We start from the raw sequence: 119,596 nt of genomic DNA on the forward strand, positions 1-119,596 counted from the left end.
CATTAGCTTTGCTATACTGGAGAACAATATGGTGATGAGCTCCTTTGGAGCAAAGCTATCCTGCAGTCTGTGGAGCTTGTGATCCTTGCAACCTCTACATTCAAGCAAGGTTGAAGGCACTGTGGTTGAAGCATGGACACCTCTTCTGTTGGTCTCTTTTTTCACAGTAAAAAGCAAGTAAGCACCAAATCAATTAATTGCAAAGGAAAGATGAAACAGCAGGGCACTGAGATACTAGAGACAAAACTTTCTTGGCAAAGGCACAAGGTAAGTTGCTTGACATAGCTGTGAGATAATAGATATCTATGAAAAACTGGCTACTTGTCAATCTACTTGATTAAAGGAGAAGCAATAATAAACATTTTAATTTTGTTTGCTAAAAGTAACTGATACCTATTTGGGGCCAGGAACTAATAAAGCTAATAAAGCTTTTATGGAAACTGTTTCATTTAATCTTCTGGACAATCCCATGAGATAATTACTTTCAGTTCAGTTCAGTTCCATTCAGTTCAGTCTCTCAGTCATGTCCGACTCTTTGCGACCCCATGAATTGCAGCACACCAGGCCTCCCTGTCCATCACCAACTCCTGGAGTTCACCCAGACTCACGTCCATCAAGTCAGTGATGCTGTCCAGCCATCTCATCCTCTGTCATCCCCTTCTCCTCTGCCCCCAATCCCTCCCAGCATCAGAGTCTTTTCCAATGAGTCAACTCTTCGCATGAGGTGGCCAAAGTACTGGAGTTTCAGCTTTAGCATCATTCCTTCCAAATAAATCCCAGGGCTGATCTCCTTCAGAATGGACTGGTTGGATCTCCTTGCAGTCCATGGGACTCTCAAGAGTCTTCTCCAACACCACAGTTCAAAAGCATCAATTCTTCGGCGCTCAGCCTTCTTCACAGTCCGACTCTCACATCCATACATGGCCACAGGAAAAACCGTAGCCTTGACTAGATGGACCTTTGTTGGCAAAGTAATGTCTCTGCTTTTGAATATGCTATCTAGGTTGGTCATAACTTTCCTTCCAAGGAGTAAGCGTCTTTTAATTTCATGGCTGCAATCACCATCTGCAGTGATTTTGGAGCCCCCCAAAAATGAAGTCTGACACTGTTTCCACTGTTTCCCCATCTATTTCCCATGAAGTGATGGGACCGGATGCCATGATCTTCGTTTTCTGAATGTTGAGCTTTAAGCCAACTTTTTCACTCTCCTCTTTCACTTTCATCAAGAGGCTTTTTAGTTCCTCTTCACTTTCTGCCATAAGGGTGGTGTCATCTGCATATCTGAGCTTATTGATATTTCTCCCGGCAATCTTGATTCCAGCTTGTGCTTCTTCCAGCCCAGCGTTTCTCATGATATACTCTGCATATAAGTTAAATAAGCAGGGTGACAATATACAGCCTTGACGTACTCCTTTTCCTATTTGGAACCAGTCTGTTGGTCCATGTCCAGTTCTAACTGTTGCTTCCTGACCTTCATACAGATTTCTCAAGAGGCAGGTCAGGTGGTCTGGTATTCCCATCTCTTTCAGAATTTTCCACAGTTTATTGTTATCCACACAGTCAAAGGCTTTGGCATAGTCAATAAAGCAGAAAGAGATGTTTTTCTGGAACTCTCTTGCTTTTTTGATGATCCAGCAGATGTTGGCAATTTGATCTCTGGTTCCTCTGCCTTTTCTAAATCCAGGTTGAACATCAGGAAGTTCACGGTTCACGTATTGCTGAAGCCTGGCTTGGAGAATTTTGAGCATTACTTTACTAGCATGTGAGATGAGTACACTTTACAGAAAACAATTGAGGCAAAATTTTAATTTATTTAAGATATCATAGATATTAAGTGATGGAGCTGGAAATTTTAAAAGCCAGGAATTCTAACTTTAGAAATCACGTTCTTAATATTTACTGTCCTTTCAAAGACTATCCTTTTCCACATAGAATTTAGCTTTTTCTTTATCTTTACTTCACCAGAAAGCCATCTTTCATAACTTTGTTTTTTTTTTTTTTTTGGTGGGGGGGCAGGGGGGCTACACCTAGAGCATGTGGAATTTTAGTTCCTCAACTAGGGATCAAACCCTCACCCCCTGCTTTGGAAGCACAGAATCTTAAACACTGGACCACCAGGAAAATATTTTAATAACATCTTTAAAAGTATAGTAGGTAGCTGTAATGTAAAATACTAAATATATGTCATCATGTAATCTTAAGAGTGGAATTACTTTACTGTTTTAAAAGTCCTATGAATAATCTGACAAATAACCTACTCTTTAATGTAGTAGACTGATTAGAAAAGAAGTTCTACTTAAGACAAATTAGAATAATATAGAACAATTGTTTGTTTTTTTTTTTTCCACTCTGACACAACAGATAATGTTCACTTCTGGATAAAATTGTATAGCCACGTGCAATTCAAGTCTTTCATTTGGGTTGTCTCAGAGCTAACAACCCAAACTTCTGCTTGTTTCCCCTTTTCTCTTCACTACAAACCTAAGCCATTTCCACATTCCATGGGACTTAATTCTCATTCCCCCATCTCTTCAGACAATCTTGCCTCCTGTGTCACTGAAGGTGAGACCACCAGGCTTGAAATCCATGAATTCTCTGCTGCTAGACTAACAAATGTATCCAACTGTGTATCCATCCTTCCAATCTTCCCTCAGAAGATAAAGTCTCCTCTCCTTTTGGTCCAAATTGAATTCTCTGTGCTCTTGGTTCCACCCTCTACCATCTCAAGGAAGCAGAACCATGAATTTTCCATTTCATCTCTTGTGTTGTGGTAGATTTGTCAAATACATTGTTGCCATGCCCACAGCCTCTTATGTGGGAAGGGAAACCATCCAGTCTTTAGGTGAGATGAGTGGATTTTTTTTAAAAGAAAAGTTATGAAATGATCTTTGATGTGTGTTTTGTCTGTGGAGGTCATTCACTTTAAGATGAAAGTTTATACTGCACAGTTGCTAGAGAACTAAGCATCTCAGCATAGGAATGATAACAACATTGAACATTATTTACGGTTAAAAATATAATTCATAGCAGTCTGTAGGCTTTAATCATTTCCTATTCTCAAAGAATTCCTGCAGTATAGGTTCTAATATTCCTATTTTCAGATAAGGAAACCAAGCCTCAGAGAACGTAGGTAATTTTCCAAGGTTAATGAGTCACTGAGCTGGAGTCTGGATACAAAGCTTATGAAATTTCTGTTCTCGTCATGCTAGATTTTCCTAGCCAAAAATATTATGGCAAAAACATTAACATGAAGTTAATTCTATTTTATCATTTGCCATTCTGGCTTGACATCAAAAATAATTGGAATTGGTTTATGTAAGTATATAATCAGCATAAATAGATGAATAATTAGAGGAAGAAAAATAAAATCAAGCTAGGGGCAAATCTAGTGTTTTGGAAGTTAAATTCTCTAAAGATTGTTGCATTAGGAAGGAGTGATGCTGTTAGGATTTCGTAGCTCCTGAGGACTCAAAAGATTGGTCATGAGACGTGATCATTATTTATTTATCATTGCACTGGGTCTTCATTGCTGCACTTGGGCTTTCTCTAGTTGTGGAGGGCATGAGCTTCTCATTTCAGTGGCTTCTCCTTGCAGAGCAAGGACTCCAGGTGCACAGGCTTAGCTGCTCTGCAGCATGTGAAGTCTTCCCTGAACAGGCAGGCAGATTCTTAACCACTGGACCACCAGGGAAGCCTGAGGTGATTATTAAATACATGTATTAAGTAAATACATAATAAAATGTATGTATTTTATTAAGTAAAATACACTATGTATTAAGTAAAACATAGTGAGATGCATCTGGAACAAATGTTTGCTTAATGAACCATAACTAACAAGGACCTACTGTATACCACGGTAAACTCTACTCAATACTCTGTAATGGCCTATATGGAAAAAGGATCTAAAAGAGTAGATATATGTACAACTGATTCATTTTGCTATACACCTGAAACTAACACAACATTGTAAATCAACTATACACCAATAAATTTTTTTTTTAAAGGAAGTCTATAAAGAAAGAGTAGATGTTCGTTAACATTAATTTGAGCACAGCTCTGTGAAATATCACCGACATAAGTATTCAGGCACTAACATTCCAAAACATGGTATAACAAAAAAGAACATATTCTAAAAATGGTTACCTGTCATGGTTCTTAAAATTTTGAAGAATTCAAGTTGGAATCTATTCTTGACTTTACACCATTTTCCTTACTGCTTAACATTTACAGGTACTTGTTTCTGGACCAGAGGGGCACTTTTATGGATAAAAAGAATAAAGCTAGAGATGGACTTACCATGAGCAATTACCAAAAGACACTTACCAAAAGTGTCTTTGAAGGAAAAGCTACACTTAGAAAAACATAACCCAAACTTCCTCCTATTTGGATCATTCTATGACTTCTTTGGGCTTCCCTGGTGGCTCGGTCAGTAAAGAATCCGCCTGCAATGCCGAAGACACGGGTTCAATCCCAGGGTCAGGAAGACACCCTGGAGCAGCACATGGCAACTCACTCCAGTATTCTTGCCTAGAGAATCCCATTGACTGAGGAACCTGGCAGGCTGCAGTCCACAGAGGTGCCAACAGTCAGACACGACTGAAGCAACTGAGCATACATAATTTCTTTAATACTCTTTCCTAGCTGGCATATAAACTAGGATTCAAGTGGAAAAGGACAGGGTCTGGTGGCTCAGATGGTAAAGAATCTGCCTGCAATGCAAGTGACCCAGGTTTGATCCCTGGGAAGATCCTCTGGAGAAGGAAATGGCAACCCACTCCAATATTCTTGCCTGGAGAATTCCATGAACAGAGGAGCCTGGCAGGCTACAGACCATGGGATTGCAGAGAGTCAGACACGATTGAGAGACTAACAAGTGGAGAAACCAAGGTGCTGTTCAGATTTATGATTTCTGGAGTGAGATTCTGAGCAATAACCTACAAAAATGTAATTATGTGGGAAGCAGAGTCAGTCTGGACTCAAAGTGGTGGTAAATACAGACCTCGTTTACTTCACAAAGATTAGCTCATACTTAATAATGGAGTAAATCTATTGGACCATGACTCAAGGCTCCCGAGTTGTTAGGATTGCTGTCTCTACTTGCTAAACCTTCGGTATCAAGCCAGTACTTCTGGGATGCTGTCTCGCTGATGTCAGCTTTGCCGCTCCATGTCAAGAAAATACCAAAGTTCAGGAATTACATTTCCTGGAGAACTGAGCCTCTTTCCAGGTTCTTCTCTGCCTGCTGTAAAAGGGCAACGCAAACGTAGGAAAACCTTGGGCTTAGGAGGTATTTGGGGGCAGGAACCACGAATCTACATTTTCATCAAAGGCTTCAGGCAGATTTGATGCAGCGGTTCAAACTACATTTTGAAAAACAGAGTACAATGTTAAGAATGATGACACAAGAGTCAGCTGTTAAAACGTGTCCTGTTTTGGCAGCTTTGGAGACTAAGCCTGAATCCGGGTTCATTCACAACCAAGAGAATGAAAACAGTGGGGGAGTCTTTGAGTCAGTCCCTGAGGCGCCAGCTATGAGGAAATTCCACGTTCCAGGGCCAGGAGATGCAGGCTCCACCTTAGCCACAGATCTCCAAAACTCCTAGGAGATTTCTGCCGGCTTCACCTGAGCCACGAGTCCACTGGGCTCCTCGTAGCATCCCGCCTGTCCTCTCGGTGCTCTGCCAGCCACGGTTACCCGTTCAGAGCCGGAGTGCTGAGATCTCTCTGTGAATCCCGGGGGCACCGGCCGGAAGCGCCCTTCAGGCCCGCCCCCTGCCCACCGGAGCCGGAAGTCGGCGACCCAGCCGGTACGTCACCCTCCGCGGGTCGCAGCGCACCATGCCCCGCGGCCCGTGCAGCCTCGTCAGGGTCTCCGCAACGCCCGTCGCGGTCCTGGCTGTGGCGCTGGTCTCGTCGCTCTCTCGCTGCTCCCTCCTGGAGCCGGAGAACAGTGTGGTTTCCGCGCTCAGCCCCTACTTTGGCACCAAGACTCGCTACGAGGATGCCAACCCCGGGCTGCTGCCGGACCCCGAAGTGCCGCGGCGGGACCCGGAGTTGTTAGAGGAGACCTGCACCCCGGTGCAACTGGTCGCCCTCATCCGCCATGGCACCCGCTACCCGACGACCAAACAGATCCGCAAGCTGCGGCAGCTGCACGGGCTGCTGCAGGCCCGCGGGGCCGAGGATGACCGGACTCGCGCTGCCGGCCGCGGCGACCTGGGCGCCGCGCTGGCCGACTGGCCGCTGTGGTACGCTGACTGGATGGACGGGCAGCTGGTGGAGAAGGGGCGGCAGGACATGCGACAGCTGGCCCTGCGCCTGGCCTCCCTTTTCCCTGCCCTCTTCAGCCGAGAGAACTACGGCCGCCTGCAGCTAGTCACCAGCTCCAAGCACCGCTGCGTGGACAGCGGCGCCGCCTTCCTGCAAGGGCTCTGGCAGCACTACCACCCAGGGTTACCGCCACCCGACATCGCAGGTGACCACCCTGGGTCGCCCCCAGATCCTGGACTTCCCCGACTCCAGCCTCTCCTCACTTCCCTCTGACCCCAGCCTCCCCGTCCTTCTCCGCCCACCCCGCGCCCATCCTTTGGGCTGTTCAGCTCTTGACTTCTCATACATACATCCATGATGTTCATTTATTCTTTTATCAAGGATGAATTTGGTTACCTTCTACGTACAGGAAGCTGTAGTAGACGTTGGGGGATCCAGTAGTAAAAGAGACAGGCCAGGGCAGTTTTTGATCATCCATTCCCAAAATGAATTTCTCTCTCTGAGCACCAACCCTTGTCCCTTTCCTCTCTCTGACAGCGAGTTCCACAGTTGGGCGCACCTTTTTTTTTTTTTTTTAAATTTAATACAGTCTGAGTTTTTTTCCTCAGGCTTTACCTCTGATACTATTTGGATGTTGTTTTATTTTTTTCATTAAAAACTTTTTCAGATACCAGTTCTAGACCTACAACCTATTTCAGGAAGCTGCCCTCGGATTTTCTTCACTGCTCTGCGTTTTTCTCTTTTGTTCTTGCATGTACTGTAGAGTTACTCTCCTTGTAGCTGCGGTCCATGGTCATGGCGCAGTACTTTACTAATTTATTCCATTACTTGTGCTTTTGCAAAGTTTGGGAGGTCATCCAGCATTGTTCTTATTTCACAGGTCATGATGCTGAGCCCAAGAATATCCCTTGCTGATTGTCCTTCCTTAGTTTAAGGACTAAGAGTCAGGCCCAGAATCCAGGCCTTTTGTTTTCTCCAGAATGATGCTTTTTTCCTTAGAAAGTGTTTTAATAGTCATAGACAACAACAATAATAATAGCAAACACTTAATGCTTGCTGTGTGCCAGGCATGCCTCACACTTATTTCACATAATCTTTACAACAGCTCTCTGAAGTTGATGGCATTTTTGCCCATCTTAACAGGTGAGGAGGTTGAGACATAGAAGCAATTATTTGCCTAATTTCAGATGACTGGGTGTGGACCCAGGGAAAAGGGTTTAGAACTTGATCTCTTAACCATTGTACTATATGTACAACTTCTATTTGTCCTATAACTTAAGGATAAGAATGAAAACATGACATTTTTGTGCCAGAGAGATGAACAAGTGTTAATACTTCTTGATCAGCTTTAAGGTCAAAGTTGAGGTGAGGCATCGTTTAGCTTTAAAAAGCCCAAGTGAAAAATAAATTAGAAGTAGTCTGGTTTGTCATTTCTCAAATAGCATCCTCTCTTCAGCTGTTCAGCCATCTCCGAGGGGTCTTCCATTGACACTGTCATGTTACTGCTCTGTGGGTAACTTATTTTGCTGACTTGTGTTTAGTCACTTGTTGAATTGTGCTTTTTAATTAAATAGCTAGACTTTTTTCCATTAGTATGAGTGAAAATTTCCCACAGTTTTTTAAAGTTAGCTGAATGTTGGTACCAGAAAGGAACTACTGGACCTTCTGAGAGGGATGAATGAGTTTTTGCCCTTAAATGGCATTGTGAGAATTAGCTTTTGCTAGCCCTGGGTCAAAATAGTTCAGGATAAGCTGCCCCTCACCATTTTCAGTCTCAGTGATTAAACCTTTTGCTTAGCTGCATTAGTATTATCTACAGACAATTGTTTTGCCTGTTTTGTACATCTGGGGTTTGGAGGGAAGCCACTGAATTGGATTTTGTATTCTTACAGAAACAGAACAATGCCTTTGTTTCTGTTTAAAGAACAGCAGTAATTAGATAATAGCAGGGGTGAATTATCCAGATCTACTTAGGAAATTTTGACGCCACAGAAAAAGATGATAAAGGTGACTTATTTTCTCAGTCAAGATGTTTCTTAAGAACTGTAATCCAGTTGCCAATTCAGTGGGCTTAATTATTCATTTCAGGATTTGAAATGAATAAATACACATACATAGAGAGATTTTCACAGACACATCCAAAACAAAACGGTATAACAAGACATAGTTTTCTCATTTTAATTACAGAAACAATATTATGTACTATTAGTACTCAGTGTTCTTGTCATAGTAAATTTTGGGGGAAATGATGACTGAAAATCTGTGTATTTTAAATATGACTGAGAAAAATTAAAAGGCATCCCAGTAGTTTGAGCATGATTATGAATGCTTTTCTAGTATGCATTTGTTCCTTAATTGGGGAAATAATGTAACATATAAAATTTTTAATGGAAAGTTATGTAGGAGCTCCAATTAGAAAATAAACCAAATCAGAAACGTCTAGCACAATGAAATACATAATACCTGAAACTTTAATATATCTTGTGTTGTTGTCAATAGTTTTTGTCCAAAGCAGTCTTTTTGTAAAGTAACATAGCTTTGAGAAAGTTAGTTGATAAAATAAAATACTCTTTATTTAGACTTTGGATTAAAGTAGTAAAACAGAGTCTATCTTGAATTCTCTCTCACCTTGTTATTAGAATCTTTGCTAAGTTTTAGTTTGATTTCTCAAATTTTCTATGCCTGATAGAAACAGTACCTATGTAATACATTTTTGTACTTCTTATGACATTCATGTCAAATCATTTTTTATTTTCTTTAAGAAAACATTCATTTCAGTTTATTTCATAGTGTAGTATTGCTCTAACATTTTATTTTACCTTTGATGTTCTCTGTTTCTTTAGTCTTTTTTAGCGTCTTTTTTTTCAACCTCTCATGAACTATCTTTACAAGTGGGAGATAGTTGTGCCCCATGTCTTTCATAAGCAGTGTGTTTACTTATTTCAGGTATGTTGAGGTGTGAATAGGTTTTTAGTGTTCCTCTTTATACTTGAAACAAAATTTTCAATAATTTCAAATTGTCATTCCTATCAATGGATGTATATGTACATATATATGTATATATGTGTATATATATATACACACACATATGTATACACACAGTATTTTTTTCTCCTTTCAGATATGGAGTGTGGACCTCCAAGAATTAATGATAAATTAATGAGGTTCTTTGATCATTGTGAGAAGTTTTTAACTCAAGTGGAAAGGAATGCTACTGCTCTTTATCATGTAGAAGCCTTCAAAACTGGACCAGAAATGCAGAACATATTAAAAAAAGTTGCAGATATTTTGCAAGTGCCAGTCAACAACTTAAATGCAGGTAATGTGCCTGTTATGTTGCATTTGAACTCTGAAATAATTTAAGTGATTTTTAAACTGTAAATATGGAATAATATGGAAGCATAAAGTTATTCCTTTTAAAGGACCACAATTGATTTTACATTGAGAAAATAATGTGTTCTAGGTCAAGAAGATTTATATCTCATGCTTACTATTTTGGGGTTCAGATTTTTCTTTGAGTTTTATGTAAGTTAATGCACAAAATTCTTGATATATACTGGATTTTTTTTTTTTTTTTGAGGGAAAAGTTATGTGAAGCTTCAACCCCAAGCATTATTTACAAAACAGAAATTATCTTTTCTGAATTATTTCCTCCTAAAGTAATACAAATGGAAAATCATATAAAAATTCTTTAGCTTTTAAAGCAGTTCAGAAGCACATGTTAATGTTTGAAAGGGATAAAGTTTTAGAGAAGAAGTGTAATTTTTTTTTTCCTTTGAGGCTTTTATCCTAGAGATTTTGAGAAAGTGAACCGACATATCTGTCATAAGCTGTTGCAGTGATGGGTTGGCTGCAATTTATCCTGCAACCTGGGTAAAAGGAAACACTATTATTAATTGTGCTGGGAGAGCAGGTGGAAAACCAGGATACATACTCACCTAGCAATGAGAAATTAAGAAAAATAATAAAAAAATGTCCCCTGTTTTCTAAGAATGTGTAATCCATATAGCAGATACTGATCAATCTATATATAGAGTGTAATTTCTTTATAGTGTGAATAAATTTCCAAGGACTAGAAGTAGGAGATGTTGGGAACAAATTAAGTAGACTAGCATCTGTTGATCTGGTGTCTAAATGCTTTATGTGAGTGCATGCTCAATCATGCCCGACTCTTTGTGACACCATGGACTGTAGCCCGCCAAGCTCCTCTGTCCATGGAATTCTCTGGGCAGGATTACTGGAGTGGGTTGCCATGCCCTCCTCCAGAGGATTTTCCCAACCCAGAAATCAAACCCCAGTTTCCTGCAGTTCGTGCATTGGCAGGCAGATTCTTTACCACTGCACCACCTGGAATGCCGAAGGATCAGAAAAGTGAAGATGCCTAGTAGCATTTAAAATTGAGTTTTTTCTCTTTCTTTAACTGGCTATGCATTGGAGTCATTTGCAGAGCTTTAAAAATTACTTATTTGGGAAATAATTCAAGTACATAGATAATAATAAAGGGTAATATAATGAGTATCTATATACCCACAACTTAGTTTGATCAGATTTTAAAATTATGCTTCAGTTAGTTGCTGTAAATAAATTGAGGGCCCTTAGGCCCTCTCCCGGAGAAGTCAATGGCATCCCCACTCCAGTACTCTTGCCTGGAAAATCCCATGGACGGAGGAGCCTGGTAGGCTGCAGTCCATGGGGTCGCTAGGTGTCAGATACGACTGAACGACTTCACTTTCACTTTTCACTTTTCACTTTCATGCATTGGAGAAGGAAATGGCAACCCACTCCAGTGTTCTTGCCTGGAGAATCCCAGGGACGGGGGAGCCTGGTGGGCTACTGTCTATGGGGTCGCACAGAGTCGGACACGACTGAAGTGACTTAGCAAGCAAGCAAGGCCCTCTCCAGGATCTCATTCCTTTCCTTTTCTCCCCACAGGTAACTGTTGTTATGAATTGAGCATTTAAGTCATCCCATGTCAGTTTTTAATGTTTAAATTTATGTACCTAAATGGGATATAATTTTCAGATTTTTAAACTTCTAGGAATGATGTCAAACTATGATATTAGTCTGAAATTTGATTTTAATTCAACTTTGTATTTTTTTTATTTAATGCATATAATTCTAGTTCTACATTTATACTTATGTATAGAATTACATTATATAACTACCAGTATCTAGCCATTATTCTGTTAGTGGACATTTAAAATTGTTTAAGATTTTTTTTTTTAAAACTGTTTCTAGTCTCTGAATTGACAAGGATTTTTGTGTTTTGGACTTCTCTGGTGGGTCAGTGGTAAAGAATATGCCTGTCAATGCAGGAAACATGGGTTTGATCCCTGGGTCGGGAAGATCCCCTGGAGAAGGAAATGGAAACCCACTCTAGTGTTCTTGCCTGGGGAATCCCATGGACAGAAGAGCCTGGTGGGCTATGGTCTGTGGGGTTGCAGAAGAGTAAGACATGGCTTAGCAACTGAAAACAACAACAAATTTGTATTTTATTGATTGGGTGAGAGCAACTTTTTGGAGGCAATATTAGCATAATGGTTAAAATCATGGGTTCTGGAATTGGACTGTTTGCTTTTGATTCTTGACTTTGTTATACTTTTGAATAACTCTCTGATCTTTATGCATCACTAGTTCCTTAATAACTATGTCATGGTTTCTTTCTGTGTAAAACAGATATAGGAATTGTGCCTGCCTCATAGGATTATTGGAAGGATTGTATTAGATTTATTCATGCAAAGCATTAACACAGTACCTGGCACAGAGAGCTGCTTGAAAATACTTTAGCTATTTAAATACCTTTGTTTTTACATAGAAAGGTGAAGTTGAATGTATTTTTTGTAATTTATTCTTATTTAGAAATGCAGCTGAGTAATTTTTTTAAATTGTGTTATTTCAAATATATATATGATACATTTTTAGGTCAATACTAGTTAAAAATTATTTACCCCATCATTAAGTTTTACTGGTCAGAGAGGCTGAAGCTAATACAGTCCAGATTCTTTGTATAGGAAATTACTTTTCTACTGAAGTGTTTCTTAGTTTTTAACTCTTTCAAATAATGCAACAGTGAACATCCTTATAGTTTGCTTTATGCACTTGAGAGTTTATAAGATAAACAAATATAGGTAGACATTGGATTAAGGAGCATGAATATTTGACATCTTGACATATACTACCAAATTGTTCTCTGAAAGTGTAGAAAAACTTATATCAGCAATATATGAGAATGCTCATTTCCCCTAATTCATCCAATAGTGGATATTATTAGTCATTTTGACTTTTACCAATTCGATTAATGAAAAATGATATCTAGCTTTATTTTGTGTTTCTTTGGTTACTTGTAAGGTTGAATATCCTTTCATATGTTTATTAGTTATTTCATTCCTACTGTGAATTGCCTCTTTATAAACCATGGCCATGTTCTGTTGGATTATTCTGTTTTTTCTCTCATTGAATATAGGTACCCTTTATGTGTTACAGATATATTAATTATATATTCTTTACTATTGCTTAACAAAAGGATAAATGCTTTGCCTATTTTGTGTCGAGATCCAGGGAGCCTAGAATGAGTTGCCCAAGATAATTAGTGGCAGAGTCAGGTCTCATAGTATGATTTTTCCCTCTTTCTCTCCTTCTTGACCCTTTGTTTCACCTTCCTCCTGACTCCTCACTTAACTCTGCCCTTTTTCTTCTCTCTTTTTTTATATCCTTCTCTGTACTTTCTTCTTAATAGTTATAAATTGTTGTGTACTTAAAATAACTGTTCAATAAATGTCACTTGTTATTGCTAATTTTCAAGTTGGGGATTAAAACCTTTTATAACTTTATCTCCCCTCTTCCAACCCTCTAAAATTAACAGAATCAAACTATGATTTATGTAGTAAATCCTTGGCATTCTGTAGATATTCAGCCTTTGGAAAACTGCATAAAATAGTAACCCACAAATTTTACTCTTTCTTTTTTCCTCAGATTTAATTCAGGTAGCTTTTTTCACCTGTTCCTTTGACCTGGCAATTAAAGGTGTTAAATCTCCTTGGTGTGATGTTTTTGACATAGATGATGCAAAGGTATGTATTACTTTTGGAGTTTCTTTGCCTTCCTTGTATGGTTTTCATTGTTGTTATTTGAAGCAGCTTTTCAAAAAAGAGTAGGGAACATTAAGTGTCTTGGACTATCTCATAATGTTCTTAACAAAGATTAATTGTTCAGATAGGACCTATCTGTTTGTAAATAGGTTGTGTTCATAAAACCTCTGGGAAACATTCTTCATTGTGATTTGATTTCTAGATCCACCTGTTTAAAAACCTATTTAACCATTATCAAATTTTACTGCTGAAAAGGATTGTAGAGCTCAGTTCAGTTCAGTCACTCAGTCGTGTCCCACTCTTTGCAACGCCATGAATCGCAGCACACCAGGCCTCCCTGGCCATCACCAACTCCCGGAGTTCACTGAGACTCACGTCCATAGAGTCAGTGATGCCATCCAGCCATCTCATCCTCTGTCGTCCCCTTTTCCTCCTGCCCCCAATCCCACCCAGCATCAGAGTCTTTTCCAATGAGTCAACTCTTCGCATGAGGTGGCCAAAGTACTGGAGTTTCAGCTTTAGCATCATCCCTTCCAAAGAAATCCCAGGGCTGATCTCCTTCAGAATGGACTGGTTGGATCTCCTTGCAGTCCAAGGGACTCTCAAGAGTCTTCTCCAATACCACAGTTCAAAAGCATCAATTCTTCAGTGCTCAGCCTTCTTCAGAGTCCAACTCTCACATCCATACATGACCACAGGAAAAACCATAGCCTTGACTAGCCGGACCTTAGTTGGCAAAGTAACGTCTCTGCTTTTGAATATGCTGTCTAGGTTGGTCATAACTTTTCTTCCAAGGAGTAAGCGTCTTTTAATTTCATGGCTGCAGTCACCATCTGCAGTGATTTTGGAGCCCCCCAAAATAAAGTCTGATACTGTTTCCACTGTTTCCCCATCTATTTCCCATGAAGTGATGGACCAGATGCCATGATCTTCATTTTCTGAATGTTGAGCTTGAAGCCAGCTTTTTCACTCTCCACTTTCACTTTCATCAAGAGGCTTTTTCCTCTTCACTTTCTGCTATAAGGGTGGTGTTATCTGCATATCTGAGGTTATTGATATTTCTGCCGGCAATCTTGATTCCAGCTTGTGCTTCTTCCAGCCCAGCATTTCTCATGATGTACTCTGCGTATAAGTTAAATAAGCAGGGTGACAATATACAGCCTTGACGTACTCCTTTTCCTATTTGGAACCAGTCTGTTGTCCATGGCCAGTTCTAACTGTTGCTTCTAACTTTTTCAAGAGGCAGGTCAGTGGTCTGGTATTCCTATCTCTTGAAGAATTTTCCACAGTTTATTGTGATCCACACAGTCAAAGGCTTTGGCATAGTCAATAAAGCAGAAATAGATGTTTTTTCTGGAACTCTCTTGCTTTTTCGATGATCCAGTGGATGTTTGCAATTTGATCTCTAGTTCCTCTGCCTTTTCTAAAACCAGCTTGAACATCTGGAAGTTCATGGTTCACGTATTGCTGAAGCCTGGCTTGGAAAATTTTGAGCATTACTTTACTAGCATGTGAAATGAGTGCAATTGTGTGGTAGTTTGAGCACTCTTTGGCATTGCCTTTCTTTGGGATTGGAATGAAAACTGACCTTTTCCAGTCCTATGGCCACTGCTGAGTTTTCCAAATTAGCTGGCATATTGAGTGCAGCACTTTCACAGCATCATCTTTGAGGATTTGAAATAGCTCAACTGGAATTCCATCACCTCCACTAGCTTTGTTCATAGTGATGCTTTCTAAGGCCCAATTGACTTCACATTCCAGAATGTCTGGCTCTAGGTGAGTGATCACACCATCATGATTATCTGGGTCGTGAAGCTCTTTTTTGTACAGTTGTTCTATGTATTCTTGCCACTTCTTCTTAATATCTTCTGCTTCTGTTAGGTCCATACCATGTCTGTCCTTTATCGAGCCCATCTTTGCATGAAATGTTCCCTTGGTATCTCTAGTTTTCTTGAAGAGATCTCTAGTCTTTCCCATTCTGTTGTTTTCCTCTATTTCTTTGCATTGATGGCTGAGGAAGACTTTCTTATCTCTTGTTGCTATTCTTTGGAACTCTGCATTCAGATGCTTATATCTTTCCTTTTCTCCTTTGCTTTTCACCTCTCTTCTTTTCACAGCTATTTGTAAGGCCTCCCCAGACAGCCGTTTTGGTTTTTTGTATTTCTTTTCCATGGGATGGTCTTGATCCCTGTCTCCTGTACAGTGTCACAAACCTCATTCCATAGTTCATCAGGCACTCTATCTATCAGATCTAGGCCCTTAAATCTATTTCTCACTTCCACTGTATAATCATAAGGGATTTGATTTAGGTCATACCTGAATGGTCTAGTGGTTTTCCCTACTTTCTTCAATTTAAGTCTGAATTTGGTAATAAGGAGTTCATGGTCTGAGCCACAGTCAGCTCCCCGTCTTATTTTTGCTGACTGTGTAGAGCTTCTCCATCTTTCGCTGCAAAGAATATAATCAATCTGATTTCGGTGTTGACCATCTGGTGATGTCCATTTGTAGAGTCTTCTCTTGTGTTGTTGGAAGAGGGTGTTTGCTATGACCAGTGCATTTTCTTGGCAAAACTCTTATTAGTCTTTGCCCTTCTTCATTTCGTACTCCAAGGCCAAATTTGCCTGTTACTCCAGGTGTTTCTTGACTTCCTACTTTTGCATTCCAGTCCCCTATAATGAAAAGGACATCTTTTTTGGGTGTTAGTTCTAAAAGGTCTTGTAGGTCTTCATAGAACTGTTCAACTTCAGCTTCTTCAGTGTTACTGGTTGGGGCATAGACTTGGATTACTGTGATATTGAATGGTTTGCCTTGGAAACAAACAGAGATCATTCTGTCATTTTTGAGATTGCATCCAAGTACTGCATTTTGGACTCTTTTGTTGACCATGATGGCCACTCCATTTCTTCTGAGGGATTCCTGCCTGCAGTAGTAGATATGATGGTCATCTGAGTTAAATTCACCCATTCCAGTCCATTTTAGTTTGCTGATTCCTAGAATGTCGACATTCACTCTTGCCATCTCTTGTTTGACCACTTCCAGTTTGCCTTGATTCATGGACCTGACATTGCAGGTTCCTATGCAATATTGCTCTTCACAGCATCGGACCTTGCTTCTATCACCAGTCACATCCACAGCTGGGTATTGTTTTTGCTTTGGCTCCATCCCTTCATTCTTTGTGAAGTTATTTCTCCACTGATCTCCAGTAGCATATTGGGCACCTACTGACCTGGGGATTTCCTTTTCAGTATCCTATCATTTTGCCTTTTCATACTGTTCATGGGGTTCTCAAGGCAAGAATACTGAAGTGGTTTGCCATTCCCTTCTCCAGTGGACCACATTCTGTCAGACCTCTCCACCATGACCCGCCTGTCTTGGGTGGCCCCACAGGGCATGGCTTAGTTTCATTGAGTTAAACAAGGCTGTGGTCCTAGTGTGATTAGATTGACTGGTTTTCTGTGAGTATGGTTTTAGTGTGTCTGCCCTCTGATGCCCTCTTGCAACACCTCCCGTCTTACTTGGATTTCTGTTACCTTGGACGTGGGGTATCTCTTCACAGCTACTCCAGCAAGGTGCAGCTGCTGCTCCTTACCTTGGACGAGGGGTATCTCCTCAGCACCAGCCCTCCTGACCTTGAACGTGGAATAGCTCCTCTAGGCCCTCCTGCGCCCACTAATATAATCCAAATTCTTCTTTTTATAGGGTGAATGTATTTCCAAAGTTCAGAGAGGATGAATGGATTTCCAATACCTATTCTTTTATAAAATTTTCATAATATATTAAGTTCTGTGCTCTACCTGGTGATGGCAGTAATTCATCTACAGTTTCTGCCCACGTAATTGGTATTCCCTTTCTTTCCTCTTCATTCATATGGGTTCTTTGTAGAAGCCAAACTATTTTTGGAGCTGTTCCAGTGTATATTTCTATCTTTAGGCTTCTTCACATATCTTTTTTTTTTCTCATTTTGTACTTTCTTTTTTTAAATGATTATTTTATTTTCTTAAGTCTTTAGAATTCATGATACTATATTTAATTATAGTTTTCATGTGCTCTGTAGAATTTCTAGGGTGAGTGGGCTTTTTTTCTGGCTGTTTTATCTGTGTAGCTGTCTTGTTTTTAATTTGTATGTTTGTGTAGACACTAGCACCTTTTTAATTACTCATCTTTGCAATGAGTTCAGCTTTTACTTCTCAAGTGGCCAATAGGGATGAGCCTATTGGTTCAGAGATAAATAGTGTTCCTTACAATTTAGAGTTTTTCTCTGAGATTCTTTGCAGTACACTTCATGTAGAGATGGATGGTCAATATGTTTCCTGTAATGGTGTTACACTCTGTCCAGGGAGGCTCCTGTTAGACTTCATTGTTTTGAGCAAGGATTGCTGGATTTACTTCCACAAGTGTACCATGTGCTTTGAGGATCTGTCTTCTGCTGGTTTTATCTGAGATGTTGCGTTTGATTTTTACTGCATTTGGCAGTCCGTCCTCATTTATGGTGGTGGCTCAGGATTTCTAATTTCTTTGAAAGGAAGATTTGCCTTTCTCTTTCTGATTCTTGTTTTTTTAGAGTGATTTCTGAGAGAAGAGAGCAGATATATCTGTATATTTTCTAGTTAAGAGCACGTTCAGTTTTTCATTATAAAATATGTTTGGCATAGTCACCAGTAGTTATCCTTACCAAGTTAAGAAAATTTCTGTTTCTTGTCTACTAAAACTTTCTATTTATTGTTTTTAAAATTAAGAACGTGCTGGATTTCTGGCATCTAGGAAGATGATTATTTTTTCTTCTTTAATCTTCTAGCATAGTTAATTACATTAGTACATTTTCTAGTATTGAATTGTGATTTTTTCTTAAGATAGATTCTTTTATTGACTGATTTTTCTCCTAGTTAATATTATGTTTCTTGTTTCTTCATGTATTTCTAGTAATTATTTATTAGATAATGGACATTGTGAACGTTACGGTGTTGAATACCTGGATTTTGTCTTTTAAGTGTTGAATTTTGTTTTATTCTGCAGTTAAGTTACTTGTGGATCAGTTTGATCCTTTTGAAGCTTTATTCTTCCTGAGTTTCAAGTTCTAGACCTGACCTTACAAAACTCAGACACAAGACTTTACTTATACACGTCTTTACTGTTAAAGTATGACCCTTTGGCGTCCAGATTGAAATCCTGGATCTCTTGGTGTCTGTGGAGCTCTCTACTTAAGCTGCTTGGAACGTGAATATCTCCTAGCCTTGTGCTAGCTCTGCAGTTGATCAGCTTACAAATCCCATAACATTCGCAACATAATCAAGGGGATTCCCCCCGCCACTTCCATGATTTTTGGAGTTCTTTTTCTGTGTAGCTTCTTCCTCTCTTCTCTAACCTTCTAATTCCAGTCACTTCAGACTTACTAAACTCTGAGTACTGACTTCTTGACTCAGCAAGACTGCTGCATTCTGCCTGACATTCTTTTCCCTGTGTCAGTTTCAGAGTGCCTCTTCTTTTTCATTTCTGATAATATTTTTGTTTCATTTCTTGAAAAGATTTGGCAAAACTTTGTCTAATTCTTTTTATTTTAATTAAAAAATTTTTTACTTTTTCCTTTTGTTAACTTTTTTATTTAATTACCTCTTTAGCAACCCACTCCAGTATTCTTGCCTGGAGAATCCCATGGACAGAGGAGCTTTGTAGGCTACAGTCCATGGGGTAGTAAAGAGTTGGACACGACTGAGCGACTTCACTTTCACTTTTAGTATTTGTTGAGTTTTGTTTTTAGTACATGGCACTGGCCTGTCCTTGCTCTTGGTTTTAAACTTACAGCTAGCACTTAATTTCTCTAGGGACTTTTCTGGGAAGAATGGCTCATATCGGCCACATGGTCTTCTCTTGTACCTCTTTTGGATTGCAACTTTTTATCCTCCACTTTTGGTGTTAGATCAAATGATACATGAATACAAGTTTTAACATTCAGATAAAGGCCACCTTAATCACCAACTCCAAGTTAAGAGGTCTCCACAGAAAATCTATCGTTCTTGTCAGTTTAATGTGTACTTTTCAATCTTTTAATGTGTGTATTTTGGTAGTAAACGGTATTGTACTGTATTTATTCTACTTTTTTTCTTTAACAAATGTCTTTTACAAAAATACAGAAATTCACAAAACAATTGGCATTTATTGAATAGTGTCTGTGTGCTGAGGGCATTTTTGAGGACTTGGCACAATTCTGAGGAGGTGCTGGAACTCTCAGCAGATAATGAAGTAAATCTCAACTAAATTATGGAATGTGTCCAAGATTTCAAAACTCAAAAGAGATCCAGCATTTTTAATAGATCTGTAAAAGGCATAAGGCTCCAAACATTGAAAATAACTGCATAAATTATAGCTTTCAATTACTTCTTAGGAAAATGAAAAAAAAAAGATTAATATATTCCACTACTAGTCCACACTTAAGATGTCAGCAGGCCTGGTCTCCTCTGAGAGCTGTAAGAGAAGGATCTGTTCCAGACCTTTTTCACTGGCTCACATATGACCATCTTCTATACGTATCTGTGTCCCATCCTTCCCCCCATCTTGCTCTTCTCTCCTTACCAACAATAGTTAAACAACATTACACTGGGCTACATAAAAAACCCAGTAGAGTAAGAATACTCTGGCCATGACGGGTTCAGAAATGCCTGATATTGCCCCATCACACTAAAATGGGCTTCCCCGGTGGCTCAGGGGTAAAGAATCCACCTGCCAGTGCAGGAGCTACAGGAGACACAGGTTTGATTCCTAGGTGGAAAAGATGCCCTGAAAGACGAAATGGCATCTCCAGTATTCTTGCGGAGATAATCCCACAGACAGAGGAGCTTGGTGGGCTACAGTCCATAGGGTCACAAAGAGTCGGACATGACTGAGCAACTGAGCATGCTTGCACACTTTAACAGTAGTTGGTGGTCTGATCTATTGCCTGTGGTGAGGCCAACAAGTATTTATTATTCTTAACCAGCTGTTCTCATTCAGCATTATGTCTTGGAGATCTTTCCATATCAGTTCATGTAGATCTATAAATAATCTCATAGTATCCATAGTATGTGTATTTTATAGTTTAATTATCTACCTCTTAATGAAGTTTAGGTATTTCCAGAATTATTTTTTTTTGGTTCCTATAAGCATTGCTATTCTAAGATATTCTTGTACATTGTCTCTCATGTTCCTCTGTGATTATTATAATAAATGGAATTAATAGGTCTTAGAGATGTGTGTCTTTTGACAGTTTGTCCTTTAGAATGTTTTAATATATTAATTCATTCCTTCTAGTACCAATTTCCCATAATCTTGGTCTACTTTTATTGCTGTTCTTATTACTGTTTTTGGTTGCTTGAACCAAAGTAACTCATTTTCTATCTGGTTTCTACCTTCCTAAAATTCTTTAAAATTCCTGACTCACTGTGAGCAACTTTCTGTGCTATAATGAATATTTTTCTATTTATGTTTTCTTTTTTCTGTTTCTATCTTTGCTATGATCTTAATATAATTTTAGAAGAGAAGGGAGGCATGCACCTGTCTTTATCCCACTCTTCTGAACTGTCAAGGATGCTGGGATTGTTGGCTGTGAATACTGCTGACTTGCTCTTTCATGTCAGTCTCTACATTCCCATTCAGGTTTGTGTCTCAGTGTAAATCTCTGGGTCTCACCCTTAAATACTTGAAATGTAAATAAAAACTTTGTAACTGCTAAGATTCTCCTGTACTTTGTGTAGAATAGTGATTAAACAATGTAACCTTTTCTGAGAGATCATTATTAAATCAGAAAATCTGTTATATTAATAAAAATGTAATGATGTTTGAAATTTTTATTTTTAGGTTTTAGAATATTTAAATGATCTGAAACAATATTGGAAAAGAGGATATGGGTATTCTATTAACAGTCGATCCAGCTGCACCCTGTTTCAGGATATCTTTCAGCACTTGGACAAAGCAGTTAAACAAAAACAACGGTAAAAACTTTTAAAAACTTTTTAAAACAGGATTAAAGCCAAATTAAGCTTCTGGAAAATGTTTTATGATGGGTGATTTTTAAAAATAGATTTTGCTTTTATGTTTTTAAAAAATAATTATACTTAACAAAAAATTAGATGACCTATGTAAGTTATAAAGCATGTACACCCTCCATTCAACCCAAGAACTGGAGCATTAGTGATTGCATTTGTCTATTTATGTATTTCTCCATGATTTCATTTTCCACTCTCCCCTGGCCCTGTTTACTTCCTATCCCCTTTGCAGACTATTCCCCATTTGGTTCATATTATTCCTTAGTCTCCGTAAAATTTTTTTTATTATGAATGTATCTGTGCCCAAATGACATGCTTAGTTTTGCTTAGAGACACATGCTTACTGTGTTTTGGGATTGTTTCTTTCCCCCTCCAACATTACATTTATAATATTTATCATGTTGTTACATATACTATAGTTTATTCATTTTTACTAGAGTACAGTATTCAGTGATGTTCAATATTCAGTAAGTAAATACCATAGTTTATATCATCTTGTCACTGAGCGTTTGGGTAGTTTCTAATTTTTGCCATATTTTAAATAGTGAAATTGTACATGATTTCTGATATGAATTTTTCTAAATTTTTATTTTAAATGAGAGTTTCTCATCAAAAAGTCTTTTTAACATTCATACTTCTCAAAGTTTAAAAATACTTTTCATAATTTGAACCTTTGATAGAATCTAAACTGTTTGACAAATATGACTCCATGAAAGCTTATATATTCATAGTTGGAAATGAAAATCTTGTAGTAAAAGATTGTGACAGAAAGACTGAAGATGATACATTTGATTGAGTTTGTGGTATTAAGTTTTATATACATATAGATATAGAGAGAAATTGTGTGTGTGTGTGTGGATGACTTTAGTTGGTGAACTTTCTGTGGGTTAGATGGGAGTTAGGGAAGAAAACCAGATTTAGTACACGTGGTTCCTAATTCATGATTTATGATGATGGTTTGACTTAAAAGTTTTTGACTTTATGATGGTGCAAAAATGATACACATTCAGTAGAAGCTGTACTTTTCCCAGGCTAGCTCTCTGCAGTATGATACTCTCATAAAAGCTGTACTTTTCCCAGGCTAGCTCTCTGCAGTGTGATACGCTCATACTGCTGGGCATCGGCAGTCTGCTGCAGCTCTCAGTCAGCTGCAACTCTCAGTCAGTAACTCAGTCACAAGCAAAACACTGCCAATATTCTTAAAACCATTTTAGACCCACACAGCCATGCTGTGTTTCACTTTCAGTAGTGTTTAATGTGAGATATTCAGCACTTTATTATAAAGTAGGCTTTGTCTTAGGTGATTCTGCTCAACTGTAGGCTAATGTTAGCATTTTGAACACATTTAAAGTAGGGTAGATTTGAGCAGACTCCAGGAAATAGCAGGACAGGGAAGCCTAGCGTGCTGCAGTTCATGGGGTCACAAAGAGTCAGACACGACTAAACAATTGTACAATAAAAGGTAAGCTGTGATGTTTGGTAGGTTTCTGACTGGATGTTTTCAGTTTAATGAAGTGCTTATTGAGATGTAACCCCATCATAAGTGGAGAAAGAGCTGTACTTAGTTTCTGCTACCAAACACTTTTTTGGTAGCAGAAACAAAATAGTCAAGGCAAGTTCCCTCTTTGAGATAGGTATTAATTTCTTTCCTACTTGGTTTTATGAATGTTTTAAAACCCTTAAACTTTATGAGATAACAGACCTTTGCTGTTTTTTCATTGTTTAAGGTTTATCTCATTGATGAATGTGAGGTATGGAAAACTTAAAATTGTGTCTGAAAGATTCTAAATAACTTCTGCAAAATTTGCTGTTACAACTTGTTACCAGATTCAAAGCTTAAATAAGATATTTATTGTTGGTATTTTAAAAATGAGCATTTCTGTACACTAAAAACTACAAAGCATTACAGAGAGAAATTAAAGATAACCCAAATAAATCCAGAGATATACTGTCTTTATAGATTGGAAGATTCAGATTGATCATCTGTAGACTGACTACAATCCCTGTCATAATTGCAGTGGATCTCTTTGTAGAAATTGAGAAGCTTATTCTAAAATCTATACAGAAATGCAGAGGCTCTAGAAGAGCTAAAACAATTTTGAAAAAGCAAAAGGACTTAATAAATACCTGACTTTAAAACTTATTATAAAATTATAGCCATAAACAGATGGATCAATATAATCAAGTCAAGAAGTAAATTCTGATATATATGGTCAGTTTTTTGCACAGATGCCAAGGTAATGTGTTGGCGTCCTTTCAGCAAATGGTGCTGGAACACCCATATGTTAAAAAAATGACACTCAGACCCTTCCCCACACGATACAGAAAAATAGATTATAGACTTGTATAAAATCTAGAATTAGAAAACTTCTAGAAGAAAATGTAGGATCAAGCAGCAAGGATATATTGTGCAGCACAGGAAAACATAGCCATTATTTTGTAATAATTTAGAGTATAATCTTTAAAACTATTGAATCACTGTTATACACTTGAAACTAATATAGTTGTACTACAGTTTTTAAAGAGAAACAAACAAAATGTAGGATCAATGACCTGGATTTAAAAGCTAAAACTATGAAACTTTTAGAAGAAAACATAGTAGTAGGTCTTCACCATCTTGGATTAGGCAATGACTTCTTAGATACAGAAACAAATGCATAATCCATTTAAAAAAAATAGAAATGAACTTCATCAAAATTAAAAATCTTTGTGCTTCAAAAAGAAAAGCACTATTTGGAAACTGAGAAGACAAGCAACAGGCTTGGAGAAAATAGTTGCAAACCATATATATGTGATTAAGGATTTGAGTCCAAAATGTATTTAAAAAGTTACATCTCACTGATAAGGTGACACATAATCCAATTTTGAAAAGGGGCAAAAATTTGAACAGATACTTTACTAAAGAAAGATCTGTGGATGGGAAATAAGCATGTGAAAAGATACTAATAAACTATCTGATAATATTGTTAGATATTAAAATCACAGTGCTGCTGCTGCTAAGTTGCTTCAGTCGTGTCCGATTCAGTGCGACCCCGTAGATGGCAGCCCAACAGGCTCCCCCTTCCCTGGGATTCTCCAGGCAAGAACACTGGAGTGGGTTGCCATTTCCTTCTCCGATGCGTGAAAGTGAAAAGTGAAAGTGAAGTCGCTCAGTCGTGTCCGACTCTTAGCGACCCCGTGGACTGCAGTCTGTCAGGCTCCTCTGTCCATGGGAGTTTCCAGACAAGAGTACTGGAGTGGGTTGCCATTGCTTTCTCCAAAATCACAATGAAATACCGCTTATACCCCTAAGTTGGCTGTAAAATAAGAGAAAAAAATATATATGTTGGTCTCTGCCCCGGGTTCTTGACATTGGGCTCCTGAAACCATTGTACTGTCTCGGGTGGTAAGAGTGTCTTTTGTTCTGAGATGACTGGATGGCTCCAGGATGATGGTTGTTCACTGGAAATAACAAGCCATAATTAGAAGCTTGGAATTTTCAGCCTCATCCTCCCGCTGCCCCCAGTCACCATCACCATTCCCCACAGTTCTCTTGAGAAGGGAGAAGGGCTGGAAATGGAGTTAATGATCAGTCATGCCTGCGAGGTTCACGGGACTTCTGTGGTGGTGAACAAGTAGAGCAGCTAAGAAAGAGACATGTCTGGAAAGGACATGGAAGCTCTGTGCCCCTTCCCACTTACCTTTCCCTGTACTCCTTTTCCATCTGGATGTTCATCTGTGTCTTTTATGATACCCTTTTATAGTAAACTGGTAAGTGCAAATTAGTATTTTCCTGACTTTGTGAGCCAGTCTAGCAAATTAAACCTAAGGGGATCATGAGAGCCTTCTGTCTGTGGCCATATTGGATAGAAGTTGTGGGTGACCTAGGTGAAGACCTGCTACTTACAGTTGGCACCTGAAGTAGGGGCAGTCTCGTAGGACTGAGCCCTTAGCCTGTGGGAGATAATGCGTAGAACAGCCACCTGGTGTCACAGAGTGTTGCCTAGTGTGGGAAAAACCCTGCACATATGGTAACCAGAGGGGTCAGAAACATTAGGAATGTGAGAGGAAATGAGAAACATAGGAGGAAAGGACTAGAAGTATTTTTCCTATTCACTGGCTAAAATAAGAAAAAAATTTTTAAATTTTTCTTAAGTGTTGGTAAGGTGTGAAGCAATTGGAAACCTTATGCATTTTTGGTGGGAAAGTAAAATTGTTTAAAAAGAATCTTTTTAAACATATACCTTGTATGCGATTTATATTAAAATGAAATTCCAGGTTTAGTTTATTTTATTATGCTTTGCTTATCTTACCCACAAGTGAAGTACAGCGGGGAAAAAAATTGCAATGGACTGACTATTCCATTATGTTAGGTGATAGCTAGTTGTGTTTTTTTATCTACTCAGAAGCTAATGAGACTAATTTTCATGTCATGGATGTCATGAAATGGGATGCGGTAGTATGGAAGCCATGGGATGTAGTAGGCAGATGCTTAGATTTGGTTTTGAGTCCTGGTTCTACTCTATTGATGCTGCAGATTCCTCACTTTTAAAAAGGGGAATTATTGTCCTGACTCACAGGGTTGTTAATCAAGTGAGATAATTTCTAATAAAACACTTAGTATAATGTAGGATACAGATATGGTATTGTTACTGTATGTGAGAGCTCTCTGGTCAAACATGTCCTTAATGTCTTTGTCAGACATTCACATACCTTTCCTCTCCCTGCTGCCATGATTCAAATATTAGAAACAGATACTTTCTAGTAGTTAACCTCTTCCAGTTTTCATGTTCTTGAGCTCATTCCTTAAATTAAATCCCTTTCCATCAGCAGGATAGAGAACATTTTTACTCCTTTTGGAGGATTACTCTAGTATTAGTGAATTGAAAAGAAGATTCATTCAACAGTATTTTAAACATCTACTGTGATATATGTCAGGCAGTATCATATGAGCTGGACAGAGTCATTGTACTTGTGACTCTTAACAATATAGAGAAAATAGAAATGTATAAAAAAGCCATGGGTTGTGATATAACTATTTATGTAAGATTGTAAAACAGTATGGTTATTCCCTTGTGGTTCAGTTGGGAAATAATCTGCCTGCAATGTAGGAGACTGGGTAAAACAGTAGAAAAGTTAAAGGAAGGAGAACTTGACCTTGTAAGACAAATTTTTTTTGGCCACTGCCTCCTTTTCTAGCTAAGGAAAGAAAGTTAGCACTTATTGTGAAGAAACGGGCAGATACTTTGCGGCCTGGTTTTCTCTATACTAAAAGACTGATTAGGGATTTTTAAATTTGTTTAACTGCATCAAGATGAAATCTTAAACAGGTAAAGGGAAAAATTGAATTTAGAGACTTCTGTCAGATTGCTTTCCAGAAAACAGGGTGATACTAACCAATTTTATTAGCAGTGCCAAAATTTAGGATACTTCTCAAGAAAACCAATATATGCTCAGTACAGAGAGAATAATAGGTTTAAAAACCCCAAAACTATTTTTTAGAGCACTTTTAGGTTTACAACAAAAATGGGTGGAAATACAAAGTTCCCATGTTCTATCCCTTCCCTCACAGACATAGCCTTCTCCACTACTAATATCACACACCAGTGTGGTATCATAGTAATATTTTAACAGAATATTTTATATTTGTATTTTTTATGAACTGTTCTATCAAAATATTATTTTACTTAATGACTTTTTTGTATTTGCATTTAGAGTTTATACTGAGTGTGTTTATATATGTATTTGTATATATATATACAGAAACAATATTTATCCTTGATATTATCTGAAGAAATGTCTTCACTCATTTCTACAGTTCTGAGGCTATTTTTGCTTTCTCCATCCCTCCTCCACCCCATATTGAGATGGTACTATGTACACAGGTTGTGATTTTTTTTGTTATCTTTTTATAGTAATGTTAAATCAAAGGTATTCTTCAGTGTTTGTGAATACTTTTCAACATAATTCTTATAGTGTGATTTTACTTCACAGAAAACATTGGAGATTGTAAATAATGTTAATTGATAAGTATCAACATTTTGGTTAAATATAACCAGTCCTCCAGATCCATGGTCCTTGACACTTATTAGGATCTTGACCTTATTTTCCTTCTTAAACCATCACTACAGTCATGGGATTAAAGTTAAAACCAGTAACTTTAGTATTTAAGCAAATTTAAACAGCTGTTGCTGTTTAAAGAGCTGTGGTTAGAAAAGCAGGTTAAACTTACTGAATAAGTAAGATTTATCTGCATTTTATTCTACTTTCCCATTCCCCATTGTCTGTTAGTATATTTTTATTTTTAATTGAGATTCAGTAAGTCACTTCCTAGTTTTTCAAAGAAAGGTTTATATTCCGAACTGTATAATTGCTTACCTCATGAGATCTTCCGTTTTGTCAGGGATACTCTCAGATACGAGAATTAATTATTGTAAATATGTGTTACAGTGAATTAATTCTTGTAAATATATGTTACAGTCATTAAATAGCTCTCATTAATCTTCTTTGAACCTTTGCATTCACTGTTGAATAAGGGTATGACTTTTGAAGATTGTGTAGTTCCCTGTGTTAACCTAAGATGGCAGTATTGAAATGAAAGTATAGTGGCACCAAGCGATTACTTAGCCCATTGTAACCAGGGAGCTTTGTCTTTTGAAGTTCTTAGAAGTGTACGCAGATTCTAAATTCTCAGAACTTGTTACTGTTGCGAAGTTCTTGTTCCATGAGTTTAACTAGGTAGCACAGACTCTTCTAGTGCTAGTTGTTGAAAGATACTGGCTAAAATAAGGTAAAAGTTAATATAACTAGCCTGGCTATGCTTTGAATTCAAATTCAACTGTCCATTTGTCTTTTGGAAAGACATGTTTTGACTTTCAGTGGACTGTAGGTCTGTGATGGCTAGAACTTTATTTCCCTGGTCTGTCCTCAGTGTCTAGAACAAGCCTGCGATGCAGTTGGTGCTTAGTGTATAATGAAGGAATATCCACAGTTTATAGTCATTTATCCTCCTAGGCATCTAAGCCGCAATCTTGTGTATTATTCTTGCCTCTCTCTCCCTCACCTTCTACATCTACTCACCATAATGTGGTATTTTGTTGTTGTTGTTTTTTCTTCACATCAGGTTCTTTTACTTTTCTTCACCCCCACTGCTTCCACCTCAACTCAAACTAATATTGTCTCTCTTTTTGATTCTAGCAGTTACCTCCTAAGTGCTTCCCTGATTTTAGTTTTACTTCTACTCAGATTCAATACAGCTAATTATGTAGGCAATGGAAGGTATATCCAAAGATGAAGACATTTAAATTATTGTCTCAAGGCACTCATGTCCTATTTTGGAGCATATCTATCTAACAGCACTAAAACGGGTAAAAAACAATACTGAAGAAGAATTGATTTGAACTGTTGGGGGGTGGTAAAGCCTTTATGGGAGCAGGAGTCTTTGAGGTTGGTCATATCAACCCTTAACACTTAACTTTATGAAGTATAATTGATGTGAAATAAACAGCACATATTTAAAGTACACAACTTGATAAGTTTTTATACAGCCATGAAACTATCCCCATAATCAAGATAATGAACTATCCATTGCATGCAAAAATGTCTTTGTGACTCTTTCTAAGATAGTTCCCACCCCTCATTCCCAGGCTGATCCACTGATCTGCTTTCTGTCACTATAGATTATTTTGTATTTTCTAGAATTTTATATGAGGGAACCTTATAGGATGTATGTGTACATTTTTTAGGGGTTTGGCTTCTTTTCATGTAGCATAATGGTTATAAGATTCATTTGTGTTTTGAGTATCAGTCAAATGACTCAGACATTTGACATCAGTCAAATGAATGAGACAATAAATTATTAATAATTTAATAATTCCATTTCATTTAGTATTTTACTTGTTGTTCAGTCGCTCAGTCATGTCTGACTCTTTGCAACTCTATGACCTGCAGCATGCCAGGCTTCCCTGTCCTTCACTGTCTCCTGGAGTTTGCTCACACTCATTTCCATTGAGTTGATGATGCCATCCAGCCATCTCATCCTCTGTCGCCTCCTTCTCTTCCTGCCCTCAATCTTTCCCAGCATCAAGGTCTTTTCCACTGAGTCAGTTCTTCGCATCAGGTGGCCAGCTTCAACATCAGTCCTTCCAGTGAATATTCAGGACTGATTTCCTTTAGGATTGACTGGTTTGATTTCCATGCTGTCCAAGGGACTGTCAACAGCCTTCTCCAGCACCACAGTTTGAAAGCATCAGTTCTTGGGTGCTCAGCCTTCTTTGTCATCCAGCTCTCACATCCACACATGACTACTGAGAAAGCCATAGTTTTGACTATACAGAGTTTTGTCAGCAAAGTGATGTCTCTGCTAGGTTTATCATAGCTTTTCTTCCAAGGAACATGCATCTTTTAAGTATTTTACTTGGTGTTCCATTATATGGATATAATGGATTTGTTTATCCAATTTGTTTATCCATTCTCTTTATGGTAGGCATTTGGGTCATTTACAGTTTGAGGCTACTACAAATAAGGCTGCTGTGAACATTTGTGGTCTTTGTATGAACATATGCTTTCAGTTCTTTTGGATAATTAATGCACTGGAAGGACTGATGCTGAAGCTGGAGCTTTAGTACTTTGGCCACCTGATGCAAAGAGCTGACTCTTTGGAAAAGACCCTGATGCTGGGAAAGATTGAGGGCAGGAGGAGAAGGGGATGACAGAAGACGAGATGGTTGGATGGCATCACCAGCTCAATGGACATGAGTTTGAGCAAACAACAGGAGATAGTGAAGGACCAGGAAGCCTGGTGAGTCGGACAGGTCTGAATGACTGAAAACAACAACAAAACCCAGAGATGGAAGAGCTGAGTCATATGTAGGTGCATGTTTAACTTCTTTAGAAACTGCCAAACTCTCCCCACCGGTGTGTGAGTTACAGTTATTCTATTTCCTGGCCAACACTTGGTATGGTAGGTATTTAATACTTTTAATTTTAGCCATTCTCATGGGTGTGTTGGAGCACTTCATTGTTGTTTTAGTTTCATTTCCCTAAAAATTAGTGTTGGAGGACGGATGGAATGAAAAATGCCAACCAAACTGAGAAGTCATCTTGAAAGTGAAACAAAAGAAGGGCAGCTTCATGTAATCAGTGGATCGATTTATTATAGAATAACTTACAAGGTGGGATCAGGATCAGGCAGACAATGATCTGGAAGCATTCACAGCTGTACTTGGCACTGCTAATTGGGCATTGGGACAGTTTTACAGTTAACCTAGGATATGAGGGTACAGGCTTGGATATAGGATGCATATTTCTAAGTCAAGACTAACAGATAGGGTAACTAGTCTCCTGGACACTGGAAATATATCAGTGGAAGTTTTTATTGTTTGGGGACTAACAGAGCATTGAGGCCACCTGGTCCTCATGATTATTAAACAATATCTTAAATGACAAAACCCTCAATGGCAGAGAAGTGATTCAGTCAGTCAATCAATTCAGTCACTCAGTCGTGTCTGACTCTTTGTGACCCCACGAACCGCAGCATACCAGGCCTCCCTGTCCATCACCAACTCCCGGAGTCCACCCAAACCCATGTCCATTTAGTCAGTGATGACATCCAACCATCTCATCCTCTGTTGTCCCCTTCTCCTCTTGCCCTCAATCTTTCCCAGCATCAGGGTCTTTTCAAATGAGTCAGCTCTTTGCATCAGGTGGCCAAAGTATTGGAGTTTCAGCTTCAACATCAGTCCTTCCAATGAACACCCAGGACTGATCTCCTTTAGGATGGACTGGTTGGATCTCCTTGCAGTCCAAGGGATTCTCAAGAGTCTTCTCCAACACCACAGTTCAACAGCATCAATTCTTCTGCACTCAGCTTTCTTTATAGTCCAACTCGCACATCGATACATGATCAATGGAAAAACCATAGCCTTGACTAGATGGACCTTTGTTGACAAAGGCCAACAAAGTAATGTCTCTGCTTTTTAATATGCTGTCTAGATTGGTCATAACTTTCCTTCCAAGGAGTAAGCGTCTTTTAATTTCATGGCGGCAGTCACCATCTGCAGTGATTTTGGAGCCCAAAAAAATAAAGTCAGCCACTGTTTCCCCATCTATTTGCCATGAAGTGATGGGACCAGAGGCCATGATCTTAGTTTTCTGAATGTTGAGCTTTAAGCCAGCTTTTTCACTTTCCTTTTTCACTTTCATCAAGAGGCTCTTTAGTTCTTCACTTTCTGCCATAAGGGTGGTGTCATCTGCATATCTGAGGTTATTGATATTTCTCCCGGCAGTCTTGATTCCAGCTTGTGCTTCATCCAGCTCAGCTTTTCTCATGATGTACTCTGCATAGAAGTTAAATAAGCAGGGTAACAATATACAGCCTTGACGTACTCCTTTTCCTATTTGGAACCAGTCTGTTGTTCCATGTCCAGTTGAAATTGTTGCTTCCTGACCTGCATACAGGTTTCTCAAGAAGCAGGTCAGGTGGTCTGGTATTCCCATCTCTTTCAGAATTTCCCACAGTTTATTGTGATCCACACAGTCAAAGGCTTTGGCATAGTCAATGAAGCAGAAATAGATGTTTTTCTGGAACTTTCTTGCGTTTTTCAATGATCCAGCGGATGTTGGCAATTTGGTCTCTGGTTCCCCTGCCTTTTCTAAAACCAGCTTGAACATCTGGAAGTTCACGGTTCACATACTGTTGAAGCCTAGCTTGGAGAATTTTGAGCATTACTTTACTAGCGTGTGAGATGAGTGCAATTGTGCGGTAGTTTGAGCATTCTTTGGCATTGCCTTTCTTTGGGATTGGAATGAAAACTGACCTTTTCCAGTCCTGTGGCTACTGCTGAGTTTTCCGAATTTGCTGGCATATTGAGTGTAGCACTTTCACAGCATCATCTTTGAGGATATGAAACAGCTCAACTGGAATTCCATCACCTCCACTAGCTTTGTTCGTAGTGATGCTTCCTAAGGCCCACTTGACTTCACATTCCAGGATGTCTGGCTCTCAGTGAGTGACCATACCATCGTGATTATCTGAGAAGTGATTCAGTACTACACATTACAGCCCTGGCCGAGACAGGAAAAACTGTTAAGAGCTCAAGATAATACCAGTTATGCTAACAGCCATACAACTAGTGATACTGAACTTATTTACCATCCATGTGTTTACTTTGGTTAAGTGTCTGTTCAAATCTTTTGCCACTTTTTAACTGGGTTATTTATCATTTTTATTATTGTTGCTTTAAGAGTTCTTTAATGTATACTCTAGATACAGAGTCTTTCTCATATTTATACTTTACAAGTATATTCTCCTAAACTGTGGTTTGCCTTTTTTGTTTTTATAATAATGTCTTTTATGGGCTAACTTTGCAACACTTTTGAGTCAGTTCCTCCTGAGCATCTGTTTGGTACCCTGTATATTTTGAGATTTTCCTATAATGTGTTAGCTTTGGGGATTCTTTCCAATTCTTTCTGTTCAGTACTTTTTGCCTGGATTTGTATAGTTTTCTCACAGACAGTGATTTGATCAGTACTAGCTGAAATCTTGAGAGGAGTCACTGCACATCTCTCTTCTCTGGTATCCTAGCCTGTAAATTCTACTCAGTTGGGCCTCCATGAATTTCCAGTTCTATCTCATCTTCTCAGGAAGATTGACATAACTCTGTTTGGGTTCCCGTGCCCTGTGCTGCAGCCTGGAAACTAGGCAGTTAACATGGGGGAGCTGTGGGGATTTGCCTCCCCTCGCTCTTATTCTCACTATTGTTGAATATCTGGAAACTGCCTTTTCATATCTTTTGTTTGGCTTTATAGTAGTTTAAGGCAGGAAGGTAAATCCAGTCCCTGTTACTACATCTTGGATGAAAGCCAAAGTTATTTCTATGTATTTTTCTTGAGAAAAAACTTTACACTTGAATCATTTCATTCTATATTTGTGTTAAAATGTCAAATTTGATACTTTTCCAAATGACACATTGGAGCTGATGCTTCAATCAGATGTAAAATAGGATTAAATTATTTTTCCTTGTAATTTTCTTCCCAAAGCATCTCATATCTCTGGCAGTTCATGTTGCTTATTTGTGCACTTACATAATTGTGGGAATTACACGAGTCTAAAGCTCTATTTGATATTCTCAGATCATGTTTAAAAATACACTTTGTGTAACATTAGTTGAGTGTGAAACATGAACTAAGAGCTTAGAAAAACCTAAGCTGAGTGCATTTAGGAGAAAACATGCAATTATTAGTTGTTTTTCTGGTTGAACTTTTTCCTGGATGTTTAATCTACTTTGAACACATGCATACATGCATAGTCATCAAACCTCATTCAACAACATAATTTTAGAGTTCAACTTAACTTTCCTTTTTAATGGAAGATTTGATAAAAATCTCCTTACCAACTTAAGTAAGTAAAAAGAGGGCTGAAATTTGGAGAAGTGCATTCTTACTTGCTAGATAACATTAGGTAATTCACTTGTCCTTTCCCTATTTCTTAAATGAGAAGTCATGACCAGATTTCAACCCTAAAATATTAGAATTCCAACTGTGTATTTCTACATATAATTCATTTAAGTTATTCATTTGTTTTCCTGTATTTGTATTGATAGTTTACATTTTCTAGGGTTTTTAATTTTTTAAAGCTAAAATGAATCTCTCTTAAAAGTGGTTTTGTCACTTTTTGGAAAATGTGTTATCTCAAATTTAATGCATTTTTATCAGAGGGATAGGGCAGAATTAAAGGTACATTAGATGCCTTTTTGTTCTGTTTTTTTTTTTGAGACTTTGTGCTGCAAGTTCTAAAGAATATCATTACAAGTCAGGGATATAGTTAATATGAGAAATGTAACTAATAGAAGTCTTATGTTGAAGGATTGGAGTATGCAGTCAGAATGTAAAGAACAGAAACTACATGATTCAAGAAAAATAGAAATGTTCAAAGCAAATTATAAACTATCTGCACTTTCCTTAATTTGGTGTTGTGTGTAAATTTAAAATGTAAATTAATCTATTTAGATACTTTAAATGTAGAGCTCATTAGGACAAAATTATTAGACTTCTCTGAAATACACATGATGCGGGGGATAAAAGCTAATATGGAACAGAACTGTAGACACACTGTTCCTCAGGATGTCAGATTGTAATATACAGCAGAGGGATTCTTAGGATGTGTAGAGTCTGAACTCCCAAAACTGTATTCAAGTTTTTATGGGTTTGAGCATTTCTCTGGGATGAATCTCATTCCTTTAGATTTTCAAATGCTTGCATGTCCCCAATATTTATAAAACTATAGATGCAGTGAGTATTGAATACATGTCATTACTGATTGCCTTGGCAGTTCCTCCTTTAAAAAAATTTTACATCTTCCTACCAAAAGACTGCAGTTTTTAGTTAAAGGTAAAAAGCTAGTTCTTTCTGTCATGGCATCCTGAACCTCACAACTCTGTTTATTGAATGGCCATATGATGCAAAGAAAACTATATGGGACCACAGGTAGAATGGAATGTAGCAGTCTTTATGCTCTCTGCAATTTTGTGACAAAATTATGTGGCCTTACATTAGGAATTGAGTAAATTGAGAAGTGATTTTTTTTTTCACATCTTTCCCCTGTTGTCTTCCCATGCATTGTGTTCTCTTGTTCTTTCTGGTCTTTCTAACCCTCCAACCCCTAGACAGGCAGGCAGACACACACACACACACACACACTTTTGTATTCCCTCATTCAGACATAATCACGCACACTGTAACCCACTGGCTAGTGCCAGTGTTTTGGACTTAATTATAAACCAAATTTGCTTTAAATAAGCTTGGGAATAAAACCCAGAAAATTTCCCATGTCATCCTTGAAACTTGGATATATTTAAGAAGAAGCTGGGGTTTTGGTTCTTTCAAACAGCAGTTGGGCTTGTACTTAAAGAAGGAAATCAGTTTCTAGCAAATAGCTTAGAGGGGGTTCACTGTGAGGATCTGGCAGAGTTCACATCCCCTATGACTGGTCCCTTGAAATTTTTAACTCTTAGACTTGTCTACACCAAGCCTCTAGCAATTTGTCAATTTACAGTTTTAAGTTTTCTGACTCTGGCATAGGTTCCTGTGGAGGTTTCTGCTCCTGTAAATTATGGTTTTCTGTGTCTGCCTATCTCTCCAATTTAGGGGGCAGCAGTTTGACCTGTGACCTCACCTCTCTAATGGATCTAAGATGAACCATTGAGTTTTCATTTTGTTTGGCTCTTTGTTGTTAGGGTGGAATGGCAGTTTCTAAGCTCCTTACAGACTGAAAACTGAAAGTTCTAGGTTTTTTTATACCCAGAGTTTGATATTTTCACAATTGAGTTTCAAACAATAAAGTAGAAATCAGTTTACATATTGCTTGCGTGCATGTGCATGAGGCAGAAATACTGGAGTGTGTTGCCATTTCCTCCACAAGGGGATCTTTCCAACCCAGGGATCAAACTCACATCTCTGGCTTCTGCATTGGCAGGCGGATTCTTTACCACAGAGACACTGGGAAGCCCAAAATATGAGATCCACATATTGTTTAGTCATTGTTTATAAGTGGAGAAAAGCATTCTCACATTCTTAGCCGTAAGTAGGCCCTTGGTTTGAAGTATGTGGTCTAAGAGGACTGAAAAATTATTAGGTAAGTTCTTTTGAATTATGTACCTCATAATTATGAGTTAGATGTTTTACTTCTGCTATTTTAGGGAGCCTTGAAGATTACATGAAGGATTATATTTATTCTAGTTTTAGCACTTGAACCATTAAGGATTACCAAGTTGAATTCCAACTAAGAAAAACAAATAGTGAAGAAAAAGTTTTGTTTGAATCTTGTGATTTATATGCTGAGCTTTTATCTGTTGGGAATACTTTTTGAGTTAATGGAAAAATTACTTAACCTTTTTTTTTTTTTTATCTTGTAACTTATTTAGGAATGTTAAATTCTGCTTCTTACCCTTAAAATCCAACCTATAAATTTTGTGAGCTCTGAATTTTGAAATAAAATCAAGAAGAAAGAGTTTTAGAATTGTTTAAAATATGGAGGTTCAGTTCAGTTCAGTCACTCAGTCATGTCCAACTCTTTGCAACCCCATGGACTGCAGCATGCCAGGCTTCCTTGTCCATCACCAACTCCCGGAGTTTACTCAAACTCATGTCCATTGAGTCGGTGATGCCATCCAACCATCTCATCCTCTGTCATCCCCTTTTCCTCCTGTCTTCAATCTTTCTCAGCATCAGGGTCTTTTCCAGTGAGTCAGTTCTTCATATCAGGTGGCCAGAGTATTGGAGTTTCAGCTTCAGCATCAGTCCTTCCAATGAATACCCAGGACTGATGTCCTTTAGGATGGACTGGTTGGATCTCCTTGCAGTCCAAGGGACTCTCAAGAGTCTTCTCCAACACGGCAATTCAAAAGCATCAATTCAAAGCATCAAATGTTGGATCCCACCAAGGAAAGATACCCCACGTCCAAGAGCAAAGGAGGAGCCCCAGCAAGATGGTAGGAGGGGCGAAATCATGTCTAGGATCAAATCCCATACCTGCCAGAGATGCTTGGAGGGCTCAAACAAACCTTGTGCGCACCAGAACCCAGAAACCCCACAGAGCCTGAGCCAGAAGTGTGTTTGAGTTCATACCTCAGGTATGGGTCAGTAGTGGACTGCCACAGTGGCACGGGCTCTGGATGCAATAGTCCTGGGTATGGCATAAGCCCTCTTGAAAAAGGTTGCCATTAACCCCACCATAGAGCCGCCAGAACTTATGCAGGACTGGGGAAACAGACTCTTGGAGGGCACAAACAAAAGCTTGTGTGCAGCAGGACCCAAGAGAAAGGAGCAGTGGCTCCACAAGAGGCTGACCCAGACTTGCCCATGAGTGTCCAGGAGTCTCTGGCAGAGGCATGGGTTGGTGGTGGCCTGCTGCAGGGTTGGGGACACTGAGTGCAGCAGTGGGTGCATGGTACCTTTTGAAGGAGGTTGCCATTATCTTCATTGTCTCCACCATAGTTTGGCCTCAGGTCAAACAACAGGAAGGCGACACAGCCCCGCCCATCAACAAAAAATTGGATTAAAGATTTACTGAGCATGGCCCCACCCATCAGAACAAGACCCAGTTTCCCCCTCAGTCAGTCTGTCCCATCAGGAAGCTTCCATAAGCCTCTTATCCTCCATCAGAGGGCAGACAGAATGAAAACCATAATCACAGAAAACTAACCTATCTGATCACATGGACCACAGCCTTGTCTAACTCAATGAAACTATGGTGGAGAGTTCTGACAAATCGTTGTCCACTGGAGAAGGGAATGGCAAGTATTCTTAAGTATTCTTGCCTTGAGAACCCCATGCTGCTGCTGCTGCTAAGTCGCTTCAGTCGTGTCCGACTCTGTGCGACCCCACAGACGGAAGCCCACCAGGCTCCCCTGTCCCTGGGATTCTCCAGGCAAGAACACTGGAGTGGGTTGCCATTTCCTTCTCCAGTGCATGAAAGTGAAAAGTGAAAGGGAAGTTGCTCAGTCATGTCCGACTCTTAGCGACTCCGTGGACCGCAGCCTACCAGGCTCCTCCATCCATGGGATTTTCCAGGCAAGAGTACTGGAGTGGGGTGCCATTGCCTTCTCCGTGAGAAGCCCATGAACAGTATGAAAATATGGAGGTGGTTAAAGAGAATTTTAAACCACTTTAGAGTTTTAGTTTATGTTCATGTTGATAGTAGCGTATTTTACAAAGTTTCATAAGGCATTCTTTTCTATTTTTTATAAAATAAAAAAGCTCTTTCTCTGTGAGATAAAATTTCTCTAAGCCAGATTTTTAATACTGTTCCTTGGCATTTTTAAAAAAGATATAAACCAAACCAAGGCTTCCCTGGTACCTCAGATGGTGAAGAATCCACCTGCAATCCAGGAGACCTGGGTTCTATCCCTGGGTTGGGAAGATCCCCTGAAGGAGGGCGTGGCAACTCCATTATTCTTGCCTGGAGAATTCCATGGACAGAGGAGCCTGGCAGGCTATAGTCAATGGGATTGCAAAGAGTCAGACACGACTGAATCGACTTAGCACACAGAACACACAGACTAAACCAATGAAGTACCTTCTTATTCTGTTTTCAATAAAGATTTGTGTACATACATTTAGGAATGATTTACACATAATTCTTTAAGTGGTAATTTGTTTCAAGTGATTATATGATACACACATACCCACACACATAGGTACAATTTGTGTTGTTTGTAATACACCCAACAAGGGGTGATATTGCTATCAAAAAACAAGAAGTCAGGTACCATCCTGATACAAACTAGTGGTGTATTTTGTAATTAGGTGTCTTAGAAATGGGCCAAGTGATTTTAATTATGTCTGGGAAATGAGAGATAAAGAGGGGGAGATTCGTTGGCAAGGCAGAGATGTTCATCTATAAAGAAAAAAGTGTTTAGGAAATTGTATCCATTGGATCTGCATACAACTTCAGTACAGTGTTCCAGATAGCTATTACTTATTCATTGGAGTTTAAACATTTGACCTAGATACAGCTTCTCTGAAGTTAAAAGTTGTCATTTTTTTGACATATTCCCTTTCTTCTGTGCTACAATAAAAATGTAGTTGCATACACTCTTCATTACTCAGCAAACTGAATTCAAGGCATAGAGTATAATGACTATGTTGCAGAAAATTGGGCACATCCATTTTTGTCCAGTGCTTTTTGTGTGTTAATACAAGGGACATCAGCCAACTTCTTTTTCTGAAGGAGCAACAGCATCTGCTGTGTGTGTACAACCCTAAGGCACAAAGGGTAAGGTAGGCAGAAAATAATTATGAGTGAGATTGTGCTCATTTCTCCTTTATATTTGGCATTATTGTAAAAATATGTAACCTACAAAGAATTATAAGTTGCTTACTATTTTCTGCAAGCACATTTAATCTCTAAGTAAGCTGATGATTTTAGTTTTCACATTGTTTTGAGGAAGGCTACGTTAGTTTTGACCCTCTAATATCTAGTTACCCTTATCTTTCGTTATCACTATTGTATTTATGGATTTAACCATACCTTTAAAAATACTGTTTTTAATATATTTCATCCTTTTGTAATGGAGATTGATCTGTAATAAGATAATATTTAGGGCACTTATTTTTCAAATTGTGTTTTTCCTTTCTGTTGAAAATTTCTTGAAATTGTAAAATATGTTCTTTAATTTAGATGCATCATATGGCACAAGACAGTCATTTATTTGTATTGATTTGGCTTCCTATGTGAATCTAATTATATATAAACTTGATTTCCCATAAAACTCCCAATAAGGATTTTTAAAGCACAGTTTTTCTCAACTTTCTTCTCAAAAATAGCTGATTTTACTATGTGACTGAAAGTAGGCAGTCAAAAGAGAAAATGGGATTTATTGCACTTTATATAAAGCTAAGGAATCTTAGGTTTAAAACTTAAATTTGGGTAACAATCTAGATTTAATTTCTTCTGTAGCTTGTATGTGTGAAGTTAATAGGACTTTGAAGTCATCATTTGTACATAGCCCTGTTGGTCTGTTCCCTATCCCCAGCACACGTTTTTTTTTTTGTTTCATATGTGTTTTTGTTGTTTGTCTTTTATCTTTTTTTTTCCTATTTTCTCTTTGATTGACTTTTGAACCCAAGTATGTAGGTAAGTCTGTTTACTCCACTGCTTTTCCACACAGTAGCCACCAAGCCACATGTGGTTATTCAGCACCTGAAATGGTGGTATGAATTGAGATTGCTGTAAATGTAAAGTGCATGTGGCCTTTCAAAGATTTGGTAGAAAAAAATAAAATAGTTGTGACTGTTTCCCTTGGGTTTTGGATCTGCTATCCATTTGCCGCATCCATTTTTATGTGAGGAATCAGGAGGATTCAGAAACTGCTGCAAATATTGCTGTCCTCCCAGAAAATTTGTAACCTGATGTTTGGTTAACTGTGTTTGAATAGAGTTTTTTTTTTTTAATTGCGTATAGTTGTTTTACGGTGTTAGTCTCTGCTATACAACAAAGTGATTCAGCCTCACATATACATATATCCTGTCTTCCTTGGATTTTCTGTTTGAATAGGCTTACAAATTATAATGAGAACAAAAGCCATAGTCTTTTTATAAAAGTTGGAGAAAAGGCTAAATAGTCATTTGCTGCTGTTTTTAAAAAATTATTTATTTATGTATTTTTGGCTGAGCTAGGTCTTCTTTTCTGCCCAGGCTTTTCTCAAGCTGCATCAAGTAGGGGCTCTTCTTTAGTTGCAGTATGAAGGTTTCGCACTGATGGGGCTTCTCTGGTTGCAGAGCGCAGGCCCTCGGGCACATGGGCTTCAGTAGCTGTGGCATGTGGTCTCAGTGGTTGTGGCTTCTGGGCTCCAGGTCAGTTGTGACGCACTGACCTTGTTGCTCTGCAGCACGTGGAATCTTGCCCAGATCAGGGATCTAACCCGTGTCTCCTGCATTGGCAGGTCGATTCTTTACCACTGAGCCACCAAGGAAGCCCTCCTGCTACTTTTAAAAGAAGTCTTTATCAGAGAAAAATCGTAGAAAACTTGAAAGAAAATAAAAAGGTGACCTAGCTCATGTGTTGAAAGCTATTGTTTCTGGCAGTGTATAAACTCCATTCCCAACCACAGACCTAGTTTATCAGCTAGAATAGGTTGTGTCTTTACCTTTTTGTGACTCTCTCACATTTGGTGACCAAGTCAGGTCTCATAAAACATTGAAGAATTATATGCATTACCATTCACTGTTCAGACTTGGTTTTAACCAAGAAATTTACTGAATAGTGTCCTAATTCCCTAAAGATGAAATAACATTTGAAATTCATTCTGACGAGCTCCAGAGAGTAATCAATATTAACTAAGGGCCAGGTGCTCAGATTCATTCACAGAAAGGCAATGCAGTTTTGAAATCCATATCAACTTGAAGTTCCCTTATCAAAAGCAGTAAAGACTCAGCTCTCTTTAAGCTTAAAGAATAATGTATGTGTTTTAGATAGATTTACAATATGCAGTGATCCAAAATTTTAAAATGTAATTTTAGTGCATAAAGTTCAGTTCTCTGCCACACAGAATTTAGCCATACTGTTGTTTATATAAAGATTTTAAAAAGATGAGAAAGTTGTGTGTTAATTCTAAGTGTGGTTATTATGTTAAATTGCTGTGTATGTAGAAAATGTTTTATATGTATCTTTTTCTTTATTTCTCTTTTAAGTTCTCAACCAGTTTCCTCTCCAGTCATCCTCCAGTTTGGCCATGCAGAGACCCTTCTTCCACTGCTTTCTCTCATGGGCTACTTCAAAGACAAGGAACCCCTAACAGCCTACAATTACAAGGAGCAAATGCATCGGAAGTTCCGAAGTGGTCACATTGTACCCTATGCTTCAAACCTGATATTTGTGCTTTACCATTGTAAAAATGCTAAGACTCCTAAAGAAGAATTCCGAGTGCAGATGTTACTGAATGAAAAAGTGTTACCATTGGCTCACTCACAAGAAACTGTTTCTTTGTATGAAGATCTGAAGAACCACTATAAGGACATCCTTCAGAGTTGTCATACCAGTGAAGAATGTGAACTACCAAAGGTGAACACGTCTGATGAGCTATGAGTAACTGCCAAACATTTTTAATTCATCAGCAGTCTCCAGGGAGTGATTCCATGCTTGGAATAGGTGGGCAGTCCCTGGGTACAGAAAGCTTTAACATTTCTTGGATATTTCTGTTTTTTCAAAGAAGAATGTTTCTTTTTGAGTCTGGACATGGATATGTAAGAAATGATCTTTCACTGAAGCAGCTCTCATGGGAAATCTGTTCGGAGATAACTGGTACTACATACATTTACAGAAATTAAATTCTTCCTACTTACGTAAGAAGTCTCACACTGAGATAGAACATGATTTCAAAATGATACACAGAAGTTTTGGAGTAACGAAATATTTTGTCATTTGGACAATCCATAACGCGACTGGACTAAGTCTAGGAACTTTACCAGCTGTGCTGCCATTCTTTCTTTTTTCCTCAGGTAGCACAGTTCTAGTATTTTCTTCTTAATCAGAGCTATTATGATTCACTGGGAGTATCACTTTGGAAGAAATTAACATCTCTAGTTGAGAATTTGAAACAATATTAAGAAACAGTATGATTTAAAAGAACACCTTCACTGAAGGAAGACAAAAGTATAATAAAATGTCTTTGTTAAGAGTATTTATAAAGTATTTGAACACGATTTCAGTAATTCCCTTTAACCTCTTAGTAAGTCTTGAAAGGCCGTTATTTAATTATTATCATACCTGTTTCACATGTATAACTGGAAGAGCAAAGAGGACCATTAGCAACAAGACAGAAGAATAGAATCAAACTTAAATCCATTGCTTTATGTGTTTTAAAAAATTGTCACTTTGCTTGTATTTGTATATTTTACTGTTATGTGAGATACAGCTTTTGAGGGTTTAATTTCTTTTTTGTTCTTTATTTTTGTAAAGACTGACTTCATACTGGTGGGCTTTCAGTTTCACATATGCTGCTGCTTAGTCACTCAGTCGTGTCTGACTCTTTGTGACCTCATGGACTGTAGCCCACCAGGCTCCTCTGTCCATGGGATTCTCCAGGCAAGAATACTGGGGTGCGTTGCCATTCCCTTCTCCAGGGATTTTCCCGACCCAGGGATTGAACCTGGCTCCTCCTACATTACAGGCAGATTCTTTACCATCTGAGCCACAAGGGAAGACCTTTTCACAGATATGAACCCCTTTCAAAGCAATAGTTGTGAGTTCTATCAAATATCATAAAAGTAGTTTCTATAATAATAAACATAATTCTTATAACTTTACTACCAAGTTTTTTTCTGCTTTCCATATTGATACACAATCAATTCAGTTCAGGTCATTCGCTCAATTGTGTCCAACTTTTTGTGACCCCATGAACCGCAGCATGCCAGGCCTCCCTGTCCATCACCAACTCCCGGAGTCCACCCAAACTCATGTCCATCGAGTCGGTGATGTCATACAACCATCTCATCTCATCCTCTGTCATCCCCTTCTCCTCTTGCCCTCAATCTTTCCCAGCATCAGGGTCTTTTCAAATGAGTCAGCTCTTTGCATCAGGTGGCCAAAGTATTGGAGTTTCAGCTTTAGCATCATTCCTTCCAATAAACACCCAGGACTGATCTCCTTTAGGATGGACTGGTTGGATCTCCTTGCAGTCCAAGGGATTCTCAAGAGTCTTCTCCAACACCACAGTTCAAAAGCATCAGTTCTTCTGCACTCAGCTTTCTTTATGGTCCAACTCTCACATCCATACATGACCACTGGAAAAACCATAGCCTTGACTGAACGGACCTTTGTTGGCAAAGTAATGTCTCTGCTTTTTAATATGCTGTCTAGGTTGGTCATAACTTTCCTTCTAAGGAGTAAGTGTCTTTTAATTACACAATCAGTAATTGACGATAAGAGGATAGCATTTCAGGCAGCTTTGACGAATCAGGCAATATAAGGACATTTTCTTCCAATAAAAATTTCTGGCGAGGAAGGCTCAAGAAGAAAGTAAATATATTTATATGAAATTATGGCTGAATTGCATTGTTGTATGGCAGAAACCAACACAACATTGTAAAGCAATTTTCCTCCAATTAAAGAATAAAAAATTTCTTAGGTTTTCACTTATTAAGAATGGAAATCCATTTTGTTCAAAATCTAAAGTGTTACAACTGTATATTAAAATTATAAAAGAAGATGCATAGATCATTGATCTGCAGATCAGATCAGATCAGTCACTCAGTCGTGTCCGACTCTTTGCAACCCCATGAATCGCAGCACGCCAGGCCTCCCTGTCCATCACCAACTCCCGGAGTTCACTGAGACTCAAGTCCATCGAGTCAGTGATGCCATCCAGCCATCTCATCCTCTGGCGTCCCCTTCTCCTGCCCCCAATCCCTCCCAGCATCAGAGTCTTTTCCAATGAGTCAACCCTTCGCATGAGATGGCCTAAGTACTGGAGTTTCAGCTTTAGCATCATTCCTTCCAAAGAAATCCCGGGGCTGATCTCCTTCAGAATGGACTGGTTGGATCTCCTTGCAGTCCAAGGGACTCTCAAGAGTCTTCTCCAACACCACGGTTCAAAAGCATCAATTCTTCGGCGCCATTGATCTTCAACTGAGTGATGTTCACAGAATAGATGATTAGCTGATAAATACTACTGATGCATCAATACACTGCTGATTATTCCTACAAAGGTCTGATTTTAATCATTTTTTTTAGGAATTTGTCTAAGGCAGACAAGAGAACAGTATAATGAGCATTCATGCCCATCATACTGTTTTAGCAAAATTAACATTGTATCATTTGGTTTAGATCAAATAAGAAGAATTGAAGACTTTTGTATGTCTTCCTGATGCTTTTCCCTCACTGCCTGCCTATAGGTAACCACCAACATATGAAGTTCAGTATTCACCATTCTACTGCATGCTTGACTATGAAATTTTATAGTATTGTGGGAATTTAAACTTTTCTATAAAAAGGACTTCATTGTGCGTATCATTCTTGAATAATTGATTTAATTGCTGTATTTGTTTTTCAAGACTTTTTGATCATTTATCACAAATCAACAATATCAGTTCATGAGTCATGTACTTTTTATGTACAAACACTAAACTCAGACTGTGAGCATGTTAAAGTTGAATAAACCTAGTTTTTCTTTCAAGGGCGTTATCTTAAGACCTTACAACAAATTTACTTGATGTCTGGAACATTAAATAATTTGATTCATGAAGTTTTCGTAGACTATTGAAGTTTTATAGAAATTGTTTAATTTGTTATTTATTGTTAAGTAGAACCATATAGTTATCATTGTAGTTTTTGATATGTAAACTATTTCAGGATAGAGGGTGAGTGTAGTCCATTTTCGTTAATGTTACAGAGGCTGTGACATTATTCTGGTGCTATTATTCTCACTTAGGAAGTACCCGAAACTGAATAATCTTATGATAAGAGCAAAAGGTCTTATCTAGGATAGGATATATAAAAAGTTGAATGCTGAAAAATAACCTTTGGCCAACAAGAATTCATTCATGATAGGTGACCACTTTACTCAGTTAAACCAAAATGTAATCACTATCGGTTCTGAGATTTTGGTCAATTAATAAATAGCCTATGAACATTCGTCATTTTCTGTTCATAGTCTACAACTTGATGTGTGCAGTGCGTTTGTCTTTACTCTTTTTTTATAGTCATTTTATCATTTTGAAGTTTCTGCTCTCCAGCACATAACCCTGCACTTGAAACTGTCTTTGTATATAATCTTGATCTTAATTTTAACACTGAAAGCAGAGTTCAACTTGTAAAGGAAAAGGAGCTTCATTTTTTTCAGGCAAAAATCAAATTTTATATCTTTGAGTGCTTTCCTTTTGTAAACTGCAGAATTGATACATGACCTTAAATATCTGGGAGTTACATACAACCAAACCAGAATTTGTAAGTATAAATTTTTGGAATGTATTTCTTTAAGGTGGTATTTCATACAGTTCATTAATGATCCTTGGAATCTGGACTATTCTGCCAAATGTAAACTGAAAATAAATATTTGCATTACAATGTAATTTGCCTTTTATCTAGCTCTTCTCCTGAACTTACCCAGTCTCTTAACTCTCATAGAATCACAGATCACTGAGTTCTCTATTCTTCTGTCACTTACTTAAGCATTTCCTTCCACTCACCTATCAGCTTAACCTGCCCTTAAGCACCTTCACATCAGTCTATTAAGCTATTTTTTTATTGGTGTATGTGTATGTGTGTGAGGAGAGAGAGAAGAAAAAGAAGGAATGAGTATTTTTGAGAAAATTCCACAGCAGGAAAAAAGATGTCATATTATTCTAGTTAAAAGAATTGCAGTTTGGGCTTCATACCTGGCAGATTAGGAGGCAGTTAACGAACGTTCAAACTTCATTTTATCATTACTGGAGTAATACACTTTAAGATAGAAGGATTCTTAAATGTATTATTTCTAAAACTGGCCTCAGTTTAACACCATCCCTGTACTATTCCCAGATGCTGAGCCATTCTTTAGACCCAAGCAGTTTATGCTCACACTTGTTTGTTGTTGCGCTGGCAGAACAAATAATTATTCATTAGAATGATAGCCTTCAACGTTTAATAGTACTCCTAGTATATAATGAGAACATTTTGCTAACATATTTTACATCATTTATGAAGTAGCTAATGTGAAAATTGGGGTTCCCAGTGGTAAAGAATCTGCCTGCCAACGTAAGGAGACATGGGTGCAATCCCCGGTTCGGGAAGATCTCCTGGAGAAGGAAATGACAACTCACTCTAGCGTTCTTCCCTGGGAAATCCTATGAATAGAAGAGCCTGGCAGGCTAGTCTGTGGGGTTGCAAAAGAGTCAAACATGACTTAGCAACTAAACAACAACAAACAATATGGAGAATTAAGTTGGGATTTATTGATTGTTTTTTTTCATTAGAGTTCATTCTACCAATATTGGTTCTGAACGTTAATAATTTGGGTGCTTTTAGAAACTTTTTCAGTGAACAATCTTATCCTGGAAAAAAAATCCCAGCTTTGATGTAAATTATAAAAATGTATACTTGTGAACCATATCTTGGAATACACACAGATGAGAGAGTTCTGCTGATAACAAACATGCCTAATTGGAGATAGGAAGAACATCAATCATGCTCTAGCTATAGTTTCTCTTCCTTTGAGCAGCCCTTAGTTTCTTTTTCTTATAAGTGTTTTTCTTTTCCTTGCTTTCCTGAGAAGCTTAGACTAGTCTTTGGAAGACAAAAAAGTGCTTTTTTTCCTTCCGTCTGCAGCATTACTCCTTGAAATTATCTGTCACTCTTTGCATCATGGAGACTTGCTGAGGGCCTGGTTTCCTAATTTGACTATTTTAGGTAGAGTTATGTAGCCTCCTAAGTTCTGTCCATGGTGGGAAACTACAGTTGCGTTTCACAGCTTTGATTGCTACTGTACTAGATAACTGAGAAGAGTCTGAGGAGAAATACTGAACTCCTTGGGCAGAAGTCTGAAGAAATGAGAAACAACCTGCATTTTCCTTGCCGAGAAAAACAATGGGTGAAGCTCCCAGATGTAGATAGGAAATCAGAAGTAGCTGGGATTCTAAATCCACTTGGATCTGGTTGCAATGCTTCAGGTCTTTCTAGGAAGGGAAATGGAGTAGAGCATTATGGGACTTCTTCAAACCATGTTACTAGTTTTTGCCTCAGTCACTGCTGGAGGTAGGCAGTTAAATAGAACTTCCTTTTCAAGTCTAGGCCTAGCTCTTAAAAAAAACCAATTATGACTAGAAGACAGTTCTCTACCCTATGGGCCTGCATGAGCTTCAAAACACTTTGTTTTTTTTTTAAAGACAGGTCTAAAAGCTCTTTGGTTACTAAATATTTAAAAAGGACTACTATTGATAGGCTCCCCTGGTGGCTCAGATGTTAAAGAATCTGCTTGCAGTACGGGAGACCCAGCTTCAATCCCTGGGTTGGTAAGATCCCGTAGAGAAGGAAATGGTAACCCACTCCAGTATTCTTGTCTGGAGAAGTCCATGGACAGAGGAGCCTGGTGGGCTACAGCCCATGGGGTCACTAAGTGTCAGACACAACTGAGTGACTAACACAGTTTTACAGTATAGGTATATGCATTTGTTTGTATTCGCCCAAACAGAATGTGTAAAGCTAGTCTTAAGAGAAAAATCATTGTAATTCTCAATACTCAGCCATGTACTTGATGTTAACTGGTTATCTATAAAATAAATCATTTGTGTGAAATAACAATTGCCCTTGAGTACAGGGAATATCTACACCTGCCAAGTACTGTATAGAAGTACTTTACCTGTTACTCCATTTAATCTTCATTATAGACTATGAAGTTCATAGTATGAAGCCTGTTTTGCAGATGAGGGAATTGAAATGGAAGATGAAAGTACTGTTTTGTTTTACACTTTATGCTCGATTCAAATGCTGTATCAGTGGTAACAGTGGAATTTTGACTTCATTCATTTGGGGCACTTTGGCATGCAGATTGTTTTAAGTAATGCAACTGATTGTAAACCACTTCAGTCTCTTGACACTGCCCACCACTGGGGGGAAAAGTGCTTTTGAAGATGCTGCCACCCTCTGTCCTTCTCTGTAGCCATTAGCTATAATTGCTTAGGTCAAAAAAGTTGTATGCTTAGCAGGAAATGGAAAGAAGACAAAAGTCTAAGCAGAGCTTTGTATGTAACCATTTCCAGGATAAATCAATTTATATCTCCAGGCTCAGCTCACTGTACCATGCACCTGGTATACAAGGCTTTCTGAGTTAATCAGGAGGGTGGGGCAGGTTAGTAGCTGTATTACAATCCATCCCTTAGAATTGCATTTGTAGCATTTCCAAGGATAACACATTCAGACCTTATTGGAGATTCTAAATTGTATGAATTACAGGATAATGGTAACTACAATTATATTGTGTACTTATTTTCCTTTCCACTGCTTTAAAGCAGTTCCTTAGCCTCATGCCCTTGACTCATCCCTGGAGTCCATAAAGCCAAGCTCATTGAGCACACGTTGAACAGTGGTAGCTGGCAGATGCTTTGGCCGAAATCCATGATGAGGAATGCTAGGGTATGACAAAGGCAAGGCTTTGCTGCAAGTTGCACGAGTGTCATGCCATGTTTATGGCCTCTGCCCCACTTCATCATGTAATGACCATCATTGCAATAACAATGTGTTTTACAGCAAACACCACATGACCAGTTGTATGTCAGTAGAATCTTGTAAAGGACAAAAGGAAAGATATAAGCATCTGAATGCAGAGTTAAGGAATAGCAAGAAGAGATAAGAAAGCCTTCTTCAGCGATCAATGCAAAGAAATAGAGGAAAACAACAGGAATGGGAAAGACTGGAGATCTCTTCAAGAAAATTAGAGATACCAAGGGAACATTTCATGCAAAGATGGGCTCGATAAAGAACAGAAATGGTATGGACCTAACAGAAGCAGAAGATGTTAAGAAGACGTGGCAAGAATACATAGAACAACTGTACAAAAAAGAGCTTCACGACCCAGATAATCACGATGGTGTGATCACTCACCTAGAGCCAGACATTCTGGAATGTGAAGTCAATTGGGCCTTAGAAAGCATCACTATGAACAAAGCTAGTGGAGGTGATGGAATTCCAGTTGAGCTATTTCATATCCTCAAAGATGATGCTGTGAAAGTGCTGCACTCAATATGCCAGCAAATTTGGAAAACTCAGCAGTGGCCACAGGACAGGAAAAGATCAGTTTTCATTCCAATCCCAAAGAAAGGCAATGCCAAAGAATGCTCAAACTACCACACAATAGCTCTCATCTCACACGCTAGTAAAGTAATGCTCAAAATTCTCCAAGCCAGACTTCAGCAATACGTGAACCGTGAACTTCCAGATGTTCAAGCCGGTTTTAGAAAAGGCAGAGGAACCAGAGATCAAATTGCCAACATCAGCTGGATCATCGAAAAAACAAGAGAGTTTCAGAAAAACATCTATTTCTGCTTTATTGACTATGCCACAGCCTTTGACTGTGTGGATCACAATAAACTGTGGAAAATTCTTCAAGAGATGGGAATACCAGACCACCTGACCTGCCTCTTGAGAAACCTATATGCAGATCAGTGCCGGGAGCCGGCGAGAGGCACTCCACTCAGGGCAAAGGTCATGAGGAAGGAGGCTCGGCATACGCAAAGGCAGGATCGAGCCTCAGGAGTCCCCCTGGATATTCTCGAGCATCTACCCCCAAAAAACCAGAGTCTGCCTACTTTATTGCTTTGTGCTCTCACCTCTGACTTTATTGGGGGCTGTCCCCCACCACCATCTCGCTCTCTCTGATAAAGAGTTAATTTACAGCTCCAGTTAATAAGTTCCTGGGCATTAGGAGTGTTTAAATCTAAACCCCTCGGATAGCTCTCTAACTCGCCTGACAAGTTTACCCGGACTCCTACAGCTATGCATACGATTGTTTACAGTCTCTCAGTCTCAAGAGGCACGGGAAGCTTAAGATATTCAAATAGCTTAGAGCCTCTCAGAGAGTTAGAAACTGTCAGAATAAAACTAGTAAAGGATTTCATTGATGAGCCAATGCTTGCTGCCAAGTTTCCACATCCCCTGTATTGTATCATTGAGTGTGTATTAATTAATATAGTTGGTATGTAGAAAAAATAAGTAGTGGCCTTGGTGTTAGCAACTTTAGACCCTTAAGGTAATAAATTCTTTCCTTTGTTGTAAACCCACTGCACCTCTGCCCTATAGGAATGCAAGTTTATCTAACACCTCCGGAGGATGGCGCCAAACCTTAAAATAATTACTCTTAGAAAAAATAAGTCTTACAGTTGACAAACCTTTGTCAAGAGTCATAAAATGTTAATAGGCCTTCTGGCCAGAAGATGATGTAAATCACCTAAACCATTTGTATACGATAAATTTGCAGGAAAGAAACCCTTGTTTCGATAAGGATCAAAGACTGCTGACTTTGTATGATTTCACATCCCTTATTATCCTCTATGTGCAACTTAGGGTATAAAAGCCCCTGTTGAAAATAAAGCTACTGGCCTTGCTCACCAAAGCTTGGTCTCCCCATGTCATTCTTTCTTTTCATATTCCGGCTGATGTTTCCATCTGGAACGTGAAGGTCCTCTGCAACCATTTATTTGCCTGGGCTTCTAAGACCCACTCGAGAAGGTGTCTAAGGTGGGGCACCTTCCGCTATTCGAGAGGGCGCCTGTGGCCTCCGTGGTCAGAGCTAACCTGGTGTCACAGGTTATATTGATTTTCCGCGTAAACCAAGCTACTCAGCCTCTTTTATCCACTGAATTTTCCTACTGAGCTATCCTCATGCTATTAGTCTTTATATCTCTAATTAATATTTAAATAAATCGCCGATGCCGTCTCTCCTTTGAATACCCTGGATCAGCCGGGGCTGGACCCCGGCAGATCAGGAAGCAACAGTTAGAACTGGACATGGACCAACAGACTGGTTCCAAATAGGAAAAGGAGTACGTCAAGGCTGTATATTGTCACCCTGCTTATTTAACTTCTATGCAGAGTACATCACGAGAAACGCTGGACTGGAAGAAACACAAGCTGGAATCAAGATTGCCGGGAGAAATATCAATAACCTCAGATATGCAGATGACACCACCCTTATGGCAGAAAGTGAAGAGGAACTAAAGAGCCTCTTGATGAAAGTGAAAGAGGGGAGTGAAAAAGTGGGCTTCAAGCTCAACATTCAGAAAACGAAGATCATGGCATCTGGTCCCAGCACTTCATGGGAAATAGATGGGGAAACAGTGGAAACAGTGTCAGACTTTATTTTGGGGGGCTCCAAAATCACTGCAGATGGTGATTGCAACCATGAAATTAAAAGATGCTTGCTCCTTGGAAGGAAAGTTATGACCAACCTAGACTGCATATAAAAAGCAGGGACATTACTTTGCCAACAAAGGTGCATCTAGTCAAGGCTGTGGTTTTTCCAGTGGTCATGTATGGATGTGAGAGTTGGACTGTGAAGAAGGCTGAGCACCGAAGAATTGATGCTTTTGAAGTGTGGTGTTGGAGAAGACTCTTGAGAGTCCCATGGGCTGCAAGGAGATCCAACCAGTCCATCCTAAAGGAGATCAGTCCTGGGTGTTCTTTGGAAGGAATGATACTAAAGCTGAAAGTCCAGTACTTTGGCCACCTCATGCGAAGAGTTGACTCATTGGAAAAGACTCTGATGCTGGGAGGGATTGGTGACAGGAGGAGAAGGGGATGACAGAGGATGAGATGGCTGGATGGCATCACCGACTCGATGGACGTGGGTTTGGGTGAACTCTGGGAGTTGGTGATGCACAGGGAGGTCTGACATGCTGCAGTTCATGGGGTCGCAAAGAGTCGGACACGACTGAGCGACTGAGCTGAACTGAACCGAGAATCTTATTACATACAAATATTGCCCCAAAATATTTCCCAATCTGAGGATCTGAAGATAAAACTTAATCCCTCTGTGGTTGTTAGCATAACTGATGCCATCTTGGGCCCTTACTGTTTCTCCCTCCGCTGACCCTACCCAGTACTATACTGTACAGTGAACCACTTCTCTGTCATTAAGGGCTTTGTATCAGATAGTTAATAGGTATTGTTTAATAATGAACAGGACCAGGTGGCCTCTATTCTCTGTTAGTCCCCAAGCAATGATGCAAACCTTCGCTGATAAATTCCTGGTGCCCAGGAGATTAGTTTCCCATTCATGAATCTTGACTTAGGAATGCTTGTCCTGTTTCCAAGTACCTACCTCATATCCTAGGTTAACTATAAAATTATCCCAGTGGTCTCCTGATAATGCAGAGTACAGCTGTGAATGTCTCTGGATTATCCACCTGATCCCTTCCCACCCTGTAAGTTACCCTACAGGTAAAGTCAAATGACTCATTGATTACACAGAGCTGCCTGCCTGGCATTTTGTTCTCAAGATGCCTTCTGTTTGGTGGACACTGCGTTCCTTCCATCCTCCAATAATTGGCAAGCCAGGCAGTAAACTGGAAACAATGCAGGAATGAATAAAGGGGCCATGCTAGGGGAAAGCCCATTATTCACAGGGAAAATCCCAGGCTGGCAAGCTACTTCCACAGAGGGTGACCTGGCTAGGTTTATGGAACGCCAGGCATTGCGTGAGTACAGGGACGCGAGGACAAGGCTCCAAAGGGCAAATAGCTAGATATATTAACGAAAATGGTGGGAAATCAAAAGTGGAAAAAAAAAAATGAGCAAACACTTGGTTGTTACATGGCTTTGTTATGGGCTGTAAGTACTAGCACAGAAAAGGAATTACAGCTCAGCAGGAAACTAAATAAGACTAAAGGCACTGCCTTTAGGGAGGGATGTCTGGACAGCATGTTCTGCCCCCCCCCCCCCCCCGGGCCATTACATCAAAATAACCACAGGAAGAACGTATTGAAATGGCTGCATTTTACATGATTAAAGTGCAGAGCTGTACGCTCCCCCATTCAAAGGTGAGGACTATTATTTTGCAGGAGAATTGAGACCCCAGAGGTGGGGTCTTAACTAAATGGCCTGTGTTTTAGGACATAACTAAAACATAGACCACTAGGAATCGGAAATAATTGAGGTGAGATCCTTAAGAGCTGAAAACAACTAAGTGGGAATATTCCTCTGCTGAATTAGTAGCATTAGCGGTCAGGTTTAAAACCAAATTGTAGGGGAAAATTTCCAGCTTTAGTGTTGCATTTATAGGATGCTTGAGGAGGTGGTATTAAATGGATCAGAAATGTCTCCAGAGGTCTGGGTTACAGTGCATCCTGCCCTCTGGCAACATTTGCATGCATTTGGGGTGGGCAAAAACTGACAGCACGTTGCCAACCTGATTGAATGGATACGTGCAGGTAGTATATACCTGGCTTGGCCAAATGAGGGAGAGAGGCTCTTCCTCCCTTTCTGGGCATTTATGGAAGAGCTACGAGAAATAATGAGTTCCTCTTCTGAACCTCCTGTTAGATGTATGTTGGACCCTTTCAATCTATTCACCTGTACACTGATCCTCCAGGTCTCTTCACAGCCTTTTTATATATTTTTCAACCCTTTGCCTCTCGCTGCTTTCTAATTTCCGTACTAGTGTCTAGCCTAGAGTTTACCCTATATGGTGAGGTCTTTTTGTTTTGTTTTTTAATTTTATTACTACTTTTTAAAAACTTCAAGACTACTTAGAAATAATTCCCAGTACTTCTAAGTGGTTAGTTTTCGTATTCACCTGTTTTATTTCTTTTTGTTTCATCTTTTGTTGTTCTTTTAAAATGAAAGTTAACCTTCAGTTTGTCTCTTTGGGCATTCTAAATATCTATTTTAAAGTTTTTGTCATCCTGTAACATAAAATTGTTTATCCAGGATGAATTCATGTTCTTGTTATTGATTTTATTGTTTGTTTTTCTTTTCTAAATTAGATTTCTTTTCATTTGAAATGTCTTTGGTTTTAGCGTAGAAGTTGTGTTTATTTATGTCTTTTTCTTCTTTTCCTCTTTTTCCTTTTTTCAATCTTTCTATCCTTACCTCTGTTTAGTGGTTTTGCAGTTGCTGTAGTCTAGATACCCAGCCCAAATCCATGTCTCATAATGATATTTGGGGATCTCCTATATCATCAAGCCATTCGTAAGCACAGGCACTGTCTTCCTGACTCCTGGATCCACTGTCCCCTGGTCCCTGACCTGCTGCAGCCTGCGCTTCCTCCTAGGCCATGTCTCCTAGAAATGGCTGTACCACAGTTTGTTTTTTCCATCTTTTGAAATCCTTTGTTTTAACCAGTAAATAATTTCCCATCTCATTTATAATATTTTTGGTCTATGTACAATAGAAAGGTTGTCATGTGTTTGAGAACAAAACAAAAGCCCTAGACAGAAGTCCAGTCCTGCAGTCTAGTGTGACCTCTGCAATGACAAGCTATGTGACTTGAAGAGGGTCACTTAGCTTCTTCACATTACACCTTTTTATTTTCACCTGGGAAATGAAGAGAGTTCCAGAGAGAGTATGTTCATGATAGAAAACAAGAAAACACTTACATCATGAAGTCTGGAGGATATTTACCCTCTTTGAATTCTGTTCTTTGTTTTCAAATACAAAGTGTCCTGGTTAGTGGAATTTCAATTTCCCCAAGCTAAAATATAAGCATGTTAATGTAAGTCAATTTATTTTTTATAGATCATGGGGATAAATGAATAGGAATCTTAAGGAGCAGCTCAAAAAAAACCAGGCTCTATGATGATTTAGTGGAGTCTGTCCTGAGCTTTCCATGGATTCTGCAGCTCCATTTGGGGACCAACATAGTATAGCTGATGACTGGGACTGGTCTGGAAAGGAAGTGTCTGGTGGAGCATCTTTTTCTTGTTTCTAGAACCTGGTCTCACTTCAGCTCATGACACTTGAGTGGATTATTATTGGTCTCAGCTACTCTTATATGAAAACCTTCCTGCTTGGGATGTCAAGCAGGCAAATCATTTCCTAAAGCAAACAAGTACAGACTATCTACCTGAATCTCTTCTGGTCTGGTGCAAGCCCAGTCAAGATCAAAACTTAATTTTCTATTTGGAGCCAAAGGACAGTCCAGTGACAGAAATGTGAGGTTTGTAATAACTTGGAACTGAGAGGGAAGGCCTGAGACTTTGTGTCTTGAGTTAAAATCTAAAGAGGCTTTGGGAGAACAGAACCCACTGGGGTCAGCAGGACCACTGCTTTTGACCTTGATGCTGATGAAAGTTAAACTAGGAAAAGCAATCAAAAACATATCTCCTCTCTTGATATCCTCTGTTATTTGCCAGCTCTGGAACCTCAAACCTGTCTTCTGGTCCCTCTCTTCCCCTCTTTCACACCCGGTCCTCAGGAAGCTGCAAGGTAGAGGGCAAAATCATTAACATGAAGGGAAGGAGTCAAGTTCTGAGGAAAAGGGCAAGTTTGAGGTGCACAGGGTCTAGGGCTTGAATGCTCTTTTTGGTTATCATTGACTTCTAAACTGGGATGCATGGGTTTCAGCATCTGGAATAAGTGCCCAGCACATAATAGGAGCTTACAAATGAGGAGAATAGAACAAGTTAAAGTTCTGAGCCAGCTGTGGTGATTGCTCTCGGCTCTGTCTTCTGAGGGTTTCCCTGGTGGTTCAGACAGTAAGGAATCTGCCTGCAATGCAGGAGACCCAGGTTCAGTCCCTCGGTCTGGAAGATCCCCTGGAGAAGGAAATGGCAACCCACTCCAGTATTCTTGCCTGGGAAATCCAAAAGATAGAGGCGCCTGGCGGGCTGTAGTCCATAGGATCACAAAAAGTCAGACACGACTGAGCAAATAACATCTGACTTTTTCTCTCTCTTCAGTGAGTATTTATCTAGGCCAGGAATCCTGGGGCTCACACTCACCTGCTGAGAAAGCCTGGACCAGGTGAGCACCAGGTGAGGGATGCGTGGTCTCTTGAGTGTGTTGCTTCTCTGCTGACTTTCTCGTTCTTCCCACATCCGCCTTTCCATGCTGTTAGCGCAGTCAGATCCAGAGAATCCTGGGTGTGGGCTTAGGGAGGAAAGGGTTGCAAGGAGCTCCTTTGCTTTTAGGCCCTAGGCCTGCCTCTGCCACGTGAAACAGATCTTCCCCAAAGGCCAGCTCAGCTTCCTCTCGTCTGTATAGGGATTTAGGCCAAAGTCTTTTAACATGTATTTTCCTGACCTGTTTTTTGTGCGTCTGTTTTTGTTTCCTTCAAGAAACTAAGGTGGAAAGGAGGCCAAGGGGAAAGAACAGAAAGAATAGAGGCATTTAAAATCCTGAGTCCCTGCCATCTCTTCCTTTTTGTAATCTCTGCTCCTTTCAAATATGATTTACACTATTCATGGAAATCAATCCAGAGGAAGTTGTGGTCAGAAGCTGAAACGTTGTCTACCTGCGTGCCAGTGGACTGTTCCACTGATTTCCATCATTCTGACAGGCAGGAAAGCACGAACAGATTGTGTACTTACCTTGCTGGGCCTTGAGCTGAATCATCCACCTGTCTCACTGATCCTCACAGTAATCTATGAGGTAGATAACTGTTATCATTTTCTCTTTTATAGTTGGAAGAAACGAGGCTCAGAGCAAACTTGTCCAAGGTCAGGAAGCCTTAGATCTGGGAGACAAATTCCAGCAGTCTGACTCCACAGTCAGTGTTCTTACCTGTTACCTGCGTCTCTCTCCTTCCCCCACGTGTACAGAGGAAGAGCCAGCAGTGTGCTCACCTCCGTCGACCTAGGAGGAGTTCACTTCGGCTCCCAAGATGCTGCTTAGACTATGTGGTTGATGTTTGGGATTCCACCATTAGACAGAATTCCTTGTGACATAAAGCTGTGTCCAGTACATGAAGTCACACCCTAGGTTGCATCAGTCACTTCCTCAGCATAAAAGAATAAATTCAAGGTTTTCCCGAATGGGCTTCTGCCAAAGAAGAGTTGCCATTTGGATCTGGTCATTATTTGTCTTAACAGAAATTATCTAAATTTGAATTTGTCTATCATTCCTAAAACACTTATTGACTAGTATAAATAGATGCCTTTTATAGTATTTACATATCATTTTGGAAAGGGCATCAACCCATCATTATTCTTGTCTGGAATATTTCAGAAAAAGAGCTACAGAACCTGGACATATTAGGCCAACTCAAAACCAGAGGGAATGGATGTATTTCTGTTCTCAATGAAGTAGCACTTTGTTGGCACTAAATATGTGTTTCAGTTTGAGATGACGAGCAGGTCAGCCAAGGGACAAGAGTACTGTATTTCTTTTCAATAATGTAATTGGGAGCCTTTGGAAATCACTGAGTCTGTCCGCAAAGGAGGAATGACATCAAGAAGCCCCATATTCACCGCAATTAAAAGACCTTTTTAAAAAGTATCTGGAATATATTCAAGGGAATATATTAAGAAATAACATCCTTATATGCCAAGCACATGTATCTTTAGCATGTAAAACGACTTCATTTTTCACACAAAATTGGCTTTTTTAAATGACGAATTTGAACCTTGTCAAGCTAGGAATGAGACTAATCTTTGCTTTACTCCTCCCTCCTGCTTTTTCAGATATTTATGAGTGTTAACTAAAGCTGATTCATTCTTAGATGTTCCATTCAAGATAATTGTGCAACAAAACAGCTTAAAACTATGTCAAAGGTGACAGCAAAATAGGATCATTAAAAAAAAGTGTAATTGATAAGGTTCTTCTCAAGTTAAATAGTAAAGTAATAGATACGGTTTTCTTGTCTATATCTAGATAGGTTGGAGAAGGAAATGGCAACCCACTCCAGTATTCTTGCCTGGGAATCCTATCAACAGGGGAGCCTGGTGGGCTGCTGTCCTTGGGGTCACACAGAGTTGGACACGACTGAAGCAACGTACCATGCATGCATGCATTGGAGAAAATGGCAACCCACTCCCGTATTCTTGCCTGGAGAATCCCAGGGACAGAGGAGCCTGGTGGGCTGCCGTCTATGGGGTCACACAGAGTCGGACACGACTGAAGTGACTTAGTAGCAGCAGCAGCAGCAGTTAGGTTAGTTTCTTTTATTATTACACTAATGCTATATTTATTTTTGTTGTTGAAAAAAACACCCTTAGAAAACTAAGATATTAAAGTCTTGAGAAATGGTTGATGGACATGTCTAATTACTATCAATATATCTCATAAGATACTTAAAATGTAGAAATTTAGTAGACTGTATTATGAACATACATTTAGCTGTTGGACTATAACAATTCAAATGGAATCATTTACAACTTATGGAGGGAATAAATGTGCCTCTATAAGGATTCACATTATTCAGTTAAGTTAGTTTCTAATCTCCATTTTCTGACGTCATTTTTCAAAAACAGTCAGGAGATCCATTGTCTAACAAGTCAGTGATCTCATATGTGCTTTAGGCAGAATTTATATAAATTGGATGCCCAGGATTTGGGCTTCAGCCTTTGGGCATTTACTGAAGCTCTACTTCCATGCTGGGCACTGGAAAAACGACATGGTGCCCACCTCAGGAAACTCATGGCCTTCTGAGGGAGACAGAGCCTTAAGAAGATCATTGCAGTGTACTGCACAAGTGCCGAGAAGATCCATAGAATGATCAGCTCTGATGACCAAAGAAGCTTCCTCAGTGAGGTAACCTCTGAGCTGAGTCATGAAGCCTGAGCAGCACTCACATGGTGAGAAGGGGCCGATGGTGCCAAGTCTCAGCACAGTGAAGAGCTGTGTTTTGGGAACTGCAAAAGCATGTCCCTTAATCTCACATTATAAAACTCGAGTTTGATTCAGCTCTGGACAAAACGGTTGTGACAATTACTGGTTTTCTTGAGAAGTATGAAAACAGGGCCTTCATGTTTGAACACACTTAGCTTCACATCCTGATTCTACCACATGCCAGTATGATCTTGAGGATGTTAATATTACTCTCTCTTTCTAAATATCAGGTACCTTATTTGTAAAATTAGCATTCTTACTTTGCATAATTTTTTAAGGGGTTATGAGAAACAGCATAGGTAAAGACCTATAACAAGTAGGATTGCCTGATCTGGTGAATAAAAATACAGGGCACCAAGTGAAATTAGAATTTCATACAAAAACAGATAATTTTTTTAATATAACTATGTTCCAAATGGGCTTCCCTGGTGGCTCAGCTGATAAAGAATCTGCCTGGAATGCGGGAGACCAGGGTTTGATCCCTGGGTCAGGAAGATTCCCCTGGAGAAGGAAATGGCAAGCCATTCCAGTTTTCTTGCCTGGAGAATTCCATGGACAGAGGAGCCTGGCAGGCTACAGTCCATGGGGTCACAAAAAATCAGATACAACTAAGTGTGATTAATACACATATTCCAAATACTGCATGGATACACTTACACTAAATAATTATATGTGGTTTATTTGAAATTCACACCCAAAGGGGCATCCTGTATTATTTAATATTAAACTCATAATTGAAGAATAGATGCTTTTGAATTGTGGTGCTGAAGAAGACTCTTGAGAATTCCTTGGACTACAAGATCAAACCAGGCAATCCTAAAGGAAATCAACCCTGAATATTCATCTGAAGGACTGTTGCTGAGGCTGAAGCTCCAGTACTTTGGCCACCTGATGTGAAGAGCCCTGATGCTGGGAAAGATTGAAGGCAGGAGGAGAAGGGGGTGATAGAGGATAGGATGGTTAGATAGCATTACCAACTCAATGGACATGAATTAAGCAAACTGTGGAAGACAGTGAAGGACAGAGGAGCCTGGTGTGCTGCAGTCTGTGGGATGGCAAAGAGTCGGACGTGACTTAGTGTTCAACAGTAGTAACAACAAACTCATAATAAATGAACTGTAACTCAATAAGTTATTGGCATAAAGGACAGATGAGCCTGGCAGCCTACAGGCCATGGGGTCATAAAAAGTTGGACACAACTGAGCAACTAACAGTCAGGAATGGACCTTAGAGGAAGAACATCTGGCTGAGCAGAAAATCATTTGCATGATTATGCTGGAAAGCACTGACTTGGAGGAAATAGGAGATTTGGAATAAAATTGTAGACTCCACATAGTGTGTAAATACGTTACACTCTATGTAGATGTAGATACACATACACGTGGTGGGGTGGTGGGGTAATAGTGGGCAACGTGGAGGGAGGGTTTTAGTTCATATTAGGAATCCAGAAACTTCTCCAGGATCGATGAACATATTCTCTTAAGAAAAAAAAAATTTTTTTAAGTTGGTTAACAACAGTAACAAAACCAACACATTTATAACAATCACTTGTTTAAAGGCCATGCCAGCAGGATCTGAGTTTTGGTACCATATAACTTCAAACTTTTCAGCAGTCTGTAGTGGTAGAGATGTTGGCCTTTTTTCAAGGTATAAAGATAGTTTTTTGGCCTTCATGTGTCAGACTTTACATTTATTCTCTTCTTTCTCCTAGTAGCACTGACAGGTCTCAGAGTCCTTGGCTACTGAGAGGATGATGCACACTGGACCAGCTAAAAGGTCACTGAGTCTAGCACTTTACAAAACACTTAGCTTATGTCAGGAACTGTGGGGAGGGATTAAAAAAGGATAAGTCCAGTGCCCTCCAGGAGTGTGCAATCCTATTGAGTCTGGAAAAGAAAAGAAAATTGAGAAATGTAGTTTACTACTGTAACATATGTTCTGTGAAGGCTGAGTGGACCTGACCAGTGTATCCCCAGAGTTGAGGGTGGTACCTGACAAACAGTAGAGGTCCCGTAAACATCTGGTGAGCAAACTTGTGTGTGGGCTGCATTCACTAAGGAAGGTTTAATGCAGCAGTTTAGTCAGTGGCTCAGATAGTAAAGAATCTGCCTGCAGTGCAGGAGACCTGGATTCGAACCCTGGGTCAGGAAGATCCCCTGGAGAAGAGAATGGCTACCCACTCCAGTATATTGGCCTGGAGAATTCCATGGACAGCTGAGCCTGGCAGCCTACAGGCCATGGGATCATACAGTTGGACACAACTGAGCAACTAACAGTCAGGAATGGACCTTAGAGGAAGAAAATCTGGCTGAACAGAAAATCATTTGCATCATCATCATAGCAGCTGGCATTTACTATGAACCAGGCACTGAGTGAAGGACTTTATGTGAATTCTGTTCGGGTGTTTCCGGTAGCCCTTAAAAGTTTAGGTACACGGCCCCAAAGCCCATTTTGCTTCTGCAAATCAGCTTGAGTGTTCCCTCGTCAGGTAGACCGTCCCTGACCGTACTGTCCAGAAGCATTCCTTCCGGTTACTCTATCTCAACCCCCTGTCCTTTCAGAGCACTGATGACACTTCATGTGAATCTATTCAATATCTTTGGTGTATATTTTTCCAGTCTCTGAGGACAGAGGCTGTGTCTGATTTTATCACGGTTGTGGTCCTTGTATCTGCCAGCCAGTTCATTCCCTGGTAGTTGGAAGACACCCAATAAATAACTATTGAACAAGTACATTCTTCTGCCCAGAATCATCTTCTCAGTTCAAAGAAACAAACAAAAAAATACCTCCAGAAAACTAAAAACAAAAACATAACCTACCAGGACTCCAGAGTCTCCGGGTCTAAATGTCCATGAGTGGGTCAAAGCATCTATTTCTTTTCTTTTTCAAAACAAAATTCTGTGTGTGCATCTGATACATAGCTAAAGAAGAGCACTCTGGTGAGGGCAAGATACTGTAAGGAAATTCACTATATGAATTCATGTTAAAATCTGATGAATACAGTTTCCTCCATGCAATATTTCAAGTAAAGCTTCATAGATCTTTCTCTAAGAAACATATTGGCCATTACCTTTGGCTCAATATAAACTGGTTTCATACCTAATCATACCCATCCCGTTCTCTCCAACTTTAAAAAGTGAGAAAATACTACAAGCAACAAATACATTGAAATTAAAATGTATTTTCCATGACCCTTAATATGATAAGATGGTCAAGCTTATTCAAAATAAGAGACGTGAAAATTATAACTATGTTGGTATCACTTCTCATCTATGAGATGACAAAAGTGCGAAAGTTTGACAACATTTTATTGGCAGGACCACAGAGAGACAACCACTTTGATACATTGCTGTGTGTGTTAGTCGCTCAGTCGTGTCTGACTGTGAAACCCAATGGACTGTAGCCCACCAGGCTCCTTTGTCCATGGAATTTTCCAGGCAAGCATACTGGAGTGGATTGCCATTCCCTTCTCCAGGGGATCTTCCCAACCCAAGGATTGAACCTGGGGCTCCCATATTGCAGACAGATTCTTTACCATCTGAGCCACCAGAGAAGCACAAAAGAAAATCCAGAAGAGTGATGATCAAGATTACAGACTCTTGGTCCACAGTGATAAAGCAAACACAGTGTCCATGGCAGCCTTTCCATGCTGAATGTATCCAAAGGAGAAATAAAAAAATATTTTCGGGATGATGGGGAGGAGAAGAGAAAGATGGTAGCGAGAATTTTGTGAAATAATGACTCCTGTGTAAAAGTGGATGAAGGACCAAACTCTAGGAGCCATGCTTTGAAAGGAACTGGGGTATCAACTTCAGATTCCACTTAATCAAAAGGTTCTGGGTCAAGTATGGGGTAGAGGATTTCACATGTTTTATCTGATTTAATCTTAGTTCCATATTTTAGCCATGTGTTGCCCCCTCCTTCATCAAACTCTTATTAATGAGTGTTAACATTTACCTTTTTTATATCACCAATCTTCTCTGGAAGTGCTAATGCATAGTTAAGGTGTGTGTGCTCAGTCACTGAGTCGTGTCCAACTCTTTGCCACTGTGGCCTGTCCTCTGTCAATGGGATTTTTCAGGCAAGAATACTGGAGTGCGTTGCCATTTCCTCCTCCAGGGGATCTTCCTGACCCAGGGATCAAACCCAGGTCTCCCACATCTCGTGCATTGGCAGGCAGTTTCTTTACCACTGAGCCATCTGGGAAGCCACATAGTTAAGGTAGCCAGAAGCAAAACCAGAGAAGCCTGTTGTAGTAGAAAGAACAGTGGAACTCCAAAGATGGCTATGTTTTAATTCCTAAAAGCCATTAGGTCATATGGCAAGGGGGAATTAAGGTAGCAGATAGAGCTGAGGTTATTAACAAATTGACCTTAAGAAAGAGAGTATACCCTGGATTATTCAGGTGGGCCCAATATAATCACAAGAGTTCTTAAATGTAGAAGAAGAAGGCAGAAGGGAAGGTCAGAGCGATGCAGTGTAATGAGAACTCAGCCAACTGCTGTTAGTTAGTTTTGAAGACGAAAGGGGGCCATGTTCCAAGGGATGCGGGCAGCCTTGAGAAGCTGGAAAGAACAGGCAAACAGATTCTCATATAGAGCCCTCGAAAGAGACTTCAGACCTCCTGACACCTTGATTTATCCCAGTGAAACCCATCTCAGACTTCCAGCATCCACAAAACTGTAAAATAATAAAGTTGAGTTGTTTTAAGCCACCAAGTGTGTGCTAATTTGTTATAGCAGCAATAGCAAACTAGTGTGATTGTTTATGGCCACAGTCTGAAAACAAAACTCACTACAGATGATCCAACAGATCAGGTGCATCAAAGGGGTGATGACGGATGAGTTCAGGATGGTCAACCTGATGGTGGCCTGGTCCTTACTGAACCTGATTGTGAAGATACAACGTGTACTAGCTGACCACAGCATTGGTGAAAGGTCATTCATTCTTGGCAGAGCAGAGGGAAAGGATGAGCAGCTCAAAGGAGCCTGAGAAACTACCAGAGATAGCGAGTGTGACTCCAGTCCTGGATCCAGGACTTGCTGTGACAAGCAATTACTATAATAGTTCAAACTTTGACTCCCTTGTTCTTTCTACAGCCCTCCTTCCTGTCTATGATTTCATCTCTACATGAGAGGTAAGGAATACCTCTCATTTTACGCTTACAGTTTTTCTTGTACATCATGTCTTTCTCCTATATGTAGCACACTTCAAAATTTTTTGAAACTAAAAATTTTAATAGGACATGTCTAGGTGTTCACTTTTTTCTTACCTTTCTTGTTTGGGTATATGATGGGCTCTTGAATTCCATGCACTGTGACACATCTTCATATCAGCAAAGTTTTCTGTTAATTAATTAATTTTTCATAATCTGTTTCTGTTAATTTATTGCTTATGGTTTTTTCTGCCATAAGCAAAAGGAATAATTTTTATCTGGAATTATTATCTAGTCTCTGCCCTACCTATTTATCACATTTTCACTCTCAGCATTTCCATTTTCCTTTTTTTTAATGTTGAGTAACCTTGAGAACACTCCCTCCCAGTGTTCTGAGAACCACAGAGTTAAGATAATAGATATCCAGGGGGGTGGCACTGCTGATTGGCCATTCTGAAGATAACAGTTCAACATTCTCTTTCGTGCATGGTGAGGGAAACAGATGCCACAGAGTGACATTTGATTGATATTTATAAAATCAAGGGGGTGAGAGCACAGTGAGAATAAATTCTGAATTTCCAGTCAGTGGATTTTTTAGGTAGAAAGAAGATGAAAACAATGAACAAATAAACAGATGAAAATCACACTACTCAGAAAAAAATAGGTTACTTCCCTATATTTTTTCTATTGCTTCCTTCTTCTCAAGCTAATTCTCCAAATCACTGCTTCAGTTTTCTTCTCTGTCGGTGTGTGACTAATTATGTGATTATATTTTAACTTTTTTTTTTTTTAACAATAGTTCCATCTGATACAGTTTTTGATTTCTGATTCCATCTCAACTAGCTCCTTTAAAAAAATCAGTTTGTTATAACTATTTCATAGTTCATCTTTTATTTCAAACATCCATATTTTCCTTAATCTTATTCAGAGTGCAAAGCTGATGGTTTCTTAAAATCAATTAGCTCTCCTATAGAAATATTTTCCAAACACATGTTATTCTGAAAACCTCAAGGGCCAAATTCTCTATCATTTATGTTATATAATGTTTCATGGGCTTCCCCTACCACATTTTAAATATTGTTTATCCTTGAAAAGGGAGAACTATATTCAGCTCTGGTGAATGCCTGTAATCATGGGGCAACGGTGAGTGTTAGAATCCTCTGTTTGCATCTCAGATTGGAGGACTGGATGGGCAAGCCACCTAGCCCATCTTTGTTAGCCTGCGGGTTTCTTTTTATTCTAAATCCATTCACTCTAAAGGACAGATCCCCTGGTCCTTACAAGAGAGGACGTCTGACCTTCAGGATTGAGTTCTCTGCCCTCATGGGGGCAGTCATCTCTAGCAGTCTGTAGTTCTGCCTGTATTCACCTTCTCACTTTTCCCTACTTAGAACCCCTCTAAGGTGCATCCCCCTAGCTTCTCATTCCAGGCTTTGCTACGAAAACGTCCTTCCTGACATCTGGCAGATAGCTGGGGAGCACTCCTAGTTGGTAATGCCAGTTGGACTTTCATCTTCTTTGTGCTCATGAGTACTTTAATAGGAAACAGGAGAAGGATTACCAGGACTGCTTGGTTTCTGCTCTCTGGGAGCTCTGGTTGAGAATCAATGGAGTCTTTCCTGCTGGGCTTTCAGACACTTGCCCCTCTTGCTATTTTGCCTCGTCTCCCATATAGGAATCCTGTGCTTCAGCCTTCCTAGTTTCTTCGCTTCCTCTCTGAAGCACTACCCTCATTCATAGCCAGCCTCTTCCTAACAGTTTCACAAGATGGCTTCCGCAAAGCCAGCTCCAAGCTGGAGATTAGGGTGCAAACGGTTCCTAAAGGGAGCTTGAGGTCAACGCCTGTGGAAAGACACAGAGAAGCAAGATTAAACAGAAGCTGAACTCCCATTGGAGGCCTTGGGAGTCTTGGGGCTGGAATGGTCCTTTAGATATCCCACAATGGGAAAAGAGGGGCAGGATTTTATATCTCAAGCAAGAATTCGTCAGATGTCGACTGCCCTGGGAGAAGACATGACTGTGAGGAAGGCAGTTTCAATAGGGTTGACAGCTGAATACATCTTCCAGCAGCACGCCCAACATCTGAGGGAATAAACTACTCGTTCCTCAGAGGGATCTGGGTAGCATAGCCCATGGTCTACCTCAGGCAGTCAGTGGATAAGACGGCCCAATACCTTAGCCTCTTGAGTCTTAAGACACTGAATTGAAATACTAATAACACAGAGTGCCATCTTTCATTGGGTTGACTAAGGTAAAGGGCAAGATTATAAACTTCCTGCCATCAATTAGAGTAAGATGACAACCAGATGGCCTTAGATTAGAACCAGAATTGTTTAGAGTACTTCAAGCTAAAAAGATTTTTTTTTTAAATTTGTGAGATATAATTGACATATGACATTTTATTGATTTCAGTTGTACAACATATGATTCCACATTTGTATATACTGCAAAATGATCACCACAGTTTAGTTTAACATCCATCACCTTACATAGTTAACAAAACCTTTTTTCTTTTGATGAGAAGTTTAAAGATATACCCTCATAGCAACATTCAAATATGAAATACAGTATTGTTAATTATATTTATATTATTATAACTATACATTTATTTTATTTACTAAAGATGGTTTATGACAATTGATAATGAAAATACAGAATAGTATTAGATAAATATAATCCTCTGCTGCTGCTGCTGCTGCTAAGTCACTTCAGTCCTGTCCGACTCTGGGCGACCCCATAGATGGCAGCCCACCAGGCTCCCCCGTCCCTGGGATTCTCCAGGCAAGAACACTGGAGTGGGTTGCTATTTCCTTCTCCAATGCATGAAAGTCAAAAGTGAAAGTGAAGTTGCTCAGTCGTGTCTGACTCTTCGTGACCCCATGGACTGCAGCCCACCAGGCTCCTCCGTCCATGGGATTTTCCAGGCAAGAGTACTAATAGTGAGTAATTAAAACTAGGAGTTGTCTGTTTTGAGAGAAGACCAAGAATTAACACAAAGACTCCTGATTTTGTGAAGAGAATTTATGTTGTCTCTATAATTTTCCTTCTTGTAATACAAGAGCCTGAAACTAAAATGATCACAAGCTTTAAATACCTATGTAAGAGATTTTTGTTTCATTCAGCTGTGAAGCAAAACCCTCATTTATGTCCTATCACCTTATAGGTCAGCAAGGCCATGAGTAACTATGACTTAGAAACTTGATATATGCTTCCTCAGAGACAATTGATGACTAGAGATGGAAAAAAAATTGAATCAGTGGTTACAAACCACATGCATGCAGAGGAATGGGAGTGGAAGGGAAGTGCCTTTCATTTTCCAAGAGAAGCTAAAAATTCAGATTTCTGTGTGAAGTTTCCGGATTTTTTAGTGTAGGAGACTAATTCACCTTAAAAAAAAATTGTCGTGTGAGTCAAACAATAAATGTTATAAAGTGAAGTCAGGCCTGCGGGCTGCCTGACTGTAACCCGTGAGTTCATTTCGTCAGAATCCTTTTTGGTGAGGTCAATGAAAGTTGCGATACAAACAAAACAGCGCTGTCATTTATTGCAATCGCATTTCCTTCAAAAGCTGTGTTATAACGTTACATTGGCCCCAGAATATTGCTGTTTAAGTAGACAACCAACATCAAGAATGTCACTAATATACAGTAAGAGTATAACTATACATTCCTTTATATTTGGCAATAGTTCAGGTGAGGAAAAAATTTAAGGCTTTTGACCAAAGGCCATTATAAAACGTTTAGAGACTAAAAATCTAGTACCTTTTGCTCTTCCAAGTCAGTAGTGACATGGACAAATAGTATTTTGTATTATCAGTTTCTCCTCTTTCTATTGGAAATAACATTTCCCTATTTGTGTCTCAGTGGTAAAGAATCTACCTGCCAGTGCAGGAGACCTGGGTTTGATCCCTAGGTCAAGAAGATACTCTGGAGAAGGAAAAGGCAACCCACTCCAGTATTCTTGCTTGGGAAATCCGATGGACAGAGGAGCCTGGTGGGCTACAGTCCATGGCGTTTCCAAGAGTTGGACACGACTGAAGCAACTGAGCACACACACAGGCATTCTTGAGAACCACGCGTCCTTTTTCAGTTGTGTGATTCCTTTGGGAGCTGCCATGTTTTTGTCTTGTGTTGATTTCCTGCTCACTATTAACTGATCTAGTCCTGAGTGTCTGACCCAAGGCAGATGAATCAGAGCTTCCTGACAAAAGGAGTCAGGCCCTGTCTGATGGCAGGAACTTACAGGAGCCATGTGGAAGAAGTTTGTCTCTGATGAAAGAGACAAACACTCAGCTCACCTGCCAGGAAAAGCAGAGCAGGTGATAAGGAAAGAGAGAGGGGGTCTTGGCTGCATTTGTGACCCTGGCTCCAGTTGTTTCTGAGCCTACACTACTTTTAGTCTGATTGTTCATGGAAATATGCTCAACAGCACATGTCATTAGGTAGTATAGATCAAAACCACAATGAAATACCTCTTAACAAACACTGCTAAGTCACTTCAGTCGTGTCCGACTCTATGGGACCCCATAGACAGCAGCCCACCAGGCTCCCCCGTCCCTGGGATTCTCCAGGCAAGAACACTGGAGTGGGTTGCCATTGCCTTCTCCACAACGGACACTAAGTGACTATAATAAAAAAGACAATAGCAAGTATAGGTGAGGATGTGCAGAAATTGAAACTCACATTATGGTAGGATTATAAGACGGTATGGTAATTTTGGAGAACAGTTTGGAAGTTTCTCAAAAAGCATCTTGAAAATTGGAATGGTATGTCTGCACAAAACTTATACGTGAATGTTCATAGAAGCATTATTCATAATAGCCCCAAAGTGGAAACAACCTAAATATATCTAACAGCTGATGAACAGACAAAGTGTGATAAATTCATACACAAGGGGCTTCCCTGGTAGCTCAGACGGTAAAGAATCTGCCTGCAGTGCAGGAGACCTGGGTTCAATCCCTGGGTCAGGAAGATCCCCTAGAGATGGGAATGGTTACCCACTCCAGTATCTTGCCTGGAGAATTCCATGGACAGAGGAGCCTGGTGGGCTACAGTCCATGGAGTCGTAAAGAGTTGGACACCGCTGAGCAACTAACACTTTCCCTTTCAGGTTCTCTATAAACAGAGAAAGAGTGATCCAGTAAGGGGTATTTTTTATTTTGCACACAGTCAGGAGAAAATCCTGGCCTGTGAGTGCAGCAGGAAGAAAAATATGACTGGAAGTACTTTCCTATGTGAATAAAACTGATTAGAAACTCTACTTGGAACTCTGAGGAACATTAGACCTGGGAAATCGGCTCTCTGAGGTTGATTTATTTTATGGCTATTTAATTGTCCCCAAGTTATCATCTCAGGTCAAACTGAGTATGAAAATACTGTATAAATGGCATAACTTGTGTTTCATTTTTGCGTAATTTTGGTGGAAGAAGTTGATTTTTTTTTTTTTTAAATCCTTTTCCAACAGAAGATCATGTGTCCCAGACTCTGAGATGGAAAAATAGATGGCATCTCTCTGCAGGGCTAGGGAATGGCAAAGTCGAAATACCGAAAAGCCAGAGAAATGAGGAATCTGGCAATGGGTGATTTTTTTTTTCCATTATTTATATCTTGTAAGTTTTCAGAAATAAATTTTAACACACTGTGGTAAAGTGTGAGCATTTAATTCAGCATGAAAAGGAAGGCAAGTGAAGCAAAAATACGGGTGATGAATATGAAGGCTGAATTAATTAAGATGCTTTGGGATGAATTCACGTGGTAGAAACACATCTAATCTAATTTTAGCCAAAAGGGTGACTGAATGACTCAAGTAAGTAAGAGGTCCAGGAGTGATCGAGAGTCAGGCAAGGCTGATTCCAGGAGTTCAGACAATGTCACTAAGGCAAAGTCTTTTTCTCTTGACTCTCCTTTTTTTTTTCCATTTCTTCTCTAGTCCTATCTTTTATTGTGTTGACTGCATTTGCTTTTTTCCACATTTCCCACTTCTACTGTTTTATATATGTGTATGCATGTGTGCATGTAAGTGGTTACTTTATTTAAACACATAATTTAATCAAAATCTCTATTCTCCAAACAAAAAAAGACACTTGACTTACTTTTATTTCTCTCTACACTATTCTTTGGGTGTTCCTTGGAAGGATTGATGCTAAAGCTGAAAGTCCAATACTTTGGCCACTTCATGCGGAGAGTTGACTCATTGGAAAAGACTCTGATGCTGGGAGGGATTGGGGGCAGGAGGAGAAAGGGATGACAGAGGATGAGATGGCTGGATGGCATCACCGACTCGATGGATGTGAGTTTGAGTGAACTCCAGGAGTTGGTGGTGGACAGGGAGGCCTGGCATGCTGCGATTCATGGGGTCGCAAAGAGTCGGACACGACTGAGCGACTGAACTGAACTGAACACTATTCTTCCCAACTTCCATGTTACTACTCTCTGAAATTTTGGTCCCAGCTTGTTTTTAAACACATAATTTTTAAAACATTATTCATTTTGATTTCAGTTCAGTTCAGTCACTCAGTCGTGTCCGACTCTGCGACCCCATGAATCGCAGCATGCCAGGCCTCCCTGTCCATCACCAACTCCCAGAGTTCACTCAAGCTCACGTCCATCAAGTCGGTGATGCCATCCAGCCATCTCATCCTCTGTCGTCCCCTTCTCCTCCTGCCCCCAATCCCTCCCAGCATCAGAGTTTTCCAATGAGTCAACTCTTCGCATGAGGTGGCCAAAGTACTGGAGTTTCAGCTTTAGCATCAGTCCTTCCAAAGAAATCCCAGGGCTGACCTCCTTCACAATGGACTGGTTGGATCTCCTTGCAGTCCAAGGGACTCTCAAGCGTCTTCTCCAACACCACAGTTCAAAAGCATCAATTCTTCGGCGCTCAGCCTTCTTCACAGTCCAACTCTCACATTCATACATGACCACAGGAAAAACCATAGCCTTGACTAAACGGACCTTTGTTGCCAAAGTAATGTCTCTGCTTTTGAATATGCTATCTAGGTTGGTCATAACTTTCCTTCCAAAGAGTAAGCATCTTTTAATTTCATGGCTGCAATCACCATCTGCAGTGATCTTGGAGCCCCAAAAAATAAAGTCTGACACTGTTTCCACTGTTTCCCCATCTATTTCCCATGAAGTGATGGGACCAGATGCCGTGATCTTCGTTTTCTGAATGTTGAGCTTGAAGCCAACTTTTTCATTCTCCTCTTTCACTTTCATCAAGAGGCTTTTTAGTTCCTCTTCACTTTCTGCCATAAGGGTGGTGTCATCTGCATATCTGAGGTTATTGATATTGCTCCTGGCATTTTGATTCACTACTATATTTTTTGTTGATTTATTTGCTCACTGTGACTTTTTGCACCCTTCCTTTAGATTCACTTTTTTTTTTTTCTTGCAAGAGTACACCCTAGTGTAGTTTTTTCAGTGAGAGTCTTTGGATAGTAAATTTTTCAAATATTTGTATGTGTTAAAATATCTATTTTGTCTTTCCACTTGGCTAGATATAGAATTCTGAGTCCAAAATTATTTTCCTTTAGCATATTGACTGATGATCTCCAGTGTTGTTGATAATTTCATTGCCATTCCTTTCTTGTATTATTATGTCTTTTCCCTCTGATAGCTTTTAGAATGTTCACTTTATCTCTGATGCTCTGGAATTTTACATGATATGCCTACAGGTGTGTGTTATTATTATTATCCTATGGCACCCCACTCCAGTACTCTTGCCTGGGAAATCCCATAGATGGAGGAGCCTGGTAGGCTGCAGTCCATGGGGTCGCTGAGAGTTGGACACAACTGAGTGACTTCACTTTCACTTTTCACTTTCATGCACTGGAGAAAGAAATGGCAACCCACTCCAGTGTTCTTGCCTGGAGAATCCCAGGGATGGGGGAGCCTGGTGGGCTGCCGTCTATGGGGTCACACAGAGTGGGACACGACTGAAGCGACTTAGCAGTAGCATACACTTGATAGGAATTTTCTATTTGAGAGCTCATTTCTTCCCCTTTAGCTTTGGGTTGTTCTTCCTAGTATCTCTTCAATGTTATCTTTTCACTATTTCTTCTATTCTCTGCTTCTGACACTGTACTAAATATATAGATGTGTTCTCTCTGAACTTTTCTTTAACTTTTCATTCTCTTTATCTTTTTGAACTTCATTCTGGGAGATAAACGTAGTTTGACCTTCCAGTTTACCCATTCATTCTTCAGCAGTAAGGAAGCTGATATGAAGCTCATCTATTCAATTTTTATCTCCATACTATATTTGCATTTTAACATTCCTAGTTGATCCTAGTTCTAGCATGTCCTAGTTTCAAACTTTCTCTTGTTTCGTGGATTTTATTCCCATCTAAATTTGTTTCCTTGAGGATTTTGAGGATATCCTCACTGGGGAGTTCCTCCTTCCAGTATTCATTGATACTAAACAATAAAAGCACATTTATGAATAGATTACATTGAAATAAATGTCTCAAGAACTAGAAGCTTCTAAGGGATGGAGAACCAAGAATATTCTCTTCTCTCTTTCTATTTTACATCTTCTCAAAAGATAGCATTTGGAAATGAAATGGATTTATAAAATGCGTTTGACCCATTTAGAAATACTTGTAAGAAATTATATTCCTCCAGAGAAAAACTAGGAAGTTATTTTTTTTTCTCTTCCCTTTCCAATCTTGATAAAAAGTGCTAAGGACACATAAATCAAGATCAAAACTTTGCTTCATCAAAAGCTTGCAAATGAAATATAGCAAGGCAGTCTAAGACAACAAACACAGAGAATCAAAATGTCCAGGACTCTTGGCATCCTTATGTTTGCTCTGAAGCTTAAAGGGTGACACAAAACCAGTTGCAAGAAGTGAGAGTGAACTATGTCTTTAACATTTGGAATCTGAGATCAATAATCAGGTAAAATTGTAATTGGATTTTGAAGAGATTTAGCTTCTCCTCCCTTAATGATCCTATTTTGAAACCTGAACTTTGCTGGGAGGGCTAAGTAATTTGAGTTTCTTAAGGCTACACTGAGAAGCCTTGAGTTTTGCTTAATTGTTTCTAAATATGGAAGAAAACAAAACATGGAAAGACTGGTGTTGATCAGGTGGAGTGAACATTTAGACCTGCTAACCTGGAAACCGGAGAAGACAATGGCACCCCACTCCAGTACTCTTGCCTGGAGAATCCAATGGACGGAGGAGCCTGGTGGGCTGCAGTCCATGGGGTCGCACAGTTGGACACGACTGAAGCAACTTAGCAGTAGCAGCAGCAGCAGTGATTTCAAAATTCCATTTTGTTAGAAAATACCTTGTATAGTAAAAATCATGGGACTGTGTTAAATATATTTCTACTTTTCATCTATTTAAATGAACCACTGTCCTCTACAACTACTGGCTTTAGGCACCAGATTAAAACACAGCTTTTCAAAAATTTATTTCAAAGCCTGAGAAAATCAAACACACCCATTACTGAAATCTGTCCTTCTAGTCCATGAAATGAATTGCTTCATTGAAACCTAGTTGTTTCTACCAAATCCCCTTGTTATACGTTGGCTCTACATGGATAGACAGTTTTAGAATTTTCCAAAAGTGATCACAGAGCTGACTCAAGCTTTCTGAATCTGTACCACTGTGGTTTGGCTCACAAACCTGAAGTTACTCCAGTCTTCACTAGAACCATAAGTCTTGCCCTTGGCAGATCAAATATTCAATTCAATTTTTCAGATATGTGCTAAATAAAGAAGGGAGAAAGATGGTAGGAATAATCACGGCCCAAGATCCACAGTTATCACTCACAACACCTTGTTAAAACAGAATCTCCTTCTGATTTTGGCAAAGTGATGGACTGTGCTAATGCCCAATTTAAAAAAAAAATTCTGTTGCCAGATAAATTTCCTAATTAACATTTGATAGTATAGTTCTCATACTATCTAAATATTTGCCTCTCTAGGTAGAGAGGGGCCTCATTATTTTTAAAACAAATAAGCAAACAAATAAATAAATAAACCGATGGGATTACCATGAGAATCTCAATAAGCACTAATGTGTGAGCACAGTGCTAGGTACTTATTAAGCACATAATAATTGGTTAAATACCAGTGCAGTGCCTTAGGCTTTATTTATAGGTGGTATCAATTAGCTATTACTGTATAAAAACTCTCTGAAAACTCAGTGGGTTAAAACAATGACCATTTATTTTTGCTCAGGGGGTTGTTAATCATCTGAATGGTTCTTCCGGTTGCGGATGGACTCACTCATGCATTTGTAGACGTGTAGGCAGCTTTTCTGATTTTTGGACTGGCTTATTCATAGGCTGAGTGTCAGTGGCGTTCTGGTCTAAGATGGGCCTGGCTGGAATCCATCAGTTCTGCTCCATGGGGCCTCACATCCTACAGGAGGTTAGCCTGGGCTTGTTCTCATGGCAGTCACAGGGCCACAGGAGGTCGATCAGAAGCAAGCATAGCCGTTTGAGGCCTAACCTTTGAACAGACGCTTCACTGCTTTGACCACATTCTGTTGTCCAAAGCAAATCACAAAGCCAATCCATTCCATAGTCAATAATGGGGAAACAGACTCCATCTTTTAGTGGGAGGAGTGACCAAGTCACATTGCAGAATTACATGAATACATGGAAAGATAGATAATTGAAGCCAGTTTTGCAATTAGGCTGCTAAATAGATTTTCAGTTAATGTGAGAGAATATGTAAAAGGAAGGGATTTCACTTATACATATTTCACTGCTGGATAATGTTATCTACATTTAGGGTTTCCATTTCCTCTAAATTCTGGGTTTGAAGTTTGGGTCTTTGATTCTTTGGTGATGTGCCGTAGAAATTGCAGGTAACAGGCAAAAAAAAAAAAAGAAAGTAAAGAGAGAAAAAAAATATAGGCTAGCTCACAGACTCTAAGGATAAGCTTCAGCAAGGACAGGGACCCTGGATCACTCAACATTTAGACAGCAAGAATTAATCTGTTCAGGGCACTGCCTTAGGAGTCAGCTTTCCTGGAGAGAAAGTCCAACTGGCCTCTGGGTTAGTTGCCCAGACCTTGGTCATAGGAGGGTCAGGTACCTTGATTCTAAAGTGGTAGCAAGAATACAGGCTAAGAGTCTGGACAGTTCTCTAAGATAACACGGAATTCACTACCAGATGAAGGGAATTCAGGGCAGGCAGATACAGCAGTGTTCTCTAGAAAGTTTAAACAGCTTGACCCTAGAAAAGAAGATCCATAGTGGTTAAATTCCCACCAGTGAGGGCATGGAGAAGTCAACTGTCATGTCCTTTCTTATCACTCTTCCCAGCAAGTAAAATTTAGAAAGCAGCTAGAGGCAAAAGATGCAGATTATCCAGATAGAGAAAGTAAATTAGAGCTGTCTTTCCTCTACCCATTCAAATGCAAGTGACAGTTTACTTCTTTAATTAATTCTTCATCTGCCCTGGCTTGATCAAAGCGTAGTCTACAGATTATTGTTAAGCCTTTACTCTGCTTCAGAGAATGTGGGAAATGTGTGGACAAAAAGAGAAGATACATTTTTCAGAGTTATAGAAGTTCGGAATGCTTCTGGCCACTGTGACTTTACTCATGGGATGTTTATTGTTACTGAGCAGCAAGTCCTAAAGTAGTGGTTCCGGAGTGGGTCCAGAAACTCAACAGAGTCTTCCAAGGACCCGGTGCTCAGCGTAGCTGCAATGTGTCCTCAGAGCTACAAGATGGCTGCTGCGTCTTCCAGCACTATATTCTCACAGGACAGCATCTCTAGCAGAAGGGAGCGAGGAAAGAGCAAGAGAAACACTTTTGCTTTGCTCACTTCCTTTTACCCAATACCCTTTGGTGTTATGCTTTAACGCTCTTACATGTTACTGGCCAGGACGTGACCATCCTTAACCTAATCACTCTAGAAGGGAAATGAGATCACCACAATGGGCTTAGACCAATTTTAGTTCAAACTCTCAAGTTTGGCATATTGCCTCTGGCACCAATGGTGCCTCCACTCACATTTACTTGGCTTTGTCCCTCATTGGGTCAGGGTTCATGGGGCACGGGACCTAGGTAGTTGCACAGGACATCTCGTTTAGAAGGGCTTGGTTTAGTGCTCTTCTGTAGGTGTCTTGAAATTCTCAATAATTTTTAAACAAAGAAGCCAGCCTTTTCATTTTGCCCTGGAATCCCACAAATTATCTAGCCAGTCCTGGCTGGGATGGGCATTCCACACAGGCCTTGACTCAGTTCTCCCCAGTAATCCTTGGTACAGGAAGGCACCCATTCAGTTCAATCAGTCGCTCAGTCATGTCAGACTCTTTGTGACCCCATGAACTGCAGCACGCCAGGCCTCCCTGTCCATCACCAACTCCCGGAGTCCACCTAAACCCATGTCCATTGATTCAGTGATGCCATCCAACCATCTCATCCTCTGTTGTCCCCTTCTCCTCCTGCCCTCAATCTTTCCCAGCATCAAGGTATTTTCAAATGAGTCAGCTCTTTGCATCAGGTATCCAAAGTATTGGAGTTTCAGCTTCAACATCAGTCCTTCTAATGAACACCCAGGAAGGCACCCATGGGTGTACTCAATAGGCTGATGGAGGGACTCCCCTGGTGGTCCAGTGGCTAAGACTCCAAGCTCCCAATGCAGGGGTCTGAATTGAATCCCTGGTCAGGGAAGTAGACCCCACATGCTGCAACTAAGAGTTCATATGTCTCAACTAAAGACCCTGTGTGCCACAACAAAGATTGAGGATGCCCTGTGCTATAACTAAGACCCTCTGCAGCTGATAAATAAATCAGTATTTTTTTAAAAATAGGCTGGCAGACATGGATAACTTGGAAGCGTGGTGGACTAACACAAACCCTAACCACTGCAACACAGGACTGACAGAGAAGTGACGGTGCGTCTCATCCTTCGGGGCATTGTGCATGCTTCGTAGAAGGTCCAGGTGGAATCCACCTCCATTGTCCACAGCAGTGACCTTGATAACATACTCTTCAATTGGCCTGTCTTCCTTTTCTGCCCAACTCTCATCAGACCCTCATTCCTAGTCCCTGGAATCACCTTCCAAATAAATATGTGCAACGTGCACCCTAGTCTTGTCTCAGGCTCTGCCTTGAAGAGAATCCAAGCTCAAATACCATTCAAAAAAAAATTATGGTTTCCTGTCAAGAAGTGTACATGACTGTCTATTGGTTAAGCAACATTAACAATGTCACAATAGTGCTTGTGGGATAGTAAGGAGGAACCACCAGATCCTGTCCCCCTGACTTGCACAAAAGAAATCTAACACTTGTTGAGTACCTACTCTGTGTCAGATACGGTGCTGCTTTTGGATGTATTTTCTTATTTCAGCTGCACAACAGCCACACGCAGCAGTGGTCCTCACCTCCATTTTACAGGTAAGAATACCAAGGATAAGAGAAGTCGAGTGGTTCTCCAAGGTCAATAGGTGGAAGACCAGAAATTCGAACACAAGTTACCCGAGCAGTCTTCCCACAGTGTGGCCCTACTGAAAGAAAAGACACGTGCTTTATAGGCCAACTAGCTGGCAATGTGGGAAGATGGGTGCAGCCATGCTCTGAGGTTTGTGATCACTCATAAAGTACAAAGCACTTCCTGAAGAACAGCTAGTGGGCAGGAATGCTAGCAGAGGAGCAGACTTTCCTCTCAGTTTCTGGTGCTTCTTTAAAAGTGTTCACAGCAGTGTTTCAGGAACAGACGGTGGTGGCCAGCACATTGCTCAGGCGTTTTCTTTAGACCAATAACAACCTGGCAACTGTATTTTCCAAGCCTGGCTAGACAGATCATTCTATTTTGCTTTGTCACTTCCAAGGCAGTTTTCTGCTCCTTCACAGACTCGGGGTTGTGTAGCAGACTACCTTTATAGAGTGCTCTGGATAATGAGGTCAGGCGAACATTTGAAGAGACAGATCACAGACTACAGGGATACCACTGTCTTTTTCCAGGGCAAGCAGAGAAAAGAAGTCGGACGCTGGCCCAGACAGCGTCTGCGGTACCCGCTGAATCAGTAAAGCTTGCCAATGCCTGGCTAGCAGTCAGGGACATGAGTGAAGAAAGAACTGTAATGTTATTATTCTCCAAGAATGTATTTTTGGTACACAGTATATAAGGTGTGACCCTCTTCTGTGGCGCAACACAGAATGGAAATTTGCTTAATACCAAATTACCACCATATGATGAAGAATTGAAATGACTTGAAATGATAATTTCAGAGAACTTTCCAATAGAGACTTTCAGATTAGTTTTTATTTTAATCATATATAAAAATTCCTTTGGTATTCTGAATATAAACTAAAATTTGATATGTCAGTACCTCTTGCTGATTTTCTTACATCCATTTCCCTGGGTTTTTGGTTTTTTTTTTTTTTTTTCCTGTCATCTGACAAGATGCCAAAGCAGTGATCTATAATTTTGTTGATTGTGCCCCACATCAATAAAAACTTTGTGCATTAATATCCAACATATGGGAGGGGGGATTAGGGGAGGGTGGGATGGAATTGGGAGAGTAGCACTGGCATACATACACCACCATGTGTGAAATAGCTAGCTAGTGGGAAGCTGCTCTATAGCTCAGGGAGCTCAGCTTGCTGCTCTCTGGTGACCTAGAGGGGTGGGATGGGGGCTCAAGAGGGACGGTGGGTATATGTATACACATAGCTGATTCAGTTTGTTGTACAGCAGATATGAATACATCATAAAGCAATGGTACTCCAATAAAAAAATCCAATATGTGTATATTTACAATTTAGAAATTTTATCTTTATACTCCTGCACTACTATTTTATGTACTCTATGAAATAGGCCAGAATTAAAATTTAAAGGGTAAGATAAAGATTAAACTATTTTAAAGGTATTTTTAAATTACATTTTACTTAGTACAGGCCTTCCCTTGGGGTACAGTGGATAGGAATCCACCTGCCAATGCAGGGAACACAGTTTCAGTCCCTGGTCTGGAAAGATCCCACGTGCCATGGAGAAGCTCAGCGCCTGCACCACGACCACTGAGCTCATATGCTGCAGCTGCTGAGGCCTGTGGGCAAGAGCCTGTGCTGCACAGCAAGAGAAGCCGCTGCAATGAGGAGTCCACGCACTGTCCGAAGAGTAAACCCCACTCGCCACAGCTAGAGAAAGCCCTTGCAAAGCAACAACGACCTGGTGCAGTCAAAAAACAAAATAAAAATAAGTAATTTTAAAAATTTAGTAACGGTCAAAAAAGCCAAACTGTTTTTGCTAAAAAGCAGTATGATTAAATATACTTCTTTCTTTTTAAAAAAAAAGCAGTTTGTCACTCTGTGATACTGCAGTTCAAAGTTTTGGATTAGTCCAGTTTATTATTAATACAGTATTTGTATTTTTTAAATCTTAAAAAAATTGAGATATAATTCACATATCATAAAATTCACCCTTTTAATGTATACAATTCAGTGATTTATAGCACACTCAGCAAGTCATGGAATTATCACCACTATCTAATTTTAGAATATTTTCATCAACTCAAAAAGAAACCCCATTCCCTTCTGGCCTGACCCCTGGCAACCACTAATCTATTCTCTGTCTTCATGGATTTGGCTATTATGGACATTTCACATACGTGGATTCTTACAATATGTGGCTTCTAGTGTCTGATTCTTTCACTTAGCACAATGTTTTCAAGATTCATCCATGCTGTAGCATGTATCAGTACTTCATTCTGTTTGATGACTGTATATAATATTGCAGTGTATAAATAAACCACATTATCTTTATTTGCTGATGCACATTTGTGTTGTTTCTACTCCTGGCTATTATGAATAATGCTGCTATGAACATTCATGTACAAGCTTCTGTGTAGACTTCAAAAAAAATTTTTTTTTCTGGATATTTACTTAGGTGTAGAATTGCTGGGTCATGTACTAACTTAACGTTTAACGATTTGAGGAAATGCCAGATGGTTTTCCAAAGTGGATGCACCATTTTACAAATCCCACCAGCAATGTATTGAGGGTTCCAATTTCTCTATACCTTCACCAATACTTGCTACTGTTCATCTTTTTGTTATAGCTGTCTTAATGAATGTGAGTGGCTTTGATTTACATTTCCCTAATCACTAACGATGCTAAGCATCTTTTCATGTGCATATTGGTAGTTTGTATATCTTTGGAGAAATGTCAGTTCAAAGTCTGTTCATTTTTAAGTTGAGTTATTTATCTTTTAATTGTTGAGTAATAAGCTCTTTATATATTCTGGACACTAGACCCTTCTTGAATATATGATTTACAGTTGTTTTTAAGCTTATGGGTTACCTTTCTCTTTTCTTAATAGTGGCCTTTGAAGAACACAAGGTTTTGTTTTGATGAAGTCAATTAGCTTTTATATTTCTTTGGTTGCATGTGCTTTTGGTGTCATATCTAAAAAGCCAGTGTTTCATCCAAGGACCCAAAGCTTTATACTTATGTTTTTCTCTAAGCTTTTATAGTTTTAGCCATTATATCTAGGTCTTCAAACCACTGAGTTCATTTTTATAGATGGTGTGTGGTAGGGGTTCAACTTTATCTTCTGAATGTGGATAGCTAGTTGTCCCAGTAAATTTATTGAAAACACTAATTCTTTCCTTCACTGAATTGTTGTGGTAAGCTTGTCAAAAATCAGCTGACTGTAAATGTACTTTTTTTTTTTAATGTGTCTAAATTTTTTTAAATTTTATTTAATTTTTAAACTTTACATAATTGTATTAGTTTTGCCAAATATCAAAATGAATCCACCACATGTATACATGTGTTCCCCATCCTGAACCCTCCTCCCTCCTCCCTCCCCATACCATCCCTCTGGGTCGTCCCAGTGCACTAGCCCCAAGCGTCCAGTATCGTGCATCAAACCTGGACTGGCATCTCATTTCATACATGATATTTTACATGTTTCAATGCCATTCTCCCAAATCTTCCCACCCTCTCCCTCTCCTACAGAGTTCATAAGACTGTTCTATACATCACTGTCTCTTTTGCTGTCTCGTTCACAGGGTTATTGTTACCATCTTTCTAAATTCCATATATATGCGTTAGTATACTGTATTGGTGTTTTTCCTTCTGGCTTACTTTCACTCTGTATAATAGGCTCCAGTTTCATCCACCTCATTAGAACTGATTCAAATGTATTCTTTTTAATGGCTGAGTAATACTCCATTGTGTATATGTACCACAGCTTTAATAAATCCACACACATATGGACACCTTATCTTTGACAAAGGAGGCAAGACTATACAATGGATTAAAGACAATCTCTTTAACAAGTGGTGCTGGGAAATCTGGTCAACCACTTGTAAAAGAATGAAACTAGAACACTTTCTAACACCATACACAAAAATAAATTCAAAATGGATTAAAGATCTAAACGTAAGACCAGAAACTATAAAACTCCTAGAGGAGAACATAGGCAAAACACTCTCTGACATACATCACAGCAGGATCCTCTATGACCCACCTCCCAGAATATTGGAAATAAAAGCAAAAATAAACAAATGGGACCTAATTAACCTTAAAAGCTTCTGCACATCAAAGGAAACTATCAGCAAGGTGAAAAGACAGCCTTCAGAATGGGAGAAAATAATAGCAAATGAAGCAACTGACAAACAACTAATCTCAAAAATATACAAGCAACTCCTACAGCTCAACTCCAAAAAAATAAATGACCCAATCAAAAAATGGGCCAAAGAACTAAGTAGACATTTCTCCAAAGAAGACATACAGATGGCTAACAAACACATGTAAATGTATGTTTTTTAACTCTCAATTCTATTCCATTGGTTTATGTGTCTCAGTACCTGGTTCTTAATGTATATATCTGATGAAATACTAACTCACAAAGATTCTTAGATCAGTTGGGGGTGGGGGGGGATGCACCATTGGCTCCGTTTACTCATAATTTTTTAATTATATAATTAAAAATTATCCAAATGTTTAACTGACTACCTAGCGTGAATTTCCATCTTTCTGATGTCTATGAGTTGTTCTTGCAAACAAATAGGTACAAACTGCATTTCCCCCATTTTTAACACATATATACAAAACTCTTCATTTAGAAGATTTAAAAAATAGGTTAGCAAATTCTTCTTTCATATTTTTAAAAGCAGCAACTATGAGAGTTTTTAATACCTTGCCCGGAGAACTCACTGAAAGTTCTTATGATTATTGATTAGAAGTAAAGGATATAGATTAAAATCAGTCAAAGAGACACACTGGGCAGAGTCTGAGGGGTCCCTAGTGCAGAGCACCCATTGGCCTCTCCTTTGGAGCCAGGATACTTTACCCTCTTGGCATCGACGTGTGACAGTGTACATGGAGTAATGTCAACCAGACAGGTTCATCTGAGTCTCCATGTGCAGAGATTTTTAAAAATTCTAATTTTTGAAAAAGCTTCAGGTATACAATGTATTGATTAAGAAGTATTCAGGGACTTGCCTGGCGGTCCAGCAGTTAAGACTCTGCACTTCTACTGCAGGAGGCATGGGTTTGATCTCTGATGGGGGAACTAAGATCCTGCATGATGCACAGTGTGGCCAAAAAAAAAGTATTCAGAGTTTTTGGGGGACTCCGTTATGTAGATGTGATTGACTGATAGATTGCCCCTATAGTTGAAACCAGTCTCCTGGTCAACTTATACCATGTGACTCAAAACCCCAACTCTCCAGTTTCTGTGAAACAATAGGAGTAAAGCTTAAGAGTTAATTCTTGGAATTTTCTCATTTCTGGAAACCTCTTTTCAACCAACTGAATCTGACCCAAGTTTCCCTGGCCCAGGTCCCACTCTCCCCAGTGGGTAAAAAAGTCTCTTGAATTCTTAACTACTCTCGGTTTGAGGGCAGACTTTCTTTTGTAGGCGTGATCAATTAGGAAACCAGGTCTTTGTAAAAACTGCCTTCTCCATGCAATTCTTTCAGCTTTCCAGCAAACCTAAAATAGCACTTTCTCCTGTGGCCCTTTCTTCTGACTCTCGATTTGAATAATTCCCTCTTCTCTGTATGCTTCATAAAAACCTTGGTGCTAGGTCAGAGTGCTTATCGAGTTCTGTTTGCCTTTGTTGTTGTTTATTTGGTCTTCACTAGACTGTGAGCTCCTTGTTTGCTTATTTTAGATACAAAGGACAGGCAGGAATTTTAAAAAGGAATATAGTACAAAGTTTATCTGGATCAAGTCACTAGTATTTCTGTAAGAAGGTGGACTCCAAGATAACACAGAGAAATTATCTTTAAATATGTGTCACAATTTAAAGAAATATTTTTGCTGTTGTACACCTGCAACTAACATGATATTATAAATCTACTGTGCTTCAGATTTTAAAAAGGAGGGAAAGGAAAGGGCACCTCAAAAAAAAAATCAAGAAATAAAAATAAAAAGAGCAGAGATTCCATAGTGACCTCTTCCTGGGGTTAATGATTGCCTTATCTTCTGTTCTCCTTGGAAGTGTTTTTCCAGTTAATGTTTCATCATCTGTGTTGCTATAATACTTGATTCCTCAAAAGTATGTAAACAATAAACATCTATATGAAAAAATAAGTTTTTAAAAATAAATAAATATTTTGGAAGAGGCAGCAAGCAGATTGTCCAAGTTCTTGAGGCCAACTCATAATTTCTTCGATCTATGTCTTTAAAAACATACATCTTTGCAGCAAGAAAAGACTGTGTACACTCACTTGAATTTGCTTTCCATTCTGTAAAAGGAGAGAATACGTTCTATTGTTTGTTAAAATATTTTCTTTACAATAATTTCTTGTATTTTAAGGGCAATTTTTAAAGTTTTTGTTTAGGAATTTAGGAGATATGGATCAAATAGTCAATGTCTGACTACACGCTCAGTTTGCACAAATGTATCATTATTACTAATAAATTTGATGTGTAAATTTGCACAAAGACAATGGCATAGTTTTTCACTTGTATGCAATACTCTCCAAAGGGAGATAAGTACACAGGCCACAGTATGGATGAAAAACACCACCCAAGGAGAACATTTGTAGTGTAAATGCCTGATACTAAAGTTTTTGATTGTAATGTAAGTGCCTTACATTAAGCTTTTGGTTGCAGGGGCATCCATTTCAAAGACATTCATCTCATATAAACGTATTGCCAGCTGTATGATGAAGTTATTATAGAAAAAACTAGGTAAGGAACCAAGCTGAGTACCACCTCAACATCCATGAATTCCTGACTTTAGAAAACCCTGGGTGACCTAGGTAATTGACCACGTTGGTTTCAGAGGGAGAGCAGTGAGCAGTTCTGAAGAGAGATCTTAGTTCTTTGCCCAGGAATTAATGCTGTGTAAACTGGATGAAAACTAGGAATCTTAGCCACCAAACCAGCAGGAGCTAGAGGCTAGAGGCAAGTGGCTCTGATTCTTGTCTCTGAAAGCAAGGAAGTTTCAAGGAGGTAGAAACTGAGAAAAGAAGAACAACGTTTATTGTTAGAGACACAGTACAATGAAGGGGAAATCACACAGGCAAACAGTTTGTTTACTTAAGATAGAAGCAGGACAGAAACACACACCAGAGAGAAAGGGTATGGGAATCCTCTCTAAAGAGGAGGAGTGCAGTAAGTCAGAAGGTAGACAGAGACACGCACCCAGAGAGGAGTGCGGCGTCCTGAATGAGGAGTGCAGTAAAGAAGTGATGTAAATGACTTTTATAGGATCATCCTCCCGGATCTTTGATTACCTTTGGCCAATTACCTTGTTTCTTTCTTCACATCTGACTGGCCCATGGACCCTCCCAAAGATGTGTGAGCAACTTTTTGCTAAGATGGATCTCACCGCAGTGGCCTATGGGTGCATGTGCACATTATTACGGTGTGGTGCCCCTCCCTTTTGGACCCCCAAGAAGCCTTCCTGAGCATGTGCAGACAGGGAAATCTTCCTTGACCTCAGGAGTGGGCACCTTATCTCTTTGTTTTAGCAGAGCTCAGCTTTTGCCACAAGCTTTGTCCTTGGAGCGTCTGGGTTAGAACAAAGCGTGAACTTTACTCCACTTGGCAAACACCAGGTGTCCAGCCCAGAGGCCCACTATCTCCTACCTCAACTTGAGTGGCCTGCTTCTTTCTCCTTTCCCACACTGTGTGTGTGTGTGTGTGTGTGTGTGTGTGTGTTAGTTGCTCAATCGTGTCTGTGGCCCCATGGACTGTAGCCCTCCTGGCTCTGTTCAGTATCAAGAATACTGGAGTGGGTTGCCATTCCCATATCTTATTCTTACTCTTCTGCCTTAACTTTGCCAAAAAAGAGTGAACCCATGAAACCTTCTGTACCCCACCTTTGCATGCTAATAAACAGAACCCCAGGCCCGTGCTCCCTCCCTCTCTCACTACCCAAGACCTTGTGTCACCCTCTAGCATGTCATGTACCCTCCAGGACCTGTGAGTAATAAATCTCATTCGTCAAAATTCCCTGATGGCTCTGCTGAGATGTGGGCTGCAGTCATAATAAAAATCCAAAGAAAATTAGTCACAACATTGGCCCTGGTGGTGGGGGTGGGGAAAATGTCTGCCAATTTAGAGACTGAGTTTAACTATGTGGGTGATCAGTCAATCAGTCATGTCTACATAATGGAGCCCCAGTGAAAACCCTGAACACTGAGGCTCAGATGAGCTTCTCTGGTTGGCATCAGTCCATGCTCACTGTCACACATCAACACAGGACTGTAAATCCAACAAGCAGCAAAAGATACAAAATTAGGTGCTAGTCAGGGATGATTCAGGCCCCTCTTCCAGACCTGGAGCCAGGCCACAAGCCCCTGGGAGGACCCCCATAAGTGCAAGTTTCAGAGCTCCTAGGGGCATCAGGGTGACACCACAGGCATAGGGCAGAGGCCAGAGAACACTCTGCAGAGAAGAAAGCAGATACGTGGCCCAGTGAGTGTCCAGGTCCCAGACTGGAAAGGTGTCCAGTCCCTTTCCAAAGGGACTTGGAAAATGTCAAGGAAGGCGCTTCAAAGGGTAAAAGCCTGAAGAGGCAGGGCTGGGGTGGAGGCCCCTCTTAAGGCAGTTACCACGACCGAGAAAATGTTTCTCTCAGAAATGCTTGCCTTTTGCACTAGTTACGTTCTAATAGCGCCAGTCCCCACCTCCCCCTTGGAATTTCTGTGACCATATGCTAATTAAATTGGAAAGCTGAGTACAGCAAAAATAGAGATTTTTAAAGACCATGCTATAAAATCCTCCTCTTCTCTAATTCTTTGAGTTGTTAACCTCTAGACAGCTCTCAAACTTTCAGCTGTACTAGGGCCTTTCACAGCTGCAAATCCTCTTTCTCGAATCTTTAATGCGCTAAACAGATCAAATTTCCCTTGAAGATACTCCTCCTTGCCTGTGTTATTAGTATTTCCATTTCCGGGAAGTGTTTTACATCTGCGTTGCAAAAGAGCAGTCATGCCTCCGTCTCACTTACCATGGCAGGATAAATGTTCCTTTCCCAACAAGCTATTTGGACGCCTTCCAACCCCCAAGGCTCTGTGCATTAGTCCCTATGGAAATCCTTTCCCTTTCCAGACGAATTGTTGTCTCCAGTACAAAATGGGTCTTGTGCTTGCCCTAACGCATACTGCCTTCCCCCATACTCTCTAGCAGTCCAATTCTTCTAGCAAGGAGGTGGAATAAACCATTTCTGCCCTGCACACCCATCTTCCCCTACACCCCTGCTGGATGAATGTCTTCTCTGTTTCCCTATTTTCATGCCTTTGACCATGTTTTTTCCTGCACCTGAATTCCATCTCCATCACTCTCCTTCCCTCATGTCACCTCAGAGAAAGAGGAACACCAGTTTCATCACAAGGCCAAGTTAAAACACCGTCCTTCCAAAAGCACAAGCGTGGCCATTTGCCTTTCAGAAGAGTCTAAGAAAAACAGCACCAAGTTTCTCCCGCTGTCAGGATTTCCAGCTTGGACTAGTACACAGGCTCCAGGCCGGCAGATAGAAGTGGAAAGGGACACAGCATGTTACCCAGCTACAAGCTGCACTCAGTGGCAGGCTATTGAAAAAAAATTAAATAAAAAGCAAATTGCATGGAAGGATGTGGGAGAAGGCTGAAAAAAATAAATAAAACACTGCCTGCAAAGAGAAACATGTTTTTAAAATGTCTACAGGTAGGACCGTCAGGACAGCATATCACCTTTCACAGGCCCTACACATTTCGGGCCTACACCTCCACCTAAACAATGCCTTTTCATGGGCATGAACACTGTAAGAAAAATAACTAAACATTTTCTTCAATCCCAAGTTCATTTTTTTCTTTTGATTCTAAAAGATATTGAAACAATTTGGCGAGCCTCTAAAGTATGGTGGGTGTCTAGAAATTATGCATAATAGATAGTCAGCCCTTAGACAATATCTTATAATGTAGCATAAAAGTCATGGTTCGTTATAGTGGTTAAGAGTGGTAATCCTAGAGCCAGGCTCTCTGGGTTTGTATTCTGTTTCTGCTCTTCTCTACCTGTGTGACCTCAGGGGAGTTATTTAGTATCTGTCTTTGTGACTCAGTTTCCTCATCTGTGGAATAGGGATAATACTATTGTATAGTTTATTGGGTTATGGTTAAGGTGAAATGGACTAACATGAGCTAAGACCAAAGACTATATGTGTTAGCTGTTGTCATGATTAATTATTGTCAATGTTAGTGCTTAATCAACATATGGCTTCCCTGGTGGCTCAGTGGTAAAGAATTTACCAGCAATCCAGGAGACTGCCTGCAATGCAGGAGATGCGGGTTCGATCCCTGGGGTCAGGAAGATCCCCTGGAGACTCCAGTATTCTTGCCTGGAGAATCCTATGGACAGAGGAGCCTAATGGGCTACAGTCCACAGGGTCGCAAGAGTAGGACACGAAATATAATCAAGATATATTAAATGAAACGAATACTCTTCTTATGCCAAGATATTATTTTGAGCAGCATCAAGCCACCTTAAAAGAAGGGTTTTAAATCTGGACATAGTTATTTCTATTTTTGAGAAAGAGGAAGAGAAAACAAAACCTTCTGAGAAATGAAACAAATCCTTGATAATATATGACTACGTCTTGTTCTTCGCGTTATTGAAATCCCAAACTGTTTTCAGCTGGAAGCGTTTAAGAGGCCATCTAGCTAGTGCTTGAAACAGTGAAAAGAATCTTCTTCTATAACAGGCTCCTTGATCAATTTCTGGAACATGGAGTTGAATCTTTCACCAAGCGTCTCACTTCAGTATGAATTAGATCAAGTCTGAGAATGTTCTTCCTCCCATGCTAACTAAAATATTGCCTCCTTGCAACTTTCATCCATTGACCTTCCTCTTTGAAGCTACATAGAACAGGTCATTCTTTTTCAGACAGCAAGCTCCCAAGTATCTTTAGATGGAACTCAAGTCTTCTTTTGTCTTTTTTTGCAGTTCAGGGTAGTATCCATTCTTTTCATCAGTTCTCTAGGGCCCATGTTACCAAACTGATCTTTCTCCCCAAAGCATAATCTAATGTCATTTTAAATTCTTGGCTCCCCATCATGAACATAGTACTATAGCTCTACTCTTCAGGAACCCTGAAGCTGTGACCTTCTTTGTTGTGAATGCTAGAAATATAGGCTACGATCACTTGAGATGTTTTGGTGGTCTCATTGTACTGTTGGTTTATATTAAAGTAGTGAGCAACTAAACTCTCTAGGTTCCTTTTACGTAAAAAAAAAAAAAAAAATGATCAAACCAGGTTTTCTCCATTTTTTACTTTCACGGATCATTTTATAAACCCCATTGGAGAGCTTTATCTTATTATGACTACTTCACATCTCACTATTTTTAACTCAGTTTCTTAGCCTTAGAAAATAGGGTCAATTTTCTTGTAGCAATCACATTCGTTTTCCCACCCATCCTTTCACCATATAAAAACTTGGTAAGCATATTTTCTGGGATCTCATCTAAATCACTCACATATATCTTTTTTTTTTTTTTCGGCTGTACCATAAGGCAGGCATGTGGGATCTTAGTTCAAACCCATGCATCCTGCATTACAAGTACAGAGTCTTAACCGCTGGGCCTCCAGGGAAGTCCTTTTTCACATGCATTTTGTTTAGTGCAGAGTCAGACCACTAATCTAAGAGATTGCCTCTGGGTTGACATATTTTGGGGATATAGTTCCCCAAACAGTTTAACCCTGGACAATTCCACAGACAGAGGAGCCTGGTGGGCTACCCAGTCCATGGGGTCGAAAAGAGTGGGACATGATTGAGCGACTAACACTTTCACTTTTCACTTTCAAACAGTTTAAAATGTCCTGATTATCATCATTTAGCTCAAATGTTTTGATCTCAGCTGCAATATAAACAGGGATGATTCAATGAACATTTAGCTCATCTAGGCCAGCAGTTTGCCTCAACATCAGAATCATCTTTCAGAATCTCCTTCTTTAAAATATAGATTCCCAGGCCCCACCACTCTGATTCTGAGTCTGTAGGTCCTAAGTGAGTCCTGAGAATTAGTACTTGAAAAAAAACAAAACAAAAAACAATAATTTCTGTTGTGGCTAGACCTGGGAACCAAATGCTCTTGTTAATCCTAGTGTGGCTTGCAGATCAGCAGCAGTACCTAGAAGCTGGTTGGAAAAACCTTAGACCTATTGAATCAAAATCTACAAGATCCCCAAGTGATTCTTAGGCACATTAAAGTTTGAGAAGTGCTACGTAGGTCATTCCCATAAGTTAGCTCTCTAATTACTTGAGAAGAAGGAGAAGGACAGGAGGAAGGGGAAGGGAAAGAAGTGCTGCCTCCTCCATTTATTTTACGTTTGGACTTGGACAAATTATTTTACCTCCCTCTACTTTTGTCTGTCAAATGGGCATGGCAGTCATTCCTGTCTCACAAGGATGCTGTAAAGATTAAATGAGTTAATGTGAAACACTGAGAACAGTCCCTGCACACGGTAAGTTCTCAGTGTATCTATTTTGGGTTAAACTGGGTCCCCCTCCCCACCCCTGCAAAATATATATATATGTATATATTGAAGTCCTGACCCTTGGAAATAGAGTCTTTGCAGATGCAATCAACCTTAAGATAAAGTCGTTAGGGTGAATCTTTCTGGTGGCTCAGATGGTAAAGAATCTGCCTGCAATTCAGGAGACCCAGGTTCAATCCCTTGGTTGGAAAGATCTGGAGAAGGAGATGGCAACCCACTCCAGTATTCTTGCCTAGAGGATTCCATGGACAGAGGAGCCTGGCAGGCGCCAGCTTCTATGGGGTCACGAAGAATCAGACATGACTGAGAAACTAACATTAACTAATTCAATATAATAGGTATCTATTGGAAAAGACCCTGATGCTGGAAAAGACTGAAGGCAGGAGAAGGGGGCAACAGAGGATGAGATGGTTGGATGGCATCACCAACTTGATGAACGTGAGTTTGAGCAAGCTCTGAGAGTTGGTGATGAACAGGGAAGCCTGGCATGCTGCAGTCCATGGAGTCGCAAAGAATTAGACACGACTGAGTGACTGAAGTGATAAGAACAGGAAAATGCCATGTAAAGACATAGGGAGAATGACGTGACCACAGAGGCCAAAATTGGAGTAATGCAGCCTCAAGCCAAGGAACACCAAGAATTGACAGCCGCCACCAGAAGCTGGAAAGAGAGAAGGGTTCCCTCAAGGCTCAGAGGGAAACTGGTCTTGTCACCGCTTTGATTTCAGAATTCCATTGTGCAGAACTGAGACAACACTGTGAGACCCAGTTTGTGGGACTTTGTTACAACAGCTTTAGGAAACAATTACAGTATCTTAGGTGTAGTAATTATGATTGTTACTATGATTTTTTGTTATATATTTTTAAACTTTTTATTTTGTATTGGGATATAGCTGATTAACAAACAATGTTGATACAGTTTAAAGTGAAGTGCTGGCACTGGGCTGAGCACCAGGGAGACTGTGGTGAACAGTCTCCGCAGAGACTATTACCTCTGAGATAATCTAGAGAGAAATAATCTACTTCTGCCATCAGGCAGATTATAGCCCAGAGCTGTTCCAGGAGTATAGTGATAAGCAGCATGATACCCTTCTTGGGCTTTGGAGGATGACCACAGTGGGAGAACAGGGGGAAGGCACTGAGCAGTCTTGAGGGTCCAGAAGGACTTTCAGGGAAGGTGTGATCTCCTCTGGGGGAAAGCTAAGGTCAGGTAGGCAAGAAGCTATTCCAGGTGGAGGGACCGTGTTTGAAGACATCTCTGAAATCACATCGCCATTTCTTTTAGCCTTTGGTCTTATACATCACCTGGAGATGAGAAAATGAGTTCTTTTTACATGGCCAAGTATCCTTAGTTTTTCTTCTCCACCTGGAGCATAAGTTCCCCTCTATAGTGCAAGTGCCTTTCACACTTCATTTGAACACTTTGTTGGAAAGGGGACTGTAAAATGGTGCTTGAGTGATTGAGTTATCCCCCTTTGGCCCTCCCTCTTTCTCTCTCCTGTTCCAGCATCATGCTGACATGGTCCTTCTGTCCACTTAATATTATATGTTCATGCAACCTGCATTATAGTTTCCCCAATACTTTTCTGATAAGGGATATTGGCTTGGGGGATTTGTCCTTAATTAAGCATTACATCTTGCCCCTTCTAAGTTTCTGTTGTGCATATTCTTTTAGAAACGTTCCCTTATCCGAAAGCTACCTATGTGGCCACACTTTTTTTCTTTAGACCTATCGAGAAAATTGCTTTTATTCTTGTTGAATTCATTTGCAGCTTTATTTTTAGTATTTTCATTTTTTAGAACCTTGCATGCCTGTCGAACAGATTCTCTCTGGGGGCTTCTAGCCCATAGATTCGTATCTGTCTTCTCTATGAACTTTTAAAGTTTTTTTTCCCTGAAGTTGGAGACATGTCTGTTCATGCATTCTGTTAACATTACTGACCATCCAAACTGTGTGACAGGCACACAGAGCCCTGAACAGAACGATCCACAGCCTTGCAGAATTTACAGTCCAGTGAAGATTTGTATCCGATTGAGTCACACGTTCCCGGGTGAGGCGGGGGGCGGGGAGCGAGTTGTTTGTTTGCTTTGGAACATTATGAACCCCAGGTGACGGAGAGTCTCTGTCAGGATCCTAACAGCCGAGAAATACAGTAATGAAGAGGTGTCCTTGAGGATGGGCTGTGAAGGGACTGTTTACAAGGCTGTGAGCAGGGTTTAGAAAGGATAAGGACTAGCGACAACAGGGTGCCAGTTCCCACTCCTGGGTCAAGGTTAGGGACGGAGCTGCAGCTGAAGGTCAGCGCCAGCCAGATGGAACAGTACACCCAGTACTTACCTGCCGCTTGGCGGGGAGGCGCAAAGGCAGCAACTTCGTGTGAAAACTTGGCCAGGACATGGTGCTCAGGTTTTGGTAAAACAGCAGTCTTTTTTTTTTCTTGACTTTTTATTTTATATTGGAGTATAGGCAGATCATGAACTCCTTATTGCCAAATTCAGATTTAAATTGAAAACTAGGGAAAACCACTAGACCATTCAGGTATGACCTAAATCAAATCCCTTGTAATTATACAGTGGAAGTGAGAAATAGATTTAAGGGCCTAGATCTGATAGATGGAGTGCCTGATGAACTATGGACTGAGGTTCATGACATTGTACAGGAGACAGGGATCAAGACCATCCCCATGGAAAAGAAATGCAAAAAAAGCAAAATGGCTGTCTGGGGAGGCCTTACAAACAGCTGTGGAAAGAAGAAAAGCAAAAAGCAAAGGAGAAAAGGAAAGATATAAGTATCTGAATGCAGAGTTCCAAAGAATAGCAAGAAGAGATAAAAAAGCCTTCTTCAGCGATCAATGCAAAGAAATAGAGGAAAACAACAGAATGGGAAAGACTAGAGATCTCTTCAAGAAAATTAGATGGGCTTGATAAATGACAGAAATGGTATGGACCTAACAGAAGCAGAAGATATTAAGAAGAGATGGCAAGAATACACAGAAGAACTGTACAAAAAAGATCTTCACGACCCAGATAATCACGATGGTGTGATCACTCACCTAGAGCCAGACATCCTGGAATGTGAAGTCAAGTGGGCCTTAAAAAGCATCACTACGAACAAAGCTAGTGGAGGTGATGGAATTCCAGTTGAACTATTTCAAATCCTGAAAGATGATGTTGTGAAAGTGCTGCACTCAATATGCCAGCAAATTTGGAAAACCCAGCAGTGGCCACAGGACTGGAAAAGGTCAGTTTTCATTCCAACCCCAAAGAAAGGCAATGCCAAAGAATGCTCAAACTGCCACACAATTGCACTCATCTCACACACTAGTAAAGTAATGCTCAAAATTCTCCAAGCCAGGCTTCAGCAATATGTGAACCGTGAACTTCCTGATATTCAAGCTGGTTTTAGAAAAGGCAGAGGAACCAGAGGTCAAATTGCCAACATCTGCTGGATCATGGAAAAAGCAAGAGAGTTCCAGAAAAACATATATTTCTGCTTTATTGACTATGCCAAAACCTTTGACTGTGTGGATCACAATAAAGTATGGAAAATTCTTCAAGAGAGGGGAATACCAGACCACCTGATCTGCCTCTTGAGAAATTTGTATGCAGGTCAGGAAGCAACAGTTAGAACTGGACATGGAACAACAGACTGGTTCCAAACAGGAAAAGGAGTACATCAAGGCTGTATATTGTCACCCTGCTTATTTAACTTCTATGCACAGTACATCATGAGAAACGCTGGACTGGAAGAAGCACAAGCTGGAATCAAGATTGCCGGGAGAAATATCAATAACCTCAGATATGCAGATGACACCACCCTTATGGCAGAAAGTGAAGAGGAACTCAAAAGCCTCTTGATGAAGGTGAAAGTGGAGAGTGAAAAAGTGGGCTTAAAGCTCAACATTCAGAAAACGAAGATCATGGCATCCGGTCCTATCACTTCATGGGAAATAGATGGGGAAACAGTGGAAACAGTGTCAGACTTTATTTTTCGGGGCTCCAAAATCACTGCAGACGGTGACTGCAGCCATGAAATTAAAAGACGCTTACTCCTTGGAAGGAAAGTTATGACCAACCTAGATAGCATATTCAAAAGCAGAAACATTACTTTGCCAACAACGGTTCGTCTAGTCAAGGCTATGGTTTTTCCTGTGGTCATGTATGGATGTGAGAGTTGGACTGTGAAGAAGGCTGAGCGCCAAAGAATTGATGCTTTTGAACTGTGGTGTTGGAGAAGACACTTGAGAGTCCCTTGGACTGCAAGGAGATCCAACCAGTCCATTGTGAAGGAGATCAGCCCTGGGATTTCTTTGGAAGGAATGATGCTGAAGCTGAAACTCCAGTACTTTGGCCACCTCATGGGAAGAGTTGACTCATTGGAAAAGACTCTGATGCTGGGAGGGATTGGGGGCAAGAGGAGAAGGGGATGACAGAGGATGAGATGGCTGGATGGCATCACTGACTCAATGGATGTGAGTCTGGGTGAACTCCGGGAGTTGGTGATGGACAGGGAGGCCTGGCGTGCTGCCAGGGGGTCGCAGAGAGTTGAACACAACTGAGCTACTGAACTGAACTGAACTGATAGGCTGCTAACAGTGTTGTGGTGGTTTCAGGTGGACAGCAAAGGGACTCAGCCATGTAAACACATGTATCCATTTTCCCACCAAACGCCCCTCCCATAGAGGCTGCCACATAACATTGAGCAGAGTTTCCTGTGCTGTACAGTAGATCCTTATTGGTTATCCATTTCAAGCAGTGTGTACATGTCCATCATAAACTCCTTGACTATCTCTTCCCCCCATTCTTCCTCCTGTCAACCGTTAAGATCATTCTCTGAGTCTATGAGTCTGTTTCTGGCTAAAACAGCAGTCTTGATGCTGCTATGAAGGTATTGCTTTGTTTAGATGTAATTAAAATTTAAATCTGTAGACTCTGAGTAAAGCAGATAACTCTCCATAATGTAGGTGGACCTCATCTGAGCCGCTGAAGGCTTTGAGAGGGAAAAAGACTGAGATGCCTGAAGGAAGAAGGATTCTGCCTCCAGACTGCCCTCAGACTCAAGATTGTAACAGGTCTTCTCTAGGTCTCCTGCCTGCTGGCCTGCCCTGTAGACTTTGTACTTGCTGGCCCCCACAATTATGTGAGGCTCTCTCTCTCCCTATATATATATATATATATATATGCATATATTTACACACATACACATAAACAGGACTTCCTAGGTGGCTCAGTGGGAAAGAATCTGCCTGGCAATACAGGAGACACGGCTTCAATTTCTGGGTCAGGAAGATCCCCTGGAGAAGGAAATGGCAACCCACTCCAGTATTCTTGCCTGGGAAATCCCATGGAGGGACCTCCCATGGAGGTCCCATAAGAGTCAGACATGACTTGGCGATGAAATAACATACATACATACATATATAAACATACATATGTGCACACATGTATACATATATGGAACTATACACACATATTAATATATGTAATTACGTATTTGCACGCGTGGTTCTCTCTGGAGAACCTGAATAACATGGTACCTACCTGCTCCTGCTCCCTTTGGTTTCCCACCGGTGCTGGTCAATCACAGCACGTGAGCCTGTGGATGCTGTCCGCCGAGGTTAACCTCCTGGGACACAGAGTAGGGAGGACAGGGTGGTTCTGGAGGGGCAAATCAAGGTGTCAGGATAGCTACTTCCCCACAGAAAGGTTTTCAAAGTATAGGTCTGGCCGTGCAGATGATGGCTTAAGTACCTTTCATTGAGTGGAGCAAGGCTGAGGCTCCTGGCCCACGTGACTGGCTGCATCTCTTACGACCTCAGCCTTTCCTTTCTCACCAGCCTTGCCTCCTGCCCCTTCACCCCCTTCTGCTTTATGTTTCCATGGCAATTCCCTGAAGCACTAATAATTCCCTTGCCTGAGCAGGTTTTTCATGCTGCTCTGCCTCTCTGTACACACCACTCTTATCTGCCTGGGCTGCCCTTTGCCCCCATCCACTAGCAATGTCTTGCTTATCCCACCAAATCTAGCTTGCTTGTCACATGCCTTGTGAAATCTGTGAAGTCTGTCCTGTTTGCTTGGTCCCAGAATTCCCTGGGCTTTCCTCTCTGTCACCTCTGTGGGATACACAGGGTTCCCTGATCACCCAGAGCTCAGTTATCTGTAGGGTGATCTGCCTTCACCTGCACGGTTTGGTGCCATAAAGACGGTGATGGCTGTGAGCCCTCTCCACACACAGCCTCCAGCCCGCCGCATAGAAACAGCAGAGGTGGTGAGCGCAAGTGCCCTGAGAAGAGGTTCTTGGGCTTCTCATTGAGATATGGATGTGCCCCTCTTTCTGGAACAGTTTCAAATGATAACTCTGGCTTTTAAAAACCCACCCGTTCTGAATATACCTGCATTTCTGCACATCTTCCATTTTGAGGCAGCCTAGGAAATGTCCTGCAGATTTCTTCGCTGGCAAGTATCTGATGTCAACCTCACTCATACCAGCTACCCACAGTGTGTAAAGAAACACACTGAGCTGCATTCTTTGGCTGCTTCTGGCAGCATGAAGTGCATAAAAAGCAATTCAACAGTTGGACAAGGCTCTCTTGGTTCATCTCGACCTGAGGTCTCAGCGCCGAGTCAAACTGTTCTAAAGCCCTTTTCAAAATGGTTTCGTCAGTTGGATGCTAGAGATTCATTTCATGGAGTTCTGTTAAGGGAAGGATTGCACTTGACACAGAGATATTTCTGTGTGTTGGGAGAGTGTGAAGGGAAAACATAACATATTTATTTAGTTCAAATTTTTTTAAATACAAGCCTTATTCATGTTTCCTTGAAATAAAGAATAATGTCCAATTTCAAATCAGTTTCCAGAATCACTCTAAGTATAACATGGAATTTCCCACTGCCAGTAAATGTTGAAAGGCTGTATTTCAAGCTGAAGTTCATTACAACCACCACCCCACACACCAAGAATGAACTCTCTTTGATTACTTAGGAAGACTGGATTAAGAACAGAAGGGCTAAGATAATGACATAATGAAGAAGAATAACTTAATACAATCCTGCTAGATTAGTAAACTTCGTACCATTTCACATGTTTAATATTAATACTATTCCACAAACATTTAATTATGTGCATATACTGGGCACAAAGCTGGTTGATGTGTTACAGGGCAGAGGGGCACATGGCCCCTCACAGGCAAGTGTAACTTAAACAGAAGGAAGGAGAGATTTGTGGGGAGAAGCTTGGAAAGCTTTGCAGAGGGAGTGACATTTGGGCATTGAAAAATGGTAGTGTTTCAACAAGTAGAGATAGGGGAGAATGTCGTTCTAGAAAATAGGAGCAACGTGAACCAAGGCATATGGTGAGTCACGCATGGGGACCCCTCAGTGAAAGTTGGCCATGTCTACAGCATCAAGTGCATTGGGACAGGTTACTAGGGAAAACTAAGGCTTGAAATGCAGCATTGTAATCACATCTTAAGGGATTTGAATGCCTCTATAAAGAGACAGGAGAAGGCAGTGGCAACCCACTCCAGTGTTCCTGCCTGGAGAATCCCAGGGACAGAGGAGCCTGTTGGGCTGCCGTCTGTGGGGTCGCACAGGGTCAGACACGACTGAAGGGACTTAGCAATAGCAGCAGCAGCAGCAGCGTAAAGAGACAATAGGGAGCCATGAAAAAGTTTGGGCAAGGACATGGCATGGTTTGATTTGTGCTTGAGGTCAGTGACTCTGGGGATAGGCAGTGTAATGGATGCATTTAAAGAAGGTTAAGTTGTGGGGTTCTCTCATAGCCTAGTGGCTAGGATTCTGGACTTTCACTGCCAGGACCCAGGTTCAATCCTTGGTTGGGGAACTGAGATGCTGCAAGCCTCACAGTGTGGCCAAAAAAAATAGGATAAGTTGAAGAGCTCTCTTCATGTTTACAATGTTTCTCTTTAATACCTTAATGCTTAGACGTTATAGCATGTTATACATTAACAGGTACAAGTGGTGTATCCACGTCCCTCTTTCTTTCTCCAAAGGCAGGAATTCTGGCGCTCGGCTTTCTTTGTGGTCCAACTCTCACATCCATACATGACTACTGGAAAAGCCAAAGCTTTGAGTAGATGGACCTTTGTTGGCAAGTTAATGTCTCTGTTTTTAATACCCTGTCTAGGTTTGCCATAGTTTTTCCTCCAAGGAGCAAGCGTCTTTTATTTTCATGGCTGCAGTCACCACCTGCAGTGATTTTGGAGCCCAAGAAAATGAAGTCTGTCACTGTTTCTATTGTTTCCCCATCTATTTGCCATGAAGTAATGAGACCAGATGCCAAGCTGAGATGGTGGGTAAGCTCCATAAAAGAGTTGTGTACAGGGCACCCCAAAAGAATCCTAGGCTTAGAGTCAGATTGAAGACCTATTCCTATGCTTTTGTTGATCTAGCAGTTCTCTTCTGTACCTTAAGAGTAGGCATGGGACCTAGGGTAGGCTTAGCCCCAAAGCAGCCCTGGAACCAATTCAATCCTTTTCCTGCATTTTTCTGTTGGATATATGGAAGGAAGTCTTTTCCATCTCAGTTCAGAAGGAAAAGCACCGTATATAAACCCAGACTTGCTAGTGGCCACGTTACTCCCAAGCAGTGATGTCTTAGAGAATGACAAAAAAATGAGGAAAGCTCCTAGCATCTTTGACTTTAAAAAACACACAACATGCAAGTAGCGAGTTAAGTCTTATTTGGGACAAAATGAGGACCGCAGCCCAGGAGACAACATTTCAGATAGCTCTGAGAAACTGCTCCGAAGAGGCATGGGGGAAAGGTCAGTATAGATGTGATTTTGGTGAAGGGGAATTACATGAATCAAGCATACATTTTTTGTAGAATGTTTCTGCTGGTCTTGTGAATGTTTCTGCTGGTCAATCACTCAGTTGTATCTGACTCTTTGTGACCCTATGAACTGTAGCCTGCCAGGCTCCTCTGTCCATGGGATTTTCCAGGCAAGAATGCTGGAGTATTTTGTCATTTCCTCCTCCAGGGGTTGTTCTCAATCCAAGAATCGAATCCATGCCTCTTGCGTCTCCTGCATTGGCAGGCAGATTCTTTACCACTGAGCCACCTGGGAATCCCCAGCTATTCTTAATAGAGTTTATCTAAAGCTCTTATTTAATTTACATTTTCTTTCCTTAAAACTTTCTTCACATTGAGTTGCTTCCCTTGCTGACAATTTTGCAACAGATATAATAAGATCTTATTTATTAATAGCTTATATTAAACCCAGGTACAATGAAAGTATTACACTGATTATTCTGTTGATGACTCTTAAGACACATCTATATTAAGTAGATCAACAAGCTTAAATATTAATACTAAGTACTAACTTAGTATTGGATATTTCCCTGAGAAATTCATTTAGCTTAATATCTCTTGTATTTAGAATGGTTTGATTTTAATTTGTTCCTTTCTTTAGGCCATTTAAAGTAAAGCTCACTCACAAATCAACCTCAGCAAAGTTTCTGCTGGTCTCATGAAGCTTCTGCTAGTCACAGGGAACAGTAGTCATCATGAAATATTTTAGTGTTTTTTGAGATATGAGGAAATACAAGAACTGAGCTCATAAAATCAGCTCCTGAGAATATCTAACTATCCGAATAGTGCGGCCAATTTTTCCCTGAGCACAGAGTGCCTAATTTCTGCTGTCTACCCTGAACTCCTTCAGGAGGTGTTAAAGGTCAGCAGCTGCAGCAGCATATTATTTAATCCTTGTAGAGATAGATGGCAAGCACCCATGTGTGTGCATGCTAAGTCAGTTCAGTTGTATCCAACTCTTTGCAATCCTGTGGACTGTAGCCTGCCAGGCTCCTCTGTCCATGGGATTTTCCAGACAAGAATACTGGAGTGGATAGCCATGTCCTATACTGCAGGCAGATTCTTTACCATCTGAGCCACCAGGGAAGGCCAACAACAGTGAGTTGATTTGAAAGGTATTTCTTAACATCTGCCGGGCCACTGGGGAACCCCGGCAAGCATCCCTGGCAAGTGCCAATTTGTAGTTGACAGGGTCAAGTTTTTAGACTCTTCCTCAACTACCATGCTTCTGAAGGCTCTTTTTGTGATCCTGTGAGTTACCCCAGGGTTCAAGACTAATGGAAATTTTTATTGTAACCCCCTAGGCTTATTTGTCCAGTGTTTTTGCCTGGAGAATCCCAGGGGCAGGGGAGCCTGGTGGGCTGACGTTTATGGGGTCACACAGAGTTGGACACGACTCAAGCAACTTAGCAGCAGCAGCAGCAGCAGGCTTATTTCTCCAGTGTTCTTGCCTGGAGAATCCCAGGGACGGGGGAGCCTGGTGGGCTGCCATCTATGGGGTCACACAGAGTCGGACACTTCCAAAGTGACTTAGCAGCAGGCTTATTTCACATTTTAAATGTATAGATTAAAAATGATCTGAATCTTACCTCTAAAATTTGAAAATGCTCCAACATATGGAAAACTCATGAAATTTTCAGGTAATTATGCGTCTAGCCTCAGAATTGCTAATTATCATAGCATAGATTATTTATCACTGTTTACATTAAATAGCTTATTGTAGAACATATTAAGTCTTTGCTTCCTTTGGAATGTGGTTTTAATGATATTCTGTGTGAAATATTTCTGTTTCCTATAACTTTCTTTCAATTCTGCTCATTTCATTTTATTACAAATAATATGTTTCTTCTGCTCATGCTCCATCTGACATCACAATAACTTATACCCTTTTATTTAATTAGGTTGTCAGTGAAATTGCTACTGATGATTTCTATAGAGTTGTTCTTTTCTGCAAAAATAATGAGACTCTATAGGAGAGTTTTAAGAAGTAACATATATCCTTTATCTTCCAGGAGTACTGAACACAGAGCTCTTGCTTCTGTGTAATACCCAAATTTTGTTCTTTCAGTACAGAGTCTACCTTAATGGCTAATGAAATTCTAACATCTAGTCATCATGACCAGACAAAAAATCTGGCAAACCAGAAAATCATATCCATTTAATCTGTAGCTGTGATCTCTAATATTAATGTAGGACTGATCTTGGATAAACTCAATTCTGAGAAATATGTGTTCAATATCCCTTTTCACGGCTACCTTGAGGCTCAGATGTTAAAGAATCCTCCTGCAGTGCCAGAAACCCAGGTTCGATCCCTGGGTCAGGAAGATTCCCTGGAAAAGGAAATGGGAATGGCAACCCAATCCAGTATTCCTGCCTGGAGAATTCCATGGACAGAGGAGCCTGACAGGCTGTAGTCCAGGGGGTTGCAAAGAGTCAGAGATTACTGAGCAACTAACACACACACACACACACACACACACTGAGCGACTCACACACATACACACACACACACATATCCCTTTTCAGCACTGAGCTCTGACTTCCTGGTCTAGAACAGTCAGGGTGGTGACCTGAGGGAAAGTCAAGGGCTAGTTCTCCCACCTTGCCACCAAAATGAGATCAGTGGTGGAATATGGGGCTGAAGTATAACTTCAACAAAGGAATCCTGTTTCCACAGACAAAGACATGGAGGATGCTGTAGGATTTTCAGAAATTACCCTCAGGTTTGTTTTCCACTCTGGAGAAGGCAATGGCACCCCACTCCAGTACTCTTGCCTGGAAAATCCCATGGATGGAGGAGCCTGGTGGGCTGCAGTCCATGGGGTCGCTAAGAGTCAGACACGACTGAGCGACTTCACTTTCACTTTTCACTTTCATGCATTAGAGAAGGAAATGGCAACCCACTCCAGTGTTCTTGCCTGGAGAATCCCAGGGACGAGGGAGCCTGGTGGGCTGCCATCTATGGGGTCGCACAGAGTCAGACACGACTGAAGTGAGTTAGCAGCAGCAAAGACTAATCTCAGATAGTTTTTAGTTTGCTAATGATTCTATGCCACGTTTTATTTATTATCCAGTTGTTTGGAACTTTGAATGGTTTTGAATAGATACAATGTCACATATTATGTCAAGGTCCCCAGGTTAGGCTTCCTCTCACCACTGCCCCGAAAGAAAATTTTAACCAATAGAAACCTGAAATTTGATACATATGGAATTTTCAAACTGAAGAAAATATTTTTATGCAAAGCATAAATTAAAAAAAAAAACACCTGAACTCAAAAATAACTTTTTTCCTTAATTTGAAAGCTGAGGTTTGAGAAAAAGAGGATTAACTAGAGAACACAAAGCAGCTGGTGAGCTGCAACAAGTCTGAAGGGCTTTTTGTGCATTTTGAAAGATTTCAAATTTGGTGGCTCTTTATTCTAATTCCATGGCTTTCTTTCCTTTTTTTTTTTTTAAGTCAAAAGTATATCACCAAACTACAGTAAGACACCACTTTGTATTGAGATGACTACAACAAAACCAACAATAACAAGTGTCGGCAAGGAGACAGACAACTGGAACCCTCACTCGTGGTTGCTGCGACTGTAAAAGGGTGCAGCCACTTTGGGAAACAGTCTGGCATTTCCTCAGCTGGTTAGTGGAGGAGATACAAGATGGTACGGAAAAATCTAATGAGCTTTTTAGGTAACCCAATATATGTTTACTGAATCACTTTGCTGTACAGCAGTAATTCACACAACATTGTAAATCAACTGTACGCCAGTACAAAAAAGAAAAAAGTAGTAATAAAAAGTGTATCACTAGCAGTATTCCTTGCTATCACTCTCTTGACTGAGAGTCATATATTATTTTGTTATTTGAAGACTAAAATGAAAATTAGAGGTAAAAAGAGACAAAAAAGAGGAATGATTAATCAAAGCATATGCACATGTGTCCTGTTGTAATGACGAAACGATGTTATGAATGGGAATCAATTGTCCTAAGAGCAGTGTCGGAGAAGGCAATGGCACCCCACTCCAGTACTTTTGCCTGGAAACTCCCATGGACGGAGGAGCCTGGTGGGCTGCAGTCCGTGGGGTCGCTAAAAGTCGGACACGACTGAGCGACTTCACTTTCAGTTTTCACTTTCATACATTGGAGAAGGAAATGGCAACCCACTCCAGTGTTCTTGCCTGGAGAATCCCAGGGATGGGGGAGCCTGGTGGGCTGCCGTCTATGGGGTCACACAGAGTCGGACACAATTGAAGTGACTTAGTAGCGGCAAGAGCAGTGTAGGGGCATAAGGTTGGCCCTGAGCTCTGCCCACGCTCACCTTCACAACAGAACGAAGGACCATGTGGAAGCTTAGGTCCAACGTGTCTGCACACCTAGAACCAGGCAACTGCTCCTGATTTGGGAAAGACAAAAATTTAAGTGTGAGAAAGAAAGGAATTCAGTATTGGCAGCAGAAGTGGAAAGACAAGCCAAGGAAAACTATCAAGCAGTTGCCACTAAGCAATGGAATTCACAAGGAAGTAGAGGTTTGAGGTAAAGAAGCACAGACACTATAGAAGCACAGACGAGGAAAAACTGTCACAAGAGTATCAGGTTCTCTGGAGCAGGAAACGAAGGACCTCTGATGCCAGTGCACATCTCAAAGAAATTCCAGGAGACATTTGCATCACCCAGCAGACATCAGATCAGGAGCTCTGAATGTCAGCAAAGTGTCCGTTCACCTCAGCCCGCCAAGACACCAATCAACTCCATCCAAACAAGGGCTCCACACGCCTTGGGAAGCTGTCTGCCCAGTGTGTCATTGCTATTCCTGTGACACTGCACCAGGAAACGTGGCCTGGTTCAGGTTTCCCTCAGGCTGGGGCTGCTTGTGAAATATAAGCCTTTGCCTGTGGAACTCATCACATTGCACTTGAAGGCGGGTGAGGGAACTTGTTTAACAGTTCATCTCTCTGAGTCTCCTGGAACCTCTCTGCTCACCAAAACTTTGGAACTTTCTTCACTAGTGCTCAGGAATTTTCATCAACTATCATTGCCTCTAACCTGCTTCTGTGCCCTGTGCAAAGCTGGGGATGAATGGAGGTAACCTCAGATATGCAGGTGACACCACCTTATGGAAGAAAGCAAAGAAGAACTAAAGAGCCTCTTGATGTAAGTGAAAGAGGAGAGTGAAAAAGCTGGCTTAAAACTCAACATTCAAAAAGTGAAGATCATGGCATCCAGTCCCATCACTTCATGGCAAATAGATGTGGAAACTGTGGAAGCAGTGAGAGACTTCATTTTCTTGGGCTCCAAAATCACTGCAGAGGGTGACTGCAGCCATGAAATCAAAAGACACTTGCTCCTTGGAAGAAAAGCTATGACGAACCTAAATAGCATATTACAAAGCAAAGATATTAGTTTGCCAACAATGGTCTGTCTAGTCAAAGCTATGGTTTTTCCAGTAGTCATGTATGGATGTGAGAACTGGAGTATAAAGAAGGCTCTACGCTGAAGAATTGATGCTTTTGAACTGTGGTGTTGGATAAGACTCCTGAGAGTTCCTTGGATTGCAAGGAAACCAAACCAGTCAATCCTTAAGGAAATTAGTCCTGAATATTCATTTGAAGGACTGATTCTGAAGCTGAAACTCCAATACTTTGGCCACCTGATGCAAAGAACTAACTCATTAGAAAAGACCCTGATGCTGGGAAAGACTGAAGGCAGGAGGAGAAGGGGACGACAGAGGATGAGCTGCTGGATGGCATCACTGACTCGATGGACGTGAGTTTGAGCAAGCTCCGCGACTTGGTGATGGACGGCCTGGTGTGCAGTCCATGGGGTTGCAAAGAGTCTGACACGACTGAGCAAGTGAACCTAAGGGCAGTGCCTTCTATCAGGAGGTTGCAACCTACAAGTAATATCAAATGTTCATACTCTCTATTGTGGATTCCATAGAGCCAATGGATTCTCACAGAATGCTTTTGTGATTTTTGCCAAATTCTTTAATGCTTTAATTTGTATTTTACCTGTGGGTTTAATCTAAGCATGGTCTGAGAAATGGGATTGCATTCTAATCTGCTAACTCTTCTCTCAATAGATGTACTATCATTAGATCGGTATGTGCTCTACTGTTAAACTATTTCTCACCCTCATACAAATTCTATTCATCAAAGTGAAGCCTCTTCCAGCTTCAGCACTATGTGAGCCACATTATGTCACTTGTTCATCAATGATGTTGTTATTCCATGTTGAATAAAAGCTTTTGAATAGTGGAAGAATATTCACTCAGTGTTTTTTCTTTTTTTCTTTTCTTTTTTTGCTGCTATGTACAATGTAACAGCTATAAACATGACTCATTTCAAGTTTAATATTCATTATTACAATTTTCACTGTTATTATCTTAAATCCAGACTACAAATTGGCAAAATATAGCCTGTATCTTTTTGTATGGGCCAAACTAGGAATGGCTTTTGTAGTCTCAAATTGTTGAAAATGATCAAGAGAATAATAACATTTTGTGATGTGAAAAATTATATGAGAGTCAAATTTGGGTATATGTAAGGACTTTTAAGAAATAGAGGAAAACAACAGAATGGGAAAGACTAGAGATCTCTTCAAGAAAATCAGAGATACCAAAGGAACATTTCATGCAAAGATGGGCTTGATAGAGGACAGAAATGGTATGGACCTAACAGAAGCAGAAGATATTAAGAAGAGATGGCAAGAATACACAGAAGAACTATACAAAAAAGATCTTCATGACCCAGATAATCACGACGGTGTGATCACTGACCTAGAGCCAGACATCCTGGAATGTAAAGTCAAGTGGGCCTCAGAAAGCATCACTACAAACAAAGCTAGTGGAGGTGATGGAATTCCAGTTGAGCTATTCCAAATCCTGAAAGATGATGCTGTGAAAGTGCTGCACTCAATATGCCAGCAAATTTGGAAAACTCAGCAGTGGCCACAGGACTGGAAAAGGTCAGTTTTCATTTCAATCCCAAGGAAAGGCAATGCCAAAGAATGTTCAAACTACTGCACAGTTGCACTCATCTCACACGCTAGTAAAGTAATGCTCAAAATTCTCCAAGCCAGGCTTCAGCAATATGTGAACCGTGAACTTCCTGATATTCAAGCTGGTTTTAGAAAAGGCAGAGGAACCAGAGATCGAATTGCCAACATCTGCTGGATCATGGAAAAAGCAAGAGAGTTCCAGAAAAACATCTATTTCTGCTTTATTGACTATGCCAAAGCCTTTGACTGTGTCGATCACAATAAAGTGTGGAAAATTCTGAAAGAGAGGGGAATACCAGACCACCTGATCTGCCTCTTGAGAAATTTGTATGCAGGTCAGGAAGCAACAGTTAGAACTGGACATGGAACAACAGACTGGTTCCAAATAGGAAAATGAATACGTCAAGGCTGTATACTGTCACCCTGCTTGTTTAATTTATATGCAGAGTACATCATGAGAAACGCTGGACTGGAAGAAACACAAGCTGGAATCCAGATTGCCGGGAGAAATATCAATAACCTCAGCTATGCAGATGACACCACCCTTATGGCAGAAAGTGAAGAGGAACTCAAAAGCCTCTTGATGAAAGTGAAAGTGGAGAGTGAAAAAGTGGGCTTAAAGCTCAACATTCAGAAAACGAAGATCATGGCATCTGGTCCCATCACTTCATGGGAAATAGATGGGGAAACAGTGGAAACAGTGTCAGACTTTATTTTTCGGGGCTCCAAAATCACTGCAGATGGTGATTGCAGCCATGAAATTAAAAGACGCTTACTCCTTGGAAGGCAAGTTATGACCAACCTAGATAGCATATTCAAAAGCAGAGACATTCCTTTGCCAACAAAGGTCTGTCTAGTCAAGGCTATGGTTTTTCCAGTGGTCATGTATGGATGTGAGAGTTGGACTGTGAAGAAGGCTGAGAGCTGAAGAATTGATGCTTTTGAACTGTGGTGTTGGAGAAGACTCTTGAGAGTCCCTTGGACTGCAAGGAGATCCAACCAGTCCATTCTAAAGTAGATCAGCCCTGGGATTTCTTTGGAAGGAATGATGCTAAAGCTGAAAGTCCAGTACTTTGGCCACCTCATGCGAAGAGTTGACTCATTGGAAAAGACTCTGATGCTGGGAGGGATTGGGGGCAAGAGGAGAAGGGGATGACAGAGGATGAGATGGCTGGATGGCATCACTGACTCGATGGATGTGAGTCTGAGTGAACTCCGGGAGTTGGTGAGGGACAGGGAGGCCTGGGGTGCTGTGATTCATGGGGTCACAAAGAGTCGGATATGACTGAGCGACTGATCTGATCTGAAGTACTTCTACTGAAACCCACTCATGGTCATTTATATATTGTCTAGGTCTGCTCTTGACTATAATAGCAGAATGGCATGATTGCAACAGAGATTGTATGGTCTGCAAATCTAAAATATTTATCCTCTGGTACTTTATTGGAAAGGTTCCTGACCTCAGCTCTGGAATAAAGCAAGCCTTGACTATAGCATTCATGCATTTTTATAATCAAGTAGACCCACCCTCTTCAGCAGGGATTCCAGCCCAGATATGTGCTCCCTCTTCACTCAATCACCATGGTCTGAGTGGCTTGAAAATAATAACGTACTTCAGCTCTAACGGCTAGCAATGCATCAGATCTCTATCTCAGATCTATGAAATTTCAAAATAACTTATTCCTCTTTGCCTGTTGGGCAAATTGTTAACCCTACATCTGCATTCCTTGTAATTTTATTTGCACTGTCCTTTGAGAAGGACACCCAGTTCTTTCAAAGGTGGGCATTAGGATACTGAATTTTTTTCTTTCTGGAAGAAATATATAATTCTTAGATATTCTGAGTTCTGAACCAAAGATATTTCCATATTTCTAAGAAGTTGAAAAGAATGGTGGTGTTTCAGACTTGCAACGTAAACATTGACTCAGTCCATCTTCATAGAGAATAAACAGGTGAATGAAAGCACCCAAAGGAATTGTGAGACCAATAATATGCACTCCATCCTGAAATGTGACTGCATTATAAAATGCAAAGTGGGCCATAAACAAAATGAGAATCTGGTCATCCTACCCCCTTTCCACCTGGATTCACAACTCACTTCTCTGATCACATTGGCATGCGAAATTTTTGTCTCCATTAAGATGAGCCAGCCATGTTGGGAATGTTTTTTGAGCAGAAGCAAAAATAAAATGCTAATAAGTTGAACATAGATGTACTTGCACCATAAAAAACATCTGTGTCTAATAGGAGTTGTGAAACTATATTTATAAAAATCTTTAAAAGCTATTCTAATAGGAAGCAATTATTTTACCTCATTTGTCACATGACAAGCTCAGAGAAGCTGATTTAGGTAGATTCACACTAGATATAAACATCCCCCAAAGGGTGGAGATATGAAGGTCTCAAACTTATTCGTAGGACTTTTTTCCAAGTAAGTATTGAAAAAAAAATCATCTGTGGAATTCTGTAAACTTTTCCCTGCTCCCACCCACAAAATACTCTCAAACTTAGTCCTCCTTATCCATTCCATTCCTTAACCTATTTGGCCATGGACACCCTTCTTCATATTAGAATTCTGATGAGAAAGCATTAGCTAAACATATCCATGGTCTAATTACTGGCTTCTTTTACAAATACAAATTGCCAAGGAGTGCAAAAAAAAAAAAAAAGGGAGGTTGAGTTGTTAAGATTAATTTGTTGTTTTAGGCCCAACGCCCAGTTGGCTAAGTCATGATGATGAAGCTAATGCACGTAGCCCTTGACACGATCCTAAGCGCTTTGCGTATATATTAATTTGCTTAACCTTCAGGACAACCTATAAATCTGGTAATATTGCTCTGTTCTTTTTTGTTTAGATGAGGAAATGAGGCACAAAGAAGTTAGGTACCTAAGCAAATGGCAGAGTCAGGAATCAAACCCAGAGACTCCGACTCCACCACCCACGCTTGTATCGACTACACATGCAGCCCTTCCCGTGCCTGTACATGAAATACTCTTTTTAAAAAAAAATATTAAATAACCGTGTTCATTGACTTGGAGTTATTAGTAGAAAAGTCATTCTGCATAAGTGAAAAGAGGAACCTCAATGGCTTTGAGACTATCAATATTTTTTTTATTTAAAAGTTTTAAAAGGTACTGTTTTTTGGTGTGTTTTTTAAAATATTTTCAAGTACCTACAACAAGAATGAACTCCTAGTTCCTGTACTATGTTTTCAGACAGAGACCGGCTAGGGAAGAGGCATTCATACTTGGTTTGCTTGTGTCCCTCTGGAGAACTTTAAAAATAACTTGTTCTCTTAAGTTGGTTTCATGAGTCCTTGAAAGTGTGTTTGTAATGTCGTTTGCTTAGCAAACCGTTTACTGAGGATGGTGTTTTTATAGTTTTATCTTGAGCCTTGCCCAGGATGAGTAGTCAGAAATCTCACATCAGTTGAGCCCAACGGAAGAAGCTTGACTTCTGTAAAAAAGCAGGCAGCATAGCCTTGATTGACCAAACTTCCTTGCTAACTTTCAAGGTATAGAGAATAAACTAAGCATTATTTTAAAATCATAAATAAACTCTCCTTTCTATTTGTTGTTCAGTTGCTCAGTCACATCTGACTCTTCGCATCCCCACGGACTGCAGTATGCTAGGCTTCCCTGTCCTTCACCATCTCCCAGAGTTTGCTCAAACACATGCCCATTGAGTCGATGATGCCATCCAGCCATCTCATCCTCTGTCGCACTCTTCTTCCCTGCCCTCAGTCTTTCCCAGCATCAGGATCTCATTCCTATTGGATGGGACAGAGTTCTTTAAAGATATTCCTATAGATTCAACCAAAACCCTGGAAAATAAGAAAAACTCAGCAAACAAGTTATATTCAGGCTTGTCATTGCCTGTAGTAGAAGGGTAGGTGATTCATCATTTAGTTCTACTCCATGGTGAAAGAAACTTAAAATCCTTGGAACTTCCCCAGCTGACAAGGAGGGAGGAGCTGATGAGGTGGCAACTTTTTGAGCTTGAGTTTGACATAATCTTGTTGAGTCAGGAGGTTTAGCTGTACAGTGAGACAGAAGCAAAGCTTAGGACAATCTCTTCTTTATTTCTTTTTAAAATGAATTTTGGAAATATAATTCATATACCATAAAATTCACCCAAAGTGTACATTTCCATGGATTTTAGTATACTTATAGAGTTGTGCAGTACATCCACCACCAAAATCAAATGTAGAATATTTCATTGCGCCTTAAAGAAACTCTGCACTCATTGGCCATCTCTCCTTAATTCCCCCATCCTCCAGCATGTAACCAGTAATCTACTTTTTATCTCTACAGATTTGCTTATTCTGGATATTTCATACAAACAGAGTCATACAATATGTGGCCTTTTTAGTCTGGCTTCTTTCACTTAGCGTAACATTTCAAGGTTAATCCATGTTGCAGCATGTATCAGTACTTCATTTCTTCTTCTGGCTAAATAAAATTCCATTATATGAAAAGATCACTTTTTCTTTATTATTTTTTAATTAACTTATTTTAAAAATACATATTTACTTATTTGGCTGCACTAGTCTTAGTTGTGGTGTGTAAACTCTTAGTTGCGATATGTGAAATCTAGATCCCTGACCAGGGATTGAGCCCAGGCTCCCTGCATTGGGCACAGAGTCTTTGCCGCTGGAACCCCAGAGAAGTCCCTCTTTATCCAGTGCTGAGGGACATTTGAGTAGTTTCTACCCTTTGGGCTTTACAAATGACACTATTATGGACATTTATGTGTGAGTTTTTGTGTAAGCATCGGTTTCCATTTCTCTTGGGTACATTCCTAGGAGTGAAATTGCTAGGTTGTATGCTGTTTGCTTAATGATTTAAGGAAGTCCCAGACTGTCTTCTGAAGTGGTTGCATTGTTTTACATTCCCACAAAGTATGAGGGGTCCTATTTCTCCATATCTTTCCCAGTACTTGTTATTGTCCATCTTTGTTATTAGAGCCATGTTGGTGGGTGTGAAGGAATATCTCATTGTACTTTTGCTTTGCATTTCCCTGATGGCAAATGATGTTAAACATTATTTTATGTCTATTTGGCCATTTGTATGACTTTGAAGAACTTCCTATATGTCACATAGTTTTTTTCTGCTTTGGTTTCCCCTCTCACAGGAAAAGTCTTGCAATACATTGTCACTAGCTTTGTTCACCTTGTTACAGAACAAGGCCTCTAGCCAACCGTGGGAACAGATTTATTCAGCATATGAATCAGTCAGTGATTATATACATTATCGAAGTATTGATTTTTATAGAGTTCAACACTTCAATAAAAACTTGAATAGAGAGCTCAAAGTTCATTGTAAATGGCTTGTCTTAGGTCTCATAGATTCTAATGGCCTATTTTAAATTTCAAGGCATTATTCTTCAATCTATCACTCAGAACAAGGTCCAGTCACAGAATATCAGAGGAAACATTCCAAATAGAAAGATCAGTGAAATGGGACGGTCACATCATGTGACTCAGAGCCTTTCAAAACCCAAATCAGGTAAGTAACCATCACAATTTGCCTGAGACAATCCTAATTTTAAATCCTGGGACACTCTTTAGTCCTCAGTAGACCCAGTTGGCTAGTTACCACAGAGCCACCCTCAATCTCCTAGTTACGTAGGTAATGGAATTATAAAAGAGGACACAGTTCATATCAGAGGCTACATCTTTTGGCCTTGCTGGCAGCATGGGTTTGAATTCTGGACAGATATTGGCCTGTGAATTTTGGCATGCTACTTCATCTCCACAAGCCTCAGAGAAATTTCAGTGAAATATGGTGGGTCATGCTGCTGCTGCTAAGTTGCTTCAGTCATGTACGACTCTGTGCGACCCCATAGATGGTAGCCCACCAGGCTCCCCCATCCCTGGGATTTTCAAGGCAAGAACAATGGAGTGGGTTGCCATTTCCTTCTCCAATGCATGGAAGTGAAAAGTGAAAGTGAAGTCGCTCAGGCGTGTCCGACTCTTAGCAACCTCATGCAGTGCAGCCTACCAGGCTCCTCCTCCATGGGATTTTTCAGGCAAGAGTACTGGAGTCGGGTGCCATTGCCTTCTCTGATGGTGGGTCATACCTTATGTGTTTTAAGTTCAACCATGTTAAGTGTGCAGTTCATATCTTGTCAAAGGTAACTTTGAAAATCCTTCAAATACAAAACCAACTATAATTCCATAAAAATACATGGTTTAGTGTGGTCAATGTTGAAGATAATTTTAATAGATTGCGTAACTCTTCACTGGTTACTCTCAATGAATTCCTCCCTTTCTCCTATCTCCACTCTTGTACCCAACACCAGGAAAAACGGTTTGACTTTTTGGATCAAACCTTTGCAATCACTCACACAGCCTTCCTTAAGTTTTCAGACGAGCAGCATTGCCAGTTTTAGGCACAGCTGTATCCACTTCTGGGCAGACGTTCATTGGGTAGAACAGGAGGCCTGTTCCCTGCATTAGTTGAATTCTTTTCTCTTTTTGCTCAGGACACATGATAGAATTCTTGCAAGGTAAACGTGTGTATGACGTGACTCCATTGTGAAGTTTCTAACCCACTCACAGAAAGCTGAGTAAGCTTCAGTAGAAAGACCTCAGACATGTCCAAGAAGAGGTCAAAGCCCCCACCCCCTCCAAATGATTGAGGTGGCAGCTCATAAGTTCGCCTCCCAAGGAAAGAGTCGTGTGCGAGAGCGCAGAGCCCAGTTCACCACTCTGGAAGTGGTCCCACTTTGATGGCTCTCCCACTGCCACTGTTCTGGAAGCTTGCCCAGGTCTGCCCCGCCTAGCCTGTCATTTCACACACGGGTCCATGATGGGCACGTGTTACGAGCTGGTCTCAGCCTATCCATAACCAGTGGTGTGGCTGGGCCAGCCCTTGTGGTTCTCATTGTGATTGCAAGACGTCTTTGCACAATAACGACCTGGAAACTCTGAAAAAGTAAAGGTTTATTATTTACAGTACCCGGAAATTACACAGCACACCTGGGGCTACACCACAAGGTCACAGGCAGGAAAAGAGAGAGGGTGTGTGTGAGGGCCTGGGGTTCTGCTTTTACTGGGGTCAAGCGTGAGGGCCGAACGTTTGGAGGGCTCATCCTTTATTGGTGAATTTAGAACATGAGAATGGAATTTAAATCACGTGAAGAGAAGAAACAAATGCCCCAAATACCTTCCAAAATAACTTAGATCTTTAAAACAAAGGAGCCTCAATAAGGGAGGTGGCCTGGCTCTTTATCAACTCATGACTGGCAATGTGTTTATTCCGGATCACCATCTTTGAAGTGGCTGCCTCTCTGTGGCAACTGAAGCTTAAGTCAGGTACTTGCTTACGAAAAGAACCAAAAAACAACAAAACACAGCAATCAGTGTTCATACTCCAATGTGACATGGTCATGCAGTTAAGAGCAGTTGAGTTCAATCTGGTTGGATCTAGAGTGTCAGGCTCCACTCTGGGGAGTAGCAGGTTTCCAGAACTGGAGGTCGATAATGACCTCAGGAAGAATATAATATTCCTCCCCTTATCATCCAACAGGAGTAGGTAGAAATAGAGTATGAGGACAGAGGTACCATTTGCCAGGAAAACTAGGGGATTCAGAACTTTACCTAGAACTACAAAGTGGTACTTTGAAGTGCCATGCATGAAGTGTTAAGTCGCTTCTGTCCTGTCTGACTCTTTGTGACCCTATGGACTGTAGCCTACTAGGCTCTTCTGTCCATGGGATTCTCCAGGTACAAATATTGGAGTGGGTTGCCATGCCCTTCTCCAGGGGATCTTCCTAATGCAGGGATCAAACCTGCATCTCTTACATCTCCAGCATTGGCAGGAAGATTCTTTACCAATAGGGCCACCTGGAAAGCCCTGCTGATGCCATGGCTTTAGATTTTTTGTTATTCTTATTTTTATTTATTCTTTGGGATGTTCCCCAGTGATGCTTTTTAATAAAGGGCAAACACTTTGTGTCAGCTGAAGCAGAAAGCCCTTATTGATGAGGTAGCAAAAGACCGTAACAACTTAGATGCCCATCAGCAGAGGAGAAGTTGAGAGGATTACAGTATAGTCTTACATTAAGATACTATGCAGTCACTAAAAAGAACAAGGTGGGGCTTCCTTGGTGGTTCAGTGGTTAAGAATCCTCCTGCCAGTGCAGGAGACACCGGTCTGATCCCTGGTCTGGGAAGATCCCACGTGCCGAGGAGCAACTAAGCCCGTGTGCCACCACTACCCAGCTGCTGAAGGAGTAGCCCACGCACTGCAACAGGAGAAAGTCCGTGCAGCAACGAAGACATAGCACAGCCGAAAATAAATAAATAAAATTATATATTACAAAAAACCAGCTCATTTCTTTAAAAAAAAATAAAAAAGAACAATCTGAAGCCATCTTCTAATATGGAACTCTCGCTGAGGCATATTAAATGAACAAAACAAGGAACATGGTGGGTACATGGACCCTACCGTTTATGTAAAAAGGGAAAGGGGAGCTATGGAGTTAAGTACATATAGACATGCTTATAAGTATTGTATAAATATCTCTAGAAAGATACATAAAAAACTGTTAGTAGTGGCTGCCTCTGTGATGAGGAATCAAGGATAGAAGAAGAGTTGTATGTTCTTTTGTACTGCTTGATTTTTTTGTTTTACATGTGCTTGTATTAAACTTAAAAAAAAAAAAAAAACAATAATATGGAAGTTCAATTACAAGAGGAAAAAAAAAAAAAAACCCTGCATCTTATCTATATCAAAGCAGAATTGTGAGGAATAGAGTTTCTACTGCTCTTTTTTTCTTCTTCCTTTCTGGCAAAAGCGTTTTGCAGTCTTTAAGTAAATCAGTCTATGTTTGAGTTGGACTATTTCCCACATACTATTGGAAAAAATTTTCCAACAGTTTTTCAAAGACGAAATGTAAATCAATTAATAATATTGCCTGTATTGGAATTTAGAATTATGATGGTCATGCTCATTTTATATTAATTCAATAGAAATTCTCATTTGATTCTTAGAAAACGAGTATGTAATAAAGGCTGAAGAGGAAAATGACTTCATAAAAAAACCTTCAAATTTCTATTAGTAGCTAAGATTAAAAACTATTTGAAAAACTGACTGAGCCACAATTACAATCATAGAAAACATGAGGCCACCCAAGGGATCAGAATTTGGTGAGATTTAAGTTTCTTGGTGGAGAAAAAAGTGACAATTTACATTGGTCCTTCATTCTACAAGCTTTTTAGTGAGTCCTCATGGCACCCCACTCCAGTACTCCTGCCTGGAAAATCCCATGGACGGAGGAGCCTGGTGGGCTGCAGTCCATGGGGTCGCTAAGAGTCGGATACGACTGAGCGACTTCACTTTCACTTTTGACTTTCATGCATTGGAGAAGGAAATGGCAACCCACTCCAGTGTTCTTGCCTGGAGAATCCCAGGGACGGGGGAGCCTGGTGGGCTGCCGTCTATGGGGTCGCACAGAGTTGGACACGACTGAAGTGACTTAGCAGCAGCAGCAGCATCCAGTTAATACCAGACAAGGTGCAAGGTGCTAAAGATACAAATGAAAAGAGGTACAGTTATCATTTTTACTTGCTCAGAATTCATCTCTCCTTTTCATGGTGACAGCATCTTGATTTTCTTTTGGGAAACCACTCATTCCCTATTCCTGCTTCATGTGGCTCCTTCAGGAGAGACTAGCCTACTCTCTGTCCCCGCATGACCACCACCAACTACGGTTTCAGAAGGTGTTCCTGGCAATTCTAAGCCCCTGGCTGTAGTGCTGTGTGTGAACCTCAAGAAGAGTAAGCTGGGGCTTCTGTGGAACTACCAAAAAGATAAAGAACTCCCTACAAAGGAAACTGAAGCTATGAGAACGTGAGGCTGCCCGTAGCCTGACAAGGAGGCCAACAGAAACAAAGGTAGAGCAGAGACAGAGTCTAGGTACCATCGTTTGAATATTAGATCCAGTCACACCTGAACTAGATTGCCCTCTGGACTTTTAGAGCTAATACTAATTAGTTTCTCCCCTCCTCCTTTTTTTTTTTTTTTTGCTTAAGTCAGTTTGAGTAATACCTTAATATTTGTCTCTTGAAACCAGAATGCTCCTGGCAAGGAGAGGAACAACAAGACTGTTCCTTCCTCTAAGATGCCCAAGTCCTTCAGGAAAAGGCAGACACCAGGTAATTAAAGGAGAAGTTACTTTGTGATGGGTGGCACCATGACAAAGTATGTACCTAGTGCTCTGGCAACAGCAGAAAGGCACAGAGAATGAGATAAAACATCTCAGACTTGTAAATGGTGTTAGAGTTTATGGAACTAAACTCTTTCCTCTCATTCAAGTAAAGACTCTGAAGCCCAGACTCATCCAATAGATGCAAAGGAGCTAAGAATGGTTCTGAATTGTACTCTAACCTCTGGTGTAAAAGCAATTATTTTAATAGCACTTTTTTCCTAATAGGTAAAAATTATGCATACTCATAGAAAATTAAGAAAATATAAGAAAAGTCAAAGAATAACATAAAAATCATGCATATTACTCACTTGTACTCACATCATCCATGGGATTGCTAGATCAAAGAATTCACATATCTCAAAATTTCACATTTCAACTGTAAGTCAAATAGGTGAATATTTTACAATGCAAACTTAACCTTTACCAGAAGGGGCACAAAACTCAAGTGAGTTGCACATAAGAAGCTACATGTATTATAATAGTAGAGATTATCAGCCTAAGGAGAGGAGGGAATAATACAATACATTGCAATATATTACTGCATACGTACGTGCTAAGTCACTTCAATCATGTCTGACTCTTTTGCGACCTCATGGACTATAGCCTGCCAGGCTCCTCTGTCTATGGAATTCTCCAGCCAAGAATATTGGAGTGGGTTGCCATGCCCTCCTCCAGGGGATCTTCCCGACCCAAGGATCAAACCTAGGTCTCCCACATTGCAGGCAGGTTCTTTTCCATCTGAACCACCAGGGAAACCTAGTTATTCCCTACCTGGCTGCAAAGGGGAATCACCCCCAGGTTTAACGTAGCCTATTTTGGCCCCACCCCAGAACTCTGTAGATTTAGAGGGAGAGAGAGAAGTACAGACACCTGATTTTTTTTTTTTTTTAAGCTTCCAATGTGATTTTAATGATTAGTCAGTGTTGAGAATTCCTGATAAGGTCTTTTTCCTTCCTCATTAATCCTATAAGACATTTTATTCACTGTAGTGGGATAATTTTAAAGAACATTATTCAAGGTTATCTCTCCAACATAGCTATTTCTTCTCTTTCTACTTACTTTTAAAATTTCCTATAAAAAATTAAAACAAGTGGGTGAGTTGGAAGACCCATACCTAAGACAATGATCTGCAGAACGTGGCCCCTGGATTAGCAGCATCAGGATCACCTGGAAATTGATTGGAAATGAAACCTACGCTAGACCAGGTGGGAAACTCTGGGGGTGAGGGAGGGGCAGCAGTTGGTAATTTCACACAAACCCTCTAGATTTTGAGAACCAGTGATTCTCTTAAAGACAAGCTTGGCTGCTATGTATAAAATGGGTGCCTAGTGAGAACCTACTGTATAGCACAGGGCACTCAGTGCTCTGTGGCGGCAGAGGGGACAGATGTGTACGCATAGCTGATTCACTCTGCTGGAAGCAGAAACTAACACAACATTGTGAAACTACTATACTCCAAAAAAAAAAAAAGACAAGCTTTGAAAACTACCAACACCTTTGACCCATCCCCAGATTTTGGTTTAATGAGGTGTGTGGTTTCCTCAGATGGTTATATTAGCAATACATAGTGAAGTTTGAGAACCCCTGGGGCTTGAAAAGAGCTTCCCCTATTCAGAACAGAATCTTCTTTCAAAAGTAAAAGTGAGAGGAAAAAAAAAGTTACGTGGTGGGACGGGTGGAGTGGGTTTAATGCAGGAAAGAAGGTGTTTTAAGAATAAGGAGATTTCAAGGGTCAAAACTAAGTTTGTTTCAGTAGCGCATATAATAATTTGGGCCAATGTTTATTTTTTATTTTAATGGGACCATTGCCCCCTTCATCTTTAGGAGACTATGATTACCCTTATGATTATAGCTGCATTTTTAGTATTTGATGATTGAAAATATTATATGAAGATCAGGAAATGAATTTGATAACATTGTGTATTTTATTCTTTACTGCAGCACCTAAAGACATTTGAAAAATAGAAATATATATGTAGAACTATTATGGTTTAAGAAAATGCTTAGCATTCATATGAACTTTCTTATAATACTTTCAGGAGGACTGAGGCTCATAAGTTGGTGACTGTTAAGGATTTTTATACTTTTATATAAAAGAGATGGAAAGAATGGGAGATTATATCGATGTTTTTATTGCTTATCTTCCTATGATGTGAATGCACAAATTTATAAATCCTTCCAGAAGGTTTGTGACCCACTAATAAATTATGCTTAACATATTATATTCCAATCATTTACAAATTAGCCATCCATTTATAGTATCTATGATATTGCCTAATAATTATAATCTGAATTTATTATATCACCATATTTATCAGTTATGTTGACAGCATTTACCATATAACCCCATATAAGTTATTACTAAATGGAATATCTTTGTCCCTCTATAATTATAAACATTTTTCTCAAATTATAACTCTAATTTCTTGAAATATGTCATGTTTTATGATATTTTCTCAATTTTAAGCCAAATATCACAATTTCCACTTCTTTCTTTCTTCTTGTTTTTCCTTCTCTCTTTCCTTTCTTCCCTCTTGCCTTCCTTCCTTTAAAATATTGTCTTAAAATCTACTAAGTCTGGGGCTTCCCTGCTGGCTCAGTGAAGAAGAATCCACCCACCAAAGCCAGAGACACGGGCTTGATCCCTGGCCTGGCAAGATCCCACATGCCGTGCAGCAACTAAGTCCATGGCCCACAAGTACTTAGCCTGTGCTCTAGAGCCCAGGAGCCAAAACTACTGAGCCCATGTGCCACCACTACTGAAGCCTGTGGGCTTTGAACCTGTGCTCCGCAATAGAAGCCAGCACAATGAGAAACCTGCACACCACAAACAAAGAGTAGCCCCCACTCGTCACCACTAGAGAAAAGCCCAAGAAGCAATAAAGCAGAGCCAAAAATAAATAAATAATTTTTAAAAGATTTAAAAATTCTACTAAGTTCAGTTGGATATTTTTCTACTAATTTAATACCTCTAAGACACATGGATCAAGATATCCTCCACATTTTTTGAAAGAACCCGTAAGGAGAGATAAAAAACCTTCCTCAGTGATCAATGCAAAGAAATAGAGGAAAACAATAGAATGGGAAAGACTAGAGATCTCTTCAAGAAAATTAGAGATACCAAAGGAATATCTCATGTAAAGATGGGCACAATAAAGCATAGAAATGGTATGGACCTAACAGAAGCAGAAGATATTAAGAAGAGGTGGCAAGAATACACAGAAGAACGGTACAAAAAGATCTTCATGACCCGGATAACCACAATAGTGTGATCACTTACCTAGAACCAGACATCGTGGAATTTGAAGTCAAGTGGGCCTTAGGAAGCATCACTATGAACAAAGCTAGTGGAGATGATGGAATTCCAGTTGAGCTATTTCAAATCCTAAAAGATGATGCTGTGAAAGTGC

The 119,596-nt window shown here is 40.2% G+C and overlaps 1 protein-coding gene and 1 long non-coding RNA gene across 8 annotated transcripts; one reads left to right on the forward strand and one right to left on the reverse strand.

Annotated features, from left to right (window-relative positions):
- Positions 1–232: 232 nt before the first annotated feature.
- LOC132343935 (uncharacterized) lies at positions 233–5,712 on the reverse strand. Its single transcript, XR_009492954.1, has 2 exons — positions 4,297–5,712; positions 233–3,694 (listed from the first exon to the last, which is right to left on the reverse strand). It is a non-coding gene; the product is annotated as an uncharacterized lncRNA (long non-coding RNA).
- An 85-nt stretch (positions 5,713–5,797) lies between these two features.
- MINPP1 (multiple inositol-polyphosphate phosphatase 1) lies at positions 5,798–77,291 on the forward strand. 7 transcript variants are annotated; one of them, XR_009492945.1, is made up of 6 exons: positions 5,798–6,475; positions 9,392–9,589; positions 13,243–13,340; positions 21,186–21,319; positions 40,795–40,896; positions 41,543–41,624. XR_009492945.1 is itself a non-coding variant. In XM_059881929.1 (6 exons), the coding sequence occupies exons 1-5, from the start codon at positions 5,839–5,841 to the stop codon at positions 64,200–64,202; spliced, it is 1,086 nt and encodes a 361-aa protein (XP_059737912.1). In that variant the 5' UTR covers positions 5,798–5,838; the 3' UTR covers positions 64,203–64,221; positions 77,019–77,089. The 7 variants fall into 7 exon arrangements, 6 of the variants coding, with proteins under 6 accessions (XP_059737912.1, XP_015316074.1, XP_015316075.1 ...); XM_059881929.1 differs by lacking the exons at positions 40,795–40,896; positions 41,543–41,624 and adding exons at positions 64,184–64,221; positions 77,019–77,089; XM_015460588.3 differs by lacking the exons at positions 40,795–40,896; positions 41,543–41,624 and adding an exon at positions 77,019–77,291.
- Positions 77,292–119,596: the final 42,305 nt, after the last annotated feature.

The sequence above is a fragment of the Bos taurus genome, chromosome 26 (assembly GCF_002263795.3).
Source record: "Bos taurus isolate L1 Dominette 01449 registration number 42190680 breed Hereford chromosome 26, ARS-UCD2.0, whole genome shotgun sequence".
NCBI classification, from domain to species: Eukaryota; Metazoa; Chordata; class Mammalia; order Artiodactyla; family Bovidae; genus Bos; species Bos taurus.

Coding starts and splice junctions, on each gene's coding strand:
- MINPP1 (NM_001038575.4), top strand. CDS start 5,839: ATGCCCCGCGGCCCGTGCAGCCTCGTCAGGGTCTCCGCAACGCCCGTC. Junction 13,341..21,185: donor TTGACATAGATGATGCAAAG/GTATGTATTACT, acceptor TTTTATTTTTAG/GTTTTAGAATATTTAAATGA. Junction 21,320..41,542: donor GCAGTTAAACAAAAACAACG/GTAAAAACTTTT, acceptor TTCTCTTTTAAG/TTCTCAACCAGTTTCCTCTC.